Consider the following 144,179-nt stretch of genomic DNA (forward strand, 5'->3'; position numbering starts at 1 on the left):
ACGCAGAGACGCTGAGACGCAGAGACGCAGAGACTCTGAGACGCAGAGACTCTGAGACGCAGAGACGCAGAGACTCTGAGTCGCAGAGACGCAGAGACTCTGAGACGCAGCGACGCAGAGACTCTCAGACGCAGAGACGCTGAGACGCTGAGACTCTGAGACGCAGAGACTCTGAGACGCAGAGACTCTGAGACGCAGAGACGCAGAGACTCTGAGGAGCAGAGACTCTGAGACGCAGAGACTCTGAGACGCAGAGACTCTGAGACGCAGAGACGCTGAGACGCTGAGACGCTGAGACTCTGAGACGCAGAGACGCAGAGACTATGAGACACAGAGACTCTGAGACGCAGAGACTCTGAGACGCAGAGACTCTGAGACGCAGAGACTCTGAGACGCAGAGACTCTGAGACGCAGAGACGCTGAGACTCTGAGACGCAGAGACGCAGAGACTCTGAGACTCTGAGGTGCAGAGACTCTGAGACGCAGAGACGCTGAGACGCAGAGGCGCAGAGACTCTGAGATGCAGAGACGCTGAGACTCTGAGACGCAGAGACTATGAGACGCAGAGACTCTCAGACGCAGAGACTCTGAGACGCAGAGACTCTGAGACGCAGAGACTCTGAGACGGAGAGACTCTGAGACGCAGAGACTCTGAGACGCAGAGACTCTGAGACCCAGAGACTCTGAGACGCAGAGACGCAGAGACTATGAGACGCAGAGACTCTGAGACGCAGAGACTCTGAGACGCAGAGACTCTGAGACGCAGAGGCGAAGAGACTCTGAGACGCAGAGACTCTGAGACACAGAGACTCTGAGACGCAGAGACGCAGAGACTCTGAGACGCAGAGACGCAGAGACTCTGAGACTCTGAGACGCAGAGACGCAGAGACTATGAGACGCAGAGACTCTGAGACGCAGAGACTCTGAGACGCAGAGACTCTGAGACGCAGAGGCGCAGAGACGCAGAGACTCTGAGACGCAGAGGCGAAGAGACTCTGAGACGCAGAGACTCTGAGACGCAGAGACTCTGAGACGCAGAGACTCTGAGACTCTGAGATGCAGAGACTCTGAGACGCAGAGACTCTGAGACGCAGAGACTCTGAGACGCAGAGACTCTGAGACGCAGAGACGCAGAGACTATGAGACGCAGAGACTCTCAGACGCAGAGACGCAGAGACGCAGAGACGCTGAGACGCAGAGACGCAGAGACTCTGAGACGCAGAGACTCTGAGACGCAGAGACGCAGAGACTCTGAGTCGCAGAGACGCAGAGACTCTGAGACGCAGCGACGCAGAGACTCTCAGACGCAGAGACGCTGAGACGCTGAGACTCTGAGACGCAGAGACTCTGAGACGCAGAGACGCAGAGACTCTGAGGAGCAGAGACTCTGAGACGCAGAGACTCTGAGACGCAGAGACTCTGAGACGCAGAGACGCTGAGACGCTGAGACGCTGAGACGCAGAGACGCAGAGACTATGAGACACAGAGACTCTGAGACGCAGAGACTCTGAGACGCAGAGACTCTGAGACGCAGAGACTCTGAGACGCAGAGACGCTGAGACTCTGAGACGCAGAGACGCAGAGACTCTGAGACTCTGAGGTGCAGAGACTCTGAGACGCAGAGACGCTGAGACGCAGAGGCGCAGAGACTCTGAGATGCAGAGACGCTGAGACTCTGAGACGCAGAGACTATGAGACGCAGAGACTCTCAGACGCAGAGACTCTGAGACGCAGAGACTCTGAGACGCAGAGACTCTGAGACGGAGAGACTCTGAGACGCAGAGACTCTGAGACGCAGAGACTCTGAGACCCAGAGACTCTGAGACGCAGAGACGCAGAGACTATGAGACGCAGAGACTCTGAGACGCAGAGACTCTGAGACGCAGAGACTCTGAGACGCAGAGGCGAAGAGACTCTGAGACGCAGAGACTCTGAGACACAGAGACTCTGAGACGCAGAGACGCAGAGACTCTGAGACGCAGAGACTATGAGACGCAGAGACGCAGAGACTCTGAGACTCTGAGACGCAGAGACGCAGAGACTATGAGACGCAGAGACTCTGAGACGCAGAGACTCTGAGACGCAGAGACTCTGAGACGCAGAGGCGCAGAGACGCAGAGACTCTGAGACGCAGAGGCGAAGAGACTCTGAGACGCAGAGACTCTGAGACACAGAGACTCTGAGACGCAGAGACGCAGAGACTCTGAGACGCAGAGACTCTGAGACGCAGAGACTATGAGACGCAGAGACGCAGAGACTCTGAGACTCTGAGACGCAGAGACGCAGAGACTATGAGACGCAGAGACTCTGAGACGCAGAGACTCTGAGACGCAGAGACTCTGAGACGCAGAGGCGCAGAGACTCTGAGGCGCAGAGACTCTGAGGCGCAGAGACTCTGGGGCGCAGAGACTCTGAGGCGCAGAAACTCTGAGGCGCAGAGACTCTTAGACGCAGAGACGCAGAGACTCTGAGACGCAGAGACGCAGAGACTATGAGACGCAGAGACTCTCAGACGCAGAGACGCTGAGACGCAGAGACTCTGAGACGCAGAGACTCTGAGACTCTGAGACGCAGAGACGCAGAGACTCTGAGACTCTGAGACGCAGCAACGCAGAGACGCAGAGACTCTGAGACGCAGAGACGCAGAGACTCTGAGACTCTGAGACGCAGAGACTCTGAGACGCAGCGACTCTGAGACGCAGCGACTCTGAGACGCAGCGACTCTGAGACGCAGCGACTCTGAGACGCAGAGACTCTGAGACGCAGAGACTCTGAGACGCAGAGACTCTGAGACGCAGAGACGCAGAGACGCTGAGATGCAGAGACTCTGAGATGCAGAGACTCTGAGACGCAGAGACTCTGAGACGCAGAGACTCTGAGACGCAGAGACTCTGAGACGCAGAGACGCAGAGACTATGAGACGCAGAGACTCTGAGACGCAGAGACTCTGAGACGCAGAGACGCAGAGACTATGAGACGCAGAGACTCTCAGACGCAGAGACGCTGAGACGCAGAGACGCAGAGACGCAGAGACTCTGAGACGCAGAGACTCTGAGACGCAGAGACTCTGAGACGCCGAGACGCAGAGACTCTGAGTCGCAGAGACGCAGAGACTCTGAGACGCAGCGACGCAGAGACGCAGAGACGCAGAGACTCTGAGACGCAGAGACGCAGAGACGCAGAGACTCTGAGACGCTGAGACTCTGAGACGCAGAGACTCTGAGACGCAGAGACTCTGAGACGCAGAGACTCTGAGACGCAGAGACTCTGAGACGCAGAGACGCAGAGACGCAGAGACTCTGAGGAGCAGAGACTCTGAGACGCAGAGACTCTGAGACGCAGAGACTCTGAGACGCAGAGACTCTGAGACGCAGAGACGCTGAGACGCTGAGACGCAGAGACGCAGAGACTATGAGACACAGAGACTATGAGACACAGAGACTCTGAGACGCAGAGACTCAGACGCAGAGACGCAGAGACGCAGAGACGCTGAGACTCTGAGACGCAGAGACGCAGAGACTCTGAGACTCTGAGGTGCAGAGACTCTGAGACGCAGAGACGCAGAGACGCTGAGACGCAGAGGCGCAGAGAGTCTGAGACGCAGAGACTCTGAGACGCAGAGACGCAGAGACGCTGAGACTCTGAGACGCAGAGACTATGAGACGCAGAGACTCTGAGACGCAGAGACTCTGAGACGCAGAGACTCTGAGACGCAGAGACTCTGAGACGGAGAGACTCTGAGACGCAGAGACTCTGAGACCCAGAGACCCAGAGACTCTGAGACGCAGAGACACAGAGACTATGAGACGCAGAGACTCTGAGACGCAGAGACTCTGAGACGCAGAGACTCTGAGACGCAGAGACTCTGAGACGCAGAGGCGCAGAGACTCTGAGACGCAGAGACTCTGAGACACAGAGACTCTGAGACGCTGAGACGCAGAGACGCAGAGACGCAGAGACTATGAGACGCAGAGACGCAGAGACTCTGAGACGCAGAGACGCAGAGACGCAGAGACTATGAGACGCAGAGACTCTGAGACGCAGAGACTCTGAGACGCAGAGACTCTGAGACGCAGAGACTCTGAGACGCAGAGGCGCAGAGACTCTGAGGCGCAGAGACTCTGAGGCGCAGAGACTCTGGGGCGCAGAGACTCTGGGGCGCAGAGACTCTGAGGCGCAGAAACTCTGAGGCGCAGAGACTCTTAGACGCAGAGACGCAGAGACTCTGAGACGCAGAGACTCTGAGACGCAGAGACTCTGAGACTCTGAGACGCAGAGACTCTGAGACGCAGAGACTCTGAGACGCAGAGACTCTGAGACGCAGAGACGCAGAGACTCTGAGACTCTGAAACTCTGAGACTCTGAGACGCAGAGACGCAGAGACTCTGAGACTCTGAGACGCAGAGACGCAGACACTCTGAGACGCAGAGACTCTGAGACGCAGAGACTCTGAGACGCAGAGACTCTGAGACTCTGAGACGCAGAGACTCTGAGACGCAGTGTCGCAGAGACGCAGAGACTCTGAGACGCAGAGACGCAGAGACTCTGAGACGCAGAGACTCTGAGACGCAGAGACTCTGAGGCGCAGAGACTCTGAGGCGCAGAGACTCTGAGGCGCAGAGACTCTGAGACGCAGAGACGCAGAGAATCTGAGACGCAGAGACTCTGAGGTGCAGAGACTCTGAGACGCAGAGACGCTGAGACGCTGAGACGCAGAGACTATGAGACGCAGAGACTATGAGACGCAGAGACTCTCAGACGCAGAGACGCAGAGACGCAGAGACTCTGAGACGCTGAGACGCAGAGACGCAGAGACTCTGAGACGCTGAGACGCAGAGACGCAGAGACTCTGAGACGCAGAGACTCTGAGACGCAGAGACTCTGAGACTCTGAGACGCAGAGACTCTGAGACGCAGTGTCGCAGAGACTCTGAGACTCTGAGACGCAGAGACGCAGAGACTCTGAGACGCAGAGACTCTGAGACGCAGAGACTCTGAGACGCAGAGACTCTGAGACGCAGAGACTCTGAGGCGCAGAGACTCTGAGGCGCAGAGACTCTGAGGCGCAGAGACTCTGAGACGCAGAGACGCAGAGACGCAGAGACTCTGAGACGCAGAGACGCAGAGACTCTGAGACGCAGCGACTCTGAGACGCAGCGACTCTGAGACGCAGAGACTCTGAGACGCAGAGACTCTGAGACGCAGAGACTCTGAGACGCAGAGACTCTGAGACTCTGAGATGCAGAGACTCTGAGACGCAGAGACTCTGAGACGCAGAGACGCAGAGACTCTGAGACGCAGAGACGCAGAGACTCTGAGACTCTGAGACGCAGAGACGCAGAGACTCTGAAACGCAGAGACTCTGAGACGCAGAGACTCTGAGACGCAGAGACTCTGAGACGCAGAGACTCTGAGACTCTGAGACGCAGAGACTCAGACGCAGAGACTCTGAGACGCAGAGACTCTGAGACGCAGAGACTCTGAGACGCAGTGTCGCAGAGACTCTGAGACTCTGAGACGCAGAGACGCAGAGACTCTGAGACGCAGAGACTCTGAGACGCAGAGACTCTGAGACGCAGAGACTCTGAGGCGCAGAGACTCTGAGGCGCAGAGACTCTGAGACGCAGAGACGCAGAGAATCTGAGACGCAGAGACTCTGAGGTGCAGAGACTCTGAGACGCTGAGACTCTGAGATGCAGAGACTCTGAGACGCAGAGACTCTGAGGCGCAGAGACTCTGAGGCGCAGAGACTCTGAGGCGCAGAGACTCTGAGATGCAGAGACGCAGAGACTCTGAGACGCAGAAACGCAGAGACTCTGAGACGCAGAAGCGCAGAGACTCTGAGACGCAGAGACTCTGAGACGCAGAGACGCAGAGACACTGAGACTCTGAGATGCAGAGACGCAGAGACTCTGAGACGCAGAGGCGCAGAGACGCAGACACGCAGAGACTCTGAGACTCTGAGACGCAGAGACTCTGAGACTCTGAGACGCAGAGACTCTGAGACGCAGAGGCGCAGAGACGCAGACACGCAGAGACTCTGAGACTCTGAGACGCAGAGACTCTGAGACTCTGAGACGCAGAGACTCTGAGACGCAGAGACTCTGAGACGCAGAGACGCAGAGACTCTGAGACGCAGAGACGCAGAGACTCTGAGACGCAGAGACGCAGAGACTATGAGACGCAGAGACTCTGAGACGCACAGACTCTGAGACGCAGAGACGGAGAGACTCTGAGACGCAGAGACTATGAGACGCAGAGACGCAGAGACTATGAGACGCAGAGACTCTGAGACGCACAGACTCTGAGACGCAGAGACGGAGAGACTCTGAGACGCAGAGACTCTGAGACGCAGAGACTATGAGACTATGAGACGCAGAGACTCTGAGACGCACAGACTCTGAGACGCAGAGACGGAGAGACTCTGAGACGCAGAGACTATGAGACGCAGAGACTCTGAGACGCAGAGACGCAGAGACTCTGAGACGCAGAGACTATGAGACGCAGAGACTCTGAGACGCAGAGACTCTGAGACGCAGAGACTCTGAGACGCAGAGACGCAGAGACTATGAGACGCAGAGACTCTGAGACGCAGAGGTGCAGAGACTCTGAGGCGCAGAGACTCTGAGGCGCAGAGACTCTGAGGCGCAGAGACTCTGAGGCGCAGAGACTCTGAGGCGCAGAGACTCTGAGGCGCAGAGACTCTGAGACGCAGAGACGCAGAGACTATGAGACGCAGAGACTCTCAGACGCAGAGACGCTGAGACGCAGAGACGCAGAGACTCTGAGACGCTGAGACGCAGAGACTCTGAGACGCAGAGACTCTGAGACGCAGAGACGCAGAGACTCTGAGACGCAGAGACGCAGAGACTCTGAGACGCAGAGACGCAGAGACTCTGAGACGCAGAGACTCTGAGACGCAGCGACTCTGAGACGCAGAGACTCTGAGACGCTGAGACGCAGAGACGCAGAGACTCTGAGACGCAGAGACTCTGAGACGCAGAGACACTGAGACGCAGAGACTCTGAGACGCAGAGACGCAGAGACTCTGAGACGCAGCGACTCTGAGACGCAGCGACTCTGAGACGCAGCGACTCTGAGACGCAGCGACTCTGAGACGCAGAGACTCTGAGACGCAGAGACTCTGAGACGCAGAGACTCTGAGACGCAGAGACTCTGAGACTCTGAGATGCAGAGACTCTGAGACGCAGAGACTCTGAGACGCAGAGACGCAGAGACTATGAGACGCAGAGACTCTGAGACGCAGAGACTCTGAGACGCAGAGACGCAGAGACTATGAGACGCAGAGACTCTCAGACGCAGAGACGCAGAGACGCTGAGACGCTGAGACGCAGAGACTCTGAGACGCAGAGACTCTGAGACGCAGAGACTCTGAGACGCAGAGACGCAGAGACTCTGAGTCGCAGAGACGCAGAGACTCTGAGACGCAGCGACGCAGAGACTCTCAGACGCAGAGACGCTGAGACGCTGAGACTCTGAGACGCAGAGACGCAGAGACTCTGAGTCGCAGAGACGCAGAGACTCTGAGACGCAGCGACGCAGAGACGCAGAGACGGAGAGACGCAGAGACTCTGAGACGCAGAGACGCAGAGACTCTGAGACTCTGAGGCGCAGAGACTCTGAGACGCAGAGACTCTGAGACGCAGAGACTCTGAGACGCAGAGACGCAGAGACTCTGAGACGCAGAGACTCTGAGACGCAGAGACTCTGAGACGCAGAGACTCTGAGACGCAGAGACGCAGAGACTCTGAGGAGCAGAGACTCTGAGACGCAGAGACTCTGAGACGCAGAGACTCTGAGACGCAGAGACGCTGAGACGCTGAGACGCTGAGACTCTGAGACGCAGAGACGCAGAGACTATGAGACACAGAGACTCTGAGACGCAGAGACTCTGAGACGCAGAGACTCTGAGACGCAGAGACGCTGAGACTCTGAGACGCAGAGACGCAGAGACTCTGAGACTCTGAGGTGCAGAGACTCTGAGACGCTGAGACGCAGAGGCGCAGAGACTCTGAGACGCAGAGACGCTGAGACTCTGAGACGCAGAGACTATGAGACGCAGAGACTCTCAGACGCAGAGACTCTGAGACGCAGAGACTCTGAGACGCAGAGACTCTGAAACGGAGAGACTCTGAGACGCAGAGACTCTGAGACCCAGAGACTCTGAGACGCAGAGACGCAGAGACTATGAGACGCAGAGACTCTGAGACGCAGAGACTCTGAGACGCAGAGACTCTGAGACGCAGAGGCGAAGAGACTCTGAGACGCAGAGACTCTGAGACACAGAGACTCTGAGACTCTGAGACGCAGAGACGCAGAGACGCAGAGACTCTGAGACGCAGAGACTATGAGACGCAGAGACGCAGTGACTCTGAGACTCTGAGACGCAGAGACGCAGAGACTATGAGACGCAGAGACTCTGAGACGCAGAGACTCTGAGACGCAGAGACGCAGAGACTCTGAGGTGCAGAGACTCTGAGACGCAGAGACGCTGAGACGCAGAGGCGCAGAGACTCTGAGACGCAGAGACGCTGAGACTCTGAGACGCAGAGACTATGAGACGCAGAGACTCTCAGACGCAGAGACTCTGAGACGCAGAGACTCTGAGACGCAGAGACTCTGAGACGCAGAGACTCTGAGACCCAGAGACTCTGAGACGCAGAGACGCAGAGACTATGAGACGCAGAGACTCTGAGACGCAGAGACTCTGAGACGCAGAGACTCTGAGACGCAGAGGCGAAGAGACTCTGAGACGCAGAGACTCTGAGACTCTGAGACACAGAGACTCTGAGACGCAGAGACGCAGAGACGCAGAGACTCTGAGACGCAGAGACTATGAGACGCAGAGACGCAGAGACGCAGAGACTCTGAGACGCAGAGACGCAGAGACTATGAGACGCAGAGACTCTGAGACGCAGAGACTCTGAGACGCAGAGACTATGAGACGCAGAGACGCAGAGACGCAGAGACTCTGAGACGCAGAGACGCAGAGACTATGAGACGCAGAGACTCTGAGACGCAGAGACTCTGAGACGCAGAGACTCTGAGACGCAGAGGCGCAGAGACTCTGAGGCGCAGAGACTCTGAGGCGCAGAGACTCTGAGGCGCAGAGACTCTGAGACGCAGAGACGCAGAGACGCAGAGACTATGAGACGCAGAGACTCTCAGACGCAGAGACGCTGAGACGCAGAGACGCAGAGACTCTGAGACGCTGAGACGCAGAGACGCAGAGACTCTGAGACGCAGAGACTCTGAGACGCAGAGACGCAGAGACTCTGAGACGCAGAGACGCAGAGACTCTGAGACGCAGCGACTCTGAGACGCAGAGACTCTGAGACGCTGAGACGCAGAGACGCAGAGACTCTGAGACGCAGAGACTCTGAGACGCAGAGACTCTGAGACGCAGAGACGCAGAGACTCTGAGACGCAGCGACTCTGAGACGCAGCGACTCTGAGACGCAGAGACTCTGCGACGCAGAGACTCTGAGACGCAGAGACTCTGAGACGCAGAGACTCTGAGACTCTGAGATGCAGAGACTCTGAGACGCAGAGACTCTGAGACGCAGAGACTCTGAGACGCAGAGACGCAGAGACGCAGAGACTATGAGACGCAGAGACTCTGAGACGCAGAGACTCTGAGACGCAGAGACGCAGAGACAATGAGACGCAGAGACTCTCAGACGCAGAGACGCAGAGACGCTGAGACGCAGAGACGCAGAGACTCTGAGACGCAGAGACTCTGAGACGCAGAGACGCAGAGACTCTGAGTCGCAGAGACGCAGAGACTCTGAGACGCAGCGACGCAGAGACTCTCAGACGCAGAGACGCTGAGACGCTGAGACTCTGAGACGCAGAGACTCTGAGACGCAGAGACTCTGAGACGCAGAGACGCAGAGACTCTGAGGAGCAGAGACTCTGAGACGCAGAGACTCTGAGACGCAGAGACTCTGAGACGCAGAGACGCTGAGACGCTGAGACGCTGAGACTCTGAGACGCAGAGACGCAGAGACTATGAGACACAGAGACTCTGAGACGCAGAGACTCTGAGACGCAGAGACTCTGAGACGCAGAGACTCTGAGACGCAGAGACGCTGAGACTCTGAGACGCAGAGACGCAGAGACTCTGAGACTCTGAGGTGCAGAGACTCTGAGACGCAGAGACGCAGAGACGCTGAGACGCAGAGGCGCAGAGACTCTGAGATGCAGAGACGCTGAGACTCTGAGACGCAGAGACTATGAGACGCAGAGACTCTCAGACGCAGAGACTCTGAGACGCAGAGACTCTGAGACGCAGAGACTCTGAGACGGAGAGACTCTGAGACGCAGAGACTCTGAGACGCAGAGACTCTGAGACCCAGAGACTCTGAGACGCAGAGACTAAGAGACGCAGAGACTCTGAGACGCAGAGACTCTGAGACGCAGAGACTCTGAGACGCAGAGGCGAAGAGACTCTGAGACGCAGAGACTCTGAGACACAGAGACTCTGAGACGCAGAGACGCAGAGACTCTGAGACGCAGAGACTATGAGACGCAGAGACGCAGAGACTCTGAGACTCTGAGACGCAGAGACGCAGAGACTATGAGACGCAGAGACTCTGAGACGCAGAGACTCTGAGACGCAGAGACTCTGAGACGCAGAGGCGCAGAGACTCTGAGGCGCAGAGACTCTGAGGCGCAGTGACTCTGGGGCGCAGAGACTCTGAGGCGCAGAAACTCTGAGGCGCAGAGACTCTTAGACGCAGAGACTCTGAGACGCAGAGACGCAGAGACTATGAGACGCAGAGACTCTCAGACGCAGAGACGCTGAGACGCAGAGACTCTGAGACGCAGAGACTCTGAGACGCAGCAACGCAGAGACGCAGAGACTCTGAGACGCAGAGACGCAGAGACTCTGAGACTCTGAGACGCAGAGACTCTGAGACGCAGCGACTCTGAGACGCAGCGACTCTGAGACGCAGCGACTCTGAGACGCAGAGACTCTGAGACGCAGAGACTCTGAGACGCAGAGACTCTGAGACGCAGAGACGCAGAGACGCTGAGATGCAGAGACTCTGAGATGCAGAGACTCTGAGACGCAGAGACTCTGAGACGCAGAGACTCTGAGACGCAGAGACGCAGAGACTCTGAGACGCAGAGACGCAGAGACTATGAGACGCAGAGACTCTGAGACGCAGAGACTCTGAGACGCAGAGACGCAGAGACTATGAGACGCAGAGACTCTCAGACGCAGAGACGCTGAGACGCAGAGACGCAGAGACTCTGAGACGCAGAGACTCTGAGACGCAGAGACTCTGAGACGCCGAGACGCAGAGACTATGAGACACAGAGACTCTGAGACGCAGAGACTCAGACGCAGAGACGCAGAGACGCAGAGACGCTGAGACTCTGAGACTCTGAGACGCAGAGACTCTGAGACGCAGAGGCGCAGAGAGTCTGAGACGCAGAGACTCTGAGACGCAGAGACGCAGAGACGCTGAGACTCTGAGACGCAGAGACTATGAGACGCAGAGACTCTGAGACGCAGAGACTCTGAGACGCAGAGACTCTGAGACGGAGAGACTCTGAGACGCAGAGACTCTGAGACCCAGAGACCCAGAGACTCTGAGACGCAGAGACACAGAGACTATGAGACGCAGAGACTCTGAGACGCAGAGACTCTGAGACGCAGAGACTCTGAGACGCAGAGACTCTGAGACGCAGAGGCGCAGAGACTCTGAGACGCAGAGACTCTGAGACACAGAGACTCTGAGACGCTGAGACGCAGAGACTCTGAGACGCAGAGACGCAGAGACTATGAGACGCAGAGACGCAGAGACTCTGAGACTCTGAGACGCAGAGACGCAGAGACTATGAGACGCAGAGACTCTGAGACGCAGAGACTCTGAGACGCAGAGACTCTGAGACGCAGAGACTCTGAGACGCAGAGGCGCAGAGACTCTGAGGCGCAGAGACTCTGAGGCGCAGAGACTCTGGGGCGCAGAGACTCTGGGGCGCAGAGACTCTGAGGCGCAGAAACTCTGAGGCGCAGAGACTCTTAGACGCAGAGACGCAGAGACTCTGAGACGCAGAGACTCTGAGACGCAGAGACTCTGAGACGCAGAGACTCTGAGACTCTGAGACGCAGAGACTCTGAGACGCAGAGACTCTGAGACGCAGAGACTCTGAGACGCAGAGACTCTGAGACGCAGAGACTCTGAGACGCAGAGACGCAGAGACTCTGAGACTCTGAAACTCTGAGACTCTGAGACTCTGAGACGCAGAGACTCTGAGACTCTGAGACGCAGAGACGCAGACACTCTGAGACGCAGAGACTCTGAGACGCAGAGACTCTGAGACGCAGAGACTCTGAGACTCTGAGACGCAGAGACTCTGAGACGCAGTGTCGCAGAGACTCTGAGACTCTGAGACGCAGAGACGCAGAGACTCTGAGACGCAGAGACTCTGAGACGCAGAGACTCTGAGGCGCAGAGACTCTGAGGCGCAGAGACTCTGAGGCGCAGAGACTCTGAGACGCAGAGACGCAGAGAATCTGAGACGCAGAGACTCTGAGGTGCAGAGACTCTGAGACGCAGAGACGCTGAGACGCTGAGACGCAGAGACTATGAGACGCAGAGACTCTCAGACGCAGAGACGCAGAGACTCTGAGACGCTGAGACGCAGAGACGCAGAGACTCTGAGACGCTGAGACGCAGAGACGCAGAGACTCTGAGACGCAGAGACTCTGAGACGCAGAGACTCTGAGACTCTGAGACGCAGAGACTCTGAGACGCAGTGTCGCAGAGACTCTGAGACTCTGAGACGCAGAGACGCAGAGACTCTGAGACGCAGAGACTCTGAGACGCAGAGACTCTGAGACGCAGAGACTCTGAGGCGCAGAGACTCTGAGGCGCAGAGACTCTGAGGCGCAGAGACTCTGAGACGCAGAGACGCAGAGACTCTGAGACGCAGAGACGCAGAGACTCTGAGACGCAGCGACTCTGAGACGCAGAGACTCTGAGACGCAGAGACTCTGAGACGCAGAGACTCTGAGACGCAGAGACTCTGAGACTCTGAGATGCAGAGACGCAGAGACTCTGAGACTCTGAGACGCAGAGACGCAGAGACTCTGAAACGCAGAGACTCTGAGACGCAGAGACTCTGAGACGCAGAGACTCTGAGACTCTGAGACGCAGAGACTCAGACGCAGAGACTCTGAGACGCAGAGACTCTGAGACGCAGAGACTCTGAGACGCAGTGTCGCAGAGACTCTGAGACTCTGAGACGCAGAGACGCAGAGACTCTGAGACGCAGAGACTCTGAGACGCAGAGACTCTGAGACGCAGAGACTCTGAGGCGCAGAGACTCTGAGGCGCAGAGACTCTGAGACGCAGAGACGCAGAGAATCTGAGACGCAGAGACTCTGAGGTGCGGAGACTCTGAGACGCAGAGACGCTGAGACGCTGAGACTCTGAGATGCAGAGACTCTGAGACGCAGAGACTCTGAGGCGCAGAGACTCTGAGGCGCAGAGACTCTGAGGCGCAGAGACTCTGAGATGCAGAGACGCAGAGACTCTGAGACGCAGAAACGCAGAGACTCTGAGACGCAGAAGCGCAGAGACTCTGAGACTCTGAGACGCAGAGACGCAGAGACACTGAGACTCTGAGATGCAGAGACGCAGAGACTCTGAGACGCAGAGGCGCAGAGACGCAGACACGCAGAGACTCTGAGACTCTGAGACGCAGAGACTCTGAGACTCTGAGACGCAGAGGCGCAGAGACGCAGACACGCAGAGACTCTGAGACTCTGAGACGCAGAGACTCTGAGACTCTGAGACGCAGAGACTCTGAGACGCAGAGACTCTGAGACGCAGAGACGCAGAGACTCTGAGACGCAGAGACGCAGAGACTCTGAGACGCAGAGACGCAGAGACTATGAGACGCAGAGACTCTGAGACGCACAGACTCTGAGACGCAGAGACGGAGAGACTCTGAGACGCAGAGACTATGAGACGCAGAGACTATGAGACGCAGAGACTCTGAGACGCACAGACTCTGAGACGCAGAGACGGAGAGACTCTGAGACGCAGAGACTCTGAGACGCAGAGACTATGAGACTATGAGACGCACAGACTCTGAGACGCACAGACTCTGAGACGCAGAGACGGAGAGACTCTGAGACGCAGAGACTATGAGACGCAGAGACTCTGAGACGCAGAGACGCAGAGACTCTGAGACGCAGAGACTCTGAGACGCAGAGACGCAGAGACTCTGAGACGCAGCGACTCTGAGACGCAGCGACTCTGAGACGCAGAGACTCTGCGACGCAGAGACTCTGAGACGCAGAGACTCTGAGACGCAGAGACTCTGAGACTCTGAGATGCAGAGACTCTGAGACGCAGAGACTCTGAGACGCAGAGACTCTGAGACGCAGAGACGCAGAGACGCAGAGACTATGAGACGCAGAGACTCTGAGACGCAGAGACTCTGAGACGCAGAGACGCAGAGACTATGAGACGCAGAGACTCTCAGACGCAGAGACGCAGAGACGCTGAGACGCAGAGACGCAGAGACTCTGAGACGCAGAGACTCTGAGACGCAGAGACGCAGAGACTCTGAGTCGCAGAGACGCAGAGACTCTGAGACGCAGCGACGCAGAGACTCTCAGACGCAGAGACGCTGAGACGCTGAGACTCTGAGACGCAGAGACTCTGAGACGCAGAGACTCTGAGACGCAGAGACGCAGAGACTCTGAGGAGCAGAGACTCTGAGACGCAGAGACTCTGAGACGCAGAGACTCTGAGACGCAGAGACGCTGAGACGCTGAGACTCTGAGACGCAGAGACGCAGAGACTATGAGACACAGAGACTCTGAGACGCAGAGACTCTGAGACGCAGAGACTCTGAGACGCAGAGACTCTGAGACGCAGAGACTCTGAGACGCAGAGACGCTGAGACTCTGAGACGCAGAGACGCAGAGACTCTGAGACTCTGAGGTGCAGAGACTCTGAGACGCAGAGACGCAGAGACGCTGAGACGCAGAGGCGCAGAGACTCTGAGATGCAGAGACGCTGAGACTCTGAGACGCAGAGACTATGAGACGCAGAGACTCTCAGACGCAGAGACTCTGAGACGCAGAGACTCTGAGACGCAGAGACTCTGAGACGGAGAGACTCTGAGACGCAGAGACTCTGAGACGCAGAGACTCTGAGACCCAGAGACTCTGAGACGCAGAGACGCAGAGACTAAGAGACGCAGAGACTCTGAGACGCAGAGACTCTGAGACGCAGAGACTCTGAGACGCAGAGGCGAAGAGACTCTGAGACGCAGAGACTCTGAGACACAGAGACTCTGAGACGCAGAGACGCAGAGACTCTGAGACGCAGAGACTATGAGACGCAGAGACGCAGAGACTCTGAGACTCTGAGACGCAGAGACGCAGAGACTATGAGACGCAGAGACTCTGAGACGCAGAGACTCTGAGACGCAGAGACTCTGAGACGCAGAGGCGCAGAGACTCTGAGGCGCAGAGACTCTGAGGCGCAGAGACTCTGGGGCGCAGAGACTCTGAGGCGCAGAAACTCTGAGGCGCAGAGACTCTTAGACGCAGAGACGCAGAGACTCTGAGACGCAGAGACGCAGAGACTATGAGACGCAGAGACTCTCAGACGCAGAGACGCTGAGACGCAGAGACTCTGAGACGCAGAGACTCTGAGACGCAGCAACGCAGAGACGCAGAGACTCTGAGACGCAGAGACGCAGAGACTCTGAGACTCTGAGACGCAGAGACTCTGAGACGCAGCGACTCTGAGACGCAGCGACTCTGAGACGCAGCGACTCTGAGACGCAGAGACTCTGAGACGCAGAGACTCTGAGACGCAGAGACTCTGAGACGCAGAGACGCAGAGACGCTGAGATGCAGAGACTCTGAGATGCAGAGACTCTGAGACGCAGAGACTCTGAGACGCAGAGACTCTGAGACGCAGAGACGCAGAGACTCTGAGACGCAGAGACGCAGAGACTATGAGACGCAGAGACTCTGAGACGCAGAGACTCTGAGACGCAGAGACGCAGAGACTATGAGACGCAGAGACTCTCAGACGCAGAGACGCTGAGACGCAGAGACGCAGAGACGCAGAGACTCTGAGACGCAGAGACTCTGAGACGCAGAGACTCTGAGACGCAGAGACTCTGAGACGCCGAGACGCAGAGACTCTGAGTCGCAGAGACGCAGAGACTCTGAGATGCAGCGACGCAGAGACGCAGAGACGCAGAGACTCTGAGACGCAGAGACGCAGAGACTCTGAGACGCAGAGACTCTGAGACGCAGAGACTCTGAGACGCAGAGACTCTGAGACGCAGAGACGCAGAGACTCTGAGGAGCAGAGACTCTGAGACGCAGAGACTCTGAGACGCAGAGACTCTGACACGCAGAGACTCTGAGACGCAGAGACTCTGAGACGCAGAGACGCTGAGACGCAGAGACGCAGAGACTATGAGACACAGAGACTATGAGACACAGAGACTCTGAGACGCAGAGACTCAGACGCAGAGACGCAGAGACGCTGAGACTCTGAGACTCTGAGACGCAGAGACTCTGAGACGCAGAGGCGCAGAGAGTCTGAGACGCAGAGACTCTGAGACGCAGAGACGCAGAGACGCTGAGACTCTGAGACGCAGAGACTATGAGACGCAGAGACTCTGAGACGCAGAGACTCTGAGACGCAGAGACTCTGAGACGGAGAGACTCTGAGACGCAGAGACTCTGAGACCCAGAGACCCAGAGACTCTGAGACACAGAGACACAGAGACTATGAGACGCAGAGACTCTGAGACGCAGAGACTCTGAGACGCAGAGACTCTGAGACGCAGAGACTCTGAGACGCAGAGGCGCAGAGACTCTGAGACGCAGAGACTCTGAGACACAGAGACTCTGAGACGCTGAGACGCAGAGACTCTGAGACGCAGAGACGCAGAGACTATGAGACGCAGAGACGCAGAGACTCTGAGACTCTGAGACGCAGAGACGCAGAGACTATGAGACGCAGAGACTCTGAGACGCAGAGACTCTGAGACGCAGAGACTCTGGGGCGCAGAGACTCTGAGGCGCAGAAACTCTGAGGCGCAGAGACTCTTAGACGCAGAGACGCAGAGACTCTGAGACGCAGAGACTCTGAGACGCAGAGACTCTGAGACGCAGAGACTCTGAGACTCTGAGACGCAGAGACTCTGAGACGCAGAGACTCTGAGACGCAGAGACTCTGAGACGCAGAGACTCTGAGACGCAGAGACGCAGAGACTCTGAGACTCTGAAACTCTGAGACTCTGAGACTCTGAGACGCAGAGACTCTGAGACTCTGAGACGCAGAGACGCAGACACTCTGAGACGCAGAGACTCTGAGACGCAGAGACTCTGAGACGCAGAGACTCTGAGACTCTGAGACGCAGAGACTCTGAGACGCAGTGTCGCAGAGACTCTGAGACTCTGAGACGCAGAGACGCAGAGACTCTGAGACGCAGAGACTCTGAGACGCAGAGACTCTGAGGCGCAGAGACTCTGAGGCGCAGAGACTCTGAGGCGCAGAGACTCTGAGACGCAGAGACGCAGAGAATCTGAGACGCAGAGACTCTGAGGTGCAGAGACTCTGAGACGCAGAGACGCTGAGACGCTGAGACGCAGAGACTATGAGACGCAGAGACTCTCAGACGCAGAGACGCAGAGACGCAGAGACTCTGAGACGCTGAGACGCAGAGACGCAGAGACTCTGAGACGCTGAGACGCAGAGACGCAGAGACTCTGAGACGCAGAGACTCTGAGACGCAGAGACTCTGAGACTCTGAGACGCAGAGACTCTGAGACGCAGTGTCGCAGAGACTCTGAGACTCTGAGACGCAGAGACGCAGAGACTCTGAGACGCAGAGACTCTGAGACGCAGAGACTCTGAGACGCAGAGACTCTGAGGCGCAGAGACTCTGAGGCGCAGAGACTCTGAGGCGCAGAGACTCTGAGACGCAGAGACGCAGAGACTCTGAGACGCAGAGACGCAGAGACTCTGAGACGCAGCGACTCTGAGACGCAGAGACTCTGAGACGCAGAGACTCTGAGACGCAGAGACTCTGAGACGCAGAGACTCTGAGACTCTGAGATGCAGAGACGCAGAGACTCTGAGACTCTGAGACGCAGAGACGCAGAGACTCTGAAACGCAGAGACTCTGAGACGCAGAGACTCTGAGACGCAGAGACTCTGAGACTCTGAGACGCAGAGACTCAGACGCAGAGACTCTGAGACGCAGAGACTCTGAGACGCAGAGACTCTGAGACGCAGTGTCGCAGAGACTCTGAGACTCTGAGACGCAGAGACGCAGAGACTCTGAGACGCAGAGACTCTGAGACGCAGAGACTCTGAGACGCAGAGACTCTGAGGCGCAGAGACTCTGAGGCGCAGAGACTCTGAGACGCAGAGACGCAGAGAATCTGAGACGCAGAGACTCTGAGGTGCGGAGACTCTGAGACGCAGAGACGCTGAGACGCTGAGACTCTGAGATGCAGAGACTCTGAGACGCAGAGACTCTGAGGCGCAGAGACTCTGAGGCGCAGAGACTCTGAGATGCAGAGACGCAGAGACTCTGAGACGCAGAAACGCAGAGACTCTGAGACGCAGAAGCGCAGAGACTCTGAGACGCAGAGACTCTGAGACGCAGAGACGCAGAGACACTGAGACTCTGAGATGCAGAGACGCAGAGACTCTGAGACGCAGAGGCGCAGAGACGCAGACACGCAGAGACTCTGAGACTCTGAGACGCAGAGACTCTGAGACTCTGAGACGCAGAGACTCTGAGACGCAGAGGCGCAGAGACGCAGACACGCAGAGACTCTGAGACTCTGAGACGCAGAGACTCTGAGACTCTGAGACGCAGAGACTCTGAGACGCAGAGACTCTGAGACGCAGAGACGCAGAGACTCTGAGACGCAGAGACGCAGAGACTCTGAGACGCAGAGACGCAGAGACTATGAGACGCAGAGACTCTGAGACGCACAGACTCTGAGACGCAGAGACGGAGAGACTCTGAGACGCAGAGACTATGAGACGCAGAGACGCAGAGACTATGAGACGCAGAGACTCTGAGACGCACAGACTCTGAGACGCACAGACTCTGAGACGCAGAGACGGAGAGACTCTGAGACGCAGAGACTCTGAGACGCAGAGACTATGAGACTATGAGACGCACAGACTCTGAGACGCACAGACTCTGAGACGCAGAGACGGAGAGACTCTGAGACGCAGAGACTATGAGACGCAGAGACTCTGAGACGCAGAGACGCAGAGACTCTGAGACGCAGAGACTATGAGACGCAGAGACTCTGAGACGCAGAGACTCTGAGACGCAGAGACGCAGAGACTCTGAGACGCAGAGACGCAGAGACGCAGAGACTATGAGACGCAGAGACTCTGAGACGCAGAGGTGCAGAGACTCTGAGGCGCAGAGACTCTGAGGCGCAGAGACTCTGAGGCGCAGAGACTCTGAGGCGCAGAGACTCTGAGGCGCAGAGACTCTGAGGCGCAGAGACTCTGAGACGCAGAGACGCAGAGACGCAGAGACTATGAGACGCAGAGACTCTCAGACGCAGAGACGCTGAGACGCAGAGACGCAGAGACTCTGAGACGCTGAGACGCAGAGACTCTGAGACGCAGAGACTCTGAGACGCAGAGACGCAGAGACTCTGAGACGCAGAGACGCAGAGACTCTGAGACGCAGAGACGCAGAGACTCTGAGACGCAGCGACTCTGAGACGCAGAGACTCTGAGACGCTGAGACGCAGAGACGCAGAGACGCAGAGACTCTGAGACGCAGCGACTCTGAGACGCAGCGACTCTGAGACGCAGCGACTCTGAGACGCAGAGACTCTGAGACGCAGAGACTCTGAGACGCAGAGACTCTGAGACGCAGAGACTCTGAGACTCTGAGATGCAGAGACTCTGAGACGCAGAGACTCTGAGACGCAGAGACGCAGAGACTCTGAGACGCAGAGACGCAGAGACTCTGAGACGCAGAGACTCTGAGACGCAGAGACGCAGAGACGCAGAGACTATGAGACGCAGAGACTCTCAGACGCAGAGACGCAGAGACGCTGAGACGCTGAGACGCTGAGACGCAGAGACTCTGAGACGCAGAGACTCTGAGACGCAGAGACGCAGAGACTCTGAGTCGCAGAGACGCAGAGACTCTGAGACGCAGCGACGCAGAGACTCTCAGACGCAGAGACGCTGAGACGCTGAGACTCTGAGACGCAGAGACGCAGAGACTCTGAGTCGCAGAGACGCAGAGACTCTGAGACGCAGCGACGCAGAGACGCAGAGACGGAGAGACGCAGAGACTCTGAGACGCAGAGACGCAGAGACTCTGAGACTCTGAGGCGCAGAGACTCTGAGACGCAGAGACTCTGAGACGCAGAGACTCTGAGACGCAGAGACGCAGAGACTCTGAGACGCAGAGACTCTGAGACGCAGAGACTCTGAGACGCAGAGACGCAGAGACTCTGAGGAGCAGAGACTCTGAGACGCAGAGACTCTGAGACGCAGAGACTCTGAGACGCTGAGACGCAGAGACGCAGAGACGCAGAGACTATGAGACACAGAGACTCTGAGACGCAGAGACTCTGAGACGCAGAGACTCTGAGACGCAGAGACGCTGAGACTCTGAGACGCAGAGACGCAGAGACTCTGAGACTCTGAGGTGCAGAGACTCTGAGACGCTGAGACGCAGAGGCGCAGAGACTCTGAGACGCAGAGACGCTGAGACTCTGAGACGCAGAGACTATGAGACGCAGAGACTCTCAGACGCAGAGACTCTGAGACGCAGAGACTCTGAGACGCAGAGACTCTGAGACGGAGAGACTCTGAGACGCAGAGACTCTGAGACCCAGAGACTCTGAGACGCAGAGACGCAGAGACTATGAGACGCAGAGACTCTGAGACGCAGAGACTCTGAGACGCAGAGACTCTGAGACGCAGAGGCGAAGAGACTCTGAGACGCAGAGACTCTGAGACACAGAGACTCTGAGACGCAGAGACGCAGAGACTCTGAGACGCAGAGACTATGAGACGCAGAGACGCAGTGACTCTGAGACTCTGAGACGCAGAGACGCAGAGACTATGAGACGCAGAGACTCTGAGACGCAGAGACTCTGAGACGCAGAGACGCAGAGACTCTGAGGTGCAGAGACTCTGAGACGCAGAGACGCTGAGACGCAGAGGCGCAGAGACTCTGAGACGCAGAGACGCTGAGACTCTGAGACGCAGAGACTATGAGACGCAGAGACTCTCAGACGCAGAGACTCTGAGACGCAGAGACTCTGAGACGCAGAGACTCTGAGACGCAGAGACTCTGAGACGCAGAGACTCTGAGACCCAGAGACTCTGAGACGCAGAGACGCAGAGACTATGAGACGCAGAGACTCTGAGACGCAGAGACTCTGAGACGCAGAGACTCTGAGACGCAGAGACTCTGAGACGCAGAGGCGAAGAGACTCTGAGACGCAGAGACTCTGAGACTCTGAGACACAGAGACTCTGAGACGCAGAGACGCAGAGACTCTGAGACGCAGAGACTATGAGACGCAGAGACGCAGAGACTCTGAGACGCAGAGACGCAGAGACTATGAGACGCAGAGACTCTGAGACGCAGAGACTCTGAGACGCAGAGACTCTGAGACGCAGAGGCGCAGAGACTCTGAGGCGCAGAGACTCTGAGGCGCAGAGACTCTGAGGCGCAGAGACTCTGGGGCGCAGAGACTCTGAGGCGCAGAAACTCTGAGGCGCAGAGACTCTTAGACGCAGAGACTCTTAGACGCAGAGACGCAGAGACTCTGAGACGCAGAGACGCAGAGACTCTCAGACGCAGAGACGCTGAGACGCAGAGACTCTGAGACGCAGAGACTCTGAGACTCTGAGACGCAGAGACGCAGAGACTCTGAGACGCAGCAACGCAGAGACGCAGAGACTCTGAGACGCAGAGACGCAGAGACTCTGAGACTCTGAGACGCAGAGACTCTGAGACGCAGCGACTCTGAGACGCAGCGACTCTGAGACGCAGCGACTCTGAGACGCAGAGACTCTGAGACGCAGAGACTCTGAGACGCTGAGACTCTGAGACGCAGAGACTCTGAGACGCAGAGACGCAGAGACGCTGAGACTCTGAGACTCTGAGATGCAGAGACTCTGAGACGCAGAGACTCTGAGACGCAGAGACTCTGAGACTCTGAGACGCAGAGACGCAGAGACTCTGAGACGCAGAGACGCAGAGACTATGAGACGCAGAGACTCTGAGACGCAGAGACTCTGAGACGCAGAGACGCAGAGACTATGAGACGCAGAGACTCTCAGACGCAGAGACGCTGAGACGCAGAGACGCAGAGACTCTGAGACGCAGAGACTCTGAGACGCAGAGACTCTGAGACGCAGAGACGCAGAGACTCTGAGTCGCAGAGACGCAGAGACTCTGAGACGCAGCGACACAGAGACGCAGAGACGCAGAGACTCTGAGACGCAGAGACGCAGAGACTCTGAGACGCAGAGACGCAGAGACTCTGAGAGGCAGAGACTCTGAGACGCAGAGACTCTGAGACGCAGAGACTCTGAGACGCAGAGACGCAGAGACTCTGAGGAGCAGAGACTCTGAGACGCAGAGACTCTGAGACGCAGAGACTCTGAGACGCAGAGACTCTGAGACGCAGAGACTCTGAGACGCAGAGACGCTGAGACGCAGAGACGCAGAGACGCAGAGACTATGAGACACAGAGACTATGAGACACAGAGACTCTGAGACGCAGAGACTCAGACGCAGAGACGCAGAGACGCAGAGACGCTGAGACTCTGAGACGCAGAGACGCAGAGACTCTGAGACTCTGAGGTGCAGAGACTCTGAGACGCAGAGACGCTGAGACGCAGAGGCGCAGAGAGTCTGAGACGCAGAGACTCTGAGACGCAGAGACGCAGAGACGCTGAGACTCTGAGACGCAGAGACGCTGAGACGCTGAGACTCTGAGACGCAGAGACTATGAGACGCAGAGACTCTGAGACGCAGAGACTCTGAGACGCAGAGACTCTGAGACGCAGAGACTCTGAGACGGAGAGACTCTGAGACGCAGAGACTCTGAGACCCAGAGACCCAGAGACTCTGAGACGCAGAGACTCTGAGACACAGAGACTCTGAGACGCTGAGACGCAGAGACTCTGAGACGCAGAGACGCTGAGACGCAGAGACTCTGAGACGCAGAGACGCAGAGACTATGAGACGCAGAGACGCAGAGACTCTGAGACGCAGAGACTCTGAGACGCAGAGACTCTGAGACGCAGAGACTCTGAGACGCAGAGGCGCAGAGACTCTGAGGCGCAGAGACTCTGAGGCGCAGAGACTCTGGGGCGCAGAGACTCTGGGGCGCAGAGACTCTGAGGCGCAGAAACTCTGAGGCGCAGAGACTCTTAGACGCAGAGACGCAGAGACGCAGAGACTCTGAGACGCAGAGACTCTGAGACGCAGAGACTCTGAGACTCTGAGACGCAGAGACTCTGAGACGCAGAGACTCTGAGACTCTGAGACGCAGAGACTCTGAGACGCAGAGACGCAGAGACTCTGAGACTCTGAGACGCAGAGACGCAGAGACTCTGAGACTCTGAGACGCAGAGACGCAGAGACGCAGACACTCTGAGACGCAGAGACTCTGAGACGCAGAGACTCTGAGACGCAGAGACTCTGAGACTCTGAGACGCAGAGACTCTGAGACGCAGTGTCGCAGAGACTCTGAGACTCTGAGACGCAGAGACGCAGAGACTCTGAGACGCAGAGACTCTGAGACGCAGAGACTCTGAGACGCAGAGACTCTGAGGCGCAGAGACTCTGAGGCGCAGAGACTCTGAGGCGCAGAGACTCTGAGACGCAGAGACGCAGAGAATCTGAGACGCAGAGACTCTGAGGTGCAGAGACTCTGAGACGCAGAGACGCTGAGACGCTGAGACTCTGAGATGCAGAGACTCTGAGACGCAGAGACTCTGAGGCGCAGAGACTCTGAGGCGCAGAGACTCTGAGGCGCAGAGACTCTGAGGCGCAGAGACTCTGAGATGCAGAGACGCAGAGACTCTGAGACGCAGAAACGCAGAGACTCTGAGACGCAGAAGCGCAGAGACTCTGAGACGCAGAGACTCTGAGACGCAGAGACGCAGAGACACTGAGACTCTGAGATGCAGAGACGCAGAGACTCTGAGACGCAGAGGCGCAGAGACGCAGACACGCAGAGACTCTGAGACTCTGAGACGCAGAGACTCTGAGACTCTGAGACGCAGAGACGCAGAGACTCTGAGACGCAGAGACTCTGAGACGCAGAGACTCTGAGACGCAGAGACGCAGAGACTCTGAGACGCAGAGACTCTGAGACGCAGAGACGCAGAGACTCTGAGACGCAGAGACGCAGAGACTATGAGACGCAGAGACTCTGAGACGCACAGACTCTGAGACGCAGAGACGGAGAGACTCTGAGACGCAGAGACTATGAGACGCAGAGACGCAGAGACTATGAGACGCAGAGACTCTGAGACGCACAGACTCTGAGACGCAGAGACGGAGAGACTCTGAGACGCAGAGACTCTGAGACGCAGAGACGCAGAGACTCTGAGACGCAGAGACTATGAGACGCAGAGACTCTGAGACTCTGAGACTCTGAGACGCAGAGACTATGAGACGCAGAGACTCTGAGACGCAGAGACTCTGAGACGCAGAGGCGCAGAGACTCTGAGGCGCAGAGACTCTGAGGCGCAGAGACTCTGAGGCGCAGAGACTCTGAGGCGCAGAGACTCTGAGACGCAGAGATGCAGAGACGCAGAGACTATGAGACGCAGAGACTCTCAGACGCAGAGACGCAGAGACGCAGAGACTCTGAGACGCAGAGACGCAGAGACGCAGAGACTCTGAGACTCTGAGACGCAGAGACGCAGAGACTCTGAGACGCAGCAACGCAGAGACGCAGAGACTCTGAGACGCAGAGACGCAGAGACTCTGAGACTCTGAGACGCAGAGACTCTGAGACGCAGCGACTCTGAGACGCAGCGACTCTGAGACGCAGCGACTCTGAGACGCAGAGACTCTGAGACGCAGAGACTCTGAGACGCTGAGACTCTGAGACGCAGAGACTCTGAGACGCAGAGACGCAGAGACTCTGAGACGCAGAGACTCTGAGACGCAGAGACGCAGAGACTCTGAGACGCAGAGACTCTGAGACGCAGAGACTCTGAGACGCAGAGGCGCAGAGACTCTGAGGCGCAGAGACTCTGAGGCGCAGAGACTCTGAGGCGCAGAGACTCTGAGGCGCAGAGACTCTGAGACGCAGAGACGCAGAGACGCAGAGACTATGAGACGCAGAGACTCTCAGACGCAGAGACGCTGAGACGCAGAGACTCTGAGACGCAGAGACGCAGAGACTCTGAGACTCTGAGACGCAGAGACGCAGAGACTCTGAGACGCAGCAACGCAGAGACGCAGAGACTCTGAGACGCAGAGACGCAGAGACTCTGAGACTCTGAGACGCAGAGACTCTGAGACGCAGCGACTCTGAGACGCAGCGACTCTGAGACGCAGAGACTCTGAGACGCAGAGACTCTGAGACGCAGAGACTCTGAGACGCAGAGACTCTGAGACGCAGAGACGCAGAGACGCAGAGACTCTGAGACGCAGAGACTCTGAGACGCAGAGACGCAGAGACTCTGAGACGCAGAGACTCTGAGACGCAGAGACTCTGAGACGCAGAGACGCAGAGACTCTGAGACTCTGAGACGCAGAGACTCTGAGACTCTGAGACGCAGAGACTCTGAGACGCAGAGACTCTGAGACTCTGAGACGCAGAGACTCTGAGACGCAGAGACTCTGAGACGCAGAGACTCTGAGACGCAGAGACGCAGAGACTCTGAGACGCAGAGACTATGAGACGCAGAGACTCTGCGGCGCAGAGACTCTGAGACGCAGAGACGCAGAGACTCTGAGACGCAGAGACTCTGAGACTCTGAGACGCAGAGACTCTGAGACTCTGAGACGCAGAGACTCTGAGACGCAGAGACTCTGAGACGCAGAGACTCTGAGACTCTGAGACGCTGAGACGCAGAGACTCTGAGACGCAGAGACGCAGAGACTATGACACGCAGAGACTCTGAGACGCACAGACTCTGAGACGCAGAGACGGAGAGACTCTGAGACGCAGAGACGCAGAGACTATGAGACGCAGAGACTCTGAGACGCAGAGACGCAGAGACTATGAGACGCAGAGACTCTGAGACGCAGAGACTCTGAGACGCAGAGGCGCAGAGACTCTGAGGCGCAGAGACTCTGAGACGCAGAGACTCTGAGACGCAGAGACTATGAGACTCAGAGACTCTCAGACGCAGAGACGCTGAGACGCAGAGACGCAGAGACTCTGAGACGCAGAGACTCTGAGACGCAGAGACTCTGAGACGCAGAGACTCTGAGACGCAGAGACTCTGAGACGCAGAGACGCAGACACTCTGAGACGCAGAGACGCAGAGACTCTGAGATGCAGCGACTCTGAGACGCAGCGACTCTGAGACGCAGAGACTCTGAGTCGCAGAGACTCTGAGACGCAGAGACTCTGAGACGCAGAGACGAAGAGACTCTGAGACGCAGAGACTCTGAGACGCAGAGACTCTGAGACTCTGAGACGCAGAGACTCTGAGACTCTGAGACGCAGAGACTCTGAGACGCAGAGACGCAGAGACGCAGAGACTATGAGACGCAGAGACTCTGAGACGCAGAGACTCTGAGACGCAGAGACGCAGAGACTCTGAGACGCAGCGACTCTGAGACGCAGAGACTCTGAGACGCAGAGACTCTGAGACGCAGAGACGAAGAGACTCTGAGACGCAGAGACTCTGAGACGCAGAGACTCTGAGACGCAGAGACTCTGAGACTCTGAGACGCAGAGACTCTGAGACGCAGAGACTCTGAGACGCAGAGACTCTGAGACGCAGAGACTATGAGACGCAGAGACTCTGAGACGCAGAGACGCAGAGACTATGAGACGCAGAGACTATGAGACGCAGAGACTCTCAGACGCAGAGACGCTGAGACGCAGAGACGCAGAGACTCTGAGACGCTGAGACGCAGAGACGCAGAGACTCTGAGACGCAGAGACGCAGAGACTCTGAGTCGCAGAGACGCAGAGACTCTGAGACGCAGCGACGCAGAGACGCAGAAACTCTGAGACGCAGAGACGCAGAGACTCTGAGACTCTGAGACGCAGAGACTCAGAGACTCTGAGACTCTGAGACGCAGAGACTCTGAGACTCTGAGACGCAGAGACTCTGAGACGCAGAGACTCTGAGACGCAGAGACTCTGAGACGTAGAGACTCTGAGACGCAGAGACTCTGAGACGCAGAGACGCAGAGACTCTGAGGAGCAGAGACGCAGAGACTCTGAGACGCAGAGACGCAGAGACTCTGAGACGAAGAGACGCTGAGACGCTGAGACGCAGAGACGCAGAGACTCTGAGAGGCAGAGACTCTGAGACGCAGAGACTCTGAGACGCAGAGACTCTGAGACGCAGAGACGCAGAGACTCTGAGACGCAGAGACTCTGAGACGCAGAGACTCTGAGACGCAGAGACTCTGAGACGCAGAGACGCAGAGAATCTGAGACGCAGAGACGCAGAGACACTGAGACGCAGAGACACAGAGACTCTGAGACTCTGAGACGCAGAGACGCAGAGACTCTGAGACTCTGAGACTCTGAGACGCAGAGACTCTGAGACGCAGAGACGCAGAGACGCAGAGACTCTGAGACGCAGAGACTCTGAGACGCAGAGACTCTGAGACGCAGAGACTCTGAGACGCAGAGACTCTGAGACTCAGAGACACTGAGACGCAGAGACGCAGAGACTCTGAGACTCTGAGACGCAGAGACGCAGAGACTCTGAGACTCTGAGACGCAGAGACTCTGAGACGCAGAGACGCAGAGACTCTGAGACGCAGAGACTCTGAGACGCAGAGACTCTGAGACTCTGAGACGCAGAGACGCAGAGACTCTGAGACTCTGAGACGCAGAGACGCAGAGACTCTGAGACTCTGAGACGCAGAGACGCAGAGACTCTGAGATGCAGAGACTCTGAGACGCAGAGACTCTGAGACGCAGAGACTCTGAGACGCAGAGACGCAGAGACTCAGACGCAGAGACTCTGAGACGCAGAGACGCAGAGACTCTGAGACGCAGCGACGCAGAGACTCTGAGACGCAGAGACTCTGAGACGCAGAGACTCTGAGACGCAGTGTCGCAGAGACTCTGAGACTCTGAGACGCAGAGACGCAGAGACTCTGAGGCGCAGAGACTCTGAGACGCAGAGAATCTGAGACGCAGAGACTCTGAGACGCAGAGACTCTGAGACGCAGAGACTCTGAGGCGCAGAGACGCAGAGACTCTGAGTCGCAGAGACGCAGAGACTCTGAGACGCAGCGACGCAGAGACTCTCAGACGCAGAGACGCTGAGACGCTGAGACTCTGAGACGCAGAGACGCAGAGACTCTGAGTCGCAGAGACGCAGAGACTCTGAGACGCAGCGACGCAGAGACGCAGAGACGGAGAGACGCAGAGACTCTGAGACGCAGAGACGCAGAGACTCTGAGACTCTGAGGCGCAGAGACTCTGAGACGCAGAGACTCTGAGACGCAGAGACTCTGAGACGCAGAGACGCAGAGACTCTGAGACGCAGAGACTCTGAGACGCAGAGACTCTGAGACGCAGAGACTCTGAGACGCAGAGACGCAGAGACTCTGAGGAGCAGAGACTCTGAGACGCAGAGACTCTGAGACGCAGAGACTCTGAGACGCAGAGACGCTGAGACGCTGAGACGCTGAGACTCTGAGACGCAGAGACGCAGAGACTATGAGACACAGAGACTCTGAGACGCAGAGACTCTGAGACGCAGAGACTCTGAGACGCAGAGACGCTGAGACTCTGAGACGCAGAGACGCAGAGACTCTGAGACTCTGAGGTGCAGAGACTCTGAGACGCTGAGACGCAGAGGCGCAGAGACTCTGAGACGCAGAGACGCTGAGACTCTGAGACGCAGAGACTATGAGACGCAGAGACTCTCAGACGCAGAGACTCTGAGACGCAGAGACTCTGAGACGCAGAGACTCTGAGACGGAGAGACTCTGAGACGCAGAGACTCTGAGACCCAGAGACTCTGAGACGCAGAGACGCAGAGACTATGAGACGCAGAGACTCTGAGACGCAGAGACTCTGAGACGCAGAGACTCTGAGACGCAGAGGCGAAGAGACTCTGAGACGCAGAGACTCTGAGACACAGAGACTCTGAGACTCTGAGACGCAGAGACGCAGAGACGCAGAGACTCTGAGACGCAGAGACTATGAGACGCAGAGACGCAGTGACTCTGAGACTCTGAGACGCAGAGACGCAGAGACTATGAGACGCAGAGACTCTGAGACGCAGAGACTCTGAGACGCAGAGACGCAGAGACTCTGAGGTGCAGAGACTCTGAGACGCAGAGACGCTGAGACGCAGAGGCGCAGAGACTCTGAGACGCTGAGACTCTGAGACGCAGAGACTATGAGACGCAGAGACTCTCAGACGCAGAGACTCTGAGACGCAGAGACTCTGAGACGCAGAGACTCTGAGACGCAGAGACTCTGAGACGCAGAGACTCTGAGACCCAGAGACTCTGAGACGCAGAGACGCAGAGACTATGAGACGCAGAAACTCTGAGACGCAGAGACTCTGAGACGCAGAGACTCTGAGACGCAGAGGCGAAGAGACTCTGAGACGCAGAGACTCTGAGACTCTGAGACACAGAGACTCTGAGACGCAGAGACGCAGAGACGCAGAGACTCTGAGACGCAGAGACTATGAGACGCAGAGACGCAGAGACGCAGAGACTCTGAGACGCAGAGACGCAGAGACTATGAGACGCAGAGACTCTGAGACGCAGAGACTCTGAGACGCAGAGACTCTGAGACGCAGAGGCGCAGAGACTCTGAGGCGCAGAGACTCTGAGGCGCAGAGACTCTGAGGCGCAGAGACTCTGAGACGCAGAGACGCAGAGACGCAGAGACTATGAGACGCAGAGACTCTCAGACGCAGAGACGCTGAGACGCAGAGACGCAGAGACTCTGAGACGCTGAGACGCAGAGACGCAGAGACTCTGAGACGCAGAGACTCTGAGACGCAGAGACGCAGAGACTCTGAGACGCAGAGACTCTGAGACGCAGAGACGCAGAGACTCTGAGACGCAGCGACTCTGAGACGCAGAGACTCTGAGACGCTGAGACGCAGAGACGCAGAGACTCTGAGACGCAGAGACTCTGAGACGCAGAGACTCTGAGACGCAGAGACGCAGAGACTCTGAGACGCAGCGACTCTGAGACGCAGCGACTCTGAGACGCAGAGACTCTGCGACGCAGAGACTCTGAGACGCAGAGACTCTGAGACGCAGAGACTCTGAGACTCTGTGATGCAGAGACTCTGAGACGCAGAGACTCTGAGACGCAGAGACTCTGAGACGCAGAGACGCAGAGACTATGAGACGCAGAGACTCTGAGACGCAGAGACTCTGAGACGCAGAGACGCAGAGACTATGAGACGCAGAGACTCTCAGACGCAGAGACGCAGAGACGCTGAGACGCAGAGACGCAGAGACTCTGAGACGCAGAGACTCTGAGACGCAGAGACGCAGAGACTCTGAGTCGCAGAGACGCTGAGACTCTGAGACGCAGCGACGCAGAGACTCTCAGACGCAGAGACGCTGAGACGCTGAGACTCTGAGACGCAGAGACTCTGAGACGCAGAGACTCTGAGACGCAGAGACGCAGAGACTCTGAGGAGCAGAGACTCTGAGACGCAGAGACTCTGAGACGCAGAGACTCTGAGACGCAGAGACGCTGAGACGCTGAGACGCTGAGACTCTGAGACGCAGAGACGCAGAGACTATGAGACACAGAGACTCTGAGACGCAGAGCCTCTGAGACGCAGAGACTCTGAGACGCAGAGACTCTGAGACGCAGAGACGCTGAGACTCTGAGACGCAGAGACGCAGAGACTCTGAGACTCTGAGGTGCAGAGACTCTGAGACGCAGAGACGCAGAGACGCTGAGACGCAGAGGCGCAGAGACTCTGAGATGCAGAGACGCTGAGACTCTGAGACGCAGAGACTATGAGGCGCAGAGACTCTCAGACGCAGAGACTCTGAGACGCAGAGACTCTGAGACGCAGAGACTCTGAGACGGAGAGACTCTGAGACGCAGAGACTCTGAGACGCAGAGACTCTGAGACCCAGAGACTCTGAGACGCAGAGACGCAGAGACTATGAGACGCAGAGACTCTGAGACGCAGAGACTCTGAGACGCAGAGACTCTGAGACGCAGAGGCGAAGAGACTCTGAGACGCAGAGACTCTGAGACACAGAGACTCTGAGACGCAGAGACGCAGAGACTCTGAGACGCAGAGACTATGAGACGCAGAGACGCAGAGACTCTGAGACTCTGAGACGCAGAGACGCAGAGACTATGAGACGCAGAGACTCTGAGACGCAGAGACTCTGAGACGCAGAGACTCTGAGACGCAGAGGCGCAGAGACTCTGAGGCGCAGAGACTCTGAGGCGCAGAGACTCTGGGGCGCAGAGACTCTGAGGCGCAGAAACTCTGAGGCGCAGAGACTCTTAGACGCAGAGACGCAGAGACTCTGAGACGCAGAGACGCAGAGACTATGAGACGCAGAGACTCTCAGACGCAGAGACGCTGAGACGCAGAGACTCTGAGACGCAGAGACTCTGAGACTCTGAGACGCAGAGACGCAGAGACTCTGAGACGCAGCAACGCAGAGACGCAGAGACTCTGAGACGCAGAGACGCAGAGACTCTGAGACTCTGAGACGCAGAGACTCTGAGACGCAGCGACTCTGAGACGCAGCGACTCTGAGACGCAGCGACTCTGAGACGCAGAGACTCTGAGACGCAGAGACTCTGAGACGCAGAGACTCTGAGACGCAGAGACGCAGAGACGCTGAGATGCAGAGACTCTGAGACGCAGAGACTCTGAGACGCAGAGACTCTGAGACGCAGAGACTCTGAGACGCAGAGACGCAGAGACTCTGAGACGCAGAGACGCAGAGACTATGAGACGCAGAGACTCTGAGACGCAGAGACTCTGAGACGCAGAGACGCAGAGACTATGAGACGCAGAGACTCTCAGACGCAGAGACGCTGAGACGCAGAGACGCAGAGACGCAGAGACTCTGAGACGCAGAGACTCTGAGACGCAGAGACTCTGAGACGCCGAGACGCAGAGACTCTGAGTCGCAGAGACGCAGAGACTCTGAGACGCAGCGACGCAGAGACGCAGAGACGCAGAGACTCTGAGACGCAGAGACGCAGAGACTCTGAGACTCTGAGACGCAGAGACTCTGAGACACAGAGACTCTGAGACGCAGAGACTCTGAGACGCAGAGACTCTGAGACGCAGAGACGCAGAGACTCTGAGGAGCAGAGACTCTGAGACGCAGAGACTCTGAGACGCAGAGACTCTGACACGCAGAGACTCTGAGACGCAGAGACTCTGAGACGCAGAGACGCTGAGACGCTGAGACGCAGAGACGCAGAGACTATGAGACACAGAGACTATGAGACACAGAGACTCTGAGACGCAGAGACTCAGACGCAGAGACGCAGAGACGCAGAGACGCTGAGACTCTGAGACTCTGAGACGCAGAGACTCTGAGACGCAGAGGCGCAGAGAGTCTGAGACGCAGAGACTCTGAGACGCAGAGACGCAGAGACGCTGAGACTCTGAGACGCAGAGACTATGAGACGCAGAGACTCTGAGACGCAGAGACTCTGAGACGCAGAGACTCTGAGACGGAGAGACTCTGAGACGCAGAGACTCTGAGACCCAGAGACTCTGAGACGCAGAGACACAGAGACTATGAGACGCAGAGACTCTGAGACGCAGAGACTCTGAGACGCAGAGACTCTGAGACGCAGAGACTCTGAGACGCAGAGGCGCAGAGACTCTGAGACGCAGAGACTCTGAGACACAGAGACTCTGAGACGCTGAGACGCAGAGACTCTGAGACGCAGAGACGCAGAGACTATGAGACGCAGAGACGCAGAGACTCTGAGACTCTGAGACGCAGAGACGCAGAGACTATGAGACGCAGAGACTCTGAGACGCAGAGACTCTGAGACGCAGAGACTCTGAGACGCAGAGACTCTGAGACGCAGAGGCGCAGAGACTCTGAGGCGCAGAGACTCTGAGGCGCAGAGACTCTGGGGCGCAGAGACTCTGGGGCGCAGAGACTCTGAGGCGCAGAAACTCTGAGGCGCAGAGACTCTTAGACGCAGAGACGCAGAGACGCAGAGACTCTGAGACGCAGAGACTCTGAGACGCAGAGACTCTGAGACGCAGAGACTCTGAGACTCTGAGACGCAGAGACTCTGAGACGCAGAGACTCTGAGACGCAGAGACTCTGAGACGCAGAGACTCTGAGACGCAGAGACTCTGAGACGCAGAGACGCAGAGACTCTGAGACTCTGAAACTCTGAGACTCTGAGACTCTGAGACGCAGAGACTCTGAGACTCTGAGACGCAGAGACGCAGACACTCTGAGACGCAGACACTCTGAGACGCAGAGACTCTGAGACGCAGAGACTCTGAGACGCAGAGACTCTGAGACGCAGAGACGCAGAGACTCTGAGACGCAGTGTCGCAGAGACTCTGAGACTCTGAGACGCAGAGACGCAGAGACTCTGAGACGCAGAGACTCTGAGACGCAGAGACTCTGAGACGCAGAGACTCTGAGGCGCAGAGACTCTGAGGCGCAGAGACTCTGAGGCGCAGAGACTCTGAGACGCAGAGACGCAGAGAATCTGAGACGCAGAGACTCTGAGGTGCAGAGACTCTGAGACGCAGAGACGCTGAGACGCTGAGACGCAGAGACTATGAGACGCAGAGACTCTCAGACGCAGAGACGCAGAGACGCAGAGACTCTGAGACGCTGAGACGCAGAGACGCAGAGACTCTGAGACGCTGAGACGCAGAGACGCAGAGACTCTGAGACGCAGAGACTCTGAGACGCAGAGACTCTGAGACTCTGAGACGCAGAGACTCTGAGACGCAGTGTCGCAGAGACTCTGAGACTCTGAGACGCAGAGACGCAGAGACTCTGAGACGCAGAGACTCTGAGACGCAGAGACTCTGAGGCGCAGAGACTCTGAGGCGCAGAGACTCTGAGGCGCAGAGACTCTGAGACGCAGAGACGCAGAGACGCAGAGACGCAGAGACTCTGAGACGCAGCGACTCTGAGACGCAGCGACTCTGAGACGCAGAGACTCTGAGACGCAGAGACTCTGAGACGCAGAGACTCTGAGACGCAGAGACTCTGAGACTCTGAGATGCAGAGGCTCTGAGACGCAGAGACTCTGAGACGCAGAGACGCAGAGACTCTGAGACGCAGAGACGCAGAGACTCTGAGACTCTGAGACGCAGAGACGCAGAGACTCTGAAACGCAGAGACTCTGAGACGCAGAGACTCTGAGACGCAGAGACTCTGAGACTCTGAGACGCAGAGACTCAGACGCAGAGACTCTGAGACGCAGAGACTCTGAGACGCAGAGACTCTGAGACGCAGTGTCGCAGAGACTCTGAGACGCAGAGACGCAGAGACTCTGAGACGCAGAGACTCTGAGACGCAGAGACTCTGAGGCGCAGAGACTCTGAGGTGCAGAGACTCTGAGGCGCAGAGACTCTGAGACGCAGAGACGCAGAGAATCTGAGACGCAGAGACTCTGAGGTGCAGAGACTCTGAGACGCAGAGACGCTGAGACGCTGAGACTCTGAGATGCAGAGACTCTGAGACGCAGAGACTCTGAGGCGCAGAGACTCTGAGGCGCAGAGACTCTGAGGCGCAGAGACTCTGAGATGCAGAGACGCAGAGACTCTGAGACGCAGAAACGCAGAGACTCTGAGACGCAGAAGCGCAGAGACTCTGAGACGCAGAGACTCTGAGACGCAGAGACGCAGAGACACTGAGACTCTGAGATGCAGAGACGCAGAGACTCTGAGACGCAGAGGCGCAGAGACGCAGACACGCAGAGACTCTGAGACTCTGAGACGCAGAGACTCTGAGACTCTGAGACGCAGAGACTCTGAGACGCAGAGGCGCAGAGACGCAGACACGCAGAGACTCTGAGACTCTGAGACGCAGAGACTCTGAGACTCTGAGACGCAGAGACTCTGAGACGCAGAGACTCCTGAGACGCAGAGACGCAGAGACTCTGAGACGCAGAGACGCAGAGACTCTGAGACTCTGAGACGCAGAGACGCAGAGACTAGAGACGCAGAGACTCTGAGACGCACAGACTCTGAGACGCAGAGACGGAGAGACTCTGAGACGCAGAGACTATGAGACGCAGAGACGCAGAGACTATGAGGACGCAGAGACTCTGAGACGCACAGACTCTGAGACGCAGAGACGGAGAGACTCTGAGACGCAGAGACTCTGAGACGCAGAGACTATGAGACTATGAGACGCAGAGACTCTGAGACGCACAGACTCTGAGACGCAGAGACGGAGAGACTCTGAGACGCAGAGACTATGAGACGCAGAGACTCTGAGACGCAGAGACGCAGAGACTCTGAGACGCAGAGACTATGAGACGCAGAGACTCTGAGACGCAGAGACTCTGAGACGCAGAGACGCAGAGACTCTGAGACGCAGAGACGCAGAGACGCAGAGACTATGAGACGCAGAGACTCTGAGACGCAGAGGTGCAGAGACTCTGAGGCGCAGAGACTCTGAGGCGCAGAGACTCTGAGGCGCAGAGACTCTGAGGCGCAGAGACTCTGAGGCGCAAGAGACTCTGAGACGCAGAGACGCAGAGACGCAGAGACTATGAGACGCAGAGACTCTCAGACGCAGAGACGCTGAGACAGAGACGCAGAGACTCTGAGACGCTGAGACGCAGAGACTCTGAGACGCAGAGACTCTGAGACGCAGAGACGCAGAGACTCTGAGACGCAGAGACGCAGAGACTCTGAGACGCAGAGACGCAGAGACTCTGAGACGCAGCGACTCTGAGACGCAGAGACTCTGAGACGCTGAGACGCAGAGACGCAGAGACTCTGAGACGCAGAGACTCTGAGACGCAGAGACTCTGAGACGCAGAGACTCTGAGACGCAGAGACGCAGAGACTCTGAGACGCAGCGACTCTGAGACGCAGCGACTCTGAGACGCAGAGACTCTGAGACGCAGAGACTCTGAGACGCAGAGACTCTGAGACGCAGAGACTCTGAGACGCAGAAACTCTGAGACTCTGAGATGCAGAGACTCTGAGACGCAGAGACTCTGAGACGCAGAGACGCAGAGACTCTGAGACGCAGAGACGCAGAGACTCTGAGACGCAGAGACTCTGAGACGCAGAGACGCAGAGACTATGAGACGCAGAGACTCTCAGACGCAGAGACGCAGAGACGCTGAGACGCTGAGACTCTGAGACGCAGAGACTCTGAGACGCAGAGACTCTGAGACGCAGAGACGCAGAGACTCTGAGTCGCAGAGACGCAGAGACTCTGAGACGCAGTGACGCAGAGACTCTCAGACGCAGAGACGCTGAGACGCTGAGACTCTGAGACGCAGAGACGCAGAGACTCTGAGTCGCAGAGACGCAGAGACTCTGAGACGCAGCGACGCAGAGACGCAGAGACGGAGAGACGCAGAGACTCTGAGACGCAGAGACGCAGAGACTCTGAGACTCTGAGGCGCAGAGACTCTGAGACGCAGAGGACTCTGAGACGCAGAGACTCTGAGACGCAGAGACGCAGAGACTCTGAGACGCAGAGACTCTGAGACGCAGAGACTCTGAGACGCAGAGACTCTGAGACGCAGAGACGCAGAGACTCTGAGGAGCAGAGACTCTGAGACGCAGAGACTCTGAGACGCAGAGACTCTGAGACGCAGAGACGCTGAGACGCTGAGACGCAGAGACGCAGAGACTATGAGACACAGAGACTCTGAGACGCAGAGACTCTGAGACGCAGAGACTCTGAGACGCAGAGACGCTGAGACTCTGAGACGCAGAGACGCAGAGACTCTGAGACTCTGAGGTGCAGAGACTCTGAGACGCTGAGACGCAGAGGCGCAGAGACTCTGAGACGCAGAGACGCTGAGACTCTGAGACGCAGAGACTATGAGACGCAGAGACTCTCAGACGCAGAGACTCTGAGACGCAGAGACTCTGAGACGCAGAGACTCTGAGACGGAGAGACTCTGAGACGCAGAGACTCTGAGACCCAGAGACATCTGAGACGCAGAGACGCAGAGACTATGAGACGCAGAGACTCTGAGACGCAGAGACTCTGAGACGCAGAGACTCTGAGACGCAGAGGCGAAGAGACTCTGAGACGCAGAGACTCTGAGACACAGAGACTCTGAGACGCAGAGACGCAGAGACTCTGAGACGCAGAGACTATGAGACGCAGAGACGCAGTGACTCTGAGACTCTGAGACGCAGAGACGCAGAGACTATGAGACGCAGAGACTCTGAGACGCAGAGACTCTGAGACGCAGGAGACGCAGAGACTCTGAGTGCAGAGACTCTGAGACGCAGAGACGCTGAGACGCAGAGGCGCAGAGACTCTGAGACGCAGAGACGCTGAGACTCTGAGACGCAGAGACCTATGAGACGCAGAGACTCTCAGACGCATGAGGACTCTGAGACCGCAGAGACTCTGAGACGCAGAAGACTCTGAGACGCAGAGACTCTGAGGACCCAGAGACTCTGAGACGCCAGAGACCGAGACGCAAGACCACTATGAGACGCAGAGACTCTGAGACGCAGAGACTCTGAGACGCAGAGACTCTGAGACGCAGAGACTCTGAGACGCAGAGGCGAAGAGACTCTGAGACGCAGAGACTCTGAGACTCTGAGACACAGAGACTCTGAGACGCAGAGACGCAGAGACGCAGAGACTCTGAGACGCAGAGACTATGAGACGCAGAGACGCAGAGACTCTGAGACGCAGAGACGCAGAGACTATGAGACGCAGAGACTCTGAGACGCAGAGACTCTGAGACGCAGAGACTCTGAGACGCAGAGGCGCAGAGACTCTGAGGCGCAGAGACTCTGAGGCGCAGAGACTCTGAGGCGCAGAGACTCTGGGGCGCAGAGACTCTGAGGCGCAGAAACTCTGAGGCGCAGAGACTCTTAGACGCAGAGACGCAGAGACGCAGAGACGCAGAGACTATGAGACGCAGAGACTCTCAGACGCAGAGACGCTGAGACGCAGAGACTCTGAGACGCAGAGACTCTGAGACTCTGAGACGCAGAGACGCAGAGACTCTGAGACGCAGCAACGCAGAGACGCAGAGACTCTGAGACGCAGAGACGCAGAGACTCTGAGACTCTGAGACGCAGAGACTCTGAGACGCAGCGACTCTGAGACGCAGCGACTCTGAGACGCAGCGACTCTGAGACGCAGAGACTCTGAGACGCAGAGACTCTGAGACGCTGAGACTCTGAGACGCAGAGACTCTGAGACGCAGAGACGCAGAGACGCTGAGACTCTGAGACTCTGAGATGCAGAGACTCTGAGACGCAGAGACTCTGAGACGCAGAGACTCTGAGACGCAGAGACGCAGAGACTCTGAGACGCAGAGACGCAGAGACTATGAGACGCAGAGACTCTGAGACGCAGAGACTCTGAGACGCAGAGACGCAGAGACTATGAGACGCAGAGACTCTCAGACGCAGAGACGCTGAGACGCAGAGACGCAGAGACTCTGAGACGCAGAGACTCTGAGACGCAGAGACTCTGAGACGCAGAGACGCAGAGACTCTGAGTCGCAGAGACGCAGAGACTCTGAGACGCAGCGACGCAGAGACGCAGAGACGCAGAGACTCTGAGACGCAGAGACGCAGAGACTCTGAGACGCAGAGACGCAGAGACTCTGAGAGGCAGAGACTCTGAGACGCAGAGACTCTGAGACGCAGAGACTCTGAGACGCAGAGACGCAGAGACTCTGAGGAGCAGAGACTCTGAGACGCAGAGACTCTGAGACGCAGAGACTCTGAGACGCAGAGACTCTGAGACGCAGAGACTCTGAGACGCAGAGACGCTGAGACGCAGAGACTCTGAGACGCAGAGACTATGAGACACAGAGACTATGAGACACAGAGACTCTGAGACGCAGAGACTCAGACGCAGAGACGCAGAGACGCAGAGACGCTGAGACTCTGAGACGCAGAGACGCAGAGACTCTGAGACTCTGAGGTGCAGAGACTCTGAGACGCAGAGACGCAGAGACGCTGAGACGCAGAGGCGCAGAGAGTCTGAGACGCAGAGACTCTGAGACGCAGAGACGCAGAGACGCTGAGACTCTGAGACGCAGAGACGCAGAGACGCTGAGACTCTGAGACGCAGAGACTATGAGACGCAGAGACTCTGAGACGCAGAGACTCTGAGACGCAGAGACTCTGAGACGCAGAGACTCTGAGACGGAGAGACTCTGAGACGCAGAGACTCTGAGACCCAGAGACCCAGAGACTCTGAGACGCAGAGACTCTGAGACACAGAGACTCTGAGACGCTGAGACGCAGAGACTCTGAGACGCAGAGACGCTGAGACGCAGAGACTCTGAGACGCAGAGACGCAGAGACTATGAGACGCAGAGACGCAGAGACGCAGAGACTCTGAGACGCAGAGACTCTGAGACGCAGAGACTCTGAGACGCAGAGACTCTGAGACGCAGAGGCGCAGAGACTCTGAGGCGCAGAGACTCTGAGGCGCAGAGACTCTGGGGCGCAGAGACTCTGGGGCGCAGAGACTCTGAGGCGCAGAAACTCTGAGGCGCAGAGACTCTTAGACGCAGAGACGCAGAGACGCAGAGACTCTGAGACGCAGAGACTCTGAGACGCAGAGACTCTGAGACTCTGAGACGCAGAGACTCTGAGACGCAGAGACTCTGAGACTCTGAGACTCTGAGACGCAGAGACTCTGAGACGCAGAGACGCAGAGACTCTGAGACTCTGAGACGCAGAGACGCAGAGACTCTGAGACTCTGAGACGCAGAGACGCAGAGACGCAGACACTCTGAGACGCAGAGACTCTGAGACGCAGAGACTCTGAGACGCAGAGACTCTGAGACTCTGAGACGCAGAGACTCTGAGACGCAGTGTCGCAGAGACTCTGAGACTCTGAGACTCTGAGACGCAGAGACTCTGAGACGCAGAGACTCTGAGGCGCAGAGACTCTGAGGCGCAGAGACTCTGAGGCGCAGAGACTCTGAGACGCAGAGACGCAGAGAATCTGAGACGCAGAGACTCTGAGGTGCAGAGACTCTGAGACGCAGAGACGCTGAGACGCTGAGACTCTGAGATGCAGAGACTCTGAGACGCAGAGACTCTGAGGCGCAGAGACTCTGAGGCGCAGAGACTCTGAGGCGCAGAGACTCTGAGGCGCAGAGACTCTGAGATGCAGAGACGCAGAGACTCTGAGACGCAGAAACGCAGAGACTCTGAGACGCAGAAGCGCAGAGACTCTGAGACGCAGAGACTCTGAGACGCAGAGACGCAGAGACACTGAGACTCTGAGATGCAGAGACGCAGAGACTCTGAGACGCAGAGGCGCAGAGACGCAGACACGCAGAGACTCTGAGACTCTGAGACGCAGAGACTCTGAGACTCTGAGACGCAGAGACGCAGAGACTCTGAGACGCAGAGACTCTGAGACGCAGAGACGCAGAGACTCTGAGACGCAGAGACGCAGAGACTCTGAGACGCAGAGACTCTGAGACGCAGAGGCGAAGAGACTCTGAGACGCAGAGACTCTGAGACTCTGAGACACAGAGACTCTGAGACGCAGAGACGCAGAGACGCAGAGACTCTGAGACGCAGAGACTATGAGACGCAGAGACGCAGAGACTCTGAGACTCTGAGACGCAGAGACGCAGAGACTATGAGACGCAGAGACTCTGAGACGCAGAGACTCTGAGACGCAGAGACTCTGAGACGCAGAGGCGCAGAGACTCTGAGGCGCAGAGACTCTGAGGCGCAGAGACTCTGAGGCGCAGAGACTCTGGGGCGCAGAGACTCTGAGGCGCAGAAACTCTGAGGCGCAGAGACTCTTAGACGCAGAGACGCAGAGACGCAGAGACGCAGAGACTATGAGACGCAGAGACTCTCAGACGCAGAGACGCTGAGACGCAGAGACTCTGAGACGCAGAGACTCTGAGACTCTGAGACGCAGAGACGCAGAGACTCTGAGACGCAGCAACGCAGAGACGCAGAGACTCTGAGACGCAGAGACGCAGAGACTCTGAGACTCTGAGACGCAGAGACTCTGAGACGCAGCGACTCTGAGACGCAGCGACTCTGAGACGCAGCGACTCTGAGACGCAGAGACTCTGAGACGCAGAGACTCTGAGACGCTGAGACTCTGAGACGCAGAGACTCTGAGACGCAGAGACGCAGAGACGCTGAGACTCTGAGACTCTGAGATGCAGAGACTCTGAGACGCAGAGACTCTGAGACGCAGAGACTCTGAGACGCAGAGACGCAGAGACTCTGAGACGCAGAGACGCAGAGACTATGAGACGCAGAGACTCTGAGACGCAGAGACTCTGAGACGCAGAGACGCAGAGACTATGAGACGCAGAGACTCTCAGACGCAGAGACGCTGAGACGCAGAGACGCAGAGACTCTGAGACGCAGAGACTCTGAGACGCAGAGACTCTGAGACGCAGAGACGCAGAGACTCTGAGTCGCAGAGACGCAGAGACTCTGAGACGCAGCGACGCAGAGACGCAGAGACGCAGAGACTCTGAGACGCAGAGACGCAGAGACTCTGAGACGCAGAGACGCAGAGACTCTGAGAGGCAGAGACTCTGAGACGCAGAGACTCTGAGACGCAGAGACTCTGAGACGCAGAGACGCAGAGACTCTGAGGAGCAGAGATTCTGAGACGCAGAGACTCTGAGACGCAGAGACTCTGAGACGCAGAGACTCTGAGACGCAGAGACTCTGAGACGCAGAGACGCTGAGACGCAGAGACGCAGAGACGCAGAGACTATGAGACACAGAGACTATGAGACACAGAGACTCTGAGACGCAGAGACTCAGACGCAGAGACGCAGAGACGCAGAGACGCTGAGACTCTGAGACGCAGAGACGCAGAGACTCTGAGACTCTGAGGTGCAGAGACTCTGAGACGCAGAGACGCAGAGACGCTGAGACGCAGAGGCGCAGAGAGTCTGAGACGCAGAGACTCTGAGACGCAGAGACGCAGAGACGCTGAGACTCTGAGACGCAGAGACGCAGAGACGCTGAGACTCTGAGACGCAGAGACTATGAGACGCAGAGACTCTGAGACGCAGAGACTCTGAGACGCAGAGACTCTGAGACGCAGAGACTCTGAGACGCAGAGACTCTGAGACGGAGAGACTCTGAGACGCAGAGACTCTGAGACCCAGAGACCCAGAGACTCTGAGACGCAGAGACTCTGAGACACAGAGACTCTGAGACGCTGAGACGCAGAGACTCTGAGACGCAGAGACGCTGAGACGCAGAGACTCTGAGACGCAGAGACGCAGAGACTATGAGACGCAGGGACGCAGAGACGCAGAGACTCTGAGACGCAGAGACTCTGAGACGCAGAGACTCTGAGACGCAGAGACTCTGAGACGCAGAGGCGCAGAGACTCTGAGGCGCAGAGACTCTGAGGCGCAGAGACTCTGGGGCGCAGAGACTCTGGGGCGCAGAGACTCTGAGGCGCAGAAACTCTGAGGCGCAGAGACTCTTAGACGCAGAGACGCAGAGACGCAGAGACTCTGAGACGCAGAGACTCTGAGACGCAGAGACTCTGAGACTCTGAGACGCAGAGACTCTGAGACGCAGAGACTCTGAGACTCTGAGACTCTGAGACGCAGAGACTCTGAGACGCAGAGACGCAGAGACTCTGAGACTCTGAGACGCAGAGACGCAGAGACTCTGAGACTCTGAGACGCAGAGACGCAGAGACGCAGACACTCTGAGACGCAGAGACTCTGAGACGCAGAGACTCTGAGACGCAGAGACTCTGAGACTCTGAGACGCAGAGACTCTGAGACGCAGTGTCGCAGAGACTCTGAGACTCTGAGACTCTGAGACGCAGAGACTCTGAGACGCAGAGACTCTGAGACGCAGAGACTCTGAGGCGCAGAGACTCTGAGGCGCAGAGACTCTGAGGCGCAGAGACTCTGAGACGCAGAGACGCAGAGAATCTGAGACGCAGAGACTCTGAGGTGCAGAGACTCTGAGACGCAGAGACGCTGAGACGCTGAGACTCTGAGATGCAGAGACTCTGAGACGCAGAGACTCTGAGGCGCAGAGACTCTGAGGCGCAGAGACTCTGAGGCGCAGAGACTCTGAGGCGCAGAGACTCTGAGATGCAGAGACGCAGAGACTCTGAGACGCAGAAACGCAGAGACTCTGAGACGCAGAAGCGCAGAGACTCTGAGACGCAGAGACTCTGAGACGCAGAGACGCAGAGACACTGAGACTCTGAGATGCAGAGACGCAGAGACTCTGAGACGCAGAGGCGCAGAGACGCAGACACGCAGAGACTCTGAGACTCTGAGACGCAGAGACTCTGAGACTCTGAGACGCAGAGACGCAGAGACTCTGAGACGCAGAGACTCTGAGACGCAGAGACGCAGAGACTCTGAGACGCAGAGACGCAGAGACTCTGAGACGCAGAGACTCTGAGACGCAGAGACGCAGAGACGCAGAGACTCTGAGACGCAGAGACGCAGAGACTATGAGACGCAGAGACTCTGAGACGCACAGACTCTGAGACGCAGAGACGGAGAGACTCTGAGACGCAGAGACTATGAGACGCAGAGACGCAGAGACTATGAGACGCAGAGACTCTGAGACGCACAGACTCTGAGACGCAGAGACGGAGAGACTCTGAGACGCAGAGACTCTGAGACGCAGAGACTCTGAGACGCAGAGACTATGAGACGCAGAGACTCTGAGACTCTGAGACTCTGAGACGCAGAGACTATGAGACGCAGAGACTCTGAGACGCAGAGACTCTGAGACGCAGAGGCGCAGAGACTCTGAGGCGCAGAGACTCTGAGGCGCAGAGACTCTGAGGCGCAGAGACTCTGAGGCGCAGAGACTCTGAGACGCAGAGATGCAGAGACGCAGAGACTATGAGACGCAGAGACTCTCAGACGCAGAGACGCAGAGACGCAGAGACTCTGAGACGCAGAGACGCAGAGACGCAGAGACTCTGAGACTCTGAGACGCAGAGACGCAGAGACTCTGAGACGCAGCAACGCAGAGACGCAGAGACTCTGAGACGCAGAGACGCAGAGACTCTGAGACTCTGAGACGCAGAGACTCTGAGACGCAGCGACTGTGAGACGCAGCGACTCTGAGACGCAGCGACTCTGAGACGCAGAGACTCTGAGACGCAGAGACTCTGAGACGCAGAGACTCTGAGACGCTGAGACTCTGAGACGCAGAGACTCTGAGACGCAGAGACGCAGAGACTCTGAGACGCAGAGACTCTGAGACGCAGAGACGCAGAGACACTGAGACGCAGAGACTCTGAGACGCAGAGACTCTGAGACGCAGAGGCGCAGAGACTCTGAGGCGCAGAGACTCTGAGGCGCAGAGACTCTGAGGCGCAGAGACTCTGAGGCGCAGAGACTCTGAGGCGCAGAGACTCTGAGACGCAGAGACGCAGAGACGCAGAGACTATGAGACGCAGAGACTCTCAGACGCAGAGACGCTGAGACGCAGAGACTCTGAGACGCAGAGACGCAGAGACTCTGAGACGCAGCAACGCAGAGACGCAGAGACTCTGAGACGCAGAGACGCAGAGACTCTGAGACTCTGAGACGCAGAGACTCTGAGACGCAGCGACTCTGAGACGCAGCGACTCTGAGACGCAGAGACTCTGAGACGCAGAGACTCTGAAACGCAGAGACTCTGAGACGCAGAGACGCAGAGACGCAGAGACTCTGAGACGCAGAGACTCTGAGACGCAGAGACGCAGAGACTCTGAGACGCAGAGACTCTGAGACGCAGAGACTCTGAGACGCAGAGACGCAGAGACTCTGAGACACTGAGACGCAGAGACTCTGAGACTCTGAGACGCAGAGACTCTGAGACGCAGAGACTCTGAGACTCTGAGACGCAGAGACTCTGAGACGCAGAGACTCTGAGACGCAGAGACTCTGAGACGCAGAGACGCAGAGACTCTGAGACGCAGAGACTATGAGACGCAGAGACTCTGCGGCGCAGAGACTCTGAGACGCAGAGACGCAGAGACTCTGAGACGCAGAGACTCTGAGACTCTGAGACGCAGAGACTCTGAGACTCTGAGACGCAGAGACTCTGAGACGCAGAGACTCTGAGACGCAGAGACTCTGAGACTCTGAGACGCTGAGACGCAGAGACTCTGAGACGCAGAGACGCAGAGACTATGACACGCAGAGACTCTGAGACGCACAGACTCTGAGACGCAGAGACGGAGAGACTCTGAGACGCAGAGACGCAGAGACTATGAGACGCAGAGACTCTGAGACGCAGAGACGCAGAGACTATGAGACGCAGAGACTCTGAGACGCAGAGACTCTGAGACGCAGAGGCGCAGAGACTCTGAGGCGCAGAGACTCTGAGACGCAGAGACTCTGAGACGCAGAGACTATGAGACTCAGAGACTCTCAGACGCAGAGACGCTGAGACGCAGAGACGCAGAGACTCTGAGACGCAGAGACTCTGAGACGCAGAGACTCTGAGACGCAGAGACTCTGAGACGCAGAGACTCTGAGACGCAGAGACGCAGACACTCTGAGACGCAGAGACGCAGAGACTCTGAGACGCAGCGACTCTGAGACGCAGCGACTCTGAGACGCAGAGACTCTGAGTCGCAGAGACTCTGAGACGCAGAGACTCTGAGACGCAGAGACGAAGAGACGCAGAGACTCTGAGACTCTGAGACTCTGAGACGCAGAGACTCTGAGACTCTGAGACGCAGAGACTCTGAGACGCAGAGACGCAGAGACGCAGAGACTATGAGACGCAGAGACTCTGAGACGCAGAGACTCTGAGACGCAGAGACGCAGAGACTCTGAGACGCAGCGACTCTGAGACGCAGAGACTCTGAGACGCAGAGACTCTGAGACGCAGAGACGAAGAGACTCTGAGACGCAGAGACTCTGAGACGCAGAGACTCTGAGACGCAGAGACTCTGAGACTCTGAGACGCAGAGACTCTGAGACGCAGAGACTCTGAGACGCAGAGACTCTGAGACGCAGAGACGCAGAGACTATGAGACGCAGAGACTCTGAGACGCAGAGACGCAGAGACTATGAGACGCAGAGACTATGAGACGCAGAGACTCTCAGACGCAGAGACGCTGAGACGCAGAGACTCAGAGACTCTGAGACGCTGAGACGCAGAGACGCAGAGACTCTGAGACGCAGAGACGCAGAGACTCTGAGTCGCAGAGACGCAGAGACTCTGAGACGCAGCGACGCAGAGACGCAGAAACTCTGAGACGCAGAGACGCAGAGACTCTGAGACTCTGAGACGCAGAGACTCAGAGACTCAGAGACGCAGAGACTCTGAGACGCAGAGACTCTGAGACGCAGAGACTCTGAGACGTAGAGACTCTGAGACGCAGAGACTCTGAGACGCAGAGACGCAGAGACTCTGAGGAGCAGAGACGCAGAGACTCTGAGACGCAGAGACGCAGAGACTCTGAGACGAAGAGACGCTGAGACGCTGAGACGCAGAGACGCAGAGACTCTGAGAGGCAGAGACTCTGAGACGCAGAGACTCTGAGACGCAGAGACTCTGAGACGCAGAGACGCAGAGACGCAGAGACTCTGAGACGCAGAGACTCTGAGACGCAGAGACTCTGAGACGCAGAGACTCTGAGACGCAGAGACGCAGAGACTCTGAGACGCAGAGACGCAGAGACACTGAGACGCAGAGACACAGAGACTCTGAGACTCTGAGACGCAGAGACGCAGAGACTCTGAGACTCTGAGACGCAGAGACTCTGAGACGCAGAGACGCAGAGACGCAGAGACTCTGAGACGCAGAGACTCTGAGACGCAGAGACTCTGAGACGCAGAGACTCTGAGACTCAGAGACACTGAGACGCAGAGACGCAGAGACTCTGAGACTCTGAGACGCAGAGACGCAGAGACTCTGAGACTCTGAGACGCAGAGACTCTGAGACTCTGAGACGCAGAGACGCAGAGACTCTGAGACGCAGAGACTCTGAGACGCAGAGACTCTGAGACTCTGAGACGCAGAGACGCAGAGACTCTGAGACTCTGAGACGCAGAGACGCAGAGACTCTGAGACTCTGAGACGCAGAGACGCAGAGACTCTGAGACGCAGAGACTCTGAGACGCAGAGACTCTGAGACGCAGAGACTCTGAGACGCAGAGACGCAGAGACTCAGACGCAGAGACTCTGAGACGCAGAGACGCAGAGACTCTGAGACGCAGCGACGCAGAGACTCTGAGACGCAGAGACTCTGAGACGCAGAGACTCTGAGACGCAGTGTCGCAGAGACTCTGAGACTCTGAGACGCAGAGACGCAGAGACTCTGAGGCGCAGAGACTCTGAGACGCAGAGAATCTGAGACGCAGAGACTCTGAGACGCAGAGACTCTGAGACGCAGAGACTCTGAGGCGCAGAGACGCAGAGACTCTGAGACGCAGAGGCGCAGAGACTCTGAAACGCAGAGACTCTGAGACGCAGAGACGCATAGACGCAGAGACACTGAGACTCTGAGATGCAGAGACGCAGAGACTCTGAGACGCAGAGGCGCAGAGACGCAGAGACGCTGAGACTCTGAGATGCAGAGACGCAGAGACTCTGAGACGCAGAGGCGCAGAGACGCAGACACGCAGAGACTCTGAGACGCAGAGACGCAGAGACTCTGAGACGCAGAGACTCTGAGACGCAGAGACTCTGAGACGCAGAGACTCTGAGACGCAGAGACTCTGAGACGCAGAGAATCTGAGACGCAGAGACTCTGAGACGCAGAGGCGCAGAGACGCAGACACGCAGAGACCCTGAGACGCAGAGACGCAGCGACTCTGAGACGCAGCGACTCTGAGACGCAGAGACTCTGAGACGCAGAGACTCTGAGACGCAGAGACTCTGAGACGCAGAGACTCTGAGACGCAGAGACGCAGAGACGCAGAGACTCTGAGACTCTGAGACGCAGAGACGCAGAGACTCTGAGACGCAGAGACTCTGAGACGCAGAGACGCAGAGACTCTGAGACTCTGAGGCTCTGAGACGCAGAGACGCAGAGACTCTGAGACGCAGAGACTCTGAGACTCTGAGACGCAGAGACTCTGAGACGCAGAGACTCTGAGACGCAGAGACTCTGAGACGCAGAGACTCTGAGACTCTGAGACTCTGAGACGCAGAGACTCTGAGACGCAGAGACTCTGAGACGCAGAGACTCTGAGACTCAGAGACGCAGAGACTCTGAGACGCCGAGACGCAGAGACTATGAGACGCAGAGACTCTGAGACGCAGAGACTCTGAGACGCAGAGGCGCAGAGACTCTGAGGCGCAGAGACTCTGAGACGCAGAGACTCTGAGACGCAGAGACTCTGAGACGCAGAGACGCAGAGACTATGAGACGCAGAGACTCTCAGACGCAGAGACGCTGAGACGCAGAGACGCTGAGACTCTGAGACTCTGAGACTCTGAGACGCAGAGACTCTGAGACGCAGAGACTCTGAGACGCAGAGACGCAGAGACGCAGAGACTATGAGACGCAAAGACTCTGAGACGCAGAGACTCTGAGACGCAGAGACGCAGAGACTCTGAGACGCAGCGACTCTGAGACGCAGAGACTCTGAGACGCAGAGACTCTGAGACGCAGAGACGAAGAGACTCTGAGACGCAGAGACTCTGAGACGCAGAGACTCTGAGACTCTGAGACTCTGAGACGCAGAGACTCTGAGACGCAGAGACTCTGAGACGCAGAGACTCTGAGACGCAGAGACGCAGAGACTATGAGACGCAGAGACTCTGAGACGCAGAGACGCAGAGACTATGAGACGCAGAGACTATGAGACGCAGAGACTCTCAGACGCAGAGACGCTGAGACGCAGAGACGCAGAGACTCTGAGACGCTGAGACGCAGAGACGCAGAGACTCTGAGACGCAGAGACTCTGAGACGCAGAGACTCTGAGACGCAGAGACGCAGAGACTCTGAGTCGCAGAGACGCAGAGACTCTGAGACGCAGCGACGCAGAGACGCAGAAACTCTGAGACGCAGAGACGCAGAGACTCTGAGACTCAGAGACTCTGAGACGCAGAGACTCTGAGACGCAGAGACTCTGAGACGCAGAGACTCTGAGACGTAGAGACTCTGAGACGCAGAGACTCTGAGGAGCAGAGACGCAGAGACGCAGAGACTCTGAGACGCAGAGACGCAGAGACGCAGAGACTCTGAGACGAAGAGACGCTGAGACGCAGAGACGCAGAGAATCTGAGAGGCAGAGACTCTGAGACGCAGAGACTCTGAGACGCAGAGACTCTGAGACGCAGAGACGCAGAGACTCTGAGACTCTGAGACGCAGAGACGCAGAGACTCTGAGACGCAGAGACGCAGAGACTCTGAGACTCTGAGACGCAGAGACGCAGAGACGCAGAGACGCAGAGACTCTGAGACGCAGAGACTCTGAGACGCAGAGACTCTGAGACGCAGAGACTCTGAGACGCAGAGACTCTGAGACGCAGAGACGCAGAGACACTGAGACGCAGAGACTCTGAGACGCAGAGACTCTGAGACGCAGAGACTCTGAGACGCAGAGACTCTGAGACGCAGAGACTCTGAGACGCAGAGATGCAGAGACTCTGAGGAGCAGAGACGCAGAGACTCTGAGGAGCAGAGACGCAGAGACTCTGAGACGCAGAGACTCTGAGACGCAGAGACTCTGAGACGCAGAGACGCAGAGACGCAGAGACTCTGAGACGCAGAGACTCTGAGACGCAGAGACTCTGAGACGCAGAGACTCTGAGACGCAGAGACTCTGAGACTCTGAGACGCAGAGACGCAGAGACTCTGAGACGCAGAGACGCAGAGACTCTGAGACTCTGAGACGCAGAGACGCAGAGACGCAGAGACTCTGAGACGCAGAGACTCTGAGACGCAGAGACTCTGAGACGCAGAGACTCTGAGACGCAGAGACTCTGAGGCGCAGAGACTCTGAGGCGCAGAGACTCTGAGGCGCAGAGACTCTGAGACGCAGAGACGCAGAGAATCCTAGACGCAGAGACTCTGAGGTGCAGAGACTCTGAGACGCAGAGACGCTGAGACGCTGAGACTCTGAGATGCAGAGACTCTGAGACGCAGAGACTCTGAGGCGCAGAGACTCTGAGGCGCAGAGACTCTGAGGCGCAGAGACTCTGAGGCGCAGAGACTCTGAGATGCAGAGACGCAGAGACTCTGAGACGCAGAAACGCAGAGACTCTGAGACGCAGAAGCGCAGAGACTCTGAGACGCAGAGACTCTGAGGCGCAGAGACGCAGAGACACTGAGACTCTGAGATGCAGAGACGCAGAGACTCTGAGACGCAGAGGCGCAGAGACGCAGAGACGCAGAGACTCTGAGACTCTGAGACGCAGAGACTCTGAGACTCTGAGACGCAGAGACGCAGAGACTCTGAGACGCAGAGACTCTGAGACGCAGAAGCGCAGAGACTCTGAGACGCAGAGACTCTGAGGCGCAGAGACGCAGAGACACTGAGACTCTGAGATGCAGAGACGCAGAGACTCTGAGACGCAGAGGCGCAGAGGCGCAGAGACGCAGAGACGCAGAGACTCTGAGACTCTGAGACGCAGAGACTCTGAGACGCAGAGACGCTGAGACTCTGAGACGCAGAGACTCTGAGACGCAGAGACGCAGAGACTCTGAGACGCAGAGACGCAGAGACTCTGAGACGCAGAGACTCTGAGACGCAGAGACGCAGAGACTCTGAGACGCAGAGACGCAGAGACTATGAGACGCAGAGACTCTGAGACGCACAGACTCTGAGACGCAGAGACGGAGAGACTCTGAGACGCAGAGACTATGAGACGCAGAGACGCAGAGACTATGAGACGCAGAGACTCTGAGACGCACAGACTCTGAGACGCAGAGACGGAGAGACTCTGAGACGCAGAGACTCTGAGACGCAGAGACGCAGAGACTATGAGACTATGAGACGCAGAGACTCTGAGACGCACAGACTCTGAGACGCAGAGACGGAGAGACTCTGAGACGCAGAGACTATGAGACGCAGAGACTCTGAGACGCAGAGACGCAGAGACTCTGAGACGCAGAGACTATGAGACGCAGAGACTCTGAGACTCTGAGACTCTGAGACGCAGAGACTATGAGACGCAGAGACTCTGAGACGCAGAGACTCTGAGACGCAGAGGCGCAGAGACTCTGAGGCGCAGAGACTCTGAGGCGCAGAGACTCTGAGGCGCAGAGACTCTGAGGCGCAGAGACTCTGAGACGCAGAGATGCAGAGACGCAGAGACTATGAGACGCAGAGACTCTCAGACGCAGAGACGCAGAGACTCTGAGACTCTGAGACGCAGAGACGCAGAGACTCTGAGACGCAGCAACGCAGAGACGCAGAGACTCTGAGACGCAGAGACGCAGAGACTCTGAGACTCTGAGACGCAGAGACTCTGAGACGCAGCGACTCTGAGACGCAGCGACTCTGAGACGCAGCGACTCTGAGACGCAGAGACTCTGAGACGCAGAGACTCTGAGACGCAGAGACTCTGAGACGCTGAGACTCTGAGACGCAGAGACTCTGAGACGCAGAGACGCAGAGACTCTGAGACGCAGAGACTCTGAGACGCAGAGACGCAGAGACTCTGAGACGCAGAGACTCTGAGACGCAGAGACTCTGAGACGCAGAGGCGCGGAGACTCTGAGGCGCAGAGACTCTGAGGCGCAGAGACTCTGAGGCGCAGAGACTCTGAGGCGCAGAGACTCTGAGGCGCAGAGACTCTGAGACGCAGAGACGCAGAGACGCAGAGACTATGAGACGCAGAGACTCTCAGACGCAGAGACGCTGAGACGCAGAGACTCTGAGACGCAGAGACGCAGAGACTCTGAGACTCTGAGACGCAGAGACGCAGAGACTCTGAGACGCAGCAACGCAGAGACGCAGAGACTCTGAGACGCAGAGACGCAGAGACTCTGAGACTCTGAGACGCAGAGACTCTGAGACGCAGCGACTCTGAGACGCAGCGACTCTGAGACGCAGAGACTCTGAGACGCAGAGACTCTGAGACGCTGAGACTCTGAGACGCAGAGACTCTGAGACGCAGAGACGCAGAGACGCAGAGACTCTGAGACGCAGAGACTCTGAGACGCAGAGACGCAGAGACTCTGAGACGCAGAGACTCTGAGACGCAGAGACTCTGAGACGCAGAGACGCAGAGACTCTGAGACTCTGAGACGCAGAGACTCTGAGACTCTGAGACGCAGAGACTCTGAGACGCAGAGACTCTGAGACTCTGAGACGCAGAGACTCTGAGACGCAGAGACTCTGAGACGCAGAGACGCAGAGACTCTGAGACGCAGAGACTATGAGACGCAGAGACTCTGCGGCGCAGAGACTCTGAGACGCAGAGACGCAGAGACTCTGAGACGCAGAGACTCTGAGACTCTGAGACGCAGAGACTCTGAGACTCTGAGACGCAGAGACTCTGAGACGCAGAGACTCTGAGACGCAGAGACTCTGAGACTCTGAGACGCTGAGACGCAGAGACTCTGAGACGCAGAGACGCAGAGACTATGACACGCAGAGACTCTGAGACGCACAGACTCTGAGACGCAGAGACGGAGAGACTCTGAGACGCAGAGACGCAGAGACTATGAGACGCAGAGACTCTGAGACGCAGAGACACTGAGACGCAGAGACGCAGAGACTATGAGACGCAGAGACTCTGAGACGCAGAGACTCTGAGACGCAGAGGCGCAGAGACTCTGAGGCGCAGAGACTCTGAGACGCAGAGACTCTGAGACGCAGAGACTATGAGACTCAGAGACTCTCAGACGCAGAGACGCTGAGACGCAGAGACGCAGAGACTCTGAGACGCAGAGACTCTGAGACGCAGAGACTCTGAGACGCAGAGACTCTGAGACGCAGAGACGCAGACACTCTGAGACGCAGAGACGCAGAGACTCTGAGACGCAGCGACTCTGAGACGCAGCGACTCTGAGACGCAGAGACTCTGAGTCGCAGAGACTCTGAGACGCAGAGACTCTGAGACGCAGAGACGAAGAGACTCTGAGACGCAGAGACTCTGAGACGCAGAGACTCTGAGACTCTGAGACGCAGAGACTCTGAGACGCAGAGACTCTGAGACGCAGAGACGCAGAGACGCAGAGACTATGAGACGCAGAGACTCTGAGACGCAGAGACTCTGAGACGCAGAGACGCAGAGACTCTGAGACGCAGCGACTCTGAGACGCAGAGACTCTGAGACGCAGAGACTCTGAGACGCAGAGACGAAGAGACTCTGAGACGCAGAGACTCTGAGACGCAGAGACTCTGAGACTCTGAGACGCAGAGACTCTGAGACGCAGAGACTCTGAGACGCAGAGACTCTGAGACGCAGAGACGCAGAGACGCAGAGACTATGAGACGCAGAGACTCTGAGACGCAGAGACGCAGAGACTGTGAGACGCAGAGACTATGAGACGCAGAGACTCTCAGACGCAGAGACGCTGAGACGCAGAGACGCAGAGACTCTGAGACGCTGAGACGCAGAGACGCAGAGACTCTGAGACGCAGAGACGCAGAGACTCTGAGTCGCAGAGACGCAGAGACTCTGAGACGCAGCAACGCAGAGACGCAGAAACTCTGAGACGCAGAGACGCAGAGACTCTGAGACTCTGAGACGCAGAGACTCTGAGACGCAGTGTCGCAGAGACTCTGAGACTCTGAGACGCAGAGACGCAGAGACTCTGAGACGCAGAGACTCTGAGACGCAGAGACTCTGAGGCGCAGAGACTCTGAGGCGCAGAGACTCTGAGGCGCAGAGACTCTGAGACGCAGAGACGCAGAGAATCTGAGACGCAGAGACTCTGAGGTGCAGAGACTCTGAGACGCAGAGACGCTGAGACGCTGAGACTCTGAGATGCAGAGACTCTGAGACGCAGAGACTCTGAGGCGCAGAGACTCTGAGGCGCAGAGACTCTGAGGCGCAGAGACTCTGAGGCGCAGAGACTCTGAGATGCAGAGACGCAGAGACTCTGAGACGCAGAAACGCAGAGACTCTGAGACGCAGAAGCGCAGAGACTCTGAGACGCAGAGACTCTGAGACGCAGAGACGCAGAGACACTGAGACTCTGAGATGCAGAGACGCAGAGACTCTGAGACGCAGAGGCGCAGAGACGCAGACACGCAGAGACTCTGAGACTCTGAGACGCAGAGACTCTGAGACTCTGAGACGCAGAGACGCAGAGACTCTGAGACGCAGAGACTCTGAGACGCAGAGACGCAGAGACTCTGAGACGCAGAGACGCAGAGACTATGAGACGCAGAGACTCTGAGACGCACAGACTCTGAGACGCAGAGACGGAGAGACTCTGAGACGCAGAGACTATGAGACGCAGAGACGCAGAGACTATGAGACGCAGAGACTCTGAGACGCACAGACTCTGAGACGCAGAGACGGAGAGACTCTGAGACGCAGAGACTCTGAGACGCAGAGACGCAGAGACTATGAGACTATGAGACGCAGAGACTCTGAGACGCACAGACTCTGAGACGCAGAGACGGAGAGACTCTGAGACGCAGAGACTATGAGACGCAGAGACTCTGAGACGCAGAGACGCAGAGACTCTGAGACGCAGAGACTCTGAGACTCTGAGACTCTGAGACGCAGAGACTATGAGACGCAGAGACTCTGAGACGCAGAGACTCTGAGACGCAGAGGCGCAGAGACTCTGAGGCGCAGAGACTCTGAGGCGCAGAGACTCTGAGGCGCAGAGACTCTGAGGCGCAGAGACTCTGAGACGCAGAGATGCAGAGACGCAGAAACTATGAGACGCAGAGACTCTCAGACGCAGAGACGCAGAGACGCAGAGACGCAGAGACTCTGAGACGCAGAGACGCAGAGACGCAGAGACTCTGAGACGCAGAGACGCAGAGACTCTGAGACGCAGCAACGCAGAGACGCAGAGACTCTGAGACGCAGAGACGCAGAGACTCTGAGACTCTGAGACGCAGAGACTCTGAGACGCAGCGACTCTGAGACGCAGCGACTCTGAGACGCAGCGACTCTGAGACGCAGAGACTCTGAGACGCAGAGACTCTGAGACGCTGAGACTCTGAGACGCAGAGACTCTGAGACGCAGAGACGCAGAGACGCAGAGACTCTGAGACGCAGAGACTCTGAGACGCAGAGACGCAGAGACTCTGAGACGCAGAGACTCTGAGACGCAGAGACTCTGAGACGCAGAGGCGCAGAGACTCTGAGGCGCAGAGACTCTGAGGCGCAGAGACTCTGAGGCGCAGAGACTCTGAGGCGCAGAGACTCTGAGGCGCAGAGACTCTGAGACGCAGAGACGCAGAGACGCAGAGACTATGAGACGCAGAGACTCTCAGACGCAGAGACGCTGAGACGCAGAGACTCTGAGACGCAGAGACGCAGAGACTCTGAGACGCAGAGACGCAGAGACTCTGAGACGCAGCAACGCAGAGACGCAGAGACTCTGAGACGCAGAGACGCAGAGACTCTGAGACTCTGAGACGCAGAGACTCTGAGACGCAGCGACTCTGAGACGCAGCGACTCTGAGACGCAGAGACTCTGAGACGCAGAGACTCTGAGACGCTGAGACTCTGAGACGCAGAGACTCTGAGATGCAGAGACGCAGAGACTCTGAGACGCAGAGACTCTGAGACGCAGAGACGCAGAGACTCTGAGACGCAGAGACTCTGAGACGCAGAGACTCTGAGACGCAGAGACGCTGAGACTCTGAGACTCTGAGACTCTGAGACGCAGAGACTCTGAGACGCAGAGACTCTGAGACTCTGAGACGCAGAGACTCTGAGACGCAGAGACTCTGAGACGCAGAGACTCTGAGACGCAGAGACGCAGAGACTCTGAGACGCAGAGACTATGAGACGCAGAGACTCTGCGGCGCAGAGACTCTGAGACGCAGAGACGCAGAGACTCTGAGACGCAGAGACTCTGAGACTCTGAGACGCAGAGACTCTGAGACTCTGAGACGCAGAGACTCTGAGACGCAGAGACTCTGAGACGCAGAGACTCTGAGACTCTGAGACGCTGAGACGCAGAGACTCTGAGACGCAGAGACGCAGAGACTATGAGACGCAGAGACTCTGAGACGCACAGACTCTGAGACGCAGAGACGGAGAGACTCTGAGACGCAGAGACGCAGAGACTATGAGACGCAGAGACTCTGAGACGCAGAGACACTGAGACGCAGAGACGCAGAGACTATGAGACGCAGAGACTCTGAGACGCAGAGACTCTGAGACGCAGAGGTGCAGAGACTCTGAGGCGCAGAGACTCTGAGGCGCAGAGACTCTGAGACGCAGAGACTCTGAGACGCAGAGACTATGAGACTCAGAGACTCTCAGACGCAGAGACGCTGAGACGCAGAGACGCAGAGACTCTGAGACGCAGAGACTCTGAGACGCAGAGACTCTGAGACGCAGAGACTCTGAGACGCAGAGACTCTGAGACGCAGAGACGCAGACACTCTGAGACGCAGAGATGCAGAGACTCTGAGACGCAGCGACTCTGAGACGCAGCGACTCTGAGACGCAGAGACTCTGAGTCGCAGAGACTCTGAGACGCAGAGACTCTGAGACGCAGAGACGAAGAGACTCTGAGACGCAGAGACTCTGAGACGCAGAGACTCTGAGACTCTGAGACTCTGAGACGCAGAGACTCTGAGACGCAGAGACTCTGAGACGCAGAGATGCAGAGACGCAGAGACTATGAGACGCAGAGACTCTGAGACGCAGAGACTCTGAGACGCAGAGACGCAGAGACTCTGAGACGCAGCGACTCTGAGACGCAGAGACTCTGAGACGCAGAGACTCTGAGACGCAGAGACGAAGAGACTCTGAGACGCAGAGACTCTGAGACGCAGAGACTCTGAGACGCAGAGACTCTGAGACTCTGAGACGCAGAGACTCTGAGACGCAGAGACGCAGAGACTATGAGACGCAGAGACTCTGAGACTCAGAGACGCAGAGACTATGAGACGCAGAGACTATGAGACGCAGAGACTCTCAGACGCAGAGACGCTGAGACGCAGAGACGCAGAGACTCTGAGACGCTGAGACGCAGAGACGCAGAGACTCTGAGACGCAGAGACGCAGAGACTCTGAGTCGCAGAGACGCAGAGACTCTGAGACGCAGCGACGCAGAGACGCAGAAACTCTGAGACGCAGAGACGCAGAGACTCTGAGACTCTGAGACGCAGAGACTCTGAGACTCAGAGACTCTGAGACGCAGAGACTCTGAGACGCAGAGACTCTGAGACGCAGAGACTCTGAGACGCAGAGACTCTGAGACGTAGAGACTCTGAGACGCAGAGACTCTGAGACGCAGAGACGCAGAGACTCTGAGGAGCAGAGACGCAGAGACTCTGAGACGCAGAGACGCAGAGACTCTGAGACGAAGAGACGCTGAGACGCAGAGACGCAGAGACGCAGAGACTCTGAGAGGCAGAGACTCTGAGACGCAGAGACTCTGAGACGCAGAGACTCTGAGACGCAGAGACGCAGAGACTCTGAGACGCAGAGACTCTGAGACGCAGAGACTCTGAGACGCAGAGACGCAGAGACGCAGAGACACTGAGACGCAGAGACTCTGAGACTCTGAGACGCAGAGACGCAGAGACTCTGAGACTCTGAGACGCAGAGACGCAGAGACGCAGAGACTCTGAGACGCAGAGACTCTGAGACGCAGAGACTCTGAGACTCAGAGACACTGAGACGCAGAGACGCAGAGACTCTGAGACTCTGAGACGCAGAGACTCTGAGACTCTGAGACGCAGAGACTCTGAGACTCTGAGACGCAGAGACGCAGAGACTCTGAGACGCAGAGACTCTGAGACGCAGAGACTCTGAGACTCTGAGACGCAGAGACGCAGAGACTCTGAGACTCTGAGACGCAGAGACGCAGAGACTCTGAGACTCTGAGACGCAGAGACGCAGAGACTCTGAGACGCAGAGACTCTGAGACGCAGAGACTCTGAGACGCAGAGACTCTGAGACGCAGAGACGCAGAGACTCAGACGCAGAGACTCTGAGACGCAGAGACGCAGAGACTCTGAGACGCAGCGACGCAGAGACTCTGAGACGCAGAGACTCTGAGACGCAGTGACTCTGAGACGCAGTGTCGCAGAGACTCTGAGACTCTGAGACGCAGAGACGCAGAGACTCTGAGGCGCAGAGACTCTGAGACGCAGAGAATCTGAGACGCAGAGACTCTGAGACGCAGAGACTCTGAGACGCAGAGACTCTGAGACGCAGAGACTCTGAGGCGCAGAGACGCAGAGACTCTGAGACGCAGAGGCGCAGAGACTCTGAAACGCAGAGACTCTGAGACGCAGAGACGCATAGACGCAGAGACACTGAGACTCTGAGATGCAGAGACGCAGAGACTCTGAGACGCAGAGGCGCAGAGACGCAGAGACGCTGAGACTCTGAGATGCAGAGACGCAGAGACTCTGAGACGCAGAGGCGCAGAGACGCAGACACGCAGAGACTCTGAGACGCAGAGACGCAGAGACTCTGAGACGCAGAGACTCTGAGACGCAGAGACTCTGAGACGCAGAGAATCTGAGACGCAGAGACTCTGAGACGCAGAGGCGCAGAGACGCAGACACGCAGAGACCCTGAGACGCAGAGACGCAGCGACTCTGAGACGCAGCGACTCTGAGACGCAGAGACTCTGAGACGCAGAGACTCTGAGACGCAGAGACTCTGAGACGCAGAGACTCTGAGACGCAGAGACTCTGAGACGCAGAGACGCAGAGACTCTGAGACTCTGAGACGCAGAGACGCAGAGACTCTGAGACGCAGAGACTCTGAGACGCAGAGACGCAGAGACGCAGAGACTCTGAGACGCAGAGACTCTGAGACTCTGAGACGCAGAGACTCTGAGACGCAGACACTCTGAGACGCAGAGACTCTGAGACGCAGAGACTCTGAGACTCTGAGACGCAGAGACTCTGAGACGCAGAGACTCTGAGACTCAGAGACGCAGAGACGCAGAGACTCTGAGACGCCGAGACGCAGAGACTATGAGACGCAGAGACTCTGAGACGCAGAGACTCTGAGACGCAGAGGCGCAGAGACTCTGAGGCGCAGAGACTCTGAGACGCAGAGACTCTGAGACGCAGAGACGCAGAGACTATGAGACGCAGAGACTCTCAGACGCAGAGACGCTGAGACGCAGAGACGCTGAGACTCTGAGACTCTGAGACTCTGAGACGCAGAGACTCTGAGACGCAGAGACTCTGAGACGCAGAGACGCAGAGACGCAGAGACTATGAGACGCAAAGACTCTGAGACGCAGAGACTCTGAGACGCAGAGACGCAGAGACTCTGAGACGCAGCGACTCTGAGACGCAGAGACTCTGAGACGCAGAGACTCTGAGACGCAGAGACGAAGAGACTCTGAGACGCAGAGACTCTGAGACTCTGAGACTCTGAGACGCAGAGACTCTGAGACGCAGAGACTCTGAGACGCAGAGACGAAGAGACTCTGAGACGCAGAGACTCTGAGACGCAGAGACTCTGAGACTCTGAGACTCTGAGACGCAGAGACTCTGAGACGCAGAGACTCTGAGACGCAGAGACTCTGAGACGCAGAGACGCAGAGACTATGAGACGCAGAGACTCTGAGACGCAGAGACGCAGAGACTATGAGACGCAGAGACTCTGAGACGCAGAGACGCAGAGACGCAGAGACTATGAGACGCAGAGACTATGAGACGCAGAGACTCTCAGACGCAGAGACGCTGAGACGCAGAGACGCAGAGACTCTGAGACGCTGAGACGCAGAGACGCAGAGACTCTGAGACGCAGAGACTCTGAGACGCAGAGACTCTGAGACGCAGAGACGCAGAGACTCTGAGTCGCAGAGACGCAGAGACTCTGAGACGCAGCGACGCAGAGACGCAGAAACTCTGAGACGCAGAGACGCAGAGACTCTGAGACTCAGAGACTCTGAGACGCAGAGACTCTGAGACGCAGAGACTCTGAGACGCAGAGACTCTGAGACGTAGAGACTCTGAGACGCAGAGACTCTGAGGAGCAGAGACGCAGAGACGCAGAGACTCTGAGACGCAGAGACGCAGAGACGCAGAGACTCTGAGACGAAGAGACGCTGAGACGCAGAGACGCAGAGAATCTGAGAGGCAGAGACTCTGAGACGCAGAGACTCTGAGACGCAGAGACTCTGAGACGCAGAGACGCAGAGACTCTGAGACTCTGAGACTCTGAGACTCTGAGACGCAGAGACTCTGAGACGCAGAGACTCTGAGACGCAGAGACTCTGAGACGCAGAGACGCAGAGACGCAGAGACTCTGAGACGCAGAGACTCTGAGACGCAGAGACTCTGAGACGCAGAGACTCTGAGACGCAGAGACTCTGAGACGCAGAGACGCAGAGACTCTGAGGAGCAGAGACGCAGAGACTCTGAGGAGCAGAGACGCAGAGACTCTGAGACGCAGAGACTCTGAGACGCAGAGACTCTGAGACGCAGAGACGCAGAGACTCTGAGACTCTGAGACTCTGAGACGCAGAGACTCTGAGACGCAGAGACTCTGAGACGCAGAGACTCTGAGACGCAGAGACGCAGAGACGCAGAGACTCTGAGACGCAGAGACTCTGAGACGCAGAGACGCAGAGACGCAGAGACTCTGAGACGCAGAGACTCTGAGACGCAGAGACTCTGAGACGCAGAGACTCTGAGACGCAGAGACGCAGAGACGCAGAGACTCTGAGGAGCAGAGACGCAGAGACTCTGAGGAGCAGAGACGCAGAGACTCTGAGACGCAGAGACTCTGAGACGCAGAGACTCTGAGACGCAGAGACGCAGAGACTCTGAGACGCAGAGACTCTGAGACGCAGAGACTCTGAGACGCAGAGACTCTGAGACTCTGAGACGCAGAGACACTGAGACGCAGAGACGCAGAGACTCTGAGACTCTGAGACGCAGAGACGCAGAGACTCTGAGACGCAGAGACGCAGAGACTCTGAGACGCAGAGACTCTGAGACGCAGAGACTCTGAGACGCAGAGACTCTGAGACGCAGAGACGCAGAGACTCTGAGACGCAGAGACGCAGAGACTCTGAGACTCTGAGACGCAGAGACGCAGAGACGCAGAGACTCTGAGACGCAGAGACTCTGAGACGCAGAGACTCTGAGACGCAGAGACTCTGAGACGCAGAGACGCAGAGACTCTGAGACGCAGAGACTCAGACGCAGAGACGCAGAGACGCAGAGACTCTGAGACGCAGAGACGCAGAGACTCTGAGACGCAGAGACTCTGAGACGCAGAGACTCTGAGACGCAGAGACTCTGAGACGCAGAGACTCTGAGACGCAGAGACGCAGAGACTCTGAGACGCAGAGACTCAGACGCAGAGACTCTGAGACGCAGAGACGCAGAGACTCTGAGACGCAGAGACGCAGAGACTCTGAGACGCAGAGACTCTGAGACGCAGAGACTCTGAGACGCAGAGACTCTGAGACGCAGAGACTCTGAGACGCAGTGTCGCAGAGACTCTGAGACTCTGAGACGCAGAGACGCAGAGACTCTGAGGCGCAGAGACTCTGAGACGCAGAGAATCTGAGACGCAGAGACTCTGAGACGCAGAGACTCTGAGACGCAGAGACTCTGAGGCGCAGAGACGCAGAGACTCTGAGACGCAGAGGCGCAGAGACTCTGAGACGCAGAGACTCTGAGACGCAGAGACGCATAGACGCAGAGACACTGAGACTCTGAGATGCAGAGACGCAGAGACTCTGAGACGCAGAGGCGCAGAGACGCAGAGACGCTGAGACTCTGAGATGCAGAGACGCAGAGACTCTGAGACGCAGAGGCGCAGAGACGCAGACACGCAGAGACTCTGAGACGCAGAGACGCAGAGACTCTGAGACGCAGAGGTGCAGAGACGCAGACACGCAGAGACTCTGAGACGCAGAGACGCAGAGACTCTGAGACGCAGAGTCTCTGAGACGCAGAGACTCTGAGACGCAGAGAATCTGAGACGCAGAGACTCTGAGACGCAGAGGCGCAGAGACGCAGACACGCAGAGACCCTGAGACACAGAGACGCAGCGACTCTGAGACGCAGCGACTCTGAGACGCAGCGACTCTGAGACGCAGAGACTCTGAGACGCAGAGACTCTGAGACGCAGAGACTCTAAGACGCAGAGACGCAGAGACTCTGAGACTCTGAGACGCAGAGACGCAGAGACTCTGAGACGCAGAGACGCAGAGACTCTGAGACTCTGAGACGCAGAGACGCAGAGACTCTGAGACGCAGAGACTCTGAGACGCAGAGACTCTGAGACGCAGAGACGCAGAGACGCAGAGACTCTGAGACGCCGAGACGCAGAGACTATGAGACGCAGAGACTCTGAGAAGCAGAGACTCTGAGACGCAGAGGCGGAGAGACTCTGAGGCGCAGAGACTCTGAGACGCAGAGACTCTGAGACGCAGAGACGCAGAGACTATGAGACGCAGAGACTCTCAGATGCAGAGACGCTGAGACGCAGAGACGCTGAGACGCAGAGACGCAGAGACTCAGACGCTGAGACGCAGAGACTCTGAGACGCAGAGACTCTGAGACGCAGAGACGCAGAGACTCTGAGACGCAGAGACGCAGAGACTATGAGACGCAGAGACTCTGAGAAGCAGAGACTCTGAGACGCAGAGACGCAGAGACGCAGAGACTCTGAGACGCCGAGACGCAGAGACTATGAGACGCAGAGACTCTGAGAAGCAGAGACTCTGAGACGCAGAGGCGGAGAGACTCTGAGGCGCAGAGACTCTGAGACGCAGAGACTCTGAGACGCAGAGACGCAGAGACTATGAGACGCAGAGACTCTCAGATGCAGAGACGCTGAGACGCAGAGACGCTGAGACGCAGAGACGCAGAGACTCAGACGCTGAGACGCAGAGACTCTGAGACGCAGAGACTCTGAGACGCAGAGACGCAGAGACTCTGAGACGCAGAGACGCAGAGACTCTGAGACGCAGAGACTCTGAGACGCAGCGACTCTGAGACGCAGCGACTCTGAGACGCAGAGACTCTGAGACGCAGAGACTCTGAGACGCAGAGACTCTGAGACGCAGAGACTCTGAGACTCTGAGACGCAGAGACTCTGAGACGTAGAGACTCTGAGACGCAGAGACTCTGAGACGCAGAGACTCTGAGACGCAGAGACTCTGAGACGCAGAGACGCAGAGACTATGAGACGCAGAGACTCTGAGACGCAGAGACTCTGAGACGCAGAGACGCAGAGACTCTGAGACTCTGAGACGCAGAGACGCAGAGACTCTGAGACTCTGAGACGCAGACTCTGAGACTCTGAGACGCAGAGACTCTGAGACGCAGAGACTCTGAGACGCAGAGACTCTGAGACTCTGAGACGCAGAGACTCTGAGACGCAGAGACTCTGAGACGCAGAGACGCAGAGACTCTGAGACTCTGAGACGCAGAGACTATGAGACGCAGAGACTCTGAGACGCAGAGACTCTGAGACGCAGAGGCGCAGAGACTCTGAGACTCTGAGACGCAGAGACGCAGAGACTCTGAGACTCTGAGACGCAGAGACTCTGAGACTCTGAGACGCAGAGACTCTGAGACGCAGAGACTCTGAGACGCAGAGACTCTGAGACTCTGAGACTCTGAGACGCAGAGACTCTGAGACGCAGAGACTCTGAGACGCAGAGACTCTGAGACGCAGAGACGCAGAGACTCTGAGACGCAGAGACGCAGAGACTATGAGACGCAGAGACTCTGAGACGCACAGACTCTGAGACGCAGAGACGCAGAGACGGAGAGACTCTGAGACGCAGAGACGCAGAGACTATGAGACGCAGAGACTCTGAGACGCAGAGACGCAGAGACGCAGAGACGCAGAGACTCTGAGACGCAGAGACTCTGAGACGCAGAGACTCTGAGACGCAGAGACGCAGAGACTCTGAGACGCAGAGACGCAGAGACTATGAGACGCAGAGACTCTGAGACGCAGAGACTCTGAGACGCAGAGGCGCAGAGACTCTGAGGCGCAGAGACTCTGAGACGCAGAGACTCTGAGACGCAGAGACGCAGAGACTATGAGACGCAGAGACTCTCAGACGCAGAGACGCTGAGACGCAGAGACGCAGAGACTCTGAGACGCAGAGACTCTGAGACTCAGAGACTCTGAGACGCAGAGACTCTGAGACGTAGAGACTCTGAGACGCAGAGACTCTGAGACGCAGAGACGCAGAGACTCTGAGGAGCAGAGACGCAGAGACTCTGAGACGCAGAGACGCAGAGACTCTGAGACGAAGAGACGCTGAGACGCAGAGACGCAGAGACGCAGAGACTCTGAGAGGCAGAGACTCTGAGACGCAGAGACTCTGAGACGCAGAGACTCTGAGACGCAGAGACGCAGAGACTCTGAGACGCAGAGACTCTGAGACGCAGAGACTCTGAGACGCAGAGACGCAGAGACGCAGAGACACTGAGACGCAGAGACGCAGAGACTCTGAGACTCTGAGACGCAGAGACGCAGAGACTCTGAGACTCTGAGACGCAGAGACTCTGAGACGCAGAGACGCAGAGACGCAGAGACTCTGAGACGCAGAGACTCTGAGACGCAGAGACTCTGAGACGCAGAGACTCTGAGACTCAGAGACACTGAGACGCAGAGACGCAGAGACTCTGAGACTCTGAGACGCAGAGACTCTGAGACTCTGAGACGCAGAGACTCTGAGACTCTGAGACGCAGAGACGCAGAGACTCTGAGACGCAGAGACTCTGAGACGCAGAGACTCTGAGACTCTGAGACGCAGAGACGCAGAGACTCTGAGACTCTGAGACGCAGAGACGCAGAGACTCTGAGACTCTGAGACGCAGAGACGCAGAGACTCTGAGACGCAGAGACTCTGAGATGCAGAGACTCTGAGACGCAGAGACTCTGAGACGCAGAGACGCAGAGACTCAGACGCAGAGACTCTGAGACGCAGAGACGCAGAGACTCTGAGACGCAGCGACGCAGAGACTCTGAGACGCAGAGACTCTGAGACGCAGAGACTCTGAGACGCAGTGTCGCAGAGACTCTGAGACTCTGAGACGCAGAGACGCAGAGACTCTGAGGCGCAGAGACTCTGAGACGCAGAGAATCTGAGACGCAGAGACTCTGAGACGCAGAGACTCTGAGACGCAGAGACTCTGAGGCGCAGAGACGCAGAGACTCTGAGACGCAGAGGCGCAGAGACTCTGAAACGCAGAGACTCTGAGACGCAGAGACGCATAGACGCAGAGACACTGAGACTCTGAGATGCAGAGACGCAGAGACTCTGAGACGCAGAGGCGCAGAGACGCAGAGACGCTGAGACTCTGAGATGCAGAGACGCAGAGACTCTGAGACGCAGAGGCGCAGAGACGCAGACACGCAGAGACTCTGAGACGCAGAGACGCAGAGACTCTGAGACGCAGAGACTCTGAGACGCAGAGACTCTGAGACGCAGAGAATCTGAGACGCAGAGACTCTGAGACGCAGAGGCGCAGAGACGCAGACACGCAGAGACCCTGAGACGCAGAGACGCAGCGACTCTGAGACGCAGCGACTCTGAGACGCAGAGACTCTGAGACGCAGAGACTCTGAGACGCAGAGACTCTGAGACGCAGAGACTCTGAGACGCAGAGACGCAGAGACGCAGAGACTCTGAGACTCTGAGACGCAGAGACGCAGAGACTCTGAGACGCAGAGACTCTGAGATGCAGAGACGCAGAGACTCTGAGACTCTGAGACGCAGAGACTCTGAGACTCTGAGACGCAGAGACTCTGAGACGCAGACACTCTGAGACGCAGAGACTCTGAGACGCAGAGACTCTGAGACTCTGAGACGCAGAGACTCTGAGACGCAGAGACTCTGAGACTCAGAGACGCAGAGACGCAGAGACTCTGAGACGCCGAGACGCAGAGACTATGAGACGCAGAGACTCTGAGACGCAGAGACTCTGAGACGCAGAGGCGCAGAGACTCTGAGGCGCAGAGACTCTGAGACGCAGAGACTCTGAGACGCAGAGACGCAGAGACTATGAGACGCAGAGACTCTCAGACGCAGAGACGCTGAGACGCAGAGACGCTGAGACTCTGAGACTCTGAGACTCTGAGACGCAGAGACTCTGAGACGCAGAGACTCTGAGACGCAGAGACGCAGAGACGCAGAGACTATGAGACGCAAAGACTCTGAGACGCAGAGACTCTGAGACGCAGAGACGCAGAGACTCTGAGACGCAGCGACTCTGAGACGCAGAGACTCTGAGACGCAGAGACTCTGAGACGCAGAGACGAAGAGACTCTGAGACGCAGAGACTCTGAGACTCTGAGACTCTGAGACGCAGAGACTCTGAGACTCTGAGACTCTGAGACGCAGAGACTCTGAGACGCAGAGACTCTGAGACGCAGAGACTCTGAGACGCAGAGACGCAGAGACTATGAGACGCAGAGACTCTGAGACGCAGAGACGCAGAGACGCAGAGACTATGAGACGCAGAGACTATGAGACGCAGAGACTCTCAGACGCAGAGACGCTGAGACGCAGAGACGCAGAGACTCTGAGACGCTGAGACGCAGAGACGCAGAGACTCTGAGACGCAGAGACTCTGAGACGCAGAGACTCTGAGACGCAGAGACGCAGAGACTCTGAGTCGCAGAGACGCAGAGACTCTGAGACGCAGCGACGCAGAGACGCAGAAACTCTGAGACGCAGAGACGCAGAGACTCTGAGACTCAGAGACTCTGAGACGCAGAGACTCTGAGACGCAGAGACTCTGAGACGCAGAGACTCTGAGACGTAGAGACTCTGAGACGCAGAGACTCTGAGGAGCAGAGACGCAGAGACGCAGAGACTCTGAGACGCAGAGACGCAGAGACGCAGAGACTCTGAGACGAAGAGACGCTGAGACGCAGAGACGCAGAGAATCTGAGAGGCAGAGACTCTGAGACGCAGAGACTCTGAGACGCAGAGACTCTGAGACGCAGAGACGCAGAGACTCTGAGACTCTGAGACTCTGAGACGCAGAGACTCTGAGACGCAGAGACTCTGAGACGCAGAGACTCTGAGACGCAGAGACGCAGAGACGCAGAGACTCTGAGACGCAGAGACTCTGAGACGCAGAGACTCTGAGACGCAGAGACTCTGAGACGCAGAGACTCTGAGACGCAGAGACGCAGAGACGCAGAGACTCTGAGGAGCAGAGACGCAGAGACTCTGAGGAGCAGAGACGCAGAGACTCTGAGACGCAGAGACTCTGAGACGCAGAGACTCTGAGACGCAGAGACGCAGAGACTCTGAGACTCTGAGACTCTGAGACGCAGAGACTCTGAGACGCAGAGACTCTGAGACGCAGAGACTCTGAGACGCAGAGACGCAGAGACGCAGAGACTCTGAGACGCAGAGACTCTGAGACGCAGAGACTCTGAGACGCAGAGACTCTGAGACGCAGAGACTCTGAGACGCAGAGACGCAGAGACGCAGAGACTCTGAGGAGCAGAGACGCAGAGACTCTGAGGAGCAGAGACGCAGAGACTCTGAGACGCAGAGACTCTGAGACGCAGAGACTCTGAGACGCAGAGACGCAGAGACGCAGAGACTCTGAGACGCAGAGACTCTGAGACGCAGAGACTCTGAGACGCAGAGACTCTGAGACGCAGAGACACTGAGACGCAGAGACGCAGAGACTCTGAGACTCTGAGACGCAGAGACGCAGAGACTCTGAGACACAGAGACGCAGAGACTCTGAGACGCAGAGACTCTGAGACGCAGAGACTCTGAGACGCAGAGACTCTGAGACTCTGAGACGCAGAGACGCAGAGACTCTGAGACGCAGAGACGCAGAGACTCTGAGACTCTGAGACGCAGAGACGCAGAGACGCAGAGACTCTGAGACGCAGAGACTCTGAGACGCAGAGACTCTGAGACGCAGAGACTCTGAGACGCAGAGACGCAGAGACTCTGAGACGCAGAGACTCAGACGCAGAGACTCTGAGACGCAGAGACGCAGAGACTCTGAGACGCAGAGACGCAGAGACTCTGAGACGCAGAGACTCTGAGACGCAGAGACTCTGAGACGCAGAGACTCTGAGACGCAGAGACGCAGAGACTCTGAGACGCAGAGACTCAGACGCAGAGACTCTGAGACGCAGAGACGCAGAGACTCTGAGACGCAGAGACGCAGAGACTCTGAGACGCAGAGACTCTGAGACGCAGAGACTCTGAGACGCAGAGACTCTGAGACGCAGAGACTCTGAGACGCAGTGTCGCAGAGACTCTGAGACTCTGAGACGCAGAGACGCAGAGACTCTGAGGCGCAGAGACTCTGAGACGCAGAGAATCTGAGACGCAGAGACTCTGAGACGCAGAGACTCTGAGACGCAGAGACTCTGAGGCGCAGAGACGCAGAGACTCTGAGACGCAGAGGCGCAGAGACTCTGAGACGCAGAGACTCTGAGACGCAGAGACGCATAGACGCAGAGACACTGAGACTCTGAGATGCAGAGACGCAGAGACTCTGAGACGCAGAGGCGCAGAGACGCAGAGACGCTGAGACTCTGAGATGCAGAGACGCAGAGACTCTGAGACGCAGAGGCGCAGAGACGCAGACACGCAGAGACTCTGAGACGCAGAGACGCAGAGACTCTGAGACGCAGAGGTGCAGAGACGCAGACACGCAGAGACTCTGAGACGCAGAGACGCAGAGACTCTGAGACGCAGAGTCTCTGAGACGCAGAGACTCTGAGACGCAGAGAATCTGAGACGCAGAGACTCTGAGACGCAGAGGCGCAGAGACGCAGACACGCAGAGACCCTGAGACGCAGAGACGCAGCGACTCTGAGACGCAGCGACTCTGAGACGCAGCGACTCTGAGACGCAGAGACTCTGAGACGCAGAGACTCTGAGACGCAGAGACTCTGAGACGCAGAGACTCTAAGACGCAGAGACGCAGAGACTCTGAGACTCTGAGACGCAGAGACGCAGAGACTCTGAGACGCAGAGACGCAGAGACTCTGAGACTCTGAGACGCAGAGACGCAGAGACTCTGAGACGCAGAGACTCTGAGACGCAGAGACTCTGAGACGCAGAGACGCAGAGACGCAGAGACTCTGAGACGCCGAGACGCAGAGACTATGAGACGCAGAGACTCTGAGAAGCAGAGACTCTGAGACGCAGAGGCGGAGAGACTCTGAGGCGCAGAGACTCTGAGACGCAGAGACTCTGAGACGCAGAGACGCAGAGACTATGAGACGCAGAGACTCTCAGATGCAGAGACGCTGAGACGCAGAGACGCTGAGACGCAGAGACGCAGAGACTCAGACGCTGAGACGCAGAGACTCTGAGACGCAGAGACTCTGAGACGCAGAGACGCAGAGACTCTGAGACGCAGAGACGCAGAGACTCTGAGACGCAGAGACTCTGAGACGCAGCGACTCTGAGACGCAGCGACTCTGAGACGCAGAGACTCTGAGACGCAGAGACTCTGAGACGCAGAGACTCTGAGACGCAGAGACTCTGAGACTCTGAGACGCAGAGACTCTGAGACGTAGAGACTCTGAGACGCAGAGACTCTGAGACGCAGAGACTCTGAGACGCAGAGACTCTGAGACGCAGAGACTCTGAGACGTAGAGACGCAGAGACTATGAGACGCAGAGACTCTGAGACGCAGAGACTCTGAGACGCAGAGACGCAGAGACTCTGAGACTCTGAGACGCAGAGACGCAGAGACTCTGAGACTCTGAGACGCAGACTCTGAGACTCTGAGACGCAGAGACTCTGAGACGCAGAGACTCTGAGACGCAGAGACTCTGAGACTCTGAGACGCAGAGACTCTGAGACGCAGAGACTCTGAGACGCAGAGACGCAGAGACTCTGAGACTCTGAGACGCAGAGACTATGAGACGCAGAGACTCTGAGACGCAGAGACTCTGAGACGCAGAGGCGCAGAGACTCTGAGACTCTGAGACGCAGAGACGCAGAGACTCTGAGACTCTGAGACGCAGAGACTCTGAGACTCTGAGACGCAGAGACTCTGAGACGCAGAGACTCTGAGACGCAGAGACTCTGAGACTCTGAGACTCTGAGACGCAGAGACTCTGAGACGCAGAGACTCTGAGACGCAGAGACTCTGAGACGCAGAGACGCAGAGACTCTGAGACGCAGAGACGCAGAGACTATGAGACGCAGAGACTCTGAGACGCACAGACTCTGAGACGCAGAGACGCAGAGACGGAGAGACTCTGAGACGCAGAGACGCAGAGACTATGAGACGCAGAGACTCTGAGACGCAGAGACGCAGAGACTCTGAGACGCAGAGACTCTGAGACGCAGAGACTCTGAGACGCAGAGACGCAGAGACTCTGAGACGCAGAGACGCAGAGACTATGAGACGCAGAGACTCTGAGACGCAGAGACTCTGAGACGCAGAGGCGCAGAGACTCTGAGGCGCAGAGACTCTGAGACGCAGAGACTCTGAGACGCAGAGACGCAGAGACTATGAGACGCAGAGACTCTCAGACGCAGAGACGCTGAGACGCAGAGACGCAGAGACTCTGAGACGCAGAGACTCTGAGACGCAGAGACTCTGAGACGCAGAGACTCTGAGACGCAGAGACGCAGACACTCTGAGACTCTGAGACGCAGAGACTCTGAGACGCAGCGACTCTGAGACGCAGAGACTCTGAGACGCAGAGACTCTGAGACGCAGAGACGCAGAGACTATGAGACGCAGAGACTCTGAGACGCAGAGACGCAGAGACTATGAGACGCAGAGACTATGAGACGCAGAGACTCTCAGACGCAGAGACGCTGAGACGCAGAGACGCAGAGACTCTGAGACGCTGAGACGCAGAGACGCAGAGACTCTGAGACGCAGAGACTCTGAGACGCAGAGACTCTGAGACGCAGAGACGCAGAGACTCTGAGTCGCAGACACTCTGAGACTCTGAGACGCAGCGACGCAGAGACGCAGAAACTCTGAGACGCAGAGACGCAGAGACTCTGAGACTCTGAGACGCAGAGACTCTGAGACTCAGAGACTCTGAGACGCAGAGACTCTGAGACGCAGAGACTCTGAGACGCAGAGACTCTGAGACGTAGAGACTCTGAGACGCAGAGACTCTGAGGAGCAGAGACGCAGAGACGCAGAGACTCTGAGACGCAGAGACTCTGAGACGCAGAGACTCTGAGACGCAGAGACTCTGAGACGCAGAGACTCTGAGGAGCAGAGACGCAGAGACGCAGAGACTCTGAGACGCAGAGACTCTGAGACGCAGTGACGCAGAGACTCTGAGACTCTGAGACGCAGAGACTCTGAGACGCAGAGACTCTGAGACGCAGAGACTCTGAGACGCAGAGGCTCTGAGACGCAGAGACGCAGAGACGCAGAGACTCTGAGACGCAGAGACTCTGAGACGCAGAGACTCTGAGACGCAGAGACTCTGAGACGCAGAGACGCAGAGACTCTGAGGAGCAGAGACGCAGAGACTCTGAGGAGCAGAGACGCAGAGACTCTGAGGAGCAGAGACTCTGAGACGCAGAGACTCTGAGACGCAGAGACGCAGAGACGCAGAGACTCTGAGACGCAGAGACTCTGAGACGCAGAGACTCTGAGACGCAGAGACTCTGAGACGCAGAGACTCTGAAACTCTGAGACGCAGAGACACTGAGACGCAGAGACGCAGAGACTCTGAGACTCTGAGACGCAGAGACGCAGAGACTCTGAGACGCAGAGACTCTGAGACGCAGAGACTCTGAGACTCTGAGACGCAGAGACTCTGAGACGCAGAGACTCTGAGACGCAGAGACTCTGAGACGCAGAGACTCTGAGACGCAGAGACGCAGAGACGCAGAGACTCTGAGACGCAGAGACTCTGAGACGCAGAGACTCTGAGACGCAGAGACGCAGAGACTCTGAGGAGCAGAGACGCAGAGACTCTGAGGAGCAGAGACGCAGAGACTCTGAGACGCAGAGACTCTGAGACGCAGAGACTCTGAGACGCAGAGACTCTGAGACGCAGAGACTCTGAGACGCAGAGACTCTGAGACTCTGAGACGCAGAGACACTGAGACGCAGAGACGCAGAGACTCTGAGACTCTGAGACGCAGAGACGCAGAGACTCTGAGACGCAGAGACGCAGAGACTCTGAGACGCAGAGACTCTGAGACGCAGAGACTCTGAGACTCTGAGACGCAGAGACGCAGAGACTCTGAGACGCAGAGACTCTGAGACGCAGAGACTCTGAGACTCTGAGACTCTGAGACGCAGAGACACTGAGACGCAGAGACGCAGAGACTCTGAGACGCAGAGACGCAGAGACTCTGAGACTCTGAGACGCAGAGACGCAGAGACTCTGAGACGCAGAGTCTCTGAGACGCAGAGACTCTGAGACGCAGAGACTCTGAGACGCAGAGACGCAGAGACTCTGAGACGCAGAGACGCAGAGACTCTGAGACTCTGAGACGCAGAGACGCAGAGACGCAGAGACTATGAGACGCAGAGACTCTGAGACGCAGAGACTCTGAGACGCAGAGACTCTGAGACTCTGAGACTCTGAGACGCAGAGACTCAGACGCAGAGACTCTGAGACGCAGAGACGCAGAGACGCAGAGACACTGAGACTCTGAGATGCAGCGACACAGTGACTCTGAGACGCAGAGACTCTGAGACGCAGAGACTCTGAGACGCAGTGTCGCAGAGATTCTGAGACTCTGAGACGCAGAGACGCAGAGACTCTGAGGCGCAGAGACTCTGAGACGCAGAGAATCTGAGACGCAGAGACTCTGAGACGCAGAGACTCTGAGACGCAGAGACTCTGAGACGCAGAGACTCTGAGACGCAGAGACGCAGAGACTCTGAGACGCAGAGGCGCAGAGACTCTGAGACGCAGAGACTCTGAGACGCAGAGACGCATAGACGCAGAGACACTGAGACTCTGAGATGCAGAGACGCAGAGACTCTGAGACGCAGAGGCGCAGAGACGCAGAGACGCTGAGACTCTGAGATGCAGAGACGCAGAGACTCTGAGACGCAGAGGCGCAGAGACGCAGACACGCAGAGACTCTGAGACGCAGAGACGCAGAGACTCTGAGACGCAGAGACTCTGAGACGCAGAGACTCTGAGACGCAGAGAATCTGAGACGCAGAGACTCTGAGACGCAGAGGCGCAGAGACGCAGACACGCAGAGACCCTGAGACGCAGAGACGCAGCGACTCTGAGACGCAGCGACTCTGAGACGCAGCGACTCTGAGACGCAGCGACTCTGAGACGCAGAGACTCTGAGACGCAGAGACTCTGAGACGCAGAGACTCTAAGACGCAGAGACGCAGAGACTCTGAGACTCTGAGACGCAGAGACGCAGAGACTCTGAGACGCAGAGACTCTGAGACGCAGAGACGCAGAGACTCTGAGACTCTGAGACGCAGAGACGCAGAGACTCTGAGACGCAGAGACTCTGAGACGCAGAGACTCTGAGACGCAGAGACTCTGAGACGCAGAGACGCAGAGACTCTGAGACGCAGAGACTCTGAGACGCAGAGACGCAGAGACTCTGAGACGCAGAGACTCTGAGACGCAGCGACTCTGAGACGCAGCGACTCTGAGACGCAGCGACTCTGAGACGCAGAGACTCTGAGACGCAGAGACTCTGAGACGCAGAGACTCTGAGACGCAGAGACGCAGAGACTCTGAGACGCAGAGACTCTGAGACGCAGAGACTCTGAGACGCAGAGACGCAGAGACTATGAGACGCAGAGACTCTGAGACGCAGAGACTCTGAGACGCAGAGACGCAGAGACTCTGAGACTCTGAGACTCTGAGACGCAGAGACTCTGAGACGCAGAGACGCAGAGACTCTGAGACGCAGAGACGCAGAGACTCTGAGACTCTTAGACGCAGAGACTCTGAGACTCTGAGACGCAGAGACGTAGAGACTCTGAGACGCAGAGACTCTGAGACTCTGAGACGCAGAGACTCTGAGACGCAGAGACTCTGAGACGCAGAGACTCTGAGACGCAGAGACTCTGAGACTCTGAGACGCAGAGACTCTGAGACGCAGAGACTCTGAGACGCAGAGACTCTGAGACGCAGAGACGCAGAGACGCAGAGACTCTGAGACTCTGAGACGCAGAGACTATGAGACGCAGAGACTCTGAGACGCAGAGACTCTGAGACGCAGAGACTCTGAGACGCAGTGTCGCAGAGACTCTGAGACTCTGAGACGCAGAGACGCAGAGACTCTGAGGCGCAGAGACTCTGAGACGCAGAGAATCTGAGACGCAGAGACTCTGAGACGCAGAGACTCTGAGACGCAGAGACTCTGAGGCGCAGAGACACAGAGACTCTGAGACGCAGAGGCGCAGAGACTCTGAGACGCAGAGACTCTGAGACGCAGAGACGCATAGACGCAGAGACACTGAGACTCTGAGATGCAGAGACGCAGAGACTCTGAGACGCAGAGGCGCAGAGACGCAGAGACGCTGAGACTCTGAGATGCAGAGACGCAGAGACTCTGAGACGCAGAGGCGCAGAGACGCAGACACGCAGAGACTCTGAGACGCAGAGACGCAGAGACTCTGAGACGCAGAGGCGCAGAGACGCAGACACGCAGAGACTCTGAGACGCAGAGACGCAGAGACTCTGAGACGCAGAGTCTCTGAGACGCAGAGACTCTGAGACGCAGAGAATCTGAGACGCAGAGACTCTGAGACGCAGAGGCGCAGAGACGCAGACACGCAGAGACCCTGAGACGCAGAGACGCAGCGACTCTGAGACGCAGCGACTCTGAGACGCAGAGACTCTGAGACGCAGAGACTCTGAGACGCAGAGACTCTAAGACGCAGAGACGCAGAGACTCTGAGACTCTGAGACGCAGAGACGCAGAGACTCTGAGACGCAGAGACGCAGAGACTCTGAGACTCTGAGACGCAGAGACGCAGAGACTCTGAGACGCAGAGACTCTGAGACGCAGAGACTCTGAGACGCAGAGACGCAGAGACGCAGAGACTCTGAGACGCCGAGACGCAGAGACTATGAGACGCAGAGACTCTGAGACGCAGAGACTCTGAGACGCAGAGGCGGAGAGACTCTGAGGCGCAGAGACTCTGAGACGCAGAGACTCTGAGACGCAGAGACGCAGAGACTATGAGACGCAGAGACTCTCAGATGCAGAGACGCTGAGACGCAGAGACGCTGAGACGCAGAGACGCAGAGACTCAGACTCTGAGACGCAGAGACTCTGAGACGCAGAGACTCTGAGACGCAGAGACTCTGAGACGCAGAGACTCTGAGACGCAGAGACGCAGAGACGCAGAGACTCTGAGACGCAGAGACTCTGAGACGCAGCGACTCTGAGACGCAGCGACTCTGAGACGCAGAGACTCTGAGACGCGGAGACTCTGAGACGCAGAGACTCTGAGACGCAGAGACTCTGAGACTCTGAGACGCAGAGACTCTGAGACGTAGAGACTCTGAGACGCAGAGACTCTGAGACGCAGAGACTCTGAGACGCAGAGACTCTGAGACGCAGAGACTCTGAGACGCAGAGACGCAGAGACTATGAGACGCAGAGACTCTGAGACGCAGAGACTCTGAGACGCAGAGACGCAGAGACTCTGAGACTCTGAGACGCAGAGACGCAGAGACTCTGAGACGCAGAGACTCTGAGACTCTGAGACGCAGAGACTCTGAGACGCAGAGACTCTGAGACGCAGAGACTCTGAGACTCTGAGACGCAGAGACTCTGAGACGCAGAGACTCTGAGACGCAGAGACTCTGAGACGCAGAGACGCAGAGACTCTGAGACTCTGAGACGCAGAGACTATGAGACGCAGAGACTCTGAGACGCAGAGACTCTGAGACGCAGAGGCGCAGAGACTCTGAGACTCTGAGACGCAGAGATGCAGAGACTCTGAGACTCTGAGACGCAGAGACTCTGAGACGCAGAGACTCTGAGACGCAGAGACTCTGAGACGCAGAGACTCTGAGACGCAGAGACTCTGAGACGCAGAGACGCAGAGACTATGAGACGCAGAGACTCTGAGACGCAGAGACTCTGAGACGCAGAGACGCAGAGACTCTGAGACTCTGAGACGCAGAGACGCAGAGACTCTGAGACTCTGAGACGCAGAGACTCTGAGACTCTGAGACGCAGAGACTCTGAGACGCAGAGACTCTGAGACGCAGAGACTCTGAGACTCTGAGACGCAGAGACTCTGAGACGCAGAGACTCTGAGACGCAGAGACTCTGAGACGCAGAGACGCAGAGACTCTGAGACTCTGAGACGCAGAGACTATGAGACGCAGAGACTCTGAGACGCAGAGACTCTGAGACGCAGAGGCGCAGAGACTCTGAGACTCTGAGACGCAGAGATGCAGAGACTCTGAGACTCTGAGACGCAGAGACTCTGAGACTCTGAGACGCAGAGACTCTGAGACGCAGAGACTCTGAGACGCAGAGACACTGAGACTCTGAGACTCTGAGACGCAGAGACTCTGAGACGCAGAGACTCTGAGACGCAGAGACTCTGAGACGCAGAGACGGAGAGACTCTGAGACGCAGAGACGCAGAGACTATGAGACGCAGAGACTCTGAGACGCAGAGACGCAGAGACGCAGAGACTCTGAGACGCAGAGACTCTGAGACGCAGAGACTCTGAGACGCAGAGACGCAGAGACTCTGAGACGCAGAGACGCAGAGACTATGAGACGCAGAGACTCTGAGACGCAGAGACTCTGAGACGCAGAGGCGCAGAGACTCTGAGGCGCAGAGACTCTGAGACGCAGAGACTCTGAGACGCAGAGACGCAGAGACTATGAGACGCAGAGACTCTCAGACGCAGAGACGCTGAGACGCAGAGACGCAGAGACTCTGAGACGCAGAGACTCTGAGACGCAGAGACTCTGAGACGCAGAGACTCTGAGACGCAGAGACGCAGACACTCTGAGACTCTGAGACGCAGAGACTCTGAGACGCAGCGACTCTGAGACGCAGAGACTCTGAGACGCAGAGACTCTGAGACGCAGAGACGCAGAGACTATGAGACGCAGAGACTCTGAGACGCAGAGACGCAGAGACGCAGAGAATATGAGACGCAGAGACTCTCAGACGCAGACACGCTGAGACGCAGAGACGCAGAGACTCTGAGACGCTGAGACGCAGAGACGCAGAGACTCTGAGACGCAGAGACTCTGAGACGCAGAGACTCTGAGACGCAGAGACGCAGAGACTCTGAGTCGCAGACACTCTGAGACTCTGAGACGCAGCGACGCAGAGACGCAGAAACTCTGAGACGCAGAGACGCAGAGACTCTGAGACTCTGAGACGCAGAGACTCTGAGACTCAGAGACTCTGAGACGCAGAGACTCTGAGACGCAGAGACTCTGAGACGCAGAGACTCTGAGACGTAGAGACTCTGAGACGCAGAGACTCTGAGGAGCAGAGACGCAGAGACGCAGAGACTCTGAGACGCAGAGACTCTGAGACGCAGAGACTCTGAGACGCAGAGACTCTGAGACGCAGAGACTCTGAGACGCAGAGACTCTGAGGAGCAGAGACGCAGAGACGCAGAGACTCTGAGACGCAGAGACTCTGAGACGCAGTGACGCAGAGACTCTGAGACTCTGAGACGCAGAGACTCTGAGACGCAGAGACTCTGAGACGCAGAGACTCTGAGACGCAGAGACTCTGAGACGCAGAGACGCAGAGACGCAGAGACGCAGAGACTCTGAGACGCAGAGACTCTGAGACGCAGAGACTCTGAGACGCAGAGACGCAGAGACTCTGAGGAGCAGAGACGCAGAGACTCTGAGGAGCAGAGACGCAGAGACTCTGAGGAGCAGAGACTCTGAGACGCAGAGACTCTGAGACGCAGAGACGCAGAGACGCAGAGACTCTGAGACGCAGAGACTCTGAGACGCAGAGACTCTGAGACGCAGAGACTCTGAGACGCAGAGACTCTGAAACTCTGAGACGCAGAGACACTGAGACGCAGAGACGCAGAGACTCTGAGACTCTGAGACGCAGAGACGCAGAGACTCTGAGACGCAGAGACTCTGAGACGCAGAGACTCTGAGACTCTGAGACGCAGAGACTCTGAGACGCAGAGACTCTGAGACGCAGAGACTCTGAGACGCAGAGACGCAGAGACTCTGAGACGCAGAGACTCTGAGACGCAGAGACTCTGAGACGCAGAGACGCAGAGACTCTGAGGAGCAGAGACGCAGAGACTCTGAGGAGCAGAGACGCAGAGACTCTGAGACGCAGAGACTCTGAGACGCAGAGACTCTGAGACGCAGAGACTCTGAGACGCAGAGACTCTGAGACTCTGAGACGCAGAGACACTGAGACGCAGAGACGCAGAGACTCTGAGACTCTGAGACGCAGAGACGCAGAGACTCTGAGACGCAGAGACGCAGAGACTCTGAGACGCAGAGACTCTGAGACGCAGAGACTCTGAGACTCTGAGACGCAGAGACGCAGATACTCTGAGACGCAGAGACTCTGAGACGCAGAGACTCTGAGACTCTGAGACTCTGAGACGCAGAGACACTGAGACGCAGAGACGCAGAGACTCTGAGACGCAGAGACGCAGAGACTCTGAGACTCTGAGACTCTGAGACGCAGAGACACTGAGACGCAGAGACGCAGAGACTCTGAGACGCAGAGACGCAGAGACTCTGAGACTCTGAGACGCAGAGACGCAGAGACTCTGAGACGCAGAGTCTCTGAGACGCAGAGACTCTGAGACGCAGAGACTCTGAGACTCTGAGACGCAGAGACGCAGAGACTCTGAGACGCAGAGACGCAGAGACTCTGAGACTCTGAGATGCAGAGACGCAGAGACTATGAGACGCAGAGACTCTGAGACGCAGAGACTCTGAGACGCAGAGACTCTGAGACTCTGAGACTCTGAGACGCAGAGACTCAGACGCAGAGACTCTGAGACGCAGAGACGCAGAGACTCTGAGACGCAGAGACGCAGAGACTCTGAGACGCAGCGACACAGTGACTCTGAGACGCAGAGACTCTGAGACGCAGAGACTCTGAGACGCAGAGACTCTGAGACGCAGTGTCGCAGAGACTCTGAGACTCTGAGACGCAGAGACGCAGAGACTCTGAGGCGCAGAGACTCTGAGACGCAGAGAATCTGAGACGCAGAGACTCTGAGACGCAGAGACTCTGAGACGCAGAGACTCTGAGACGCAGAGACTCTGAGACGCAGAGACGCAGAGACTCTGAGACGCAGAGGCGCAGAGACTCTGAGACGCAGAGACTCTGAGACGCATAGACGCAGAGACACTGAGACTCTGAGATGCAGAGACGCAGAGACTCTGAGACGCAGAGGCGCAGAGACGCAGAGACGCTGAGACTCTGAGATGCAGAGACGCAGAGACTCTGAGACGCAGAGGCGCAGAGACGCAGACACGCAGAGACTCTGAGACGCAGAGACGCAGAGACTCTGAGACGCAGAGACTCTGAGACGCAGAGACTCTGAGACGCAGAGAATCTGAGACGCAGAGACTCTGAGACGCAGAGGCGCAGAGACGCAGACACGCAGAGACCCTGAGACGCAGAGACGCAGCGACTCTGAGACGCAGCGACTCTGAGACGCAGCGACTCTGAGACGCAGCGACTCTGAGACGCAGAGACTCTGAGACGCAGAGACTCTAAGACGCAGAGACGCAGAGACTCTGAGACTCTGAGACGCAGAGACGCAGAGACTCTGAGACGCAGAGACTCTGAGACGCAGAGACGCAGAGACTCTGAGACTCTGAGACGCAGAGACGCAGAGACTCTGAGACGCAGAGACTCTGAGACGCAGAGACTCTGAGACGCAGAGACGCAGAGACTCTGAGACGCAGAGACTCTGAGACGCAGAGACGCAGAGACTCTGAGACGCAGAGACTCTGAGACGCAGCGACTCTGAGACGCAGCGACTCTGAGACGCAGAGACTCTGAGACGCAGAGACTCTGAGACGCAGAGACTCTGAGACGCAGAGACGCAGAGACTCTGAGACGCAGAGACTCTGAGACGCAGAGACTCTGAGACGCAGAGACTCTGAGACGCAGAGACTCTGAGACGCAGAGACGCAGAGACTATGAGACGCAGAGACTCTGAGACGCAGAGACTCTGAGACGCAGAGACGCAGAGACTCTGAGACTCTGAGACTCTGAGACGCAGAGACTCTGAGACGCAGAGACGCAGAGACTCTGAGACGCAGAGACGCAGAGACTCTGAGACTCTTAGACGCAGAGACTCTGAGACTCTTAGACGCAGAGACTCTGAGACTCTGAGACGCAGAGACGTAGAGACTCTGAGACGCAGAGACTCTGAGACTCTGAGACGCAGAGACTCTGAGACGCAGAGACTCTGAGACGCAGAGACTCTGAGACGCAGAGACTCTGAGACTCTGAGACGCAGAGACTCTGAGACGCAGAGACTCTGAGACGCAGAGACTCTGAGACGCAGAGACGCAGAGACGCAGAGACTCTGAGACTCTGAGACGCAGAGACTATGAGACGCAGAGACTCTGAGACGCAGAGACTCTGAGACGCAGAGACGCAGAGACTCTGAGTCGCAGAGACGCAGAGACGCAGAGACTCTGAGACGCAGCGACGCAGAGACGCAGAAACTCTGAGACGCAGAGACGCAGAGACTCTGAGACTCTGAGACGCAGAGACACTGAGACTCAGAGACTCTGAGACGCAGAGACTCTGAGACGCAGAGACTCTGAGACGCAGAGACTCTGAGACGTAGAGACTCTGAGACGCAGAGACTCTGAGGAGCAGAGACGCAGAGACGCAGAGACTCTGAGACGCAGAGACGCAGAGACTCTGAGACGAAGAGACGCTGAGACGCTGAGACGCAGAGACGCAGAGACTCTGAGAGTCAGAGACTCTGAGACGCAGAGACTCTGAGACGCAGAGACTCTGAGACGCAGATACTCTGAGACGCAGAGACGCAGAGACTCTGAGACTCTGAGACTCTGAGACTCTGAGACGCAGAGACTCTGAGACGCAGAGACTCTGAGACACAGGGACTCTGAGACGCAGAGACTCTGAGACGCAGAGACGCAGAGACTCTGAGACGCAGAGACTCTGAGACGCAGAGACTCTGAGGAGCAGAGACGCAGAGACTCTGAGGAGCAGAGACGCAGAGACTCTGAGGAGCAGAGACGCAGAGACTCTGAGACGCAGAGACTCTGAGACGCAGAGACTCTGAGACGCAGAGACGCAGAGACTCTGAGACGCAGAGACTCTGAGACGCAGAGACTCTGAGACGCAGAGACTCTGAGACTCTGAGACGCAGAGACACTGAGACGCAGAGACGCAGAGACTCTGAGACTCTGAGACGCAGAGACGCAGAGACTCTGAGACTCTGAGACGCAGAGACGCAGAGACTCTGAGACGCAGAGACTCTGAGACGCAGAGACTCTGAGACGCAGAGACGCAGAGACTCTGAGACGCAGAGACTCTGAGACGCAGAGACTCTGAGACGCAGAGACTCTGAGACACTGAGACGCAGAGACGCAGAGACTCTGAGACTCTGAGACGCAGAGACGCAGAGACTCTGAGACGCAGAGACTCTGAGACGCAGAGACTCTGAGACTCTGAGACGCAGAGACGCAGAGACTCTGAGACGCAGAGACGCAGAGACTCTGAGACTCTGAGACGCAGAGACGCAGAGACGCAGAGACTCTGAGACGCAGAGACTCTGAGACGCAGAGACTCTGAGACGCAGAGACGCAGAGACTCTGAGACGCAGAGACGCAGAGACGCAGAGACTCTGAGACGCAGAGACTCTGAGACGCAGAGACTCTGAGACGCAGAGATGCAGAGACTCTGAGACGCAGAGACGCAGAGACTCTGAGACTCTGAGACGCAGAGACGCAGAGACGCACAGACTCTGAGACGCAGAGACTCTGAGACGCAGAGACTCTGAGACGCAGAGACTCTGAGACTCTGAGACGCAGAGACTCAGACGCAGAGACTCTGAGACGCAGAGACGCAGAGACTATGAGACGCAGAGACGCTGAGACGCAGCGACGCAGAGACTCTGAGACGCAGAGACTCTGAGACGCAGAGACTCTGAGACGCAGAGACTCTGAGACGCAGTGTCGCAGAGACTCTGAGACGCAGAGACGCAGAGACTCTGAGGCGCAGAGACTCTGAGACGCAGAGAATCTGAGACGCAGAGACTCTGAGACGCAGAGACTCTGAGACGCAGAGACTCTGAGACGCAGAGACTCTGAGACGCAGAGACTCTGAGACGCAGAGACTCTGAGACGCACAGACTCTGAGACGCAGAGACGGAGAGACTCTGAGACGCAGAGACGCAGAGACGCAGAGACGCAGAGACTATGAGACGCAGAGACTCTGAGACGCAGAGACTCTGAGACGCAGAGACTCTGAGACGCAGAGACTCTGAGACGCACAGACTCTGAGACGCAGAGACGGAGAGACTTTGAGACGCAGAGACGCAGAGACTATGAGACGCAGAGACTCTGAGACGCAGAGACTCTGAGACGCAGAGACGCAGAGACGCAGAGACTCTGAGACGCCGAGACGCAGAGACTATGAGACGCAGAGACTCTGAGACGCAGAGACTCTGAGACGCAGAGGCGCAGAGACTCTGAGGCGCAGAGACTCTGAGACGCAGAGACTCTGAGACGCAGAGACGCAGAGACTATGAGACGCAGAGACTCTCAGACGCAGAGACGCTGAGACGCAGAGACGCTGAGACGCAGAGACGCAGAGACTCAGACGCTGAGACGCAGAGACGCAGAGACTCTGAGACGCAGAGACTCTGAGACGCAGAGACGCAGAGACTCTGTGACGCAGAGACGCAGAGACTCTGAGACGCAGAGACTCTGAGACGCAGCGACTCTGAGACGCAGAGACTCTGAGACGCAGAGACTCTGAGACGCAGAGACTCTGAGACGTAGAGACTCTGAGACGCAGAGACTCTGAGACGCAGAGACTCTGAGACGCAGAGACTCTGAGACGCAGAGACTCTGAGACGCAGAGACTCTGAGACGCAGAGACTATGAGACGCAGAGACTCTGAGACGCAGAGACTCTGAGACGCAGAGACGCAGAGACTCTGAGACTCTGAGACGCAGAGACGCAGAGACTCTGAGACTCTGAGACGCAGAGACTCTGAGACTCTGAGACGCAGAGACTCTGAGACGCAGAGACTCTGAGACGCAGAGACTCTGAGACTCTGAGACGCAGAGACTCTGAGACGCAGAGACTCTGAGACGCAGAGACTCTGAGACGCAGAGACGCAGAGACTCTGAGACGCAGAGACTATGAGACGCAGAGACTCTGAGACGCAGAGACTCTGAGACGCAGAGACGCAGAGACGCAGAGACTCTGAGACTCTGAGACGCAGAGACTATGAGACGCAGAGACTCTGAGACGCAGAGACTCTGAGACGCAGAGACGCAGAGACTCTGAGACTCTGAGACGCAGAGACGCAGAGACTCTGAGACTCTGAGACGCAGAGACTCTGAGACTCTGAGACGCAGAGACTCTGAGACGCAGAGACTCTGAGACGCAGAGACTCTGAGACTCTGAGACGCAGAGACTCTGAGACGCAGAGACTCTGAGACGCAGAGACTCTGAGACGCAGAGACGCAGAGACTCTGAGACGCAGAGACGCAGAGACTATGAGACGCAGAGACTCTGAGACGCACAGACTCTGAGACGCAGAGACGGAGAGACTCTGAGACGCAGAGACGCAGAGACTATGAGACGCAGAGACTCTGAGACGCAGAGACTCTGAGACGCAGTGACGCAGAGACGCAGAGACTCTGAGACGCCGAGACGCAGAGACTATGAGACGCAGAGACTCTGAGACGCAGAGACTCTGAGACGCAGAGGCGCAGAGACTCTGAGGCGCAGAGACTCTGAGACGCAGAGACTCTGAGACGCAGAGACGCAGAGACTATGAGACGCAGAGACTCTCAGACGCAGAGACGCTGAGACGCAGAGACGCTGAGACGCAGAGACGCAGAGACTCAGACGCTGAGACGCAGAGACGCAGAGACTCTGAGACGCAGAGACTCTGAGACGCAGAGACACTGAGACGCAGAGACGCAGAGACGCAGAGACTCTGAGACGCAGAGACTCTGAGACGCAGAGACTCTGAGACGCAGAGGCGCAGAGACTCTGAGGCGCAGAGACTCTGAGACGCAGAGACTCTGAGACGCAGAGACACTGAGACGCAGAGACGCAGAGACGCAGAGACTCTGAGACGCAGAGACTCTGAGACGCAGAGACGCAGAGACTATGAGACGCAGAGACTCTGAGACGCAGAGGCGCAGAGACTCTGAGGCGCAGAGACTCTGAGACGCAGAGACTCTGAGACGCAGAGACGCAGAGACGCAGAGACTCTCAGACGCAGAGACGCTGAGACGCAGAGACGCAGAGACTCTGAGACGCAGAGACTCTGAGACGCAGAGACGCAGAGACTCTGAGACGCAGAGACTCTGAGACGCAGAGACTCTGAGACGCAGAGACGCAGACACTCTGAGACGCAGAGACGCAGAGACTCTGAGACGCAGCGACTCTGAGACGCAGAGACTCTGAGACGCAGAGACTCTGAGACGCAGAGACTCTGAGACGCAGAGACGAAGAGACTCTGAGACGCAGAGACTCTGAGACGCAGAGACTCTGAGACGCAGAGACTCTGAGACGCAGAGACTCTGAGACTCTGAGACGCAGAGACTCTGAGACGCAGAGACTCTGAGACGCAGAGACGCAGAGACTCTGAGACTCTGAGACGCAGAGACGCAGAGACTATGAGACGCAGAGACTCTGAGACGCAGAGACGCAGAGACTCTGAGACGCAGCGACTCTGAGACGCAGAGACTCTGAGACGCAGAGACTCTGAGACGCAGAGACGAAGAGACTCTGAGACGCAGAGACTCTGAGACGCAGAGACTCTGAGACGCAGAGACTCTGAGACTCTGAGACGCAGAGACTCTGAGACGCAGAGACTCTGAGACGCAGAGACTCTGAGACGCAGAGACGCAGAGACTATGAGACGCAGAGACTCTGAGACGCAGAGACGCAGAGACGCAGAGACACTGAGACTCTGAGATGCAGAGACGCAGAGACTCTGAGACGCAGAGGCGCAGAGACGCAGAGACGCTGAGACGTAGAGACTCTGAGACGCAGAGACTCTGAGACGCAGAGACTCTGAGACGCAGAGACTCTGAGACGCAGAGACGCAGAGACTATGAGACGCAGAGACTCTGAGACGCAGAGACTCTGAGACGCAGAGACTCTGAGACGCAGAGACTATGAGACGCAGAGACTCTGAGACGCAGAGACTCTGAGACGCAGAGACGCAGAGACTCTGAGACTCTGAGACGCAGAGACGCAGAGACTCTGAGACTCTGAGACGCAGAGACTCTGAGACTCTGAGACGCAGAGACTCTGAGACGCAGAGACTCTGAGACGCAGAGACTCTGAGACTCTGAGACGCAGAGACTCTGAGACGCAGAGACTCTGAGACGCAGAGACTCTGAGACGCAGAGACGCAGAGACTCTGAGACGCAGAGACTATGAGACGCAGAGACTCTGAGACGCAGAGACTCTGAGACGCAGAGACGCAGAGACGCAGAGACTCTGAGACTCTGAGACGCAGAGACTATGAGACGCAGAGACTCTGAGACGCAGAGACTCTGAGACGCAGAGACGCAGAGACTCTGAGACTCTGAGACGCAGAGACGCAGAGACTCTGAGACTCTGAGACGCAGAGACTCTGAGACTCTGAGACGCAGAGACTCTGAGACGCAGAGACTCTGAGACGCAGAGACTCTGAGACTCTGAGACGCAGAGACTCTGAGACGCAGAGACTCTGAGACGCAGAGACTCTGAGACGCAGAGACGCAGAGACTCTGAGACGCAGAGACGCAGAGACTATGAGACGCAGAGACTCTGAGACGCACAGACTCTGAGACGCAGAGACGGAGAGACTCTGAGACGCAGAGACGCAGAGACTATGAGACGCAGAGACTCTGAGACGCAGAGACTCTGAGACGCAGTGACGCAGAGACGCAGAGACTCTGAGACGCCGAGACGCAGAGACTATGAGACGCAGAGACTCTGAGACGCAGAGACTCTGAGACGCAGAGGCGCAGAGACTCTGAGGCGCAGAGACTCTGAGACGCAGAGACTCTGAGACGCAGAGACGCAGAGACTATGAGACGCAGAGACTCTCAGACGCAGAGACGCTGAGACGCAGAGACGCTGAGACGCAGAGACGCAGAGACTCAGACGCTGAGACGCAGAGACGCAGAGACTCTGAGACGCAGAGACTCTGAGACGCAGAGACACTGAGACGCAGAGACGCAGAGACGCAGAGACTCTGAGACGCAGAGACTCTGAGACGCAGAGACTCTGAGACGCAGAGGCGCAGAGACTCTGAGGCGCAGAGACTCTGAGACGCAGAGACTCTGAGACGCAGAGACACTGAGACGCAGAGACGCAGAGACGCAGAGACTCTGAGACGCAGAGACTCTGAGACGCAGAGACGCAGAGACTATGAGACGCAGAGACTCTGAGACGCAGAGGCGCAGAGACTCTGAGGCGCAGAGACTCTGAGACGCAGAGACTCTGAGACGCAGAGACGCAGAGACGCAGAGACTCTCAGACGCAGAGACGCTGAGACGCAGAGACGCAGAGACTCTGAGACGCAGAGACTCTGAGACGCAGAGACGCAGAGACTCTGAGACGCAGAGACTCTGAGACGCAGAGACTCTGAGACGCAGAGACGCAGACACTCTGAGACGCAGAGACGCAGAGACTCTGAGACGCAGCGACTCTGAGACGCAGAGACTCTGAGACGCAGAGACTCTGAGACGCAGAGACTCTGAGACGCAGAGACGAAGAGACTCTGAGACGCAGAGACTCTGAGACGCAGAGACTCTGAGACGCAGAGACTCTGAGACGCAGAGACTCTGAGACTCTGAGACGCAGAGACTCTGAGACGCAGAGACTCTGAGACGCAGAGACGCAGAGACTCTGAGACTCTGAGACGCAGAGACGCAGAGACTATGAGACGCAGAGACTCTGAGACGCAGAGACGCAGAGACTCTGAGACGCAGCGACTCTGAGACGCAGAGACTCTGAGACGCAGAGACTCTGAGACGCAGAGACGAAGAGACTCTGAGACGCAGAGACTCTGAGACGCAGAGACTCTGAGACGCAGAGACTCTGAGACTCTGAGACTCTGAGACGCAGAGACTCTGAGACGCAGAGACTCTGAGACGCAGAGACTCTGAGACGCAGAGACGCAGAGACTATGAGACGCAGAGACTCTGAGACGCAGAGACGCAGAGACGCAGAGACACTGAGACTCTGAGATGCAGAGACGCAGAGACTCTGAGACGCAGAGGCGCAGAGACGCAGAGACGCTGAGACGTAGAGACTCTGAGACGCAGAGACTCTGAGACGCAGAGACTCTGAGACGCAGAGACTCTGAGACGCAGAGACGCAGAGACTATGAGACGCAGAGACTCTGAGACGCAGAGACTCTGAGACGCAGAGACGCAGAGACTCTGAGACTCTGAGACTCTGAGACGCAGAGACTCTGAGACGCAGAGACGCAGAGACTCTGAGACGCAGAGACGCAGAGACTCTGAGACTCTTAGACGCAGAGACTCTGAGACTCTGAGACGCAGAGACGTAGAGACTCTGAGACGCAGAGACTCTGAGACTCTGAGACGCAGAGACTCTGAGACGCAGAGACTCTGAGACGCAGAGACTCTGAGACGCAGAGACTCTGAGACTCTGAGACGCAGAGACTCTGAGACGCAGAGACTCTGAGACGCAGAGACTCTGAGACGCAGAGACGCAGAGACTCTGAGACTCTGAGACGCAGAGACTATGAGACGCAGAGACTCTGAGACGCAGAGACTCTGAGACGCAGAGACGCAGAGACTCTGAGTCGCAGAGACGCAGAGACGCAGAGACTCTGAGACGCAGCGACGCAGAGACGCAGAAACTCTGAGACGCAGAGACGCAGAGACTCTGAGACTCTGAGACGCAGAGACTCTGAGACTCAGAGACTCTGAGACGCAGAGACTCTGAGACGCAGAGACTCTGAGACGCAGAGACTCTGAGACGTAGAGACTCTGAGACGCAGAGACTCTGAGGAGCAGACACGCAGAGACGCAGAGACTCTGAGACGCAGAGACGCAGAGACTCTGAGGAGCAGAGACGCAGAGACTCTGAGACGCAGAGACTCTGAGACGCAGAGACTCTGAGACGCAGAGACGCAGAGACTCTGAGACGCAGAGACTCTGAGACGCAGAGACTCTGAGACGCAGAGACTCTGAGACTCTGAGACGCAGAGACACTGAGACGCAGAGACGCAGAGACTCTGAGACGCAGAGACGCAGAGACTCTGAGACTCTGAGACGCAGAGACGCAGAGACTCTGAGACGCAGAGACTCTGAGACGCAGAGACTCTGAGACGCAGAGACGCAGAGACTCTGAGACGCAGAGACTCTGAGACGCAGAGACTCTGAGACGCAGAGACTCTGAGACGCAGAGACTCTGAGACTCTGAGACGCAGAGACACTGAGACGCAGAGACGCAGAGACTCTGAGACTCTGAGACGCAGAGACGCAGAGACTCTGAGACTCTGAGACGCAGAGACGCAGAGACTCTGAGACGCAGAGACTCTGAGACGCAGAGACTCTGAGACGCAGAGACTCTGAGACTCTGAGACGCAGAGACGCAGAGACTCTGAGACGCAGAGACGCAGAGACTCTGAGACGCAGAGACGCAGAGACTCTGAGACTCTGAGACGCAGAGACGCAGAGACGCAGAGACTCTGAGACGCAGAGACTCTGAGACGCAGAGACGCAGAGACTCTGAGACGCAGAGACGCAGAGACTCTGAGACGCAGAGACTCTGAGACGCAGCGACTCTGAGACGCAGCGACTCTGAGACGCAGAGACTCTGAGACGCAGAGACTCTGAGACGCAGAGACTCTGAGACGCAGAGACTCTGAGACTCTGAGACGCAGAGACTCTGAGACGTAGAGACTCTGAGACGCAGAGACTCTGAGACGCAGAGACTCTGAGACGCAGAGACTCTGAGACGCAGAGACTATGAGACGCAGAGACTCTGAGACGCAGAGACTCTGAGACGCAGAGACGCAGAGACTCTGAGACTCTGAGACGCAGAGACGCAGAGACTCTGAGACTCTGAGACGCAGAGACTCTGAGACTCTGAGACGCAGAGACGGAGAGACTCTGAGACGCAGAGACTCTGAGACTCTGAGACGCAGAGACTCTGAGACGCAGAGACTCTGAGACGCAGAGACTCTGAGACTCTGAGACGCAGAGACTCTGAGACGCAGAGACTCTGAGACGCAGAGACTCTGAGACGCAGAGACGCAGAGACTCTGAGACGCAGAGACGCAGAGACTCTGAGACGCAGAGACTCTGAGACGCAGAGACTCTGAGACGCAGAGACGCAGAGACTCTGAGACTCTGAGACGCAGAGACTATGAGACGCAGAGACTCTGAGACGCAGAGACTCTGAGACGCAGAGACGCAGAGACTCTGAGACTCTGAGACGCAGAGACGCAGAGACTCTGAGACTCTGAGACGCAGAGACTCTGAGACTCTGAGACGCAGAGACTCTGAGACGCAGAGACTCTGAGACGCAGAGACTCTGAGACTCTGAGACGCAGAGACTCTGAGACGCAGAGACTCTGAGACGCAGAGACTCTGAGACGCAGAGACGCAGAGACTCTGAGACGCAGAGACGCAGAGACTATGAGACGCAGAGACTCTGAGACGCACAGACTCTGAGACGCAGAGACGGAGAGACTCTGAGACGCAGAGACGCAGAGACTATGAGACGCAGAGACTCTGAGACGCAGAGACACTGAGACGCAGAGACGCAGAGACGCAGAGACTCTGAGACGCAGAGACTCTGAGACGCAGAGGCGCAGAGACTCTGAGGCGCAGAGACTCTGAGACGCAGAGACTCTGAGACGCAGAGACACTGAGACGCAGAGACGCAGAGACGCAGAGACTCTGAGACTCTGAGACGCAGAGACTCTGAGACGCAGAGACGCAGAGACTATGAGACGCAGAGACTCTGAGACGCAGAGACTCTGAGACGCAGAGGCGCAGAGACTCTGAGGCGCAGAGACTCTGAGACGCAGAGACTCTGAGACGCAGAGACGCAGAGACGCAGAGACTCTCAGACGCAGAGACGCTGAGACTCAGAGACTCTGAGACGCAGAGACTCTGAGACGCAGAGACTCTGAGACGCAGAGACTCTGAGACGCAGAGACTCTGAGACGCAGAGACGCAGAGACGCAGAGACTCTGAGACGCAGAGACGCAGAGACTCTGAGACTCTGAGACGCAGAGACGCAGAGACTCTGAGACGCAGAGACTCTGAGACGCAGAGACTCTGAGACGCAGAGACTCTGAGACTCTGAGACGCAGAGACTCAGACGCAGAGACTCTGAGACGCAGAGACGCAGAGACTCTGAGACGCAGAGACGCAGAGACTCTGAGACGCAGCGACGCAGAGACTCTGAGACGCAGAGACTCTGAGACGCAGAGACTCTGAGACGCAGAGACTCTGAGACTCTGAGACGCAGAGACTCTGAGACGCAGAGACTCTGAGACGCAGATATTCTGAGACGCAGAGACTCTGAGACTCTGAGACGCAGAGACTCTGAGACGCAGAGACTCTGAGACGCAGAGACTATGAGACGCAGAGACTCTGAGACGCACAGACTCTGAGACGCAGAGACGGAGAGACTCTGAGACGCCGAGACGCAGAGACTATGAGACGCAGAGGACTCTGAGACGCAGAGACTCTGAGACGCAGAGGCGCAGAGGCGCAGAGACTCTGAGGCGCAGAGACTCTGAGACGCAGAGACTCTGAGACGCAGAGACGCAGAGACTATGAGACGCAGAGACTCTCAGACGCAGAGAAGCTGAGACGCAGAGACGCTGAGACGCAGAGACGCAGAGACTCAGACGCTGAGACGCAGAGACGCAGAGACTCTGAGACGCAGAGACTCTGAGACGCAGAGACTCTGAGACGCAGAGACGCAGAGACTCTGAGACGCAGAGACTCTGAGACGCAGCGACTCTGAGACGCAGCGACTCTGAGACGCAGAGACTCTGAGACGCAGAGACTCTGAGACGCAGAGACTCTGAGACGCAGAGACTCTGAGACTCTGAGACGCAGAGACTCTGAGACGTAGAGACTCTGAGACGCAGAGACTCTGAGACGCAGAGACGCAGAGACTCTGAGACTCTGAGACGCAGAGACGCAGAGACTCTGAGACTCTGAGACGCAGAGACTATGAGACTCTGAGACGCAGAGACGGAGAGACTCTGAGACGCAGAGACTCTGAGACGCAGAGACTCTGAGACTCTGAGACGCAGAGACTCTGAGACGCAGAGACTCTGAGACGCAGAGACTCTGAGACTCTGAGACGCAGACACTCTGAGACGCAGAGACTCTGAGACGCAGAGACTCTGAGACGCAGAGACGCAGAGAGTCTGAGACTCTGAGACTCTGAGACGCAGAGACTATGAGACGCAGAGACTCTGAGACGCAGAGACTCTGAGACGCAGAGATGCAGAGACTCTGAGACTCTGAGACGCAGAGACGCAGAGACGCAGAGACTCTGAGACTCTGAGACGCAGAGACTCTGAGACTCTGAGACGCAGAGACTCTGAGACGCAGAGACTCTGAGACGCAGAGACTCTGAGACTCTGAGACGCAGAGACTCTGAGACGCAGAGACTCTGAGACGCAGAGACTCTGAGACGCAGAGACTCTGAGACGCAGAGACGCAGAGACTCTGAGACGCAGAGACGCAGAGACTATGAGACGCAGAGACTCTGAGACGCACAGACTCTGAGACGCAGAGACGGAGAGACTCTGAGACGCAGAGACGCAGAGACTATGAGACGCAGAGACTCTGAGACGCAGAGACACTGAGACGCAGAGACGCAGAGACGCAGAGACGCAGAGACTATGAGACGCAGAGACTCTGAGACGCAGAGACTCTGAGACGCAGAGGCGCAGAGACTCTGAGGCGCAGAGACTCTGAGACGCAGAGACTCTGAGACGCAGAGACGCAGAGACTATGAGACGCAGAGACTCTCAGACGCAGAGACGCTGAGACGCAGAGACGCAGAGACTCTGAGACGCAGAGACTCTGAGACGCAGAGACTCTGAGACGCAGAGACGCAGACACTCTGAGACGCAGAGACGCAGAGACTCTGAGACGCAGCGACTCTGAGACGCAGAGACTCTGAGACGCAGAGACTCTGAGACGCAGAGACTCTGAGACGCAGAGACGAAGAGACTCTGAGACGCAGAGACTCTGAGACGCATAGACTCTGAGACGCAGAGACTCTGAGACTCTGAGACGCAGAGACTCTGAGACGCAGAGACTCTGAGACGCAGAGACGCAGAGACTATGAGACGCAGAGACTCTGAGACGCAGAGAATCTGAGACGCAGAGACGCAGAGAGTATGAGACGCAGAGACGCAGAGACTCTGAGACGCAGAGGCGCAGAGACGCAGAGACGCTGAGACCCTGAGATGCAGAGACGCAGAGACTCTGAGACGCAGAGGCGCAGAGACGCAGACACGCAGAGACTCTGAGACGCAGAGACTCTGAGACGCAGAGACTCTGAGACGCAGAGACTCTGGAACGCAGAGACTCTGAAACGCAGAGACTCTGAGACGCAGAGACTCTGAGACGCAGAGGCGCAGAGACGCAGACACGCAGAGACCCTGAGACGCAGAGACGCAGCGACTCTGAGACGCAGCGACTCTGAGACGCAGAGACTCTCAGACGCAGAGACTCTGAGACGCAGAGACTCTGAGACGCAGAGACTCTGAGACGCAGAGACTCTGAGACGCAGAGACTCTGAGACGTAGAGACTCTGAGACGCAGAGACTCTGAGGAGCAGACACGCAGAGACGCAGAGACTCTGAGACGCAGAGACGCAGAGACTCTGAGGAGCAGAGACGCAGAGACTCTGAGACGCAGAGACTCTGAGACGCAGAGACTCTGAGACGCAGAGACGCAGAGACTCTGAGACGCAGAGACTCTGAGACGCAGAGACTCTGAGACGCAGAGACTCTGAGACTCTGAGACGCAGAGACACTGAGACGCAGAGACGCAGAGACTCTGAGACGCAGAGACGCAGAGACTCTGAGACTCTGAGACGCAGAGACGCAGAGACTCTGAGACGCAGAGACTCTGAGACGCAGAGACTCTGAGACGCAGAGACGCAGAGACTCTGAGACGCAGAGACTCTGAGACGCTGAGACTCTGAGACGCAGAGACTCTGAGACGCAGAGACTCTGAGACTCTGAGACTCTGAGACGCAGAGACACTGAGACGCAGAGACGCAGAGACTCTGAGACTCTGAGACGCAGAGACGCAGAGACTCTGAGACTCTGAGACGCAGAGACGCAGAGACTCTGAGACGCAGAGACTCTGAGACGCAGAGACTCTGAGACGCAGAGACTCTGAGACTCTGAGACGCAGAGACGCAGAGACTCTGAGACGCAGAGACGCAGAGACTCTGAGACGCAGAGACGCAGAGACTCTGAGACTCTGAGACGCAGAGACGCAGAGACGCAGAGACTCTGAGACGCAGAGACTCTGAGACGCAGAGACGCAGAGACTCTGAGACGCAGAGACGCAGAGACTCTGAGACGCAGAGACTCTGAGACGCAGCGACTCTGAGACGCAGCGACTCTGAGACGCAGAGACTCTGAGACGCAGAGACTCTGAGACGCAGAGACTCTGAGACGCAGAGACTCTGAGACTCTGAGACGCAGAGACTCTGAGACGTAGAGACTCTGAGACGCAGAGACTCTGAGACGCAGAGACTCTGAGACGCAGAGACTCTGAGACGCAGAGACTATGAGACGCAGAGACTCTGAGACGCAGAGACTCTGAGACGCAGAGACGCAGAGACTCTGAGACTCTGAGACGCAGAGACGCAGAGACTCTGAGACTCTGAGACGCAGAGACTCTGAGACTCTGAGACGCAGAGACGGAGAGACTCTGAGACGCAGAGACTCTGAGACTCTGAGACGCAGAGACTCTGAGACGCAGAGACTCTGAGACGCAGAGACTCTGAGACTCTGAGACGCAGAGACTCTGAGACGCAGAGACTCTGAGACGCAGAGACTCTGAGACGCAGAGACGCAGAGACTCTGAGACGCAGAGACGCAGAGACTCTGAGACGCAGAGACTCTGAGACGCAGAGACTCTGAGACGCAGAGACGCAGAGACTCTGAGACTCTGAGACGCAGAGACTATGAGACGCAGAGACTCTGAGACGCAGAGACTCTGAGACGCAGAGACGCAGAGACTCTGAGACTCTGAGACGCAGAGACGCAGAGACTCTGAGACTCTGAGACGCAGAGACTCTGAGACTCTGAGACTCTGAGACGCAGAGACTCTGAGACGCAGAGACTCTGAGACGCAGAGACTCTGAGACTCTGAGACGCAGAGACTCTGAGACGCAGAGACTCTGAGACGCAGAGACTCTGAGACGCAGAGACGCAGAGACTCTGAGACGCAGAGACGCAGAGACTATGAGACGCAGAGACTCTGAGACGCACAGACTCTGAGACGCAGAGACGGAGAGACTCTGAGACGCAGAGACGCAGAGACTATGAGACGCAGAGACTCTGAGACGCAGAGACACTGAGACGCAGAGACGCAGAGACGCAGAGACTCTGAGACGCAGAGACTCTGAGACGCAGAGGCGCAGAGACTCTGAGGCGCAGAGACTCTGAGACGCAGAGACTCTGAGACGCAGAGACACTGAGACGCAGAGACGCAGAGACGCAGAGACTCTGAGACTCTGAGACGCAGAGACTCTGAGACGCAGAGACGCAGAGACTATGAGACGCAGAGACTCTGAGACGCAGAGACTCTGAGACGCAGAGGCGCAGAGACTCTGAGGCGCAGAGACTCTGAGACGCAGAGACTCTGAGACGCAGAGACGCAGAGACGCAGAGACTCTCAGACGCAGAGACGCTGAGACTCAGAGACTCTGAGACGCAGAGACTCTGAGACGCAGAGACTCTGAGACGCAGAGACTCTGAGACGCAGAGACTCTGAGACGCAGAGACGCAGAGACGCAGAGACTCTGAGACGCAGAGACGCAGAGACTCTGAGACTCTGAGACGCAGAGACGCAGAGACTCTGAGACGCAGAGACTCTGAGACGCAGAGACTCTGAGACGCAGAGACTCTGAGACTCTGAGACGCAGAGACTCAGACGCAGAGACTCTGAGACGCAGAGACGCAGAGACTCTGAGACGCAGAGACGCAGAGACTCTGAGACGCAGCGACGCAGAGACTCTGAGACGCAGAGACTCTGAGACGCAGAGACTCTGAGACGCAGAGACTCTGAGACTCTGAGACGCAGAGACTCTGAGACGCAGAGACTCTGAGACGCAGAGACTCTGAGACTCTGAGACGCAGAGACTCTGAGACGCAGAGAGTCTGAGACTCTGAGACGCAGAGACTCTGAGACGCAGAGACTCTGAGACGCAGAGACTCTGAGACGCAGAGACTCTGAGACTCTGAGACGCAGAGACTCTGAGACGCAGAGACTCTGAGACGCAGAGACTATGAGACGCAGAGACTCTGAGACGCACAGACTCTGAGACGCAGAGACGGAGAGACTCTGAGACGCAGAGACGCAGAGACTATGAGACGCAGAGACTCTGAGACGCAGAGACGCAGAGACGCAGAGACTCTGAGACGCCGAGACGCAGAGACTATGAGACGCAGAGACTCTGAGACGCAGAGACTCTGAGACGCAGAGGCGCAGAGGCGCAGAGACTCTGAGGCGCAGAGACTCTGAGACGCAGAGACTCTGAGACGCAGAGACGCAGAGACTATGAGACGCAGAGACTCTCAGACGCAGAGAAGCTGAGACGCAGAGACGCTGAGACGCAGAGACGCAGAGACTCAGACGCTGAGACGCAGAGACGCAGAGACTCTGAGACGCAGAGACTCTGAGACGCAGAGACTCTGAGACGCAGAGACTCTGAGACGCAGAGACTCTGAGACGCAGCGACTCTGAGACGCAGCGACTCTGAGACGCAGAGACTCTGAGACGCAGAGACTCTGAGACGCAGAGACTCTGAGACGCAGAGACTCTGAGACTCTGAGACGCAGAGACTCTGAGACGTAGAGACTCTGAGACGCAGAGACTCTGAGACGCAGAGACGCAGAGACTCTGAGACTCTGAGACGCAGAGACGCAGAGACTCTGAGACTCTGAGACGCAGAGACTATGAGACTCTGAGACGCAGAGACGGAGAGACTCTGAGACGCAGAGACTCTGAGACGCAGAGACTCTGAGACTCTGAGACGCAGAGACTCTGAGACGCAGAGACTCTGAGACGCAGAGACTCTGAGACTCTGAGACGCAGACACTCTGAGACGCAGAGACTCTGAGACGCAGAGACTCTGAGACGCAGAGACGCAGAGAGTCTGAGACTCTGAGACTCTGAGACGCAGAGACTATGAGACGCAGCGACTCTGAGACGCAGAGACTCTGAGACGCAGAGACGCAGAGACTCTGAGACTCTGAGACGCAGAGACGCAGAGACGCAGAGACTCTGAGACTCTGAGACGCAGAGACTCTGAGACTCTGAGACGCAGAGACTCTGAGACGCAGAGACTCTGAGACGCAGAGACTCTGAGACTCTGAGACGCAGAGACTCTGAGACGCAGAGACTCTGAGACGCAGAGACTCTGAGACGCAGAGACTCTGAGACGCAGAGACGCAGAGACTCTGAGACGCAGAGACGCAGAGACTATGAGACGCAGAGACTCTGAGACGCACAGACTCTGAGACGCAGAGACGGAGAGACTCTGAGACGCAGAGACGCAGAGACTATGAGACGCAGAGACTCTGAGACGCAGAGACACTGAGACGCAGAGACGCAGAGACGCAGAGACGCAGAGACTATGAGACGCAGAGACTCTGAGACGCAGAGACTCTGAGACGCAGAGGCGCAGAGACTCTGAGGCGCAGAGACTCTGAGACGCAGAGACTCTGAGACGCAGAGACGCAGAGACTATGAGACGCAGAGACTCTCAGACGCAGAGACGCTGAGACGCAGAGACGCAGAGACTCTGAGACGCAGAGACTCTGAGACGCAGAGACTCTGAGACGCAGAGACGCAGACACTCTGAGACGCAGAGACGCAGAGACTCTGAGACGCAGCGACTCTGAGACGCAGAGACTCTGAGACGCAGAGACTCTGAGACGCAGAGACTCTGAGACGCAGAGACGAAGAGACTCTGAGACGCAGAGACTCTGAGACGCATAGACTCTGAGACGCAGAGACTCTGAGACTCTGAGACGCAGAGACTCTGAGACGCAGAGACTCTGAGACGCAGAGACGCAGAGACTATGAGACGCAGAGACTCTGAGACGCAGAGAATCTGAGACGCAGAGACGCAGAGAGTATGAGACGCAGAGACGCAGAGACTCTGAGACGCAGAGGCGCAGAGACGCAGAGACGCTGAGACCCTGAGATGCAGAGACGCAGAGACTCTGAGACGCAGAGGCGCAGAGACGCAGACACGCAGAGACTCTGAGACGCAGAGACTCTGAGACGCAGAGACTCTGAGACGCAGAGACTCTGGAACGCAGAGACTCTGAAACGCAGAGACTCTGAGACGCAGAGACTCTGAGACGCAGAGGCGCAGAGACGCAGACACGCAGAGACCCTGAGACGCAGAGACGCAGCGACTCTGAGACGCAGCGACTCTGAGACGCAGAGACTCTCAGACGCAGAGACTCTGAGACGCAGAGACTCTGAGACGCAGAGACTCTGAGACGCAGAGACTCTGAGACGCAGAGACGCAGAGACTCTGAGACGCAGAACGCAGAGACTCTGAGACGCAGAGACTCTGAGACGCAGAGACTCTGAGACGCAGAGACTCTGAGACGCAGAGACTCTGAGACGCAGAACGCAGAGACTCTGAGACGCAGAGACTCTGAGACGCAGAGACTCTGAGACGCAGAGACTCTGAGACGCAGAGACTCTGAGACGCAGAGACTCTGAGACGCAGAACGCAGAGACTCTGAGACGCAGAGACTCTGAGACGCAGAGACTCTGAGACGCAGAGACTCTGAGACGCAGAGACTCTGAGACTCAGAGATTCTGAGACGCAGAGACGCAGAGACTCTGAGACGCAGAGACTCTGAGACGCAGAGACGCAGAGACGCATGGACGCAGAGACTCTGAGACGCAGAGACGCAGAGACTCTGAGACTGTGAGACGCAGAGACTGTGAGACGCAGAGACTCTGAGACGCAGAGACTCTGAGACGCAGAGACTCTGAGACGCTGAGACGCAGCGACGCTGAGACGCAGAGACGCAGAGACTCTGAGACGCAGAGACTCTGAGACGCAGAGACGCAGAGACGCTGAGACTCTGAGACGCAGAGACGCAGAGACTCTGAGACTCTGAGGTGCAGAGACTCTGAGACGCAGAGACGCTGAGACGCAGAGGCGCAGAGACTCTGAGACGCAGAGACTCTGAGACGCAGAGACGCAGAGACGCTGAGACTCTGAGACGCAGAGACTATGAGACGCAGAGACTCTCAGACGCAGAGACTCTGAGACGCAGAGACTCTGAGACGCAGAGACTCTGAGACGGAGAGACTCTGAGACGCAGAGACTCTGAGACCCAGAGACTCTGAGACGCAGAGACGCAGAGACTATGAGACGCAGAGACTCTGAGACGCAGAGACTCTGAGACGCAGAGACTCTGAGACGCCGAGGCGCAGAGACTCTGAGACGCAGAGACTCTGAGACACAGAGACTCTGAGACGCAGAGACGCAGAGACTCTGAGACGCAGAGACTATGAGACGCAGAGACGCAGAGACTCTGAGACTCTGAGACGCAGAGACGCAGAGACTATGAGACGCAGAGACTCTGAGACGCAGAGACTCTGAGACGCAGAGACTCTGAGACGCAGAGGCGCAGAGACTCTGAGGCGCAGAGACTCTGAGGCGCAGAGACTCTGGGGCGCAGAGACTCTGGGGCGCAGAGACTCTGAGGCGCAGAAACTCTGAGGCGCAGAGACTCTTAGACGCAGAGACGCAGAGACTCTGAGACGCAGAGACGCAGAGACTATGAGACGCAGAGACTCTCAGACGCAGAGACGCTGAGACGCAGAGACTCTGAGACGCAGAGACGCAGAGACTCTGAGACTCTGAGACGCAGAGACGCAGAGACTCTGAGACGCAGCAACGCAGAGACGCAGAGACTCTGAGACGCAGAGACGCAGAGACTCTGAGACTCTGAGACGCAGAGACTCTGAGACGCAGCGACTCTGAGACGCAGCGACTCTGAGACGCAGCGACTCTGAGACGCAGAGACTCTGAGACGCAGAGACTCTGAGACGCAGAGACTCTGAGACGCAGAGACTCTGAGACGCAGAGACGCAGAGACGCAGAGACTCTGAGACGCAGAGACTCTGAGACGCAGAGACGCAGAGACTCTGAGACGCAGAGACTCTGAGACGCAGAGACTCTGAGACGCAGAGACGCAGAGACGCAGGGACTCTGAGACTCTGAGACGCTGAGACGCAGAGACTCTGAGACGCAGAGACTCTGAGACGCAGAGACTCTGAGACGCAGAGACGCAGAGACGCAGGGACTCTGAGACTCTGAGACGCTGAGACGCAGAGACTCTGAGACGCAGAGACTCTGAGACTCTGAGACGCAGAGACTCTGAGACGCAGAGACTCTGAGACGCAGAGACTCTGAGACGCAGAGACGCAGAGACTCTGAGACTCTGAGACGCAGAGACTCTGAGACTCTGAGACGCAGAGACTCTGAGACGCAGAGACTCTGAGACGCAGAGACTCTGAGACTCTGAGACTCTGAGACGCAGAGACTCTGAGACGCAGAGACTCTGAGACGCAGAGACTCTGAGACGCAGAGACGCAGAGACGCAGAGAATCTGAGACGCCGAGACGCAGAGACTATGAGACGCAGAGACTCTGAGACGCAGAGACTCTGAGACGCAGAGACGCAGAGACTATGAGACGCAGAGACTCTCAGACGCAGAGACGCTGAGACGCAGAGACGCTGAGACTCTGAGACTCTGAGACTCTGAGACGCAGAGACTCTGAGACGCAGAGACGCAGAGACGCAGAGACTATGAGACGCAAAGACTCTGAGACGCAGAGAGTCTGAGACGCAGAGACGCAGAGACTCTGAGACGCAGCGACTCTGAGACGCAGAGACTCTGAGACGCAGAGACTCTGAGACGCAGAGACGAAGAGACTCTGAGACGCAGAGACTCTGAGACGCAGAGACTCTGAGACGCAGAGACTCTGAGACGCAGAGACTCTGAGACTCTGAGACGCAGAGACGAAGAGACGCATGGACGCAGAGACTCTGAGACGCAGAGACTCTGAGACGCAGAGACTCTGAGACGCAGAGATTCTGAGACGCAGAGACGCAGTGACGCAGAGACTCTGAGACGCAGAGACGAAGAGACGCAGAGACGCAGAGACTCTGTGACTCTGAGACGCAGAGACTCTGAGACGCAGAAACGCAGAGACTCTGAGACGCAGAGACTCTGAGACGCAGAGACTCTGAGACGCAGAGACGCTGAGACGCAGAGACGCTGAGACGCAGAGACTCTGCGACGCAGAGACTCTGAGACGCAGAGACTCTGAGACGCAGAGACTCTGAGACGCAGAGACTCTGAGACTCTGAGACGCTGAGACTCTGAGACTTTGAGACGCAGAGACGCAGAGACTCTGAGACTGTGAGACGCAGAGACTCTGAGACGCAGAGACTCTGAGACGCAGAGACTCTGAGACGCTGAGACGCAGCGACGCTGAGACGCAGTGACGCAGAGACTCTGAGACGCAGAGACTCTGAGACGCAGAGACGCTGAGACTCTGAGACGCAGAGATGCAGAGACTCTGAGACTCTGAGGTGCAGAGACTCTGAGACGCAGAGACGCAGAGACGCTGAGACGCAGAGGCGCAGAGACTCTGAGACGCAGAGACTCTGAGACGCAGAGACGCTGAGACTCTGAGACTCTGAGACTCTGAGACGCAGAGACTATGAGACGCAGAGACTCTCAGACGCAGAGACTCTGAGACGCAGAGACTCTGAGACGCAGAGACTCTGAGACGGAGAGACTCTGAGACGCAGAGACTCTGAGACCCAGAGACTCTGAGACGCAGAGACTATGAGACGCAGAGACTCTGAGACGCAGAGACTCTGAGACGCAGAGACTCTGAGACGCAGAGGCGCAGAGACTCTGAGACGCAGAGACTCTGAGACACAGAGACTCTGAGACGCAGAGACGCAGAGACTCTGAGACGCAGAGACTATGAGACGCAGAGACGCTGAGACTCTGAGACGCAGAGACGCAGAGACGCAGAGACTATGAGACGCAGAGACTCTGAGACGCAGAGACTCTGAGACGCAGAGGCGCAGAGACTCTGAGACGCAGAGACGCAGAGACTATGAGACGCAGAGACTCAGAGTCTCTGCGCCTCAGAGTCTCTGCGCCTCTGCGTCTCAGAGTCTCTGCGTCTCAGAGTCTCTGCGTCTCATAGTCTCTGCGTCTCTGCGTCTCAGAGTCTCTGCGTCTCATAGTCTCTGCGTCTCTGCGTCTCAGAGTCTCTCCGTCTCTGCGTCTCAGAGTCTGTGCGTCTCAGAGTCTCTGCGTCTCATAGTCTCTGCGTCTCTGCGTCTCAGAGTCTCTGCGTCTCTGCGTCTCAGAGTCTCTGCGTCTCAGAGTCTCTGCGTCTCAGAGTCTCTGCGTCTCAGAGTCTCAGAGTCTCTGCGTCTCAGAGTCTCTGCGTCTCAGAGTCTCAGAGTCTCTGCGTCTCAGAGTCTCTGCGTCTCAGAGTCTCAGAGTCTCTGCGTCTCAGAGTCTCAGAGTCTCTGCGTCTCTGCGTCTCTGCGTCTCAGAGTCTCTGCGTCTCAGAGTCTCTGCGTCTCAGAGTCTCTGCGTCTCAGAGTCTCAGAGTCTCTGCGTCTCAGAGTCTCAGAGTCCCTGCGTCTCTGCGTCTCTGCGTCTCAGAGTCTCTGCGTCTCAGAGTCTCTGCGTCTCAGAGTCTCTGCGTCTCAGAGTCTCTGCGTCTCTGCGTCTCAGAGTCTCTGCGTCTCAGAGTCTCAGAGTCTCTGCGTCTCTGCGTCTCTGCGTCTCTGCGTCTCAGAGTCTCTGCGTCTCATAGTCTCTGCGTCTCTGCGTCTCAGAGTCTCTGCGTCTCTGCGTCTCAGAGTCTCTGCGTCTCAGAGTCTCTGCGTCTCAGAGTCTCTGCGTCTCAGAGTCTCTGCGTCTCAGAGTCTCTGCGTCTCAGAGTCTCAGAGTCCCTGCGTCTCTGCGTCTCTGCGTCTCAGAGTCTCTGCGTCTCAGAGTCTCTGCGTCTCTGCGTCTCAGAGTCTCTGCGTCTCAGAGTCTCTGCGTCTCTGCGTCTCAGAGTCTCTGCGTCTCAGAGTCTCTGCGTCTCAGAGTCTCTGCGTCTCAGAGTCTCTGCGTCTCAGAGTCGCTGCGTCTCAGAGTCGCTGCGTCTCAGAGTCGCTGCGTCTCAGAGTCGCTGCGTCTCAGAGTCTCAGAGTCTCTGCGTCTCTGCGTCTCAGAGTCTCTGCGTCTCTGCGTTGCTGCGTCTCAGAGTCTCTGCGTCTCTGCGTCTCAGAGTCTCAGAGTCTCAGAGTCTCTGCGTCTCTGCGTCTCAGAGTCTCTGCGTCTCTGCGTCTCAGAGTCTCTGCGTCTCTGCGTTGCTGCGTCTCAGAGTCTCTGCGTCTCTGCGTCTCAGAGTCTCAGAGTCTCTGCGTCTCTGCGTCTCATAGTCTCTGCGTCTCTGCGTCTCAGAGTCTCTGCGTCTCTGCGTCTAAGAGTCTCTGCGCCTCAGAGTTTCTGCGCCTCAGAGTCTCTGCGCCCCAGAGACTCTGAGACGCAGAGGCGCAGAGACTCTGAGGCGCAGAGACTCTGAGGCGCAGAGACTCTGGGGCGCAGAGACTCTGGGGCGCAGAGACTCTGGGGCGCAGAAACTCTGAGGCGCAGAGACTCTTAGACGCAGAGACGCAGAGACTCTGAGACGCAGAGACTATGAGACGCAGAGACTCTCAGACGCAGAGACGCTGAGACGCAGAGACTCTGAGACGCAGAGACGCAGAGACTCTGAGACTCTGAGACTCTGAGACGCAGAGACGCAGAGACGCAGAGACTCTGAGACGCAGCAACGCAGAGACTCAGAGACTCTGAGACGCAGAGACGCAGAGACTCTGAGACTCTGAGACGCAGAGACTCTGAGACGCAGCGACTCTGAGACGCAGCGACTCTGAGACGCAGCGACTCTGAGACGCAGCGACTCTGAGACGCAGCGACTCTGAGACGCAGAGACTCTGAGACGCAGAGACTCTGAGACGCAGAGACTCTGAGACGCAGAGACTCTGAGACGCAGAGACGCAGAGACGCAGAGACTCTGAGACGCAGAGACTCTGAGACGCAGAGACGCAGAGACTCTGAGACGCAGAGACTCTGAGACGCAGAGACTCTGAGACGCAGAGACGCAGAGACGCAGGGACTCTGAGACTCTGAGACGCAGAGACTCTGAGACTCTGAGACGCAGAGACTCTGAGACGCAGAGACTCTGAGACGCAGAGACTCTGAGACGCAGAGACTCTGAGACGCAGAGACGCAGAGACTCTGAGACGCAGAGACGCAGAGACTATGAGACGCAGAGACTCTGAGACGCAGAGACTCTGAGACGCAGAGACGCAGAGACGCAGAGACGCAGAGACTCTGAGACTCTGAGACTCTGAGACGCAGAGACTCTGAGACGCAGAGACTCTGAGACGCAGAGACTCTGAGACTCTGAGACGCATAGACTCTGAGACGCAGAGACTCTGAGACGCAGAGGCGCAGAGACTCTGAGACGCAGAGACTCTGAGACACAGAGACTCTGAGACGCAGAGACGCAGAGACTCTGAGACGCAGAGACTATGAGACGCAGAGACGCTGAGACTCTGAGACGCAGAGACGCAGAGACGCAGAGACTATGAGACGCAGAGACTCTGAGACGCAGAGACTCTGAGACGCAGAGGCGCAGAGACTCTGAGACGCAGAGACGCAGAGACTATGAGACGCAGAGACTCAGAGTCTCTGCGCCTCAGAGTCTCTGCGCCTCTGCGTCTCAGAGTCTCTGCGTCTCAGAGTCTCTGCGTCTCATAGTCTCTGCGTCTCTGCGTCTCAGAGTCTCTGCGTCTCATAGTCTCTGCGTCTCTGCGTCTCAGAGTCTCTCCGTCTCTGCGTCTCAGAGTCTGTGCGTCTCAGAGTCTCTGCGTCTCATAGTCTCTGCGTCTCTGCGTCTCAGAGTCTCTGCGTCTCTGCGTCTCAGAGTCTCTGCGTCTCAGAGTCTCTGCGTCTCAGAGTCTCTGCGTCTCAGAGTCTCAGAGTCTCTGCGTCTCAGAGTCTCTGCGTCTCAGAGTCTCAGAGTCTCTGCGTCTCAGAGTCTCTGCGTCTCAGAGTCTCAGAGTCTCTGCGTCTCAGAGTCTCAGAGTCTCTGCGTCTCTGCGTCTCTGCGTCTCAGAGTCTCTGCGTCTCAGAGTCTCTGCGTCTCAGAGTCTCTGCGTCTCAGAGTCTCAGAGTCTCTGCGTCTCAGAGTCTCAGAGTCCCTGCGTCTCTGCGTCTCTGCGTCTCAGAGTCTCTGCGTCTCAGAGTCTCTGCGTCTCAGAGTCTCTGCGTCTCAGAGTCTCTGCGTCTCTGCGTCTCAGAGTCTCTGCGTCTCAGAGTCTCAGAGTCTCTGCGTCTCTGCGTCTCTGCGTCTCTGCGTCTCAGAGTCTCTGCGTCTCATAGTCTCTGCGTCTCTGCGTCTCAGAGTCTCTGCGTCTCTGCGTCTCAGAGTCTCTGCGTCTCAGAGTCTCTGCGTCTCAGAGTCTCTGCGTCTCAGAGTCTCTGCGTCTCAGAGTCTCTGCGTCTCAGAGTCTCAGAGTCCCTGCGTCTCTGCGTCTCTGCGTCTCAGAGTCTCTGCGTCTCAGAGTCTCTGCGTCTCTGCGTCTCAGAGTCTCTGCGTCTCAGAGTCTCTGCGTCTCTGCGTCTCAGAGTCTCTGCGTCTCAGAGTCTCTGCGTCTCAGAGTCTCTGCGTCTCAGAGTCTCTGCGTCTCAGAGTCGCTGCGTCTCAGAGTCGCTGCGTCTCAGAGTCGCTGCGTCTCAGAGTCGCTGCGTCTCAGAGTCTCAGAGTCTCTGCGTCTCTGCGTCTCAGAGTCTCTGCGTCTCTGCGTTGCTGCGTCTCAGAGTCTCTGCGTCTCTGCGTCTCAGAGTCTCAGAGTCTCAGAGTCTCTGCGTCTCTGCGTCTCAGAGTCTCTGCGTCTCTGCGTCTCAGAGTCTCTGCGTCTCTGCGTTGCTGCGTCTCAGAGTCTCTGCGTCTCTGCGTCTCAGAGTCTCAGAGTCTCTGCGTCTCTGCGTCTCATAGTCTCTGCGTCTCTGCGTCTCAGAGTCTCTGCGTCTCTGCGTCTAAGAGTCTCTGCGCCTCAGAGTTTCTGCGCCTCAGAGTCTCTGCGCCCCAGAGACTCTGAGACGCAGAGGCGCAGAGACTCTGAGGCGCAGAGACTCTGAGGCGCAGAGACTCTGGGGCGCAGAGACTCTGGGGCGCAGAGACTCTGGGGCGCAGAAACTCTGAGGCGCAGAGACTCTTAGACGCAGAGACGCAGAGACTCTGAGACGCAGAGACTATGAGACGCAGAGACTCTCAGACGCAGAGACGCTGAGACGCAGAGACTCTGAGACGCAGAGACGCAGAGACTCTGAGACTCTGAGACTCTGAGACGCAGAGACGCAGAGACGCAGAGACTCTGAGACGCAGCAACGCAGAGACTCAGAGACTCTGAGACGCAGAGACGCAGAGACTCTGAGACTCTGAGACGCAGAGACTCTGAGACGCAGCGACTCTGAGACGCAGCGACTCTGAGACGCAGCGACTCTGAGACGCAGCGACTCTGAGACGCAGCGACTCTGAGACGCAGAGACTCTGAGACGCAGAGACTCTGAGACGCAGAGACTCTGAGACGCAGAGACTCTGAGACGCAGAGACGCAGAGACGCAGAGACTCTGAGACGCAGAGACTCTGAGACGCAGAGACGCAGAGACTCTGAGACGCAGAGACTCTGAGACGCAGAGACTCTGAGACGCAGAGACGCAGAGACGCAGGGACTCTGAGACTCTGAGACGCAGAGACTCTGAGACTCTGAGACGCAGAGACTCTGAGACGCAGAGACTCTGAGACGCAGAGACTCTGAGACGCAGAGACTCTGAGACGCAGAGACGCAGAGACTCTGAGACGCAGAGACGCAGAGACTATGAGACGCAGAGACTCTGAGACGCAGAGACTCTGAGACGCAGAGACGCAGAGACGCAGAGACGCAGAGACTCTGAGACTCTGAGACTCTGAGACGCAGAGACTCTGAGACGCAGAGACTCTGAGACGCAGAGACTCTGAGACTCTGAGACGCATAGACTCTGAGACGCAGAGACTCTGAGACGCAGAGACTCAGAGACGCAGAGACTCTGAGACGCAGAGACGCAGAGACTATGAGACGCAGAGACTCTGAGACGCACAGACTCTGAGACGCAGAGACGGAGAGACTCTGAGACGCAGAGACGCAGAGACTATGAGACGCAGAGACTCTGAGACGCAGAGACACTGAGACGCAGAGACACTGAGACGCAGAGACTATGAGACTCTGAGACGCAGAGGCGCAGAGACTCTGAGGCGCAGAGACTCTGAGACGCAGAGACTCTGAGACGCACAGACTCTGAGACGCAGAGACGGAGAGACGCAGAGACGCAGAGACGCAGAGACTATGAGACGCAGAGACTCTGAGACGCAGAGACACTGAGACGCAGAGACTCTGAGACTCTGAGGCGCAGAGACTCTGAGACGCAGAGACGCAGAGACTATGAGACGCAGAGACTCTCAGACGCAGAGACGCTGAGACGCAGAGACTCTGAGACTCTGAGACGCAGAGACTCTGAGACGCAGAGACTCTGAGACGCAGAGACTCTGAGACGCAGAGACGCAGACACTCTGAGACGCAGAGACGCAGAGACTCTGAGACGCAGCGACTCTGAGACGCAGAGACTCTGAGTCGCAGAGACTCTGAGACGCAGAGACACTGAGACGCAGAGACGAAGAGACTCTGAGACGCAGAGACTCTGAGACGCAGAGACTCTGAGACGCAGAGACGCAGAGACGCAGAGACGCAGAGACTATGAGACGCAGAGACTATGAGACGCAGAGACTATGAGACGCAGAGACTCTGAGACGCAGAGACTCTGAGACGCAGAGACGCAGAGACTCTGAGACGCAGCGACTCTGAGACGCAGAGACTCTGAGACGCAGAGACTCTGAGACGCAGAGACGAAGAGACTCTGAGACGCAGAGACTCTGAGACGCAGAGACTCTGAGACGCAGAGACTCTGAGACTCTGAGACTCTGAGACGCAGAGACTCTGAGACGCAGAGACTCTGAGACGCAGAGACGCAGAGACTATGAGACGCAGAGACTCTGAGACGCAGAGACGCAGAGACTCTGAGACGCAGAGACTATGAGACGCAGAGACGCAGAGACTCTGAGACTCTGAGACGCAGAGACGCAGAGACTCTGAGACTCTGAGACGCAGAGACTCTGAGACTCTGAGACGCAGAGACGGAGAGACTCTGAGACGCAGAGACTCTGAGACGCAGAGACTCTGAGACTCTGAGACGCAGAGACTCTGAGACGCAGAGACTCTGAGACGCAGAGACTCTGAGACTCTGAGACGCAGACACTCTGAGACGCAGAGACTCTGAGATGCAGAGACTCTGAGACGCAGAGACGCAGAGACTCTGAGACTCTGAGACTCTGAGACGCAGAGACTATGAGACGCAGAGACTCTGAGACGCAGAGACTCTGAGACGCAGAGACGCAGAGACTCTGAGACTCTGAGACGCAGAGACGCAGAGACTCTGAGACGCAGAGACTCTGAGACTCTGAGACGCAGAGACGCAGAGACTCTGAGACGCAGAGACTCTGAGACTCAGAGACTCTGAGACGCAGAGACTCTGAGACGCAGAGACTCTGAGACGCAGAGACGCAGAGACGCAGAGACTCTGAGACTCTGAGACGCAGAGACGCAGAGACTCTGAGACTCTGAGACGCAGAGACTCTGAGACTCTGAGACGCAGAGACGGAGAGACTCTGAGACGCAGAGACTCTGAGACTCTGAGACGCAGAGACTCTGAGACGCAGAGACTCTGAGACGCAGAGACTCTGAGACTCTGAGACGCAGAGACTCTGAGACGCAGAGACTCTGAGACGCAGAGACTCTGAGACGCAGAGACGCAGAGACTCTGAGACTCTGAGACGCAGAGACGCAGAGACTCTGAGACTCTGAGACGCAGAGACTCTGAGACTCTGAGACGCAGAGACTCTGAGACGCAGAGACTCTGAGACGCAGAGACTCTGAGACTCTGAGACGCAGAGACTCTGAGACGCAGAGACTCTGAGACGCAGAGACTCTGAGACGCAGAGACGCAGAGACTCTGAGACGCAGAGACGCAGAGACTATGAGACGCAGAGACTCTGAGACGCACAGACTCTGAGACGCAGAGACGGAGAGACTCTGAGACGCAGAGACGCTGAGACTATGAGACGCAGAGACTCTGAGACGCAGAGACACTGAGACGCAGAGACGCAGAGACGCAGAGACTCTGAGACGCAGAGACTCTGAGACGCAGAGGCGCAGAGACTCTGAGGCGCAGAGACTCTGAGACGCAGAGACTCTGAGACGCAGAGACACTGAGACGCAGAGACGCAGAGACGCAGAGACTCTGAGACTCTGTGACGCAGAGACTCTGAGACGCAGAGACGCAGAGACTATGAGACGCAGAGACTCTGAGACGCAGAGACTCTGAGACGCAGAGGCGCAGAGACTCTGAGGCGCAGAGACTCTGAGACGCAGAGACTCTGAGACGCAGAGACGCAGAGACGCAGAGACTCTCAGACGCAGAGACGCAGAGACTCAGAGACTCTGAGACGCAGAGACTCTGAGACGCAGAGACTCTGAGACGCAGAGACTCTGAGACGCAGAGACTCTGAGACGCAGAGACGCAGAGACGCAGAGACTCTGAGACGCAGAGACGCAGAGACTCTGAGACTCTGAGACGCAGAGACGCAGAGACTCTGAGACGCAGAGACTCTGAGACGCAGAGACTCTGAGACGCAGAGACTCTGAGACTCTGAGACGCAGAGACTCAGACGCAGAGACTCTGAGACGCAGAGACGCAGAGACTCTGAGACGCAGAGACGCAGAGACTCTGAGACGCAGCGACGCAGAGACTCTGAGACGCAGAGACTCTGAGACGCAGAGACTCTGAGACGCAGAGACTCTGAGACTCTGAGACGCAGAGACTCTGAGACGCAGAGACTCTGAGACGCAGAGACTCTGAGACTCTGAGACGCAGAGACTCTGAGACGCAGAGACTCTGAGACGCAGAGACTCTGAGACTCTGAGACGCAGAGACTCTGAGACGCAGAGACTCTGAGACGCAGAGACTCTGAGACGCAGAGACTCTGAGACTCTGAGACGCAGAGACTCTGAGACGCAGAGACTCTGAGACGCAGAGACTATGAGACGCAGAGACTCTGAGACGCACAGACTCTGAGACGCAGAGACGGAGAGACTCTGAGACGCAGAGACGCAGAGACTATGAGACGCAGAGACTCTGAGACGCAGAGACGCAGAGACGCAGAGACTCTGAGACGCCGAGACGCAGAGACTATGAGACGCAGAGACTCTGAGACGCAGAGACTCTGAGACGCAGAGGCGCAGAGGCGCAGAGACTCTGAGGCGCAGAGACTCTGAGACGCAGAGACTCTGAGACGCAGAGACGCAGAGACTATGAGACGCAGAGACTCTCAGACGCAGAGACGCTGAGACGCAGAGACGCTGAGACGCAGAGACGCAGAGACTCAGACGCTGAGACGCAGAGACGCAGAGACTCTGAGACGCAGAGACTCTGAGACGCAGAGACGCAGAGACTCTGAGACGCAGAGACGCAGAGACTCTGAGACGCAGAGACTCTGAGACGCAGCGACTCTGAGACGCAGCGACTCTGAGACGCAGAGACTCTGAGACGCAGAGACTCTGAGACGCAGAGACTCTGAGACGCAGAGACTCTGAGACGCAGAGACTCTGAGACGTAGAGACTCTGAGACGCAGAGACTCTGAGACGCAGAGACGCAGAGACTCTGAGACTCTGAGACGCAGAGACGCAGAGACTCTGAGACTCTGAGACGCAGAGACTATGAGACTCTGAGACGCAGAGACGGAGAGACTCTGAGACGCAGAGACTCTGAGACGCAGAGACTCTGAGACTCTGAGACGCAGAGACTCTGAGACGCAGAGACTCTGAGACGCAGAGACTCTGAGACTCTGAGACGCAGACACTCTGAGACGCAGAGACTCTGAGACGCAGAGACTCTGAGACGCAGAGACGCAGAGAGTCTGAGACTCTGAGACTCTGAGACGCAGAGACTATGAGACGCAGAGACTCTGAGACGCAGAGACTCTGAGACGCAGAGACGCAGAGACTCTGAGACTCTGAGACGCAGAGACGCAGAGACGCAGAGACTCTGAGACTCTGAGACGCAGAGACTCTGAGACTCTGAGACGCAGAGACTCTGAGACGCAGAGACTCTGAGACGCAGAGACTCTGAGACTCTGAGACGCAGAGACTCTGAGACGCAGAGACTCTGAGACGCAGAGACTCTGAGACGCAGAGACGCAGAGACTCTGAGACGCAGAGACGCAGAGACTATGAGACGCAGAGACTCTGAGACGCACAGACTCTGAGACGCAGAGACGGAGAGACTCTGAGACGCAGAGACGCAGAGACTATGAGACGCAGAGACTCTGAGACGCAGAGACACTGAGACGCAGAGACGCAGAGACGCAGAGACTCTGAGACGCAGAGACGCAGAGACTATGAGACGCAGAGACTCTGAGACGCAGAGACTCTGAGACGCAGAGGCGCAGAGACTCTGAGGCGCAGAGACTCTGAGACGCAGAGACTCTGAGACGCAGAGACGCAGAGACTATGAGACGCAGAGACTCTCAGACGCAGAGACGCTGAGACGCAGAGACGCAGAGACTCTGAGACGCAGAGACTCTGAGACGCAGAGACTCTGAGACGCAGAGACGCAGACACTCTGAGACGCAGAGACGCAGAGACTCTGAGACGCAGCGACTCTGAGACGCAGAGACTCTGAGACGCAGAGACTCTGAGACGCAGAGACTCTGAGACGCAGAGACGAAGAGACTCTGAGACGCAGAGACTCTGAGACGCATAGACTCTGAGACGCAGAGACTCTGAGACTCTGAGACGCAGAGACTCTGAGACGCAGAGACTCTGAGACGCAGAGACGCAGAGACTATGAGACGCAGAGACTCTGAGACGCAGAGAATCTGAGACGCAGAGACGCAGAGAGTATGAGACGCAGAGACGCAGAGACTCTGAGACGCAGAGGCGCAGAGACGCAGAGACGCTGAGACCCTGAGATGCAGAGACGCAGAGACTCTGAGACGCAGAGGCGCAGAGACGCAGACACGCAGAGACTCTGAGACGCAGAGACTCTGAGACGCAGAGACTCTGAGACGCAGAGACTCTGGAACGCAGAGACTCTGAAACGCAGAGACTCTGAGACGCAGAGACTCTGAGACGCAGAGGCGCAGAGACGCAGACACGCAGGGACCCTGAGACGCAGAGACGCAGCGACTCTGAGACGCAGCGACTCTGAGACGCAGAGACTCTCAGACGCAGAGACTCTGAGACGCAGAGACTCTGAGACGCAGAGACTCTGAGACGCAGAGACTCTGAGACGCAGAGACGCAGAGACTCTGAGACGCAGAACGCAGAGACTCTGAGACGCAGAGACTCTGAGACGCAGAGACTCTGAGACGCAGAGACTCTGAGACGCAGAGACTCTGAGACGCAGAACGCAGAGACTCTGAGACGCAGAGACTCTGAGACGCAGAGACTCTGAGACGCAGAGACTCTGAGACGCAGAGACTCTGAGACGCAGAGACTCTGAGACGCAGAACGCAGAGACTCTGAGACGCAGAGACTCTGAGACGCAGAGACTCTGAGACGCAGAGACTCTGAGACGCAGAGATTCTGAGACGCAGAGACGCAGAGACTCTGAGACGCAGAGACTCTGAGACGCAGAGACGCAGAGACGCATGGACGCAGAGACTCTGAGACGCAGAGACTCTGAGACGCAGAGATTCTGAGACGCAGAGACGCAGTGACGCAGAGACTCTGAGACGCAGAGACGAAGAGACGCAGAGACGCAGAGACTCTGTGACTCTGAGACGCAGAGACTCTGAGACGCAGAGACGCAGAGACTCTGAGACGCAGAGACTCTGAGACGCAGAGACTCTGAGACGCAGAGACTCTGAGACGCAGAGACGCTGAGACGCAGAGACGCTGAGACGCAGAGACTCTGCGACGCAGAGACTCTGAGACGCAGTGACTCTGAGACGCAGAGACTCTGAGACGCAGAGACTCTGAGACGCTGAGACTCTGAGACTTTGAGACGCAGAGACGCAGAGACTCTGAGACTGTGAGACGCAGAGACTCTGAGACGCAGAGACTCTGAGACGCAGAGACTCTGAGACGCAGAGACTCTGAGACGCTGAGACGCAGCGACGCTGAGACGCAGAGACGCAGAGACTCTGAGACGCAGAGACTCTGAGACGCAGAGACGCAGAGACGCTGAGACTCTGAGACGCAGAGACGCAGAGACTCTGAGACTCTGAGGTGCAGAGACTCTGAGACGCAGAGACGCTGAGACGCAGAGGCGCAGAGACTCTGAGACGCAGAGACTCTGAGACGCAGAGACGCAGAGACGCTGAGACTCTGAGACGCAGAGACTATGAGACGCAGAGACTCTCAGACGCAGAGACTCTGAGACGCAGAGACTCTGAGACGCAGAGACTCTGAGACGGAGAGACTCTGAGACGCAGAGACTCTGAGACCCAGAGACTCTGAGACGCAGAGACGCAGAGACTATGAGACGCAGAGACTCTGAGACGCAGAGACTCTGAGACGCAGAGACTCTGAGACGCCGAGGCGCAGAGACTCTGAGACGCAGAGACTCTGAGACACAGAGACTCCGAGACGCAGAGACGCAGAGACTCTGAGACGCAGAGACTATGAGACGCAGAGACGCAGAGACTCTGAGACTCTGAGACGCAGAGACGCAGAGACTATGAGACGCAGAGACTCTGAGACGCAGAGACTCTGAGACGCAGAGACTCTGAGACGCAGAGGCGCAGAGACTCTGAGGCGCAGAGACTCTGAGGCGCAGAGACTCTGGGGCGCAGAGACTCTGGGGCGCAGAGACTCTGAGGCGCAGAAACTCTGAGGCGCAGAGACTCTTAGACGCAGAGACGCAGAGACTCTGAGACGCAGAGACGCAGAGACTATGAGACGCAGAGACTCTCAGACGCAGAGACGCTGAGACGCAGAGACTCTGAGACGCAGAGACGCAGAGACTCTGAGACTCTGAGACGCAGAGACGCAGAGACTCTGAGACGCAGCAACGCAGAGACGCAGAGACTCTGAGACGCAGAGACGCAGAGACTCTGAGACTCTGAGACGCAGAGACTCTGAGACGCAGCGACTCTGAGACGCAGCGACTCTGAGACGCAGCGACTCTGAGACGCAGAGACTCTGAGACGCAGAGACTCTGAGACGCAGAGACTCTGAGACGCAGAGACTCTGAGACGCAGAGACGCAGAGACGCAGAGACTCTGAGACGCAGAGACTCTGAGACGCAGAGACGCAGAGACTCTGAGACGCAGAGACTCTGAGACGCAGAGACTCTGAGACGCAGAGACGCAGAGACGCAGGGACTCTGAGACTCTGAGACGCTGAGACGCAGAGACTCTGAGACGCAGAGACTCTGAGACGCAGAGACTCTGAGACGCAGAGACGCAGAGACGCAGGGACTCTGAGACTCTGAGACGCTGAGACGCAGAGACTCTGAGACGCAGAGACTCTGAGACTCTGAGACGCAGAGACTCTGAGACGCAGAGACTCTGAGACGCAGAGACTCTGAGACGCAGAGACGCAGAGACTCTGAGACTCTGAGACGCAGAGACTCTGAGACTCTGAGACGCAGAGACTCTGAGACGCAGAGACTCTGAGACGCAGAGACTCTGAGACTCTGAGACTCTGAGACGCAGAGACTCTGAGACGCAGAGACTCTGAGACGCAGAGACTCTGAGACGCAGAGACTCTGAGACGCAGAGACGCAGAGACGCAGAGAATCTGAGACGCCGAGACGCAGAGACTATGAGACGCAGAGACTCTGAGACGCAGAGACTCTGAGACGCAGAGACGCAGAGACTATGAGACGCAGAGACTCTCAGACGCAGAGACGCTGAGACGCAGAGACGCTGAGACTCTGAGACTCTGAGACTCTGAGACGCAGAGACTCTGAGACGCAGAGACGCAGAGACGCAGAGACTATGAGACGCAAAGACTCTGAGACGCAGAGAGTCTGAGACGCAGAGACGCAGAGACTCTGAGACGCAGCGACTCTGAGACGCAGAGACTCTGAGACGCAGAGACTCTGAGACGCAGAGACGAAGAGACTCTGAGACGCAGAGACTCTGAGACGCAGAGACTCTGAGACGCAGAGACTCTGAGACGCAGAGACTCTGAGACGCAGTGACGCAGAGACTCTGAGACGCAGAGACGAAGAGACGCATGGACGCAGAGACTCTGAGACGCAGAGACTCTGAGACGCAGAGACTCTGAGACGCAGAGATTCTGAGACGCAGAGACGCAGTGACGCAGAGACTCTGAGACGCAGAGACGAAGAGACGCAGAGACGCAGAGACTCTGTGACTCTGAGACGCAGAGACTCTGAGACGCAGAGACGCAGAGACTCTGAGACGCAGAGACTCTGAGACGCAGAGACTCTGAGACGCAGAGACGCTGAGACGCAGAGACGCTGAGACGCAGGGACTCTGCGACGCAGAGACTCTGAGACGCAGAGACTCTGAGACGCAGAGACTCTGAGACGCAGAGACTCTGAGACTCTGAGACGCTGTGACTCTGAGACTTTGAGACGCAGAGACGCAGAGACTCTGAGACTGTGAGACGCAGAGACTCTGAGACGCAGAGACTCTGAGACGCAGAGACTCTGAGACGCTGAGACGCAGCGACGCTGAGACGCAGTGACGCAGAGACTCTGAGACGCAGAGACTCTGAGACGCAGAGACGCTGAGACTCTGAGACGCAGAGATGCAGAGACTCTGAGACTCTGAGGTGCAGAGACTCTGAGACGCAGAGACGCAGAGACGCTGAGACGCAGAGGCGCAGAGACTCTGAGACGCAGAGACTCTGAGACGCAGAGACGCTGAGACTCTGAGACTCTGAGACTCTGAGACGCAGAGACTATGAGACGCAGAGACTCTCAGACGCAGAGACTCTGAGACGCAGAGACTCTGAGACGCAGAGACTCTGAGACGGAGAGACTCTGAGACGCAGAGACTCTGAGACCCAGAGACTCTGAGACGCAGAGACGCAGAGACTATGAGACGCAGAGACTCTGAGACGCAGAGACTCTGAGACGCAGAGACTCTGAGACGCAGAGGCGCAGAGACTCTGAGACGCAGAGACTCTGAGACACAGAGACTCTGAGACGCAGAGACGCAGAGACTCTGAGACGCAGAGACTATGAGACGCAGAGACGCAGAGACTCTGAGACTCTGAGACGCAGAGACGCAGAGACGCAGAGACTATGAGACGCAGAGACTCTGAGACGCAGAGACTCTGAGACGCAGAGGCGCAGAGACTCTGAGACGCAGAGACGCAGAGACTATGAGACGCAGAGACTCAGAGTCTCTGCGCCTCAGAGTCTCTGCGCCTCTGCGTCTCAGAGTCTCTGCGTCTCAGAGTCTCTGCGTCTCATAGTCTCTGCGTCTCTGCGTCTCAGAGTCTCTGCGTCTCATAGTCTCTGCGTCTCTGCGTCTCAGAGTCTCTCCGTCTCTGCGTCTCAGAGTCTGTGCGTCTCAGAGTCTCTGCGTCTCATAGTCTCTGCGTCTCTGCGTCTCAGAGTCTCTGCGTCTCTGCGTCTCAGAGTCTCTGCGTCTCAGAGTCTCTGCGTCTCAGAGTCTCTGCGTCTCAGAGTCTCTGCGTCTCAGAGTCTCTGCGTCTCAGAGTCTCAGAGTCTCTGCGTCTCAGAGTCTCTGCGTCTCAGAGTCTCAGAGTCTCTGCGTCTCAGAGTCTCTGCGTCTCAGAGTCTCAGAGTCTCTGCGTCTCAGAGTCTCAGAGTCTCTGCGTCTCTGCGTCTCTGCGTCTCTGCGTCTCAGAGTCTCTGCGTCTCATAGTCTCTGCGTCTCTGCGTCTCAGAGTCTCTGCGTCTCTGCGTCTCAGAGTCTCTGCGTCTCAGAGTCTCTGCGTCTCAGAGTCTCTGCGTCTCAGAGTCTCTGCGTCTCAGAGTCTCGGCGTCTCAGAGTCTCAGAGTCTCTGCGTCTCAGAGTCTCAGAGTCCCTGCGTCTCTGCGTCTCTGCGTCTCAGAGTCTCTGCGTCTCAGAGTCTCTGCGTCTCAGAGTCTCTGCGTCTCAGAGTCTCTGCGTCTCTGCGTCTCAGAGTCTCTGCGTCTCAGAGTCTCAGAGTCTCAGAGTCTCTGCGTCTCTGCGTCTCTGCGTCTCTGCGTCTCAGAGTCTCTGCGTCTCATAGTCTCTGCGTCTCTGCGTCTCAGAGTCTCTGCGTCTCTGCGTCTCAGAGTCTCTGCGTCTCAGAGTCTCTGCGTCTCAGAGTCTCTGCGTCTCAGAGTCTCTGCGTCTCTGCGTCTCAGAGTCTCTGCGTCTCAGAGTCTCAGAGTCTCAGAGTCTCTGCGTCTCTGCGTCTCTGCGTCTCTGCGTCTCAGAGTCTCTGCGTCTCATAGTCTCTGCGTCTCTGCGTCTCAGAGTCTCTGCGTCTCTGCGTCTCAGAGTCTCTGCGTCTCAGAGTCTCTGCGTCTCAGAGTCTCTGCGTCTCAGAGTCTCTGCGTCTCAGAGTCTCTGCGTCTCAGAGTCTCAGAGTCTCTGCGTCTCAGAGTCTCAGAGTCCCTGCGTCTCTGCGTCTCTGCGTCTCAGAGTCTCTGCGTCTCAGAGTCTCTGCGTCTCTGCGTCTCAGAGTCTCTGCGTCTCAGAGTCTCTGCGTCTCTGCGTCTCAGAGTCTCTGCGTCTCAGAGTCTCTGCGTCTCAGAGTCTCTGCGTCTCAGAGTCTCTGCGTCTCAGAGTCGCTGCGTCTCAGAGTCGCTGCGTCTCAGAGTCGCTGCGTCTCAGAGTCGCTGCGTCTCAGAGTCTCAGAGTCTCTGCGTCTCTGCGTCTCAGAGTCTCTGCGTCTCTGCGTTGCTGCGTCTCAGAGTCTCTGCGTCTCTGCGTCTCAGAGTCTCAGAGTCTCAGAGTCTCTGCGTCTCTGCGTCTCAGAGTCTCTGCGTCTCTGCGTCTCAGAGTCTCTGCGTCTCTGCGTTGCTGCGTCTCAGAGTCTCTGCGTCTCTGCGTCTCAGAGTCTCAGAGTCTCTGCGTCTCTGCGTCTCATAGTCTCTGAGTCTCTGCGTCTCAGAGTCTCTGCGTCTCTGCGTCTAAGAGTCTCTGCGCCTCAGAGTTTCTGCGCCTCAGAGTCTCTGCGCCCCAGAGACTCTGAGACGCAGAGGCGCAGAGACTCTGAGGCGCAGAGACTCTGAGGCGCAGAGACTCTGGGGCGCAGAGACTCTGGGGCGCAGAGACTCTGGGGCGCAGAAACTCTGAGGCGCAGAGACTCTTAGACGCAGAGACGCAGAGACTCTGAGACGCAGAGACTATGAGACGCAGAGACTCTCAGACGCAGAGACGCTGAGACGCAGAGACTCTGAGACGCAGAGACGCAGAGACTCTGAGACTCTGAGACTCTGAGACGCAGAGACGCAGAGACGCAGAGACTCTGAGACGCAGCAACGCAGAGACTCAGAGACTCTGAGACGCAGAGACGCAGAGACTCTGAGACTCTGAGACGCAGAGACTCTGAGACGCAGCGACTCTGAGACGCAGCGACTCTGAGACGCAGCGACTCTGAGACGCAGCGACTCTGAGACGCAGAGACTCTGAGACGCAGAGACTCTGAGACGCAGAGACTCTGAGACGCAGAGACTCTGAGACGCAGAGACGCAGAGACGCAGAGACTCTGAGACGCAGAGACTCTGAGACGCAGAGACGCAGAGACTCTGAGACGCAGAGACTCTGAGACGCAGAGACTCTGAGACGCAGAGACGCAGAGACGCAGGGACTCTGAGACGCAGAGACTCTGAGACTCTGAGACGCAGAGACTCTGAGACGCAGAGACTCTGAGACGCAGAGACTCTGAGACGCAGAGACTCTGAGACGCAGAGACGCAGAGACTCTGAGACGCAGAGACGCAGAGACTATGAGACGCAGAGACTCTGAGACGCAGAGACTCTGAGACGCAGAGACGCAGAGACGCAGAGACTCTGAGACTCTGAGACGCAGAGACTCTGAGACGCAGAGACTCTGAGACGCAGAGACTCTGAGACTCTGAGACGCAGAGACTCTGAGACGCAGAGACTCTGAGACGCAGAGACTCTGAGACGCAGAGACTCTGAGACTCTGAGACGCAGAGACTATGAGACGCAGAGACTCTGAGACGCACAGACTCTGAGACGCAGAGACGGAGAGACTCTGAGACGCAGAGACGCAGAGACTATGAGACGCAGAGACTCTGAGACGCAGAGACACTGAGACGCAGAGACACTGAGACGCAGAGACGCAGAGACTATGAGACGCAGAGACTCTGAGACGCAGAGACTCTGAGACGCAGAGGCGCAGAGACTCTGAGGCGCAGAGACTCTGAGACGCAGAGACTCTGAGACGCAGAGACTCTGAGACGCACAGACTCTGAGACGCAGAGACGGAGAGACGCAGAGACGCAGAGACGCAGAGACTATGAGACGCAGAGACTCTGAGACGCAGAGACACTGAGACGCAGAGACTCTGAGACTCTGAGGCGCAGAGACTCTGAGACGCAGAGACGCAGAGACTATGAGACGCAGAGACTCTCAGACGCAGAGACGCTGAGACGCAGAGACGCAGAGACTCTGAGACGCAGAGACTCTGAGACGCAGAGACTCTGAGACGCAGAGACTCTGAGACGCAGAGACGCAGACACTCTGAGACGCAGAGACGCAGAGACTCTGAGACGCAGCGACTCTGAGATGCAGAGACTCTGAGTCGCAGAGACTCTGAGACGCAGAGACACTGAGACGCAGAGACGAAGAGACTCTGAGACGCAGAGACTCTGAGACGCAGAGACTCTGAGACGCAGAGACGCAGAGACGCAGAGACGCAGAGACTATGAGACGCAGAGACTATGAGACGCAGAGACTCTGAGACGCAGAGACTCTGAGACGCAGAGACGCAGAGACTCTGAGACGCAGCGACTCTGAGACGCAGAGACTCTGAGACGCAGAGACTCTGAGACGCAGAGACGAAGAGACTCTGAGACGCAGAGACTCTGAGACGCAGAGACTCTGAGACGCAGAGACTCTGAGACTCTGAGACTCTGAGACGCAGAGACTCTGAGACGCAGAGACTCTGAGACGCAGAGACGCAGAGACTATGAGACGCAGAGACTCTGAGACGCAGAGACGCAGAGACTATGAGACGCAGAGACTATGAGACGCAGAGACGCAGAGACTCTGAGACTCTGAGACGCAGAGACGCAGAGACTCTGAGACTCTGAGACGCAGAGACTCTGAGACTCTGAGACGCAGAGACGGAGAGACTCTGAGACGCAGAGACTCTGAGACGCAGAGACTCTGAGACTCTGAGACGCAGAGACTCTGAGACGCAGAGACTCTGAGACGCAGAGACTCTGAGACGCAGAGACTCTGAGACTCTGAGACGCAGACACTCTGAGACGCAGAGACTCTGAGACGCAGAGACTCTGAGACGCAGAGACGCAGAGACTCTGAGACTCTGAGACTCTGAGACGCAGAGACTATGAGACGCAGAGACTCTGAGACGCAGAGACTCTGAGACGCAGAGACGCAGAGACTCTGAGACTCTGAGACGCAGAGACGCAGAGACGCAGAGACTCTGAGACGCAGAGACTCTGAGACTCTGAGACGCAGAGACTCTGAGACGCAGAGACTCTGAGACTCTGAGACGCAGAGACTCTGAGACGCAGAGACTCTGAGACGCAGAGACTCTGAGACGCCGAGACGCAGAGACTCTGAGACGCAGAGACGCAGAGACTATGAGACGCAGAGACTCTGAGACGCACAGACTCTGAGACGCAGAGACGGAGAGACTCTGAGACGCAGAGACGCAGAGACTATGAGACGCAGAGACTCTGAGACGCAGAGACACTGAGACGCAGAGACGCAGAGACGCAGAGACTCTGAGACGCAGAGACGCAGAGACTATGAGACGCAGAGACTCTGAGACGCAGAGACTCTGAGACGCAGAGGCGCAGAGACTCTGAGGCGCAGAGACTCTGAGACGCAGAGACGCAGAGACTATGAGACGCAGAGACTCTCAGACGCAGAGACGCTGAGACGCAGAGACGCAGAGACTCTGAGACGCAGAGACTCTGAGACGCAGACACTCTGAGACGCAGAGACGCAGAGACTCTGAGACGCAGAGACGCAGAGACTCTGAGACGCAGCGACTCTGAGACGCAGAGACTCTGAGACGCAGAGACTCTGAGACGCAGAGACTCTGAGACGCAGAGACGAAGAGACTCTGAGACGCAGAGACTCTGAGACGCAGAGACTCTGAGACGCAGAGACTCTGAGACTCTGAGACGCAGAGACTCTGAGACGCAGAGACTCTGAGACGCAGAGACGCAGAGACTATGAGACGCAGAGACTCTGAGACGCAGAGACTCTGAGACGCAGAGAGTATGAGACGCAGAGACGCAGAGACTCTGAGACGCAGAGGCGCAGAGACGCAGAGACGCTGAGACTCTGAGATGCAGAGACGCAGAGACTCTGAGACGCAGAGGCGCAGAGACGCAGACACGCAGAGACTCTGAGACGCAGAGACTCTGAGACGCAGAGACTCTGAGACGCAGAGACTCTGGAACGCAGAGACTCTGAAACGCAGAGACTCTGAGACGCAGAGACTCTGAGACGCAGAGGCGCAGAGACGCAGACACGCAGAGACCCTGAGACGCAGAGACGCAGCGACTCTGAGACGCAGCGACTCTGAGACGCAGAGACTCTGAGACGCAGAGACTCTGAGACGCAGAGACTCTGAGACGCAGAGACTCTGAGACGCAGAGACTCTGAGACGCAGAGGCGCAGAGACTCTGAGACGCAGAGACTCTGAGACACAGAGACTCTGAGACGCAGAGACGCAGAGACTCTGAGACGCAGAGACTATGAGACGCAGAGACGCAGAGACTCTGAGACTCTGAGACTCTGAGACGCAGAGACGCAGAGACTATGAGACGCAGAGACTCTGAGACGCAGAGACTCTGAGACGCAGAGGCGCAGAGACTCTGAGACGCAGAGACGCAGAGACTATGAGACGCAGAGACTCAGAGTCTCTGCGCCTCAGAGTCTCTGCGCCTCTGCGTCTCAGAGTCTCTGCGTCTCAGAGTCTCTGCGTCTCATAGTCTCTGCGTCTCTGCGTCTCAGAGTCTCTGCGTCTCATAGTCTCTGCGTCTCTGCGTCTCAGAGTCTCTCCGTCTCTGCGTCTCAGAGTCTGTGCGTCTCAGAGTCTCTGCGTCTCTGCGTCTCGAGTCTCTGCGTCTCAGAGTCTCTGCGTCTCAGAGTCTCTGCGTCTCAGAGTCTCAGAGTCTCTGCGTCTCAGAGTCTCAGAGTCCCTGCGTCTCTGCGTCTCTGCGTCTCAGAGTCTCTGCGTCTCAGAGTCTCTGCGTCTCAGAGTCTCTGCGTCTCTGCGTCTCAGAGTCTCTGCGTCTCAGAGTCTCTGCGTCTCTGCGTCTCTGCGTCTCAGAGTCTCTGCGTCTCAGAGTCTCTGCGTCTCAGAGTCTCTGCGTCTCAGAGTCGCTGCGTCTCAGAGTCGCTGCGCCTCAGAGTCTCTGCGCCTCTGCGTCTCAGAGTCTCTGCGTCTCAGAGTCTCTGCGTCTCATAGTCTCTGCGTCTCTGCGTCTCAGAGTCTCTGCGTCTCATAGTCTCTGCGTCTCTGCGTCTCAGAGTCTCTCCGTCTCTGCGTCTCAGAGTCTGTGCGTCTCAGAGTCTCTGCGTCTCTGCGTCTCAGAGTCTCTGCGTCTCAGAGTCTCTGCGTCTCAGAGTCTCTGCGTCTCAGAGTCTCTGCGTCTCAGAGTCTCAGAGTCTCTGCGTCTCAGAGTCTCAGAGTCCCTGCGTCTCTGCGTCTCTGCGTCTCAGAGTCTCTGCGTCTCAGAGTCTCTGCGTCTCAGAGTCTCTGCGTCTCTGCGTCTCTGCGTCTCAGAGTCTCTGCGTCTCAGAGTCTCTGCGTCTCAGAGTCTCTGCGTCTCAGAGTCTCTGCGTCTCAGAGTCGCTGCGTCTCAGAGTCGCTGCGTCTCAGAGTCGCTGCGTCTCAGAGTCTCTGCGTCTCAGAGTCTCAGAGTCTCTGCGTCTCTGCGTCTCAGAGTCTCTGCGTCTCTGCGTTGCTGCGTCTCAGAGTCTCTGCGTCTCTGCGTCTCAGAGTCTCAGAGTCTCAGAGTCTCTGCGTCTCTGCGTCTCAGAGTCTCTGCGTCTCAGCGTCTCTGCGTCTGAGAGTCTCTGCGTCTCATAGTCTCTGCGTCTCTGCGTCTCAGAGTCTCTGCGTCTCTGCGTCTAAGAGTCTCTGCGCCTCAGAGTTTCTGCGCCTCAGAGTCTCTGCGCCCCAGAGACTCTGAGACGCAGAGGCGCAGAGACTCTGAGGCGCAGAGACTCTGAGGCGCAGAGACTCTGGGGCGCAGAGACTCTGGGGCGCAGAGACTCTGGGGCGCAGAAACTCTGAGGCGCAGAGACTCTTAGACGCAGAGACGCAGAGACTCTGAGACGCAGAGACTATGAGACGCAGAGACTCTCAGACGCAGAGACGCTGAGACGCAGAGACTCTGAGACGCAGAGACGCAGAGACTCTGAGACTCTGAGACTCTGAGACGCAGAGACGCAGAGACTCTGAGACGCAGCAACGCAGAGACTCAGAGACTCTGAGACGCAGAGACGCAGAGACTCTGAGACTCTGAGACGCAGAGACTCTGAGACGCAGCGACTCTGAGACGCAGCGACTCTGAGACGCAGCGACTCTGAGACGCAGCGACTCTGAGACGCAGAGACTCTGAGACGCAGAGACTCTGAGACGCAGAGACTCTGAGACGCAGAGACTCTGAGACGCAGAGACGCAGAGACGCAGAGACTCTGAGACGCAGAGACTCTGAGACGCAGAGACGCAGAGACTCTGAGACGCAGAGACTCTGAGACGCAGAGACGCTGAGACGCAGAGACGCAGAGACGCAGGGACTCTGAGACTCTGAGACGCAGAGACTCTGAGACTCTGAGACTCTGAGACGCAGAGACTCTGAGACGCAGAGACTCTGAGACGCAGAGACTCTGAGACGCAGAGACTCTGAGACGCAGAGACTCTGAGACGCAGAGACGCAGAGACTCAGAGACGCAGAGACTATGAGACGCAGAGACTCTGAGACGCAGAGACTCTGAGACGCAGAGACGCAGAGACGCAGAGACTCTGAGACTCTGAGACGCAGAGACTCTGAGACTCTGAGACGCAGAGACTCTGAGACGCAGAGACGCAGAGACTCTGAGACGCAGAGACTCTGAGACTCTGAGACGCAGAGACTCTGAGACGCAGAGACTCTGAGACGCAGAGACTCTGAGACGCAGAGACGCAGAGACTCTGAGACGCAGAGACGCAGAGACTATGAGACGCAGAGACTCTGAGACGCACAGACTCTGAGACGCAGAGACGGAGTGACTCTGAGACGCAGAGACGCAGAGACTATGAGACGCAGAGACTCTGAGACGCAGAGACACTGAGACGCAGAGACACTGAGACGCAGAGACGCAGAGACTATGAGACGCAGAGACTCTGAGACGCAGACACTCTGAGACGCAGAGGCGCAGAGACTCTGAGGCGCAGAGACTCTGAGACGCAGAGACTCTGAGACGCAGAGACTCTGAGACGCACAGACTCTGAGACGCAGAGACGGAGAGACGCAGAGACGCAGAGACGCAGAGACTATGAGACGCAGAGACTCTGAGACGCAGAGACTCTGAGACTCTGAGGCGCAGAGACTCTGAGACGCAGAGACGCAGAGACTATGAGACGCAGAGACTCTCAGACGCAGAGACGCTGAGACGCAGAGACGCAGAGACTCTGAGACGCAGAGACTCTGAGACGCAGAGACTCTGAGACGCAGAGACTCTGAGACGCAGAGACTCTGAGACGCAGAGACTCTGAGACGCAGAGAGGCATACACTCTGAGACGCAGAGACGCAGAGACTCTGAGACGCAGCGACTCTGAGACGCAGAGACTCTGAGTCGCAGAGACTCTGAGACGCAGAGACACTGAGACGCAGAGACGAAGAGACTCTGAGACGCAGAGACTCTGAGACGCAGAGACGCAGAGACTATGAGACGCAGAGACTATGAGACGCAGAGACTCTGAGACGCAGAGACTCTGAGACGCAGAGACGCAGAGACTCTGAGACGCAGCGACTCTGAGACGCAGAGACTCTGAGACGCAGAGACTCTGAGACGCAGAGACTAAGAGACTCTGAGACGCAGAGACTCTGAGACGCAGAGACTCTGAGACGCAGAGACTCTGAGACTCTGAGACGCAGAGACTCTGAGACGCAGATACTCTGAGACGCAGAGACGCAGAGACTATGAGACGCAGAGACTCTGAGACGCAGAGACGCAGAGACTATGAGACGCAGAGACTATGAGACGCAGAGACTCTCAGACGCAGAGACGCTGAGACGCAGAGACGCAGAGACTCTGAGACGCTGAGACGCAGAGACGCAGAGACTCTGAGACGCAGAGACGCAGAGACTCTGAGTCGCAGAGACGCAGAGACTCTGTGACGCAGCGACGCAGAGACGCAGAAACTCTGAGACGCAGAGACGCAGAGACTCTGAGACTCAGAGACTCTGAGACGCAGAGACTCTGAGACGCAGAGACTCTGAGACGCAGAGACTCTGAGACGCAGAGACTCTGAGACGCAGAGACTCTGAGGAGCAGAGACGCAGAGACTCTGAGACGCAGAGACGCAGAGACGCAGAGACTCTGAGACGAAGAGACGCTGAGACGCAGAGACGCAGAGACTCTGAGAGGCAGAGACTCTGAGACGCAGAGACTCTGAGACGCAGAGACTCTGAGACGCAGAGACGCAGAGACTCTGAGACTCTGAGACGCAGAGACTCTGAGACGCAGAGACTCTGAGACGCAGAGACTCTGAGACGCAGAGACTCTGAGACGCAGAGACGCAGAGACTCTGAGGAGCAGAGACGCAGAGACTCTGAGGAGCAGAGACGCAGAGACTCTGAGGAGCAGAGACGCAGAGACTCTGAGACGCAGAGACTCTGAGACGCAGAGACTCTGAGACGCAGAGACGCAGAGACGCAGAGACTCTGAGACGCAGAGACTCTGAGACGCAGAGACTCTGAGACGCAGAGACTCTGAGACGCAGAGACTCTGAGACTCTGAGACGCAGAGACACTGAGACGCAGAGACGCAGAGACTCTGAGACGCAGAGACGCAGAGACGCAGAGACTCTGAGACTCTGAGACGCAGAGACTCTGAGACTCTGAGACGCAGAGACGCAGAGACTCTGAGATGCAGAGACTCTGAGACGCAGAGACTCTGAGACTCTGAGACGCAGAGACGCAGAGACGCAGAGACTCTGAGACGCAGAGACGCAGAGACGCAGAGACTCTGAGACGCAGAGACTCTGAGACGCAGAGACTCTGAGACGCAGAGACTCTGAGACGCAGAGACTCTGAGACGCAGAGACTCTGAGACTCTGAGACGCAGAGACTCAGACGCAGAGACTCTGAGACGCAGAGACGCAGAGACTCTGAGACGCAGCGACGCAGAGACTCTGAGACGCAGAGACTCTGAGACGCAGAGACTCTGAGATGCAGAGACTCTGAGACGCAGTGTCGCAGAGACTCTGAGACTCTGAGACGCAGAGACGCAGAGACTCTGAGGCGCAGAGACTCTGAGACGCAGAGAATCTGAGACGCAGAGACTCTGAGACGCAGAGACTCTGAGACGCAGAGACTCTGAGACGCAGAGACTCTGAGGCGCAGAGACGCAGAGACTCTGAGACGCAGAGGCGCAGAGACTCTGAGACGCAGAGACTCTGAGACGCAGAGACGCATAGACGCAGAGACACTGAGACTCTGAGATGCAGAGACGCAGAGACTCTGAGACGCAGAGGCGCAGAGACGCAGAGACGCTGAGACTCTGAGATGCAGAGACGCAGAGACTCTGAGACGCAGAGGCGCAGAGACGCAGACACGCAGAGACTCTGAGACGCAGAGACGCAGAGACTCTGAGACGCAGAGACTCTGAGACGCAGAGACGCAGAGACTATGAGACGCAGAGACTATGAGACGCAGAGACGCAGAGACTCTGAGACTCTGAGACGCAGACACGCAGAGACTCTGAGACTCTGAGACGCAGAGACTCTGAGACTCTGAGACGCAGAGACGGAGAGACTCTGAGACGCAGAGACTCTGAGACGCAGAGACTCTGAGACTCTGAGACGCAGAGACTCTGAGACGCAGAGACTCTGAGACGCAGAGACTCTGAGACTCTGAGACGCAGACACTCTGAGACGCAGAGACTCTGAGACGCAGAGACTCTGAGACGCAGAGACGCAGAGACTCTGAGACTCTGAGACTCTGAGACGCAGAGACTATGAGACGCAGAGACTCTGAGACGCAGAGACTCTGAGACGCAGAGACGCAGAGACTCTGAGACTCTGAGACGCAGAGACGCAGAGACTCTGAGACGCAGAGACTCTGAGACTCTGAGACGCAGAGACTCTGAGACGCAGAGACTCTGAGACGCAGAGACTCTGAGACTCTGAGACGCAGAGACTCTGAGACGCAGAGACTCTGAGACGCAGAGACTCTGAGACGCAGAGACGCAGAGACTCTGAGACGCAGAGACGCAGAGACTATGAGACGCAGAGACTCTGAGACGCACAGACTCTGAGACGCAGAGACGGAGAGACTCTGAGACGCAGAGACGCAGAGACTATGAGACGCAGAGACTCTGAGACGCAGAGACACTGAGACGCAGAGACGCAGAGACTCTGAGACGCAGAGACGCAGAGACTATGAGACGCAGAGACTCTGAGACGCAGAGACTCTGAGACGCAGAGGCGCAGAGACTCTGAGGCGCAGAGACTCTGAGACGCAGAGACTCTGAGACGCAGAGACGCAGAGACTATGAGACGCAGAGACTCTCAGACGCAGAGACGCTGAGACGCAGAGACGCAGAGACTCTGAGACGCAGAGACTCTGAGACGCAGAGACTCTGAGACGCAGAGACGCAGACACTCTGAGACGCAGAGACGCAGAGACTCTGAGACGCAGCGACTCTGAGACGCAGAGACTCTGAGACGCAGAGACTCTGAGACGCAGAGACTCTGAGACGCAGAGACTCTGAGACGCAGAGACGAAGAGACTCTGAGACGCAGAGACTCTGAGACGCAGAGACTCTGAGACGCAGAGACTCTGAGACTCTGAGACGCAGAGACTCTGAGACGCAGAGACTCTGAGACGCAGAGACGCAGAGACTATGAGACGCAGAGACTCTGAGACGCAGAGACTCTGAGACGCAGAGAGTATGAGACGCAGAGACGCAGAGACTCTGAGACGCAGAGGCGCAGAGACGCAGAGACGCTGAGACTCTGAGATGCAGAGACGCAGAGACTCTGAGACGCAGAGGCGCAGAGACGCAGACACGCAGAGACTCTGAGACGCAGAGGCGCAGAGACGCAGAGACGCTGAGACTCTGAGATGCAGAGACGCAGAGACTCTGAGACGCAGAGGCGCAGAGACGCAGACACGCAGAGACTCTGAGACGCAGAGACTCTGAGACGCAGAGACTCTGAGACGCAGAGACTCTGGAACGCAGAGACTCTGAAACGCAGAGACTCTGAGACGCAGAGACTCTGAGACGCAGAGGCGCAGAGACGCAGACACGCAGAGACCCTGAGACGCAGAGACGCAGCGACTCTGAGACGCAGCGACTCTGAGACGCAGAGACTCTCAGACGCAGAGACTCTGAGACGCAGAGACTCTGAGACGCAGAGACTCTGAGACGCAGAGACTCTGAGACGCAGAGACGCAGAGACTCTGAGACGCAGAACGCAGAGACTCTGAGACGCAGAGACTCTGAGACGCAGAGACTCTGACACGCAGAGACTCTGAGACGCAGAGACTCTGAGACGCAGAGACTCTGAGACGCAGAACGCAGAGACTCTGAGACGCAGAGACTCTGAGACGCAGAGACTCTGAGACGCAGAGACTCTGAGACGCAGAGACTCTGAGACGCAGAGACTCTGAGACGCAGAGACTCTGAGACGCAGAACGCAGAGACTCTGAGACGCAGAGACTCTGAGACGCAGAGACTCTGAGACGCAGAGACTCTGAGACTCTGAGACGCAGAGACGCAGAGACGCAGAGACTCTGAGACGCAGAGACGCAGAGACGCAGAGACTCTGAGACGCAGAGACTCTGAGACGCAGAGACTCTGAGACGCAGAGACTCTGAGACGCAGAGACTCTGAGACGCAGAGACTCTGAGACTCTGAGACGCAGAGACTCAGACGCAGAGACTCTGAGACGCAGAGACGCAGAGACTCTGAGACGCAGCGACGCAGAGACTCTGAGACGCAGAGACTCTGAGACGCAGAGACTCTGAGATGCAGAGACTCTGAGACGCAGTGTCGCAGAGACTCTGAGACTCTGAGACGCAGAGACGCAGAGACTCTGAGGCGCAGAGACTCTGAGACGCAGAGAATCTGAGACGCAGAGACTCTGAGACGCAGAGACTCTGAGACGCAGAGACTCTGAGACGCAGAGACTCTGAGGCGCAGAGACGCAGAGACTCTGAGACGCAGAGGCGCAGAGACTCTGAGACGCAGAGACTCTGAGACGCAGAGACGCATAGACGCAGAGACACTGAGACTCTGAGATGCAGAGACGCAGAGACTCTGAGACGCAGAGGCGCAGAGACGCAGAGACGCTGAGACTCTGAGATGCAGAGACGCAGAGACTCTGAGACGCAGAGGCGCAGAGACGCAGACACGCAGAGACTCTGAGACGCAGAGACGCAGAGACTCTGAGACGCAGAGACTCTGAGACGCAGAGACGCAGAGACTATGAGACGCAGAGACTATGAGACGCAGAGACGCAGAGACTCTGAGACTCTGAGACGCAGACACGCAGAGACTCTGAGACTCTGAGACGCAGAGACTCTGAGACTCTGAGACGCAGAGACGGAGAGACTCTGAGACGCAGAGACTCTGAGACGCAGAGACTCTGAGACTCTGAGACGCAGAGACTCTGAGACGCAGAGACTCTGAGACGCAGAGACTCTGAGACTCTGAGACGCAGACACTCTGAGACGCAGAGACTCTGAGACGCAGAGACTCTGAGACGCAGAGACGCAGAGACTCTGAGACTCTGAGACTCTGAGACGCAGAGACTATGAGACGCAGAGACTCTGAGACGCAGAGACTCTGAGACGCAGAGACGCAGAGACTCTGAGACTCTGAGACGCAGAGACGCAGAGACTCTGAGACGCAGAGACTCTGAGACTCTGAGACGCAGAGACTCTGAGACGCAGAGACTCTGAGACGCAGAGACTCTGAGACTCTGAGACGCAGAGACTCTGAGACGCAGAGACTCTGAGACGCAGAGACTCTGAGACGCAGAGACGCAGAGACTCTGAGACGCAGAGACGCAGAGACTATGAGACGCAGAGACTCTGAGACGCACAGACTCTGAGACGCAGAGACGGAGAGACTCTGAGACGCAGAGACGCAGAGACTATGAGACGCAGAGACTCTGAGACGCAGAGACACTGAGACGCAGAGACGCAGAGACTCTGAGACGCAGAGACGCAGAGACTATGAGACGCAGAGACTCTGAGACGCAGAGACTCTGAGACGCAGAGGCGCAGAGACTCTGAGGCGCAGAGACTCTGAGACGCAGAGACTCTGAGACGCAGAGACGCAGAGACTATGAGACGCAGAGACTCTCAGACGCAGAGACGCTGAGACGCAGAGACTCTGAGACGCAGAGACTCTGAGACGCAGAGACTCTGAGACGCAGAGACGCAGACACTCTGAGACGCAGAGACGCAGAGACTCTGAGACGCAGCGACTCTGAGACGCAGAGACTCTGAGACGCAGAGACTCTGAGACGCAGAGACTCTGAGACGCAGAGACGAAGAGACTCTGAGACGCAGAGACTCTGAGACGCAGAGACTCTGAGACGCAGAGACTCTGAGACTCTGAGACGCAGAGACTCTGAGACGCAGAGACTCTGAGACGCAGAGACGCAGAGACTATGAGACGCAGAGACTCTGAGACGCAGAGACTCTGAGACGCAGAGAGTATGAGACGCAGAGACGCAGAGACTCTGAGACGCAGAGGCGCAGAGACGCAGAGACGCTGAGACTCTGAGATGCAGAGACGCAGAGACTCTGAGACGCAGAGGCGCAGAGACGCAGACACGCAGAGACTCTGAGACGCAGAGGCGCAGAGACGCAGAGACGCTGAGACTCTGAGATGCAGAGACGCAGAGACTCTGAGACGCAGAGGCGCAGAGACGCAGACACGCAGAGACTCTGAGACGCAGAGACTCTGAGACGCAGAGACTCTGAGACGCAGAGACTCTGGAACGCAGAGACTCTGAAACGCAGAGACTCTGAGACGCAGAGACTCTGAGACGCAGAGGCGCAGAGACGCAGACACGCAGAGACCCTGAGACGCAGAGACGCAGCGACTCTGAGACGCAGCGACTCTGAGACGCAGAGACTCTCAGACGCAGAGACTCTGAGACGCAGAGACTCTGAGACGCAGAGACTCTGAGACGCAGAGACTCTGAGACGCAGAGACGCAGAGACTCTGAGACGCAGAACGCAGAGACTCTGAGACGCAGAGACTCTGAGACGCAGAGACTCTGAGACGCAGAGACTCTGAGACGCAGAGACTCTGAGACGCAGAGACTCTGAGACGCAGAACGCAGAGACTCTGAGACGCAGAGACTCTGAGACGCAGAGACTCTGAGACGCAGAGACTCTGAGACGCAGAGACTCTGAGACGCAGAGACTCTGAGACGCAGAGACTCTGAGACGCAGAACGCAGAGACTCTGAGACGCAGAGACTCTGAGACGCAGAGACTCTGAGACGCAGAGACTCTGAGACGCAGAGACTCTGAGACGCAGAGATTCTGAGACGCAGAGACGCAGAGACTCTGAGACGCAGAACGCAGAGACTCTGAGACGCAGAGACTCTGAGACGCAGAGACTCTGAGACGCAGAGACTCTGAGACGCAGAGACTCTGAGACGCAGAGACTCTGAGACGCAGAACGCAGAGACTCTGAGACGCAGAGACTCTGAGACGCAGAGACTCTGAGACGCAGAGACTCTGAGACGCAGAGACTCTGACACGCAGAGACTCTGAGACGCAGAACGCAGAGACTCTGAGACGCAGAGACTCTGAGACGCAGAGACTCTGAGACGCAGAGACTCTGAGACGCAGAGACTCTGAGACGCAGAACGCAGAGACTCTGAGACGCAGAGACTCTGAGACGCAGAGACTCTGAGACGCAGAGACTCTGAGACGCAGAGACTCTGAGACGCAGAGATTCTGAGACGCAGAGATTCTGAGACGCAGAGACGCAGAGACTCTGAGACGCAGAGACTCTGAGACGCAGAGACGCAGAGACGCATGGACGCAGAGACTCTGAGACGCAGAGACTCTGAGACGCAGAGATTCTGAGACGCAGAGACGCAGTGACGCAGAGACTCTGAGACGCAGAGACGAAGAGACGCAGAGACGCAGAGACTCTGTGACTCTGAGACGCAGAGACTCTGAGACGCAGAGACGCAGAGACTCTGAGACGCAGAGACTCTGAGACGCAGAGACTCTGAGACGCAGAGACTCTGAGACGCAGAGACGCTGAGACGCAGAGACGCTGAGACGCAGAGACTCTGCGACGCAGAGACTCTGCGACGCAGAGACTCTGAGACGCAGAGACTCTGAGACGCAGAGACTCTGAGACTCTGAGACGCTGAGACTCTGAGACTTTGAGACGCAGAGACGCAGAGACTCTGAGACTGTGAGACGCAGAGACTCTGAGACGCAGAGACTCTGAGACGCAGAGACTCTGAGACGCAGAGACTCTGAGACGCTGAGACGCAGCGACGCTGAGACGCAGAGACGCAGAGACTCTGAGACGCAGAGACTCTGAGACGCAGAGACGCAGAGACGCTGAGACTCTGAGACGCAGAGACGCAGAGACTCTGAGACTCTGAGGTGCAGAGACTCTGAGACGCAGAGGCGCAGAGACTCTGAGACGCAGAGACGCAGAGACGCTGAGACTCTGAGACGCAGAGACTATGAGACGCAGAGACTCTCAGACGCAGAGACTCTGAGACGCAGAGACTCTGAGACGCAGAGACTCTGAGACGGAGAGACTCTGAGACGCAGAGACTCTGAGACCCAGAGACTCTGAGACGCAGAGACGCAGAGACTATGAGACGCAGAGACTCTGAGACGCAGAGACTCTGAGACGCAGAGACGCAGAGACTCTGAGACGCAGAGACGCAGAGACGCAGAGACTCTGAGACGCAGAGACACTGAGACGCAGAGACGCAGAGACTCTGAGACGCAGAGACGCAGAGACTATGAGACGCAGAGACTCTGAGACGCAGAGACGCAGAGACGCAGAGACTATGAGACGCAGAGACTCTGAGACGCAGAGACTCTGAGACGCAGAGACGCAGAGACTCTGAGACGCAGAGACGCAGAGACGCAGAGACTCTGAGACGCAGAGACACTGAGACGCAGAGACGCAGAGACTCTGAAACGCAGAGACGCAGAGACTATGAGACGCAGAGACTCTGAGACGCAGAGACTCTGAGACGCAGAGGCGCAGAGACTCTGAGGCGCAGAGACTCTGAGGCGCAGAGACTCTGAGGCGCAGAGACTCTGAGACGCAGAGACTCTGAGACGCAGAGACGCAGAGACGCAGAGACTATGAGACGCAGAGACTCTCAGACGCAGAGACGCTGAGACGCAGAGACTCTGAGACGCTGAGACGCAGAGACGCAGAGACTCTGAGACGCAGAGACTCTGAGACGCAGAGACTCTGAGACGCAGAGACGCAGAGACTCTGAGACGCAGAGACGCAGAGACTCTGAGACGCAGCGACTCTGAGACGCAGAGACTCTGAGACGCAGAGACTCTGAGACGCAGAGACTCTGAGACGCAGAGACGCAGAGACGCAGAGACTCTGAGACTCTGAGACGCAGAGACGCAGAGACTCTGAGACGCTGAGACTCTGTGACGCAGAGACTCTGAGACGCAGAGACTCTGAGACGCAGAGACTCTGAGACGCAGAGACTCTGAGACGCAGAGACGCAGAGACTCTGAGACGCAGAGACGCAGAGACGCAGAGACGCAGAGACTCTGAGACGCTGAGACTCTGTGACGCAGAGACTCTGAGACGCAGAGACTCTGAGACGCAGAGACTCTGAGACGCAGAGACGCAGAGACTCTGAGGAGCAGAGACGCAGAGACTCTGAGACGCAGAGACTCTGAGACGCAGAGACTCTGAGACGCAGAGACTCTGAGACGCAGAGACTCTGAGACTCTGAGACGCAGAGACTCTGAGACGCAGAGACTCTGAGACGCAGAGACTCAGATGCAGAGACTCTGAGACGCAGAGACGCACAGACTCTGAGACGCAGAGACGCAGAGACTCTGAGACGCAGCGACGCAGAGACTCTGAGACGCAGAGACTCTGAGACGCAGAGACTCTGAGACGCAGTGTCGCAGAGACTCTGAGACTCTGAGACGCAGAGACGCAGAGACTCTGAGACGCAGAGACTCTGAGGCGCAGAGACTCTGAGGCGCAGAGACTCTGAGGCGCAGAGACTCTGAGGCGCAGAGACTCTGAGGCGCAGAGACTCTGAGACGCAGAGACGCAGAGAATCTGAGACGCAGAGACTCTGAGACTCTGAGGTGCAGAGACTCTGAGACGCAGAGACGCAGAGACGCTGAGACGCTGAGACTCTGAAATGCAGAGACGCAGAGACTCTGAGACGCAGAGACTCTGAGACGCAGAGACGCTGAGACGCAGAGACTCTGAGACGCAGAGACGCAGAGACGCTGAGACTCTGAGATGCAGAGATGCAGAGACTTGGAGACGCAGAGGCGCAGAGACGCAGAGACGCAGACACGCAGAGATTCTGAGACGCTGAGACGCTGAGACGCAGAGACGCTGAGACGCTGAGACTTTGAGACGCAGAGACTCTGAGACGCAGAGACTCTGAGACGCAGAGACTCTGAGACGCAGAGACTCTGAGACGCAGAGACGCTGAGACGCTGAGACTCTGAGATGCAGAGACTCTGAGACGCAGAGACGCAGAGACGCTGAGACTCTGAGACGCAGAGACGCAGAGACGCTGAGACGCTGAGACGCAGAGACTCTGAGACGCAGAGACTCTGAGACGCAGAGACTCTGAGACGCAGAGACTCTGAGACGCAGAGACTCTGAGACGCTGAGACTCTGAGACGCAGAGACGCTGAGACGCAGAGACTCTGAGACGCAGAGACGCAGAGACGCTGAGACTCTGAGATGCAGAGATGCAGAGACTCGGAGACGCAGAGGCGCAGAGACGCAGAGACGCAGACACGCAGAGATTCTGAGACGCAGAGACTCTGAGACGCAGAGACGCAGAGACGCAGAGACTCTGAGACTCTGAGACGCAGAGACGCAGAGACGCAGAGACTCTGAGACGCAGAGACGCAGAGACTCAGAGACGCAGAGACGCAGAGACTCAGAGACTCAGAGACTATGAGACGCAGAGACGCAGGGACTGTGAGACACAGAGACTATGAGACTCAGAGACGCAGAGACTCAGAGACTCTGAGACGCAGAGACTCTGAGACGCTGAGACGCTGAGACTCTGAGACGCAGAGACTCTGAGACGCAGAGACTCTGAGACGCAGAGACTCTGAGTACGCAGAGACGCAGAGACTCTGAGGCTCTGAGACGCAGAGACTCTGAGACGCAGAGACGCTGAGACTCTGAGACTCTGAGACGCAGAGACGCTGAGACTCTGAGACGCAGAGACGCAGAGACTGAGACACAGAGACTCTGAGACGCAGAGACTCTGAGACGCAGAGACTCTGAGACGCAGAGACGCAGAGACGCTGAGACTCTGAGACGCAGAGACGCAGAGACTCTGAGACTCTGAGGTGCAGAGACGCAGAGAATCTGAGACGCAGGGGCACAGAGACTCTGAGACGCAGAGACTCTGAGACGCAGAGACGCTGAGACTCTGAGACTCTGAGACGCAGAGACTCTGAGACGCAGAGACTCTGAGACGCTGAGACTCTGAGACGCAGAGACGCTGAGACGCAGAGACGCTGAGACTCTGAGACGCAGAGACTCTGAGACGCAGAGACTCTGAGACGCTGAGACTCTGAGACGCAGAGACGCTGAGACGCAGAGACTCTGAGACGCAGAGACGCAGAGACGCTGAGACTCTGAGATGCAGAGATGCAGAGACTCGGAGACGCAGAGGCGCAGAGACGCAGAGACGCAGACACGCAGAGATTCTGAGACGCAGAGACTCTGAGACGCAGAGACGCAGAGACGCAGAGACTCTGAGACTCTGAGACGCAGAGGCGCAGAGACGCAGAGACTCTGAGACGCAGAGACGCAGAGACTCAGAGACGCAGAGACGCAGAGACGCAGAGACTCAGAGACGCAGAGACTATGAGACGCAGAGACGCAGGGACTGTGAGACACAGAGACTATGAGACTCAGAGACGCAGAGACTCAGAGACTCTGAGACGCAGAGACTCTGAGACGCTGAGACGCTGAGACTCTGAGACGCAGAGACTCTGAGACGCAGAGACTCTGAGACGCAGAGACTCTGAGTACGCAGAGACGCAGAGACTCTGAGGCTCTGAGACGCAGAGACTCTGAGACGCAGAGACGCTGAGACTCTGAGACTCTGAGACGCAGAGACGCTGAGACTCTGAGACGCAGAGACGCAGAGACTATGAGACACAGAGACTCTGAGGTGCAGAGACTCTGAGACGCAGAGACGCTGAGACTCTGAGATGCAGAGACGCAGAGACTCTGAGACGCAGGGGCACAGAGACTCTGAGACGCAGAGACTCTGAGACGCAGAGACGCTGAGACTCTGAGACGCAGAGACTATGAGACGCAGAGACTCTCAGACGCAGAGACTCTGAGACGCAGAGACTCTGAGACGCAGAGACTCTGAGACGGAGTGACTCTGAGACGCAGAGACTCTGAGACGCAGAGACTCTGAGACGCAGAGACTCTGAGACGCAGAGACGCAGAGACTATGAGACGCAGAGACTCTGAGACGCAGAGACTCTGAGACGCAGAGACTCTGAGACGCAGAGGCGCAGAGACTCTGAGACGCAGAGACTCTGAGACGCAGAGACTCTGAGACGCAGAGGCGCAGAGACTCTGAGACGCAGAGACTCTGAGACGCAGAGACTCTGAGACACAGAGACTCTGAGACGCAGAGACGCAGAGACTCTGAGACGCAGAGACGCAGAGACTATGAGACGCAGAGACTCTGAGACGCAGAGACTCTGAGACGCAGAGACTCTGAGACGCAGAGGCGCAGAGACTCTGAGACGCAGAGACTCTGAGACGCAGAGACTCTGAGACGCAGAGGCGCAGAGACTCTGAGACGCAGAGACTCTGAGATGCAGAGACTCTGAGACACAGAGACTCTGAGACGCAGAGACGCAGAGACTCTGAGACGCAGAGACGCAGAGACTATGAGACGCAGCGACTCTGAGACGCAGAGACTCTGAGACGCAGAGACGCAGAGACTCTGAGGCGCAGAGACTCTGAGGCGCAGAGACTCTGAGGCGCAGAGACTCTGAGACGCAGAGACGCAGAGACTCTGAGACGCAGAGACGCAGAGACTATGAGACGCAGAGACTCTCAGACGCAGAGACGCTGAGACGCAGAGACTCTGAGACGCAGAGACGCAGAGACTCTGAGACTCTGAGACGCAGAGACGCAGAGACTCTGAGACGCAGCAACGCAGAGACGCAGAGACTCTGAGACGCAGAGACTCTCAGACGCAGAGACTCTGAGACGCAGAGACTCTGAGACGCAGAGACTCTGAGACGCAGAGACGCAGAGACTCTGAGACTCTGAGACGCAGAGACGCAGAGACTCTGAGACGCAGAGACTCTGAGACGCAGAGACGCAGAGACGCAGAGACGCAGAGACTCTGAGACGCAGAGACTCTGAGACTCTGAGACGCAGAGATGCAGAGACGCAGAGACTCTGAGACGCAGAGACTCTGAGACGCAGAGACTCTGAGACGCAGAGACGCAGAGACGCAGAGACTCTGAGACGCAGAGACTCTGAGACGCAGAGACTCTGAGACGCAGAGACTCTGAGACGCAGAGACGCAGAGACTCTGAGACGCAGAGACTATGAGACGCAGAGACTCTGAGACGCAGAGACTCTGAGACGCAGAGACGCAGAGACTCTGAGACGCAGAGACGCAGAGACACTGAGACGCAGAGACGCAGAGACTCTGAGACGCAGAGACGCAGAGACTATGAGACGCAGAGACTCTGAGACGCAGAGACTCTGAGACGCAGAGGCGCAGAGACTCTGAGGCGCAGAGACTCTGAGACGCAGAGACTCTGAGACGCAGAGACTCTGAGACGCAGAGACGCAGAGACGCAGAGACTATGAGACGCAGAGACTCTCAGACGCAGAGACGCTGAGACGCAGAGACTCTGAGACGCTGAGACGCAGAGACGCAGAGACTCTGAGACGCAGAGACTCTGAGACGCAGAGACGCAGAGACTCTGAGACGCAGAGACTCTGAGACGCAGAGACTCTGAGACGCAGAGACTCTGAGACGCAGAGACGCAGAGACGCAGAGACTCTGAGACGCAGAGACGCAGAGACGCAGAGACTCTGAGACGCAGAGACTCTGAGACGCAGAGACGCAGAGACTCTGAGACGCAGAGACTCTGTGACGCAGAGACTCTGAGACGCAGAGACTCTGAGACGCAGAGACCAACTCAGAGACGCAGAGACTCTGAGGAGCAGAGACGCAGAGACTCTGAGACGCAGAGACTCTGAGACGCAGAGACTCTGAGACGCAGAGACTCTGAGACGCAGAGACTCTGAGACGCAGAGACTCTGAGACGCAGAGACACTGAGACTCTGAGACGCAGAGACTCTGAGACGCAGAGACTCAGATGCAGAGACTCTGAGACGCAGAGACGCACAGACTCTGAGACGCAGAGACGCAGAGACTCTGAGACGCAGCGACGCAGAGACTCTGACACGCAGAGACTCTGAGACGCAGAGACTCTGAGACGCAGTGTCGCAGAGACTCTGAGACTCTGAGACGCAGAGACGCAGAGTGAGACGCAGCGACGCAGAGACTCTGAGATGCAGAGACTCTGAGACGCAGAGACTCTGAGACGCAGTGTCGCAGAGACTCTGAGACTCTGAGACGCAGAGACGCAGAGACTCTGAGACGCAGAGACTCTGAGACGCAGAGACTCTGAGACGCAGAGACTCTGAGGCGCAGAGACTCTGAGACGCAGAGACTCTGAGACGCTGAGACTCTGAGACGCAGAGACGCTGAGACGCAGAGACGCTGAGACTCTGAGACGCAGAGACTCTGAGACGCAGAGACTCTGAGACGCTGAGACTCTGAGACGCAGAGACGCTGAGACGCAGAGACTCTGAGACGCAGAGACGCAGAGACGCTGAGACTCTGAGATGCAGAGATGCAGAGACTCGGAGACGCAGAGGCGCAGAGACGCAGAGACGCAGACACGCAGAGATTCTGAGACGCAGAGACTCTGAGACGCAGAGACGCAGAGACGCAGAGACTCTGAGACTCTGAGACGCAGAGGCGCAGAGACGCAGAGACTCTGAGACGCAGAGACGCAGAGACTCAGAGACGCAGAGACGCAGAGACGCAGAGACTCAGAGACGCAGAGACTATGAGACGCAGAGACGCAGGGACTGTGAGACACAGAGACTATGAGACTCAGAGACGCAGAGACTCAGAGACTCTGAGACGCAGAGACTCTGAGACGCTGAGACGCTGAGACTCTGAGACGCAGAGACTCTGAGACGCAGAGACTCTGAGACGCAGAGACTCTGAGTACGCAGAGACGCAGAGACTCTGAGGCTCTGAGACGCAGAGACTCTGAGACGCAGAGACGCTGAGACTCTGAGACTCTGAGACGCAGAGACGCTGAGACTCTGAGACGCAGAGACGCAGAGACTATGAGACACAGAGACTCTGAGGTGCAGAGACTCTGAGACGCAGAGACGCTGAGACTCTGAGATGCAGAGACGCAGAGACTCTGAGACGCAGGGGCACAGAGACTCTGAGACGCAGAGACTCTGAGACGCAGAGACGCTGAGACTCTGAGACGCAGAGACTATGAGACGCAGAGACTCTCAGACGCAGAGACTCTGAGACGCAGAGACTCTGAGACGCAGAGACTCTGAGACGGAGTGACTCTGAGACGCAGAGACTCTGAGACGCAGAGACTCTGAGACGCAGAGACTCTGAGACGCAGAGACGCAGAGACTATGAGACGCAGAGACTCTGAGACGCAGAGACTCTGAGACGCAGAGACTCTGAGACGCAGAGGCGCAGAGACTCTGAGACGCAGAGACTCTGAGACGCAGAGACTCTGAGACGCAGAGGCGCAGAGACTCTGAGACGCAGAGACTCTGAGACGCAGAGACTCTGAGACACAGAGACTCTGAGACGCAGAGACTCTGAGACGCAGAGACGCAGAGACTATGAGACGCAGAGACTCTGAGACGCAGAGACTCTGAGACGCAGAGACTCTGAGACGCAGAGGCGCAGAGACTCTGAGACGCAGAGACTCTGAGACGCAGAGACTCTGAGACGCAGAGGCGCAGAGACTCTGAGACGCAGAGACTCTGAGATGCAGAGACTCTGAGACACAGAGACTCTGAGACGCAGAGACGCAGAGACTCTGAGACGCAGAGACGCAGAGACTATGAGACGCAGCGACTCTGAGACGCAGAGACTCTGAGACGCAGAGACGCAGAGACTCTGAGGCGCAGAGACTCTGAGGCGCAGAGACTCTGAGGCGCAGAGACTCTGAGACGCAGAGACGCAGAGACTCTGAGACGCAGAGACGCAGAGACTATGAGACGCAGAGACTCTCAGACGCAGAGACGCTGAGACGCAGAGACTCTGAGACGCAGAGACGCAGAGACTCTGAGACTCTGAGACGCAGAGACGCAGAGACTCTGAGACGCAGCAACGCAGAGACGCAGAGACTCTGAGACGCAGAGACTCTCAGACGCAGAGACTCTGAGACGCAGAGACTCTGAGACGCAGAGACTCTGAGACGCAGAGACGCAGAGACTCTGAGACTCTGAGACGCAGAGACGCAGAGACTCTGAGACGCAGAGACTCTGAGACGCAGAGACGCAGAGACGCAGAGACGCAGAGACTCTGAGACGCAGAGACTCTGAGACTCTGAGACGCAGAGATGCAGAGACGCAGAGACTCTGAGACGCAGAGACTCTGAGACGCAGAGACTCTGAGACGCAGAGACGCAGAGACGCAGAGACTCTGAGACGCAGAGACTCTGAGACGCAGAGACTCTGAGACGCAGAGACTCTGAGACGCAGAGACTCTGAGACGCAGAGACGCAGAGACTCTGAGACGCAGAGACTATGAGACGCAGAGACTCTGAGACGCAGAGACTCTGAGACGCAGAGACGCAGAGACTCTGAGACGCAGAGACGCAGAGACACTGAGACGCAGAGACGCAGAGACTCTGAGACGCAGAGACGCAGAGACTATGAGACGCAGAGACTCTGAGACGCAGAGACTCTGAGACGCAGAGGCGCAGAGACTCTGAGGCGCAGAGACTCTGAGACGCAGAGACTCTGAGACGCAGAGACTCTGAGACGCAGAGACGCAGAGACGCAGAGACTATGAGACGCAGAGACTCTCAGACGCAGAGACGCTGAGACGCAGAGACTCTGAGACGCTGAGACGCAGAGACGCAGAGACTCTGAGACGCAGAGACTCTGAGACGCAGAGACGCAGAGACTCTGAGACGCAGAGACTCTGAGACGCAGAGACTCTGAGACGCAGAGACTCTGAGACGCAGAGACGCAGAGACGCAGAGACTCTGAGACGCAGAGACGCAGAGACGCAGAGACTCTGAGACGCAGAGACTCTGAGACGCAGAGACGCAGAGACTCTGAGACGCAGAGACTCTGTGACGCAGAGACTCTGAGACGCAGAGACTCTGAGACGCAGAGACTCAGAGACGCAGAGACTCTGAGGAGCAGAGACGCAGAGACTCTGAGACGCAGAGACTCTGAGACGCAGAGACTCTGAGACGCAGAGACTCTGAGACGCAGAGACTCTGAGACGCAGAGACTCTGAGACGCAGAGACACTGAGACTCTGAGACGCAGAGACTCTGAGACGCAGAGACTCAGATGCAGAGACTCTGAGACGCAGAGACGCACAGACTCTGAGACGCAGAGACGCAGAGACTCTGAGACGCAGCGACGCAGAGACTCTGACACGCAGAGACTCTGAGACGCAGAGACTCTGAGACGCAGTGTCGCAGAGACTCTGAGACTCTGAGACGCAGAGACGCAGAGACTCTGAGACGCAGCGACGCAGAGACTCTGAGATGCAGAGACTCTGAGACGCAGAGACTCTGAGACGCAGTGTCGCAGAGACTCTGAGACTCTGAGACGCAGAGACGCAGAGACTCTGAGACGCAGAGACTCTGAGACGCAGAGACTCTGAGACGCAGAGACTCTGAGGCGCAGAGACTCTGAGGCGCAGAGACTCTGAGGCGCAGAGACTCTGAGGCGCAGAGACTCTGAGGCGCAGAGACTCTGAGGCGCAGAGACGCAGAGAATCTGAGACGCAGAGACTCTGAGACTCTGAGGTGCAGAGACTCTGAGACGCAGAGACGCAGAGACGCTGAGACGCTGAGACTCTGAAATGCAGAGACGCAGAGACTCTGAGACGCAGAGACTCTGAGGCGCAGAGACTCTGAGGCGCAGAGACTCTGAGGCGCAGAGACTCTGAGGCGCAGAGACTCTGAGATGCAGAGACTCTGAGACGCAGAGGCGCAGAGACTCTGAGACGTAGAGACTCTGAGACGCAGAGACGCAGAGACGCAGAGACGCTGAGACGCAGAGACTCTGAGATGCAGAGACGCAGAGACTCTGAGACGCAGAGGCGCAGAGACGCAGAGACTCAGAGACTCAGAGACGCAGAGACGCAGAGACGCAGAGACTCTGAGACGCAGAGACTCTGAGACGCAGAGAAGCAGAGACTCTGAGACGCAGAGACTCTGAGACGCAGAGAAGCAGAGACTCTGAGACGCAGAGACTCTGAGACGCAGAGACTGTGAGACGCAGAGACTCTGAGACGCAGAGACTCTGAGACGCAGAGACTCTGAGACGCAGAGACGCAGAGACGCAGAGACGCAGAGACGGAGAGACTCTGAGACGCAGAGACTCTGAGACGCAGAGACTCTGAGACGCAGAGACTCTGAGACGCAGAGGCGCAGAGACTCTGAGGCGCAGAGACTCTGAGACGCAGAGACTCTGAGACGCAGAGACTCTGAGACGCAGAGACGCAGAGACCCTGAGACGCAGAGACCCTGAGACGCAGAGACGCAGAGACTATGAGACGCAGAGACTCTCAGACGCAGAGACGCTGAGACGCAGAGACTCTGAGACGCTGAGACGCAGAGACGCAGAGACTCTGAGACGCAGAGATTCTGAGACGCAGAGACTCTGAGACGCAGAGGCGCAGAGACTCTGAGACGCAGAGACTCTGAGACGCAGAGACTCTGAGACACAGAGACTCTGAGACGCAGAGACGCAGAGACTCTGAGACGCAGAGACGCAGAGACTATGAGACGCAGCGACTCTGAGACGCAGAGACTCTGAGACGCAGAGACGCAGAGACTATGAGACGCAGAGGCGCAGAGACTCTGAGACGCAGAGACTCTGAGACGCAGAGACTCTGAGACGCTGAGACTCTGAGACGCAGAGATGCAGAGACTCTGAGACTCTGAGGTGCAGAGACTCTGAGACGCAGAGACGCTGAGACTCTGAGATGCAGAGACGCAGAGACTCTGAGACGCAGAGGCACAGAGACTCTGAGACGCAGAGACTCTGAGACGCAGAGACGCTGAGACTCTGAGACGCAGAGACTATGAGACGCAGAGACTCTCAGACGCAGAGACTCTGAGACGCAGAGACTCTGAGACGCAGAGACTCTGAGACGGAGAGACTCTGAGACGCAGAGACTCTGAGACGCAGAGACTCTGAGACGCAGAGACTCAGAGACGCAGAGACTCTGAGACGCA

This window comes from Carcharhinus amblyrhynchos, unplaced genomic scaffold (genome assembly GCF_965287045.1).
Source record: "Carcharhinus amblyrhynchos unplaced genomic scaffold, sCarAmb.v2.hapA chromosome_239, whole genome shotgun sequence".
NCBI lineage: Eukaryota > Metazoa > Chordata > Chondrichthyes > Carcharhiniformes > Carcharhinidae > Carcharhinus > Carcharhinus amblyrhynchos.